The sequence below is a fragment of the Labrus bergylta genome, chromosome 22 (genome assembly GCF_963930695.1).
Source record: "Labrus bergylta chromosome 22, fLabBer1.1, whole genome shotgun sequence".
Taxonomy (NCBI): domain Eukaryota; kingdom Metazoa; phylum Chordata; class Actinopteri; order Labriformes; family Labridae; genus Labrus; species Labrus bergylta.
In genome coordinates, this window is record NC_089216.1 from 6,163,563 (window position 1) to 6,274,460 (window position 110,898).

The 110,898-nt window shown below is 41.0% G+C and overlaps 4 protein-coding genes across 4 annotated transcripts; 2 read left to right on the forward strand and 2 right to left on the reverse strand.

The window, feature by feature from the left end:
* Positions 1–3,336: 3,336 nt before the first annotated feature.
* Positions 3,337–36,230, forward strand: gal3st3 (galactose-3-O-sulfotransferase 3). The gene is made up of 3 exons (XM_020640349.3): positions 3,337–3,700; positions 29,826–29,928; positions 31,012–36,230. Exons 2-3 carry the CDS (start codon positions 29,831–29,833, stop codon positions 32,336–32,338), a joined length of 1,425 nt encoding a protein of 474 aa, XP_020496005.1. The 5' UTR covers positions 3,337–3,700; positions 29,826–29,830; the 3' UTR covers positions 32,339–36,230.
* Positions 36,231–62,104: 25,874 nt separating this feature from the next.
* rin1b (Ras and Rab interactor 1b) lies at positions 62,105–94,799 on the forward strand. The gene is made up of 12 exons (XM_065950435.1): positions 62,105–62,308; positions 77,053–77,196; positions 78,247–78,361; positions 78,602–78,674; positions 79,471–79,562; positions 80,836–81,020; positions 81,323–81,604; positions 82,203–82,755; positions 86,802–87,110; positions 87,926–88,057; positions 89,719–89,888; positions 93,385–94,799. The coding sequence occupies exons 2-12, from the start codon at positions 77,053–77,055 to the stop codon at positions 93,706–93,708; spliced, it is 2,379 nt and encodes a 792-aa protein (XP_065806507.1). The 5' UTR covers positions 62,105–62,308; the 3' UTR covers positions 93,709–94,799.
* Positions 94,800–95,676: 877 nt separating this feature from the next.
* On the reverse strand, positions 95,677–102,538 carry zgc:101810 (uncharacterized protein LOC493612 homolog). Its single transcript, XM_020640326.3, has 9 exons — positions 102,379–102,538; positions 101,301–101,411; positions 100,050–100,208; positions 99,493–99,622; positions 99,227–99,363; positions 98,936–99,085; positions 98,100–98,245; positions 97,866–97,998; positions 95,677–96,529 (listed from the first exon to the last, which is right to left on the reverse strand). The coding sequence occupies exons 1-9, from the start codon at positions 102,424–102,426 to the stop codon at positions 96,359–96,361; spliced, it is 1,185 nt and encodes a 394-aa protein (XP_020495982.1). The 5' UTR covers positions 102,427–102,538; the 3' UTR covers positions 95,677–96,358.
* A 1,548-nt stretch (positions 102,539–104,086) lies between these two features.
* On the reverse strand, positions 104,087–107,728 carry six7 (SIX homeobox 7). The gene is made up of 3 exons (XM_065950836.1): positions 107,057–107,728; positions 105,633–105,796; positions 104,087–105,488 (listed from the first exon to the last, which is right to left on the reverse strand). The coding sequence occupies exons 1-3, from the start codon at positions 107,462–107,464 to the stop codon at positions 105,278–105,280; spliced, it is 783 nt and encodes a 260-aa protein (XP_065806908.1). The 5' UTR covers positions 107,465–107,728; the 3' UTR covers positions 104,087–105,277.
* Positions 107,729–110,898: the final 3,170 nt, after the last annotated feature.

Sequence of the window (110,898 nt, forward strand, 5' to 3'; positions counted from 1 at the left end):
TCACAGCTCTCGCTTCATTGACCAAAGAGATCAAACCTTTATTTTTAGACCCTCTGAAACAATCAATTTGAATTACAAAAGAAAGCAAAAGACGGCCACAGAAGGTGCAAAGTTAATCAAAAGAGGTTCTGGTCGAATAGCCAAGGAGCTGAAAGACGGAAAAAGAAATAGCTTCCCATACCTGTCTCAGTTTTTAATAGGACTGAATGTCATTTGTAGGATGTCAGGCCTTTAATGGGGCGACAAAAAAAATGCAGTTTTCTGGTAAATCTAACCCTCCACCAGCCGAATCCTTTCTGCGCATGTCTTGGTTATATAATACATAAATATAAATACGGACGTTAGTGTCAAGAGTTTTGGCTTCAATTTTGTACAAGGAAAGGAGATGGAGCATGTTGTCCATTCTTAAATACATGATAATGATAAGAGCTCATAGGATGCCTCTTGTTCAATCAAATGACTCCATTGTTTACTTTGTCAAGATATACACGAGTATTTGATCTGTGAAAACAGGAAAAACAACAAAGATTCAATGTTTGATTTCAAGTCGGACCTATATCCCAAAAAAGTCCAAAGATTTAAAAATGACATTTGACAAAAGTTTCTTGTCTTGAACCCGGCTGAATGCAGAACGGGCGGTCAAACAGGAAACATGTTTAGGATGCACCTCAACCCCACACATGCAAACTTTGAATTAACCTGTCCGCGCCTCGCTTTTTCAAAAACGTCCCCAACCTCATGACACTGAATTATTCAGCTCCATGGAGGGGGGTGGGGGGGGTGGTGGTGGTGGTGGTGGGGCCTGTTTGTGCTGTGAGGGACCCCCACAGAGGTCAAAGTAATGTCACAGCCCGGCCGAGCACTCTCCATGTCCGCTGATTGCACCCTGACAGCTCAAATGGAAGATGAAGCCAAGCGTGTCGGGGTTACGGCGTCTGTAGCGGTGGATGAAGGAGCCCCCACCTCCCCCTCACCCCCCACCACCCCAACCCTCCTCCCTCGAACAGGGGAGCAAAATGAAAAGACTTTCTCCTGGTTTAACTTTAAACTCCAGAGGACAAATAAGTCACTTTCATGTTTTGGAAAAGATACACGTTTACTTTGATTTTTTTTTGATTTTTTTTTTAACATGACAGTTGTTAAGGAATTTTTTTAATCCACAAAAAACCTAAATAAGTTTGGTACGAGGTTACGATGTTGCTTACAATCCAAGCTAATCAAAATACATATCTAAAGATAAAGAAAATGATGCAGACTAAAGACAAATATATGCAATGTCCTGTGACTAATGTAAATATAGTGCAGGATATAAAGAAACAATGGTCAAGCCATTAATGTTTGCCTGTTTGCTTAAACATATTTTTTTTAGAGACGTTGACAGCAAGACAAAGACAAATACTAATCTTTACTTTTTCCATTTGAATCAAAATTCATTAACACTTTAAAAAAAAGCAGGAAAAGAAACAAAGAAGGCGATCAATAGGGAAACAGCCTCTAAAGCAAATTCTGTCTATTCAGCGCTGCGGTGTCGTGCATTATTGCTGACCCACAAACAGGACTGAAAACTATTAATTATAATGCCAGCAATGTGTTTTAAACTCCACAACTCATCACCGAGAGGATCAATATGTAAGGAAGAGAACGCGCTGCCAAATCAAAGTTTACTGTTCCATCCTGGATTAATGAAACAGAGGCGGTACAAGAGTCATGTCGTTAACTCAAAGACGCTTTGACAAAAAAAATCCAAAAACAAAACAAACAAAAAAAAAGAACAACGAGGACAGACATCAGCTCACTCGGATTTTCTGCGGATGAAATAATGCGGCTGTTTGCGTTCAACATGGCCTAAAGAACTTCCGGGTAGCCAAATCTCTGGAGTTTTTCAGGAGATTTCCATATGTGTGAAAAGGGTTACAGTCTGCTGTCAAGCCTTCAAATGAACTTTATTTGCATGATTCTTTTAAAGTAAACACAATTAAAACTGAGGAGACAGGTCGCAAACAATAAAGCACGTGAGCAGCAGGTCCATCACCATCAGAACAACATATACTGCATACTAAAGGAGTTCACCTGAGTCATTAAATGTGGCATTTTAAGGTGAGATCCGGGTATGGATGCCCCAGGCTCGTGGAGATGCTCGTGTGTACCGCCTTGTTCTGCTTGTGGTTTGTGCCTGTTAGAAGTTAAGTCGCTGCTGGTACCAAGTGTTCGCTGTGTGAAATGTAATTCGTCACCAGATAACTTTTGTTGGATTTTTGAACCTTAACAAATAAAAAAAAAAAAATGGTCGGATTGACAAGTCGGTACGGTGTCGACCTGTCAAGAGATGTTACATTGTGTTGGTAAATTGTCACTTCTGGTTCCAGAGAAAAAACGAGATGGTCACAGCCAAAAAAAAAACTGAAGAAATCTCAAGGCTTCAAGCAGGGAGGTGAGAAACACCTGGGTGATCCCACGAAGCCTTTACCAACTTCTTTTAAACCGCCTTTGGATTGATGTTACCGGATTTCATAGTGGTAGAGTTAAAAAAAAAAAATCTGTGGTCGATAACCTTCTAGCGTGGTGGTGTTGAGCCTTCACCAAATCCATCCTTAAGAATTGCGTTCTCTCAATTGGTTTGATATTTGAGATTTGTTTGAGGTTATCTCAGGCCGACAGAAACGCCTGATGACGATAAACTGATTTTCACTGCTTTAAAAAAAACAAAACAGAATAAACTAATAAGTGAAGCAGCAACTGTAGGTAACACAAATAACATTGTCCTTTAGGGAAAGGGTGAGAATAATGAATAATGAAGAGATGCAGCCCCCCCCCCCTCTCCAACACACACACACACCCTCCCCCATCTTCCACCCACAACACCCCTGTAATCTCTAAATGCAGCCCTGCCTCTGCATTTATGTATCAAGCCGTTTTCACATATGCACTCCGGATAATCTCTCGATATTTACAGGAGGTCCGCTCCTGTGTGTGAAAAGGGTTACAGTCTGCTGTCAAGCCCCACTTCAAATTCAAATTACAACTTTATTCGCATGATTCTTTTAAAGTAAACACAATTGAAACTGAGGGGACAGGTCGCAAACAATAAAGCACGTGAGCAGCAGGTCCATCACCATCAGAAAAACATATACTGCATACTAAAGGAGTTCACCTGAGTCATTAAATGTGGCATTTTAAGGTAAGATCCGGGTATGGATGCCCCAATGCTCGTGGAGATGCTCGTGTGTACCATGCGTAGCCAGCACGCGTCCACAGCATCATCACAGGCACAGACGCGCGCGCATTGGCTACAGCGACAGAGAGAGAGAGAGAGAGAGAGAGAGAGAGAGAGAGAGAGAGCGAGAGAGAGAGCGAGAGAGAGAGAGAGAGGGGGGCAACCGTCTCCCGGTTTTATAGCACGAGGAGTCGCGAGGATCCTCTGACGACAGACAGACAGCAGATCTGCCGCCTCGCCGCCTGCGACACCTGAACGCATCACACACACAACAGAACAGAAGGAGAGGCAGATTTAGCTGGAGGAAGAGGACCGGAGGCTTTCCTTTAAAAAAAATATATATCAAGAAGAAGAAGAAGAAGAAGAAGAAGAGGAGGAGGAGGGGGACAGCGAGGGAGAGGCAGCCGGCTGGCCGGGACCACAGAGCTCCTAACCGGAGGAGAAATCATCACCGCCTCGTCACATCACAGCTCGGGGATGACAAAGGTGGGTGACGGACCGGTGTGCGCCTATTGTGTGATATCCTACATGGCGCCTTTAATGCTCATAGTAGAGAAGAAGATATGACTGGGGTGGGTTTTGGAAAGGGAAACGAGGTCGGTGTGACACTTAGAGAAGCGTGTCCCCCCCCCCCCCCCCCCCCTCTCTCTCCGTGTGATAACGGGGACTATGAAGCACAGACAGCCCCAAACACAGATAACAGATAAGGCGGATTTTATTGATAAATAAGGGGACTTTGTGTTTAGGAGGAAGTAGAAGTGTGTTGATGGCGGGGCGGAGTGATTTCATCCAGCACGACCCCCCCCCCCACCCCCCAAAATAAAAAAAATAATCGAATCTAATCCGGCCCCACATTTGGATGTTGTGAGACCTTTTAAGGAGGTTTTTGTTGTTGTTGTTGTTTATGTCCCGTGACAGACCTCATATGTGTGTGTGAGAGAGGGATGAGAAAAGAGACAGAGAGAGAGAGAGAGAGAGAGAGAGGGGGGGGGGGGGGGGGGGGGGGGTGTTTATCGTCTCCTTGAGCGCCCGAGGCTTGTCGGGATGATTGATTCCTCCAGTGTTCAGGCAGATTATGAGAGTGAACACCTCCATGCCAAACCAAATTAATTAAACTGCACGCAAAAAAAAAGAAAAAAGAAGATTAACCTCGCGAGATTAATCAATGTGGACCCCGTCGTGTAGTGCAGCCTACAACTGTTGGATAAAAAATTGTGGATGGAGAGGGACGCAGGTTTGATTCCTCTCCTATTAGCCGATTTGACTTACTGTAGGTGTTGGGTCCAAGTTGGATGGAAGTTTTTTCCCCATCTGATCCTGCTTCATGTCACAGGATCAGCTAAGTATTCAGTCAGTGCGTCATGCAGGTTTGTTTTTATTGGACCATTTGTTTGTAATTAAAAGAGCTTTAAAAGTAATGAGATAAACACAGTGACAGTGACAGTTTACTGATTGGACAGTTATCGTTGATGTTTGATCGACTGGATCAGGTTGATTTATGGGGTGAGAAAAATGAAGCATGTGTCTTTACACACTTTAGGTTGAGGAGAAACTCCCATCCAAAGATCGTCCCAAGGCAGCAAAAAAAAGGAGAGACAGAATGCGTCCTTCTTTCAGCGCAGACACACCATGAAGAAATATGTCAAAACTGGATCATAGTGAACGAATGTAAGGAGTTGGCTCCCTCCGTATTCCACGTCCAATAAGTTATTAAAAGTGATTCTGAGGCCGTAAACGTTCTCGCTGTGACTCAAGTAAAGAGACACATGGATTGTTATTTGGTGCTGGGCGACAAAACTTTGCAGGAAAAGGTGACAAAGCACGCAGCGCGCTGACCGGTTTCACATGATCACAACAACGCTTATTTTATTTTTGAAGACTTCAGCATGTTTGGCTGGAGCCATGCCTGAAGACACTCTAAACTCTAAAGTATTTCCCTGCTCGTCACCTCTTCCTCATCCATTTTTTGCTCTGAAGCTGCAACTCTCCTCTCCTTTCTATCCGTCTGTCTCGTCCCCTTGTGTGTGTGTGTTTGTGTGTTGTGTGTGTGTGTCCCTGTCCTCCTCCTCTTGTGTCTTCAGCATGTAGGTTAGCAGAAAGGGGAGGGGACGCGACACAGACCTGAAAAAGTTGGATTTTTTCCGCTGGCATGTCCACAAGACCGAGTGATGAATGTTTGCTCTGTGTGGGGAATAGCAAAGCACGGAATAACAATAGAGGTGAAGGAGGGGATCCGTTGATACAGGCTCTCACACACAGACGAACACAATGCCTCTTGAAAAAGTCAGTATGATAAAGTACGTTGTGCTGACTAAGATTCACTGCATCGTTGTGTTACAGCTCATCACCAGAGTCTTTTTGGACGCTGGGTGCCCTTTAAAGACCGGCGCTCTGGGGAAAAAGGGTTTATTTATACAATCTGAGACTATGATACACAGCTCAGTGGCTGCTGGCTGTACAGTGCTGCTGAAGATGTTAGATTTCAGGCTGTGAGCCAAAAAAGCAGAACTGTTTACTCCTTCCAAGGAAGCAAAATTACTCAGTTCAGAACTTCCTCCGTTTGTCCAGGGCTCAAGTGGGCTCTCTGCAGATGTTGCCTTCAAACTGATTTCTTCCAGAGACCAGTGTGGTTAATGCCTAAGTACCCTTTAGCAACAGATTATGACTCCTAAATGTATAAATATGGGCTGGCTTCTTCAAATCTAGACAATAAGCTCGCTAAGAAAAACTAAGGTTGCTTCTTAGATGTTTTTTTTTTTTTTTTAACATAAATTGCTAAATTGTTATGAAGCCCTAAGTGCCGTCTGCAAGGTGGGACTGACCTCGTGTAGCCTGAGAGGCGAGACTCAGGGCGAAAAAAACACATTTAAAACAAGCAATTACTGGAAAAGTAAGTCGATGAATTTATATTGAACAGTCATGTATTAAGTAAATTATTCAATATGTTATGAAAATGGGCCAATTTCACAAAGAAACAATGATTTCAATTTTTTGCATCCATATGAAAAAGATGTTTTTTTTTGGGGTCTAATTGTTGCAATTTGTTGGCAGTTAACAGATGACAAACAGATGGGAACAATCTGAATCTACAAGGGTCAAAAGGTCGTTTTCAGTACACTTATTTTGTCTTCTCTAAAATCTAAATTCAATATACAGTAATATGGTGACAAGATCATGTTTAGGCCTTTCTTATAAAGACTCAAACTATTATTAAAATTGTTTGATTAAATTTTGATTAGTCAACAAATCAATGGTTCAATCCTTTGTTCTGCTCTACAGGTCAAGTAAGTGCTTAAAAGAAAACTACACCATAGGGTTACATCATTCATTTTACACTGGTATTTAATGATAGTTGCTTTTTTTATTTTATTTTTTACTGCTTGTATATCCCGTGTTGTTTGAAATGTCAGGATGATTTTCACAAAAACTGAAAGAATAAAAAAACTCACCGTGATCTGTTATTTAACCTTTGCTGAACCTGCCGAGCCAGCTGAGATTAAATTCTTACTCGTGATGACGAGAGATGACAAGAGGCAAAAAAAAAAAAAAAACGGAGCTCTAACTGAAAGAAGGAAATCATACTGGGTCATGGACGTAGAGGGTTTTGTTTATCTGAGAAGTGCTGTGTATGTTTAGGATACAGGATGATGTGACGTTTGAGTATGAAGCTGCCAGCATCAGTCTGTCTCCTGCTTGATGTGTGTTAGAGGAGGTCAGGACTTGTGTTTAAGATGGACCGCGAGCTTGAGTGATTAGAGCCCTTATGATTAAAAATTTACAACTCAGCTCGCCGCAAGAGGACTGAGGGAATGTCTGTGTGTGCTTGCATTTATTTTGTAACATGTGGATGTGAGCCAGAGTGAGATTAACTCTCCATGTCTAACAAACCTCATAGTTTGACCCGGCTAGCCGGCAAACACACACACACACACACACACACACACACAGAAAATACATTCACACACTACCACTTGATCGCCTGCTGGGTTAATGCAGGCCATGAGCTGCTCCTCTTGCAGAATTACACAAACACACAAACAAACATTGAACTCGGGCCAACATTCAGCCACTTTGATGCATTAGGGCAAAGGTGCATTTTCACCTCTTGGTGGTTCGGCAACAAATTGATCTTGATGTTTGTGCGCGCTCATGCATGCACACAGAACAGCGATAGTTCAGATTAGAGGTGAGATTAGAGGTGATTCATATATATCAAGAGTTTGCAAAGCTTTGTAAGACCCCCCCAAGCCCTCTCCTGTCGCTTATTATGAAGTCAATTTGATCCTCTGAAGAGCTGAAATAAGAGACATCAGCAAGTCGTGATCTTAAGTCTTAACGAGGCTTCAGAAGTGTTGTCAGATGATGAAATATGTATTCTGAATTGCCCTTTATCCCTTGTCAAAAATCGGAAAGGATTTTATTGTGTTTGCGTGTCAGCCTCGGTTCCGTCTGTGGCCGATGGTGCCAGATGAAGACAGATGGACGGGGGGTTTTGTCGGGGTATGGGCCCGGCTCCAGGGAGCTGCCCTTGGTGCGAACGTTTTCATCTACTTGTAGATGTCGGACAGACAGAATCCAGCAGACCCTGGATTAAAATGGTCTGGGCTGAAAGATTATGGGAGCAAAGGCCTGTATCTGGATGTCCCTGCTGTTTGGCATGATAACACAAAATGCATTTTTTATTATTAATACTCAGAGCGTCGCAGTTCAGTTGTTGCTGCTGCGGTCGGTTCATCAGTCAGACTTAAGTCATAGCTAATACGCTATGATTGTACGATTCGATGCAAAACAATATGACACAATGAGTACAATTTGCTTTATTGTCCCTGTAATGAAAATTGAACCAATTTGGATAGTATAAGCTTGATTAACTTGGTTGATTTAGAGGTTATACGTTGATGATATGCTGTTATCTCGCCTGGAAATACAACGCAGTGGACTTCAAGGGAATTCAGTAAATTGAAGTGATAGTGGCTAGAGAACTAACAAAGACTATTTAGAGCTTGTGAAATAATATTCCTAACAAGTATGGACAGATGTTTTTTATTTTGTTGATTTTGTGGAATATATGGGGCCTGTTGGGACCCATTCTTGGTCAACGCCTTAAAAGACCTTTTGAAAGGGGTCACAACGTTATTGAGACAGATAAATGATGGTCTTCAGTAGCAGATCAACATGTACGCAGGGTTCTCAGAGAGCTTAGCAGAAATTTAGGAAACGACATCAACAAGGCAAAAGGAAGGAAGATCATCGGTATTACTAAAAGCTATTGAACTGACCTTGTTTTGAGGAAATCACAACGTTGAGCACTTATATATGCCAGTCAACTTACGATTATCCCACTCATTCTGATTGAGATAATCGGATTAAAGTTTTTACATAACTGTTCCTATAATGAGATTATTGCCTGAAATGGGATTAGAGTGAAATATTGGCATGCACACATACCAGATGCCATGATTTTTAAACTGGTTCCAATTCTTTCAATGATTGGATTCTTTTTCTCAGTTTTCCGATCCCAATGTCCCGACTGAATCTGAAGTCAAGTAAGGGCGAGTTCGTGTTGGCCCGTCAATGGTCCTAATCGCAGTTCTGGGGGGGGAAAAAACAGCGTTGTAAGTAAGTCGAGGGGCGGCTCTCTGTGTGGTTCTGTTCCCATGAACCCTGAGGAAACACGAACCCCTCTGAAGAAAGACGGACAAGGTTTATTTTGCTTACATGGCCTGATTAGAGTAAGTACAATCGCCCAGGAGAACAAATGAGAATTGTCAGCGAGGACACACTGTATTGGGGGTCGGTAACAACAAACCATTCTATATCTTATCTAACTAGATACCTCAAAATGGATATCACGTTCCAGCACCTGTAACTTTTAGAAAGAAGTCCAGTTTGCAATAACAAGCTTTCCAACGTTGTCTGGTTTTGATTGTCTATTTCTTTTGCCTCCTACGAGTCAGGCTTGGAAAAAAGATGAGTGCCTTTCTTTTTATTGTACTCCATCACATTTCCTCGTATTAGATAGCCCACAAGGTGAAAGCTGAGCCACTGGGACGAGGATTAATACAGGACACCTTGAAGGCCCAAGTAGAGCTGACGAATGGATTGCTGTTTTTGTTCAACGCTGCAGTTTCACGATGAATCTGGCATGAACGCAAATCAATTTTTGCATTTCCTTCTTCAGGGTTTAAGACAAATTACTTCTTAGAATTCATTTTGAACTAAATAATAATACTCGGGAATAGTTTGTACAACAAAAGGATTTTACTTCAAATGTTTTCTGTTCATTGTTTTACAAAGACAAGATTTATTTGTTCCACCTGAATACACAATAGAAGCTTATTTTCAGATACCTGGCTCACTTGTTGTCAAGGACTACGATTAAGGGACAAACACAGTAGACTCAGGCCTTTGAACTATTTTGTTCTGTTTCCTTTGATTCATCTCCTTTCATTTCCGTAGTTTCCCTCACACCTTTGTCATCCTGAAACAAGACGTTTGGTCTAATAAACAGGAGGATCGTACTTAATGAGTGTGTTGAGCTGCCTAGGCAGGCGAGTAGAAGCCTCTGTGAAGTGGTAAAGGTGTTTCCTCTGGAGCCGCACAAACCCAGCCATTGTTAGAGAAGGGGTTTAAACCAGCGGGAGGGGGGTGGACTTGTGTGTGTGTTTGTTTTTCTTTGTGTCCATGTGGCATTTTAACCTGTGAAAGTGTGTCATTGTGAGTTTATGAGGCCTGCTTGGTTGCTGTCTGTGTGAATTGGGCTTTATCTATTAACACCAGTGTCTGTGTTTGAACATGTTTGTGTTTGTGTGTGTATGTGTTTGGCAGGTGGTGGGGGTACCTCCCCTGCAGGTTCAAGTCTGGCCCCTTAATTAATCCCTGTTTTTTGGCCAGGGGGTCTCTGTTATCGAGTCATTACAGAGAGCCTGGCTGCGTACTAACAGCACGATCCCAGAGAGCACAGCACAGGTACACAAAGAAAACAAGCACACACGCGTTGGTAACTCTGTATTGTGAGGACACACAGATTTCCATGCATTCCCCTGCCCCATAATTATACTTGATAAATAATCCCAGTTTCACAAAACTTCAATCAAGTAGTTTTCTGACTGGTTATGATAACATTGGATTTACCAATTTCATTTCAAAGATCCAGAAAAATTGCAGTAACCCGATCATTGTATATTATGCACAGGTTGTAGAAAGGCTGGTCTCCTAAGAAATTATTTTAGGATACAATATGTGACGTTTCTATACATTGTGAACCTCTTTATAAAATTTTGGAGCAAAATGAAACGAATATTTAAATCCAGTATATCCACTGATTGCCCAATCAGTGGATACAGGGCTAAACTTAGTTTAACCTAAATTTAATTTAGCCCTGAAACCAAATTTTAACCAGTGAACTGGCTTTTAAATGGAGCTGGCTAAAATGTCCTCGCAATCATAAAAACGACTCCGTAGTCCTCACAAAGATATAAAAGTAAGAACACAAACACACACACAGAAAGCAATCATTGCACAGCACTCACAGTAAATACAGGTGTGCAAGCAGGATGGCATACACAACGGCATACCCAAACAGAAACTGTGCTCACAAATCCCAACACGCTCCTACCTCCACCTATCCACAAACACAGATCCTTTGAAAAACAAACTCTTCTACTTTTCCTCTTAACACACGGCGGTTTCAGTTCCGCTCGCTGACTGCAAAGGAGTCTGGATGTTTGGTTGAGACGCTCGGGTGGCGTGTGAAATCTGATTACAGTCTTACACAGCTTCCCTCGGCGGCGGGAGGGCGACCACTATTACTGCCGCATCACTCACCAAGTCTGGAAGCCTTCAACCACATATTCCACTTTCCCTTGTGTGTGTTTCCCTGTCTGCAAAACTGCTCTGCTGTATGGTGCGACAAACCAACCGGCCCATTGGATAGACAGTAGCTGAAAGGGAACAAGCCCCGCTACATATTTGCTCTAGGGTCATCTTGGTGAATGGTCTTAGTCTACCACAAGTTGTTAAGATAAGATAAGATAAACTTTATTCATCCCAGCAGGGAAATTTAGGTGTTCCAGCAGCCAGCATACATACAAACACACAACACAACACAACACATATATACAAACACACAACACAACACATATATACAAACACACAACACAACACAACACATATATACATACATATCCCACCCATACAAAAAACATGAGCCCACAATACAGTTTGATATATGATATATGCAACTCAGGCTAAAGTTTAAAAGATCACTTTTGGGGTCTATAGCTCAGAATAAATCAATAAAAGTGTTGTTTAAGACCAACCAAAATGACTGAGGATGAAGATGCATGTTTGTCATATCTGACAATTTGTGTTTTACTTACTTACTACCTTAAGTATTTTTAATGTGTTAGATTCTGCATAAACATTTCTAGTACTTTTAAAGTCCTTGATTTCCCAGTTCTTGTTTGTTGCTTGCAAATTTCTCAGCTACAATGAACAGCCTACCCTGTCACTCGTTGAATTTATTAGCTGTAGGTAGCCAATTAAGCTTAGTAAGCTAACGTCATGGCCCTTCCTAATCAAGCTAACAACTGGTTTTGCATTGTCAGATATGCAGACTCCAGCTGAGATTTTTAATATTTCAAGCTAGCAAGTGTGTTAGCCTGACATGCTCTTGTTTTCCGCTCTCGCGTTAGAGCAGATGAACACTTAATTTGAGTTATTTCTGACACTTTTCTTTGGTCTGGTTTTGATTTGGAGAGGGTAAAAAAAAGAAGGCGGCATCCCGAGTCTTTATGTGAGGACGACTGCTGTCACTGAAGCCAGATGCAACGCTAATGAAATTCAAAGCCTGCCATGCCAAGTTACAGCTGAGCGGTCAGTTAATTTAAGTCGATAATAACCAAAAGGCACAGCACTTGAATATTTGCCAACATTTGTTAACTCACAGTTTTACTAACGTTGTGTGCAGTGTGCTTCTTTGCTCTCAAACATGAAGGAGAAAGTAGACCATGTGGGCTGACACATTTGTTCGTTCGTTGTTTATTTTTATTTTCCGGTCTGGTGCTTCTGACTTGCCTCTGACATCCTTCTGTCACCAATTTTCTCTTACTTCAACTTCTCCTCTCTGTGATCCTTAGACTTATTTTCTACTTAAATTAATCGACAATATCTGTAGCGTTTTCCTTCAGGCCTTGTTCGTTCTTCATCCAAACCAAAAACATCTGCTGACAGATGGCTGTTCAAAATATATATGAGTCTGGCTCTGCTCTGGGTTTCTGCCTTGCTAAATGTTGCCAAAGTCTGAGCTCATGATTGAAAGATTGATTGATTTTTATGTTTTCATTGCAATCTTAATTTAACTTCACTTGAATGACCTTAATAAATATAGAGCCCTTGTTTCCTACATGTTAAGGTTTCACAGATACAATGTGGCCATCCCTCTTCTAACTCTCTCCAGAATAAAAAATACAGCCAGACTTGTTTTCTATCTTGCTCCCCCCCTTTTTTCTTTTTTGGAGCGCCATTCTCGCCTGTCTCTTTGCGCCACAGCAAAGTTTCCCCCTCAGGCAGCGTGCCATCTGCGTTTGACATTTTTAGAATGAGCAGAACTTGTGAGAACAGCGTGTTTATTGTTCCATATTCGGTTAATTATTCAGACTCCAGCTCGGCGTTCTGAGCGGTCGGCTATATGAAGGCATGAACCGACACGAAAGCGGGACTGAGACTCTGTTGAAAATCTGGAATTTGGAGTCCGTCGCTCTGATTTCATTCCTCTCAAGTGCAGAAGTGACAGTTGGAGCTGAGACTAGGATGAAGCGTTCCTATTGTTGGTCCAGCAGTTGTCCTTTGACCCTTCTGCTATGCTGAATGCAAGAGACTCAAGGCCATCACTGCCACATGGGTGTATGCTATATTATAGTCGTATTGCACATCATATTCAGAGCAGTGGACTCTTATTAGAGTGGCTGCTGGCCAATAGAGGGAACATAAAGTCTTCAAAGCTTAATTTAGAGTCAGTGTTATAGCATGAAATGAAGAGACAATTTGATTCTTTTTTCATTCTCACTCTCCAAATGGGTACCATCCAAATCACGTAGGCCTGATGTACTTCAGGTAGTAAGGGGGGTTAATTGCGATCATGGGTACCACCTACTGTAGCTCAAAAGAAGAAGCAGGAGTGGGGCACTCTTTTATTTTTCTATTGTGGATGAAACATGATACCCTTTACGTTGGCCAGATGTGCAAGAAAAATGGATAAAGTGACCACTGGGGTGCCTTTTAAAGGTCCCATATTATGCTTTTTCTGGTTTTATATGCCCTTTAGTGTGTTTTCCATGTGTCCTGTGCATGTTTAGTCACATCTATTTGCAAAAATTCAAAGTCCATGGAAACGCGGCTTCTCCTACCTCCTCCTGTTAGCTGTAGCATTAGCTGCATGTAACGCTCCGTTTTAGTCCCCCTCAATAAAAATTTGTCAGTGTGAGATCACTGATCTAAGCCCATTGGCTCGTTGTGGCAAGCCCTGCAGCTCATGTTGCACGCCCGTTAACTTCTGTAGCACGCCCACAATATGCCATAGCCTGCGGTAGCACAGTAGTGCTAAGGTGCTAATGTTTTTGCTCCCCTTGCGGAGCCAAAGTGGCTGCATTCCCAATATGGTGAAAGAGGCGGGACATTTCCGAGAACCGTGCTGAGCGACTGACCAATAACGACAGAGCGGATCGGCAGACCAATCAGAGCAGACTTGGCCCATGTGGGGTCTAACAGTGTGGGCTCAGCAGAGTGTAGCTGACGGACTCAGAGCGTAGAGGGAGCAAGGAGGAGCAGTACATGAAAACACACTTTTTTCGGACTTTAGCTATTGTGAACGTACAAAAGTAGGTACATAGATTAAATATATGAATCCCAAAAGGGCAGAATATGGGCTCTTTAAGTGGCAAAAATATCATGTGGAGACTGTTGAGTTGAAAATAGTGTTGGAGTGACCTTTTGGAAATCCTTCAAGTTGAGAAAATGTGATAAAGGATAGAAGACCCTCTTATTTGTCTTTTCCATTGGAGGAAGTGTTATAAATGACCTTAAGGTTGCTCTTTCAGTCATGAAAACCTGAAAGATGCTTTCTGTGGTGCTGGTCTAATGGAGAAATTATGACAAACTGTGCATCCAGGGAAAAAAAATATACCTATTTGCCTCCTATTTTGCCTTTCCAGTGGAGGAGCTGTGATAAATAGCCTCTTGGGTACCCATCTAAGGGAAAAAAATACATGAAAGGGGCTGTCTAGTGTAGCATTGTAGTGGAGAAAAACATGACAAAGTGCACCATGGTTTGGCCTTCTAGCAGAGAAATCTACTGCCTATCACGACATCACAAGATCAAGGTTGCCCCTAAATCTGAAAATCTTTTTTGTCCCTGGATATTTGCACTGACAAAGTTTAATATACTTTTGGTTTTATCATTATTTTTTACCAAAAACCTGTCTTTGCTTGAAAAAACAAACTACAGTTTAAGTCCTAACAATTCAAATTAAACTCAAATTGCCTTCAAGTTCCTGTTCCTGTTCGTCTCCAATAAATATTCACATTCAGTTCTGAGGTAAACTCAGGTCTAATCAGAACTTGATGTTCCCTCGGCCTATTTCACTCTCTAATTACTCTACAAGTTATTCTGAAACACAGACCACAATATTATGGCTTATTTGCTTTTTAATTTCCCTGTTATCTCCGCAGACTCAACCAGAATTAACTTGGGAACTCTCCTCTATCAGTATGATAAATGGGTGATTTGCCTGTTCCAGGAATAATCAACAAACTAGACACCCAATTAAGCCCATTTGACCCATTCATAATTGGATATGAACGGAGGACCCAGCCTTCTCTATCGCTATCTAATTGCTTGCAGGGATTTCCTCCATCATAGCCGTGTTATATTGACCTAGCAACTATTGATCTTGTTTGCATGGGGTCTTATCAGCTCATTAGTCTTTGTTGTGTTTGTAAATGCAACAACGTGGGTAAAACCGACTGGGGTTAGGGTTCAGAGTCAGAGTCAGAGGTAATGGCATTTCATTTTGTGATCAGATATTGAGTGTTGTTTCCCAGTGGTTGCAATGTTCTTTTTACCTGTTTTGCAATGTGGTCAATACTGTTTTCTACAACGACCAAAACATTTTGACATACTAATCAAACCTCCTGAGTCTAGCACTGTTGGTTTCTGCTTCAGGCTTATTGGTTTTATTCACCTTATGGCTGTTCTTGTGAGTTTTTAATACCAAGAGCTCTGGTTTAAACAGTCTGCCCCCAGGCTGGTTATAAAGCCTTAATGAACCTGTAGGGTTTAAAACGCTGAGGTTTGTGTAAGCATCTGGAGATGTTAAATCCATCTTAAAAAAAACAAAAAAACAAAAAAATCTCAGCTACCAAAGCAAACACTGCAGAGGAGCCCAGGAGGGAAAGGCAGAACAGCTGCTCAGTCATCTGCAGTTACAGTAGCAGGTGTGAATGAAACAAATGTATGAATCTGATCCTGCAAAAATATTCATGCAGTGACAGCCGGATGAGATCACAAGTTTTTCTTTATCTGCAATTTTTTTAGACATAATTAGCATCACAAGTAAAGTATTGCAGATGGTTGAATAAAGAACTTCTCTTATTAAAATCAGTGTCATTACAGAAATCAAGGTGAGAGGACTCAACTGCCTAACAGTGTTTCAGAATCATTAAATACAGATATCAAATATTCAAACACTTTGAACCCTCTGAGTGTTATAAAATGAATAAAAATAATCTGTAAACTGTAATCTAGAAAGTCTTGTGTGTTCTTATTAAGGGCTGCTTAATGTGGCCCGAGGTTATCTGTTTTCTAAGTGTGTCTTTAAAGCAATAACTGCCTAGTTCATCAGTTTACTTTAGTGTTCTGACCCATTTCACTGTTGTGTTTACAAGCATCTCTTATGCAGACAAATCCTAGGCGTCATCAAAAATGAAATTGCTGAGTAATTATTGAACATTACTCTGAAAGTTACAGCGGCTTCTCACCCCGGTTTGTGGCGAGTGTAAACATTTCTCCATGTCGTCAGTTATTTCTAATTTTAAAATTGTATTACTACTGAATTCCCCCACTTGTTAAAGTATAATTAACTTTAACAAGCTTTATATTAAAGTGCCCCGTTGCAAAGGGAAATACCAACTAAATAGTCGATTGTGGAAAGTGGCGTTCTCTTGGACTGATAAAAAATAAAAGTGGTAAAAACGGTGAAGGGTTTGAAACAGTTGTGTTTTTAAAGTTTTTTATTTAGGGCTTTTTATGCCTTTATTTAGAGATCGGACAGTGGATAGAGTCAGCTCAAATTACGAACCTTTCCTTTCAATACAGAAACTACTTTATATATTGATGGATGGCACCTTTAGGTTTTCAAAGTCTTTGTAATGATGCTTCTTCAGACGGGGCTGTCAAACAATTTAACAATAACACTGATTAACAAATGTAGGTCCACTGTGCTTGTGCTCTCTACTTCCATCTGGTATCCAGGGTAAATTAAAGACCTGAAAAACTAGGGCAGAAAACCAATTTTAAAACTTATAATGAATCGCACAGCCAATAAGAGAAGAGGGCAGAAATTGACTGAGATTGCCTTGAGACTTTTCTGAGTCATGATGAATTAATTAGAAAGTAAAGGAGCCCGACAAAGAAAGAATACAAACTGTATACCATTGTACATCTACACATTAAATTCCTGTGTATCCATTCTGTAAGCTTTTCATATTAATCAACTCGGACCACCTCGTCTGTCCGTTAACTTGAGTAAAAACTCACATATTCGCTGATAAAAGCAGTCAAGCTTTTGATTCAAGCTTCTTCATATTCCACTGCGGTGCTTCGGCGCCTTTAAAGTACCTTCTGCCTCTTATCGTGACAGCGTCTTTGCTTAATTGCATCGTGCAGGCAGCTCTTTTGCTTTTCTGCTCTGTTGCCTGCAGAATCAAAGCTCTCGGAGTTAAGAGACCCCCGATGAAAATATACTGTAACTCTGAGAGAAGCTGCCGTGTTTAGATTAATAAATCTTGCTCATTTGTCGTCCTGATAAAGTGGGAGCTTCTCTTTTTATCTTCGGCTTGAGGAGAAAAGCGGCACACTGCAGCAGAATAAACTGTCATCCAATAAGAGCGGGAACTCAAAAATCGGATGTGGTCCAAATGAACCTGCTGGATGGCTCGGCTCCCTCAGCCCTGCGCTGGTAATTGGCGTCGAGTTTAAGAACAGAGCAGCGGCACAGGAGGCTTTTTAAAAGCCCCACAATTGAAGTCGAACAAAAACAAAGTGGGTACAACAAGACGGTCAGCTCAGTTGATGTGAACTCTGCGGGGCGGGTCAGTGGACCGGCAGGAGGCTGTGATCTCGTCTGGTCGGGGAGCTTTAGGGCTTCGCCTCGGAACATCAAATTAATTTGGCAGAGAGGAAGCCTGCGTCTTATGTAAATGAACAGCTGAGTTGCAAAAGCACATTGAGTTCTCTGAGCAGAATTTGAATGCAGATAAATAAAGGAGGAGGGAGTGATATTTTTGAAAGAGTGTTTCGCCTTGAACATAACACACATTCACACATCAGCACCCCCGCTGTAATGAACTGTACAAAATAAACACACACACACACACACACACACACACACTCAACAGTCGCTCAAACTAAAGAAGCGGAACAACAACCTTTCAAGTGTCACAGCGTGCTTGTGCACCAGATTGCTTTTTTATTTTTATTTTGCAGCGACGATCGAGGCGTTCAGCTCGCTTGAGTGCCAAAGTGTAGAGGCCTGCTGGAATAATTAGAAACCTCTTAAATGTTCATTCCTGGCCGAGGCTTGGAGTGTTCTTTAAATGTTATGTGTCTGTGTTTAAAGGTACTCACACGGTTCAGAACAGATTGTCTCTTGCAGAATATTTACACTATTGGATGTGAATGTACAGAGCAGGAGTTGGGATAGTTTAGTGGTTAGTGTAGTTGGAAGCTTCAATTTGGATGGATTGTCGTCAAATGTGAACGTTCATGGTCATCATAAGATAAATTCTGCAGACTTTGGTGTTCGCCTGACTTGTCCTCTTGTGTCTCTGTGGGCTGACATTCAAAACTTTTAGAACAATTGACATCACATTTTGCTACGTATATTCAATCTCACCAGATGATGAATGCTAACTAGTTGATCCTCAGACTTTTTTCCTTTTGCCACTATGATTTTAAATTCTTGAAGGATGGTCTGAAGATTTGGTGCAGACATTCACGGTTCATTTTTCATCAAGACATTCTTTTGATCCCTTTATCTTCATTGTTTTATTTTTGGTAAATACTTGCAAACTCATAAGCCTCAGCTGCCTGATGTGTTTGGTGCTTATTAGCAGGCTAACAAAATGAACTAAACACGATACCATCGAAAAAATGTCTCACCGTTTGATATTACGAAACAACATGCAGCCTTGTGTGCATGTCTGCTAGCTTATTTTTAGCGTGTAGCTCGAAGCACAGATGTGGTAGGATAAATCCTCAACGCTATGCTAGCATGACTGTTGTTTCTGTGGGCTGTTTCATGCTAGAAAAACAATTTTCACACCAGAGCGTTTCAATTTGTTTGAAGTTGTTCTGTTCATACTGGAAGGTAAATCAAAAATCTGATATAAAGATACTATTTGTGCCATTATGCTACATAGTGAAAGACTTTCTTGTGCTTCTGTTATGCTGTTGTTATGCTTCGTCTGTAATAAGGAGGTGATGGCTTGGCTGAAGTCTTTCCACCATTGAGTTGGCATTGGAGGTAGTAACAGAGGCGAAAATGGCGTCACTGTAAACATTGGATCCAGCAGGACAGAAGATTGTGCTATTTGTTAACATGCCATGCATCTTTTGCTTCTGCAACACCATAACGCTCTGTACACTGGGACACCAATATGATGCCTTTATGGGGTTCAATGTAAAGGTAAAAAGGTGAAGCGATGTCAGAGCCTTGTTACAACGCGGCTGTAGGGAAGGCACTCTTCAGTATGTGTGTTTTTTCGTGTCAAGAAATCAGAACAGAAGGAGAGAAGGTCAGGTCAAACCTGAGCCACACAGCTGTCAAGTCAGAGCTAGGAATGGGTGATAATGTTGGATTCATTGCATTTAGAAAGTCAGGAATATTCGGACGTAGCCCTCGCTTATCCGACAGAAAAAAGATGTGGAGAAAAGGTGTTCCCAGGTGCTGGTCGTCTTTAGGGCATTTACCAGATTTCTTTAAACCTTAGCCACGGTATGCTCAGAAATGATCAAAGAAAATGTTGTAGAGGCAAAACACAACACGTCTCAGTGTGGGTATCGAGTCTCGCTTGTCATTTGACTTCGCCTAAGGGGGAAAATCGTCTCACTGATGTTTTTAGTCCTTCCCTCTTGTTCGCTCGCTGGATTTGGCTTAAGGCGCTCGCCGGTAACAAATGATCTAAAAGGCTTAAATGAATAAGCGCGCGAGTACAAGGTCTGATGTTGATTCTGCCTCTCAATCAGGTCTCGCACGTTTTCTCCATCCCATTTGTCTTTCAGCAAATCTCTCCCTTCAGTCGTGCTGCCTCTCCTCCCAGTTCCCATCTTCCTCTCACCCTCATCTTACACTCACTACTTCATCCCTCGCTTCCCCCCCCTTAGCCACTCTCTCATCACTCTCTCTGGGGGGTCATTTGGGGGGAGATAAAGCCTGTATCTGAGCGTCCGCGGGGAGTCTATCCTGCAGACGGGTAATGATCGAGACACGCTTTCAGGCACAAACCCGCAGACACACATGTCAGATAGAGCAGCTGCACACATACACACACACACACACACACACACACACACACACACGTTGGAGTACTGACATGCACTCCATTTGATTCTCTTTCTCTGCCTCACTAACAGGTCCAGGAACAGGGTGGGGCCTGATGCTTAAAAAGCACCTTGGGGAGACCAGCCAGAGAGACTTGTCCGCCTTTACTGTTAAGATAAAGGGTTAGAGGGGGGAAGAGATTGAGAGAGCCCAGCGGAGAGGTGGAAGATGAGGAGGAGGGGGGAAGTCAGGGAGGTGCATTTTCAGATTAAAGTAATGAGGATTGGAGGGAGACTGTTGGGAGAGAGTGATAAGAGAAAGAGGCAGAAGCTCTGATGCTCTTTGTGTCGAGGCTTCTACAAAATCTGCGGTCTTTGATTCACAGCGTTGCAGCACCGTGTTAGTCGGCTGCTCCCATTGAGCACCAGCTTAAACTCAATTTATCCCACTTCTAATAGGCTTTGGTTTACAAGTAACCGCAAATTGGACCTCGTCATAAAATTCAATTAATGGTCACGCGGCGATGTTGTGAAGCAGAGACTATAAAAGCGTCGCACAGATTGTTCAAAGGCATTTTACTTTGTGGTTCTGCAGGAAGAAGGTTGTCCAACTAATTAAATCTTCAATTTGTAATCCTACTCAAACTGGGCGTATTGATTGGACCAAACAGGTCCGGTTTGAGTAGATTAAAGACTTTAATCCACATTGCACTAAACTGTATAACAACAACGGACAGGATTCTGAATGTGGAAAGTTGTCACGGCAGAAATCTTTTATCCTCTGTTGTAACAATTCCAACAAACTTTATAAACTAGATCAACTGTTTTAGCATTTAATTCATTGGTTATCACAACTTTTTCATGCTGGACATCCCTACTTCTTTTCACAGATTCGTCTCTGTTTTGAGTTAACGCCAGCATCCCAAAGATCTGAAGCTAGTTGTTGTTTCTATGCCAAGGCGTCATAATACATCTAATTGTTTTTTTGTTGGACTGTTAAGCAGTGTCTGCAAACTTTTTTCACTGTGGGATCGTGTCACATACTTATTTTTCCACACAGGGACTGTCCGGGTCTATGAAGAAGTAAAAGTATGAAGCATTTTTCAATCTCCTTCTTTTTCTGTATTTTTTTTTTTTTCACTTCACAATCTGCTACTTTCAATTATTTTCTTGCACAATGGGTTCACAAATATGGGGTATTATTAGGTAGGGATAGAATAGAATAGAATAGAATAGAATTACTTTATTGATCCCAAACTGGGACATTGTGGTGTTACAGCAGCAGGTTGTCCAAACACACAATATGAGCAAAAAACACAATATTAGCAAATTTAAACATAATATAATATTAAATACAAAGTAAATAAGCACTAAAAATATCAAAACTAAGAATGGGAATATTTACAACCAGGATTTAACCGAGCATTACTAGTCTTAAATATGAAAGATTAAATGTAAATGGACAGTATTGACATAGGGAGATGTGCAATCAGTGATACATAACAATGTGTGAGAAAAATGACTCAAAGCTATCAGAATAGTCTGTTTTTTTTTCCTCTTGTTATTAAAAAAGTTGACCGATTACAGCTTGATACACAAACGACCTCTAAATACACAGTGTTGGTAGAAAAAGGAATGTTAAGTAAATTAAATAAGATGGAAAAAGCTGTATTAATTAAACTCATTTTTCACGTAACAACAAAGAGCTGCATTATGCTAGAGAACAGACGTATCCAACACCAGTGATTGATACAGAGAAATCAAAACAAAATAATCCCCCTAACCAACAGGATCATCGCACAAAACCAATAAATGGGGGGACAAATGTAAATGACAATTTAGACTCTAATACATAGAATGTGATGAGCAAATTGAATGGATATCTTGAAATATTCAATTTCATAAGCTTCAAACAAAGCCTGGCCAACTTGAACTCTGAACCAATCGGCACAGCAGAGAGGAAACAAAAATAGAGCACTGTGTTGGTTTTGGTAAGAAGCTTTTTTTCAAAAGCAGGTCTACAGAGCTTTTAGAGGCTTACTGTTTTTATGCTGCCATGGCAACCAGGAACCTCTATCTTCGTCGGCTGTGGGTGGCATGACTTCCCAATTTGATCTCCAAATCTAACATGAAAAAAGGTTTGGCCTCTCACAATGCAAAGAAGTGGAAGGGTTGAGCAGCAGAGGGGGGGAGGGGTTTGCAGCCACAACTGTGGAGAATAATTTCAAGCCTCATATGTGGGATTGATTTTGAGGATTTCAGAGATAAAGCCTTGGACGTAAGCAAACAGCCTTCCCGGAAAATTAACGGATTTCTTTAAATGCCGAGAAAGCCTCAAAGGATTTCTGAGAACTCAACCCTGCTTTTTATTCACCCTTAACCAACACAACCCTCGTCGTTTAAACAGCAGCTCTCCACTGAGTGTTTCATAATTTAGGAAACAGTCTGAGCATTTCACTGTCCAGCTCATGAGTAAATCCTCAAGTCATTAAGAAAATAAAGTCTTTGTCCTTGAGCGATAAATCATTGGCAGCTGCAGATGTAAATGCCACAGAAAGAAATTGTGAATGGGGCTGCAGCTGTTAGCAGCACGGCCTGTACGAGCGCCCGTCCAGTTGTTGCTTCTTTTTCCTGCAACAAAGTCAACTTTGAAATCTCCCCCCCACATCTAAAACAGTCAAGTCAAGGCGGAGTCCTTGCACTTAGCAAATAGCAATAATTAGATGTGATACCTATTGATCCAAGTGGAGAAGAAAATGCCAGGCAGCATTTGGAAAGTGGACATTGAGGTGGGCAGGACTTGATCCAGTGTCTGACTTTTCAGCAGGATGGGCGCTTTAATGTATTCTACAGGGGCTTTAAAACTTGACTTTAAGATGTATTGTAGCTAGGCTTAAAGATAGCTTTAAGGCTTAGATTTGAGATGCCGTAGCAACTTTAGCTTTTTGGTCCTTTTGTTAAAAAAAAAATCTGTGCTGAAAAGTCTTTTCCTTTAACTTTTTTAGGGGAACACAGGTTTATCAAAGTCTAAAGTATTGGCAGCACCTTTTTATTTGGATCCACTTATCATGTGCAATAATGTGATAATGACAGAGCTGTAGTCGGAGAAGAGATCAATTGTTTTACTTGTACATTCATGGTTTCTGGAAGGACATGTCGCTGTCGAATCGTTTAAAAGACTTTGTCAGCAATGCGAATCCAATGAGTTGCCCCCGTATAACCAATCAAGATAAAACTTCTTCAGTGGCTCAGGGAGAAGCTTTTTGACATTTGAAAAAAAAGATGCTGATCAGAAATGTCACTTCATGCTTGGAGGCCAGAGATCTTTATCAGACAGCTTGTGTGACGAATCACTGGCAGTGTTACAAGTTTCGAGCACTTGCGTCATCAGAAAACTCAAGGCAGCTGTGAGTCATTTCAAGAGATTTTAAATACTGTGCATTATCATAATTGGATTGAATCCATTGGGTTTGCGAATTTATTACCTAACTGCCTGGCTTTTTTTTTTTTGGCTTGTGTTTGATTTTTTTTTTTGGAACATTTTTTTTACTCATGTTAGCTTTTGTAGCAATTAGTCCATGTTCTTTCAATATCTAGCATAAACTAACTTTTTCAAAACTGTTGGTTGTTGTACAGCAGCAGCAATAATCTAAATTAGACCTCGGCTGAAGGCTGATTTTTGTGTGTGTGTGTGTGTGTGTGTGTGTGTGTGTGTGTGTGTGTGTTAATGTGTATCTATTCACAGTGTTGGATGCTTCATCAGGTGTTGCCCTTGGTCTCCTGCAGCAACAATCATCCTGTTACTGATGGAAAGACCTCAGGTCATCTCCCTGGTGGCTGGGCCCTGAACAGCTGTGTGTACGTGTATGTGTGTGTTTAACTCTCAAGGCCAGCATCCCGTGTGCAGAGGCTATTACATGTCATTGTATGGTATGATAACAGCTGAAAAAAAAAGAAATTAAAAAAATGTCCATTATTTGGTTTGAAGGCTCAGAATGTAAGAATTAACGTGTGGATGTGTGTGCGTTTTTCTGAAACCTTACAGATCATGTGAGGTATATGAACGTTTCCCAGGAGAGGTCAAAGGTCATCATCTGGGATCAGTTCCGATGACAAGATCATATAGCGTAACAGCTGCTGCTCTTCTCGGAGGAGTAAGCACGAGGCTTCCTTCTTACGCTCATTAAGTTGTAGTCAGCTGTGTGTGTGTGTGAACATCTGTGTGTGCTTGTTTAAGGTTAATGTGAGGACTGTAATGCTTTTTTTCCATGTTTTATGTAGGACATGTTTGGTTTGTCTGTGAGTTAATAACTTTCTGTCAGCGTGTGTTGTTTGTGTAACGTGTCTCCCAATTGTAACTCTGAATTTGTTGTCGTACTGCTGTGTTTCTGCAGAGCCGATGTGGGAGCTTTAAACTTTTACAGGAAACAAAACTCCTTGAAAACTTTTTCTTTTCATTTTCATTGATTCATAACGGCTGACATTTTGGAGATACCACATTTTCACACTGCAGCAGCAGCAGCAGCAGCAGCAGTAGCATGTATTAAAAAAGAGACCGCTGGGAGAGATGGAGGAAAAGGTTGGAGGAGACAGAAGGAAAGTAAGTGCAGGGGAAATAATGTTGAAATTGCCTGCAGGGGGAATTTAAGGTGGATGTTAGAATAAAGTCCTCCACACATCTACATCTTAAATCACAATGTTGACAACAGTCACAGCCACACACAGATTTTAAAAAAAACACAAAAAAAAAAACCACGTCAGTGATTACAAAGTAGATCAAATACAAAAATGACATAAACCAAAAATGAATACGGTAAAAGAATGAAACCGAAAGTGTGTGCAAGTTATTGGCAAAAGTTATGTAATGTTAGCAATGGGGATTGGTAAACATAAGATTTAATCATGGATTAGAATGTAAACACTCACAATAAGCTGATTTTGGTGAGTTTCTGTGCTGTGAGATTGGAACAAACGTAAAACGTATTTATGTAGTCATATAAATATAAAGAAAGTGTTTCCTAGTTCTGATTTTTGCGTTTATAATGAAAATAATAAAAATGATCATCCTTATTTATTAATTTGCCTCAATCTCACGTCTTTATAAAAATCAGAATTCGAATGATGTTGGCCATCCACCATTAGCTGTCATATTGATCACATTTAATTTAAAGGGGACATGTTATCAAAAAATCCACTTTGACAGTGATTTTGAACGTATATTTGGGTAACCTGAGTGTCTACCGACCCACAAAATGTGAAATCAATCCATCCAGTCCTTTGTTTGTGGTCTGCATAAGTCTTACAACACAGAGAAAAATGCTCTGTTTCAAATTTGCTCTCCTTGTGATGTCACAGTGGGATTCTAGTTAAAAAAGAAATCCCCTCCCCTCCACCTGATATCTCCACCCATGGACTTGTTTCCCTGTATAATGTTTTTAAATGCACAAAAACTATGCTGACAAGTTCAGTCTATTTGATAAACATCTTTGTAGGAGGTCTGGAGGTCTCTCACCCAGAACATCTTTAGCAACAGAAATGTCTTTCCCTCAATTTGATCAATATTTATGAACAATTTAAAGGTTTTCCTCACCACTTTTAAATTATGATTTAGTTATGTGTCCTCTTTTTATGTTCATCAGTAACATTTTTACGCAGTGATGCATTCATTTAAAAACATGTAGACTTTGAGTTCTTGTGTTTCTGTTCTATTTTAGCCCTGCAGAGTTCCTCCAGCTGTAGCTTCATACAGGCTCTGCAGCCTTTGTTGTTTTTTATGACATCATTGGACTAACTTTAGTTTAGTTTATATATAATCAAACATAATACAGAATGTGTTCATTCTGTGACACATGATCAAAGTAAGTTTTACTGACAGAAGAGTTTAATTCATAGAGGGGGCGGGACATTGTTGATTGACAGACAGACAGTCAACATGGTTACTCACTCTCACCTGCCTGCTGCTTTGTATAGTTGTTTAGCCTAATCCCTATAAATTGGGTAATCACAACAGGTGAGCTTCGGGTGTAGAGGCTTGATAGTAACTTTTAAAAACCAAGAGAGAGCAGAAAACACCGACACCAACATTTTAAACACCAGGGTTATATCTCCACTAACTGTCTGTCTGAGCTCCTCTCTGTCTGACTCTGACTGACTCTCCGGCTCGTTTAACGGTTTATGGTGTCGCTATCTGAGATGTACACTTAACTGTGCAAACTATGCAGATAAGTTAACTGTTGCTCACGCCGTGTCGGTTTGAGAAAATATCAGAACATTTGCATATAATTGAGGTATAACAGTCGGATGCGCGACTCGCTTTAAATGTTGCGGCTGCAAGGAATTGTGGGGCATCATTTCTCATCTCCTTTCGTAAAGGATGGTCCAGTGTATCCTATGCAAAAGGAGGTTATAAAGGAAGCATTGACCCACCTTTCCTTAACTTTTAGAGAATTCGAACGGCTCTTATCATGGCCGCCACTTAAATGCTTCCAGGTCATTTCACTCAGTTAGGAACCTTCCTAAGCCAAAATGACGATTCGAACGCAACCTAGGTCTCCCATAAAGGGAAGGAGAGTTCATTGCTCAGTTTGCTCTCCAAAGGACAAGACCTGTTCCACCTTTCTTTGCAAAGTGCGTCCACAATGCGAGTTATTGTTTGGCATTATGACTTCAGTGATTGTTTGTTTATGATGAAAAAAACACTTGACAAATTAAGGAACAACCTGTGCTAATAAAAACCTCAAAGTGGAATCATTCTCGCTGCCTTCATTCCCATACCTCAACTCACCCTTTGATGTCAATGAGCTTCAGCCCTCAACCTCAATTTAGGTTACACCTGAAAAAGGGATAATATGTTGTCTTTTAAAGATTGTTTTCACATTTGCAAAATATCTTCTCTTCAATCTTTGTTGGCCAGTTTAATCATCGTGTAACTCCTTGTTTAGGGGACATAATCAGATTTTTTGTGTACGAGTATCAGGCTAGAATGTGTAGGATTGGTTGGACTTTAGTCTTGACTTGCTTAAATGCACATATGCTCTGATTAAGTTATCACCGTCCTACACTGTGTTTTAAAAACCTTATGGGAGCCCCTAACCTTTGCCTCCTTTTACCTCCGAGTCAGAGGAATTCATGAATAAACCAGTGAATGCTCTTAATCGAAATCTTTGGCGAGTGACCACGTTGTAAAATGGATAATCCACTCTGAGGTCTGCATTACAGGATTAGTTCAAATCCAGCACTGAGGCGGCTTCACATCAGGTGGTTTTTTACCTTCACGTCATGTGTTGAAATCCTTTAAAACAAACACTTCCTTCTGGATTAGCTCTCATTTAATCTTTAAATCAATACACAGATAAGACAAGGAATCTTTTCTCCTCCTTCTGAATAGTCGTTGGCTAAAAGACAGATCAGGTTTCCTTTCACTGTGCTTTCATATCTGCAGCGATCGTAAGAGAAACCTAATCAGACCATTATAATTAAAGAGGCCAGAGTGTTGGTGCAGAAGGCGGAGAGAGGAGGAGGAGATAGCAGATGAGGCGAGAGGTCGAGTCTGCCCACTGAAAGCCACTTAAATGCCTTTCTTATTAACTCTCTGTGACATTTGATCTACCTGCATCCCTTCTCCTAAAACACATACACACACATACACACTTAGGTCTACCATCCAGCTCCTCTGTCCCTAAGAAACGGTCCCTGCATCTCTGCTGCATCCCCCTCCTCTCTGAATCAGGTTACTTTCATTCCAAACAGGTACTACATTGACATTTCTCGATGCAAATGGGGCCTCACCTCGAGCTGAAGAGACCGCTGTAACGGAATGTAATTGACCAACATGGAAGAAGTTGACATTTCTTGGGGCCGTAATGAAAAGTTCAGCTTCTTCTACTCCATGAAAATGTTTTTTAAGGCATGAAAAGATACATCTGTGATGGTTAAAGCTCCTGTGAGGAGTTCTATGAGCTAGTTATGAAACAGGCTGAAATTCCAGCTGAAGCCTCGTTATGACCTTCAAAAAAGAAAAAGACTATCAGTGACTAGATTGTATAGTCAGTTTTTGAGTTTTTCTCGTATGTACCTCGAGGTAGAAATTTGGTCAGATCATCAGGACGTTTTGAAACGAAAAAAAATGAAGTAGCATCAAACCAACCCGACTGTGACCACCGCAATCTGTGCATCAATTAGCGAGAGAGCGTTGATGATTTTTGTATGTGCCTGCACCACTATGCGTTTACGTACATTCCCACTGAGCTAAACCAGCGAAGCAGCACAACCCCAGCTGTTCCAGCATGTTTGGAATTGAAAATAATAACTGATAGCGTTTGACTTTTCTCTCTTAATCTGCTCCAATGAGGTCAGCTGTCAGTTCTTTACTACTATACTGATTATTGTCAGAGAAACATCTTGATTTCTTTCAGCATCAAAGGCTCATTTCACCCCCAGCAGTTGGATAAAAGGCACATGATGAATAATGTCTCATCATTTTGATATTTTGTTTGAGTTGTTTTAAATGTAAATTACAAATTATGACTCACTCCTCAACAAAGTTTTATTTTCTGAGAGTTTGCTAACAGTTCAAGTGCATTCAATTGAAAGAATAAAATAATGAGTAATATAACAAAAAAATACAGTCATGTTAAACTAAAAAGTGATAGATCTGCTGGTTCTGGCTTTTCATTTGAGAGGATTTACCATTTTTCCTCTGTGTTGTATTATTGTGTGTAATAAAATGGAGCTTGGGGCTCTTGGAAGCTAAAGAAAATATCATAAACTATAGACAACAGATAAAAAAGATAATTAAAATATCAAATAGTTTTTTCCCTAAAAAAAGGCAAACTATCCTGATTGATTTGAAGCAAGACTGCACAAATCTAAACCTTAGCTCCAGCATGTTCAGCCAGATTTATACACATTTTTACTCGCATACTGGAATCCTGCTCCGTGCAGCAGATTCTTAATGATCCTGTTTACATGAGTGGGTGGCAGGAACTCCGCCATGGTCAGTAGTTCCAGCTGAGGTCATCCATGTTCAAAACTGATGCGCTCATTCCCTTCCGCCGAAAAACTTGGATGAAAGCCCACGCGGTGCAAAGTACTGCCGCCTTAAGTAACATGAGCTGGCTGTCATGACTGTTGGCATGTGCGTGGACGGTAACTGGACGGTGTAATCAAGGAGAGAGACGTCGGCCATTGTTATGCGAGTGAGATCCTGTCGAGAGAGGCTTGGACGTCTTCCCAGGTTTCCGTTGCTGTCGTAGGTGGCGTGGGTCAAGTAACGACTCCCACAGAGGACTTTCACTCTGAAGTGCTGCTGGTTTTTCACATATGCATGTCCCTCATTACTGACGGGACTTAATGCGCAGCGCCATCTGTCCAGGGTTTGAGCCAAGGGAATATAAAAGAGTGTGAAAGTGAATGTGACTATTACAGCTGTAGAAGGTAATGAAGGTATCATTCACTGTATTATTACAGTGACAAAAGCCAAGCCTCACTGCCCTCTTTCTCGCTAATGGATCCCAGCCATTATTAACTGGATAAATCCTCCTCATTGTGTCTCTCTCTCTCTTCCTCTTTGTCTCTCTTTTCTGCCTGTCTTTCCTCTCCTCATTTCGCCTCCCTTTCATCTTTTACTCCCGGTGAAGCGTCCTCTTGTTTCCTCATCTTGCAGCCGAAATTGTCCCCGCTGCTCTCCTTCCGCCTCACTTTCTCGTTCCAACCTCCATATGCCCTCGCTCTCGTTCTTTCCATCTTAACCTTTACTCATGCACTCTTTATTTCTTTCTCCCCACTTTCCAGTCCCAATGAAGCGGAGAGAGATGTCGCAGAAGAAGATATTCCTGATCTGCGTCGCCATCAGTACCGTCAGTCTTCTGCTGCACCATGGGGGCCACTTAAGCTGGTGAGTGATTTGAAACCCACCTTGCATATGCGAACACACACCTGCTCAAATGTTTCTCTCCTTAAGTCCATATGCTGCTAATTACTGTGAAAAACGTGGCAACAGCTCATGTCACTTACTTTCAAAAGGCAATTAAAAGTGAGACAAGCTTATTATTATTACACTCAAATATGGAGGCTGTCAGGGCTGAAGCATGGCTATGTGAGTCAAGGGACTTATTATAAAAGCTGTGTCATACGTCTTTGTCAGCCTTGTATTCTGTTCTTGTATCTTTTCCAATTTAACCTTCAACATTCACTCATAAAAAACTTTTCTGACTCATGTTTTTACTGCCTCTGTTAGTTGGATGTTACTGCTCAGCACCTTGTCTCTCCACTTTTTACATATTTTGTCACATCCTCTGTACATCTGAAACTCTGCAGCAAGACTGCATGCTGTTATACTGTAAAGTAATCAATATATACAGTTTGCACCCAAGACTACAAATGATTGGACTTTGCAGGAATTTTGTAATAAGCCTAATTGTAATGTTAAAATAATTTCATGAATATTCATCTTCACTGACTGCACTCGTGCTGCTGCTTGATGGTTAATCTACTTTTTTGGACACAAATGATGCCAAGAATTCAATAATATATATTTTTTTACCTCTGTAGATGTCATCATTATGCTGAAGATTGGTTTATGATGGCATGCACATAATGGAATTGTTGACTGATGTGCATTAATAAGCTCTTCACAGACAGTATAATACATATAATAAATTGAAAACCAGTAAGTTTGACATTATTTGTTTGGAAATCCAATTATTGAAGACATTACACCTCGTGTAAGAAACTTTGTGACAAGTATTCTTTTTGCATCATGCATTATTTTGAACAGTCACTTGCTGTGCATATTTGCCGTGGAAAATTCACCACAAAGGTTGTTTCTATAACACGTCAATCTCTTTTATTTTTATGTATTCAGTGTATTTGCAATTATGTCACCAATGTCAACATTTTATTTAAAGTAGCTGCATCCCTTTTTCCCAAACCAATGGAGCATAAAATGTATATTTTTATTTCCTTTTTTTTTCTGTAGGACCATGGAAGCCTTCCACTTAAGCTGTCCTGGGCTGCGTTCCCTCCCTCTCTGGGGCCTGAAACCGAAGCACACCAATGTGGCCTTCCTCAAGACCCACAAAACGGCCAGCTCCACCATGCAGAACCTGCTCTTCCGCTTCGCAGAGCGCAACAACGTCACGGTGGCGTTGCCCGTGCAGGCCTGCAGCCACCAGTTCTGCTACCCTCGCTCCTTCACTCCTCACTTTGTCCATCCGCATACGATACCTCCGAACATCATCACCAGCCACATGCGTTTCAATAAGGCGGAGATGCAGCGCCTTATGCCCAACGATACAATCTATATCACAATCCTGAGAGAGCCTGGGTCCATGTTTGAGTCCTTGTTCAGTTACTACAACCAGTACTGTCAGAGCTTCAAAAGGGTGCCTAATGGTTCCCTGGAGGCTTTCTTAGAGGAACCTTGGCACTACTACCGACCTGATGAGAAAGACTCCATGTATGCACGCAACACTGTGACCTTTGACTTAGGTGGGGACAAGGACAGACCAGCTACAGATGTGACTTACGCCCAGACCTTTCTGGTAGAGGTGGAAAGAGTCTTCTCACTGGTAATGATAGCAGAGTACTTTGACGAGTCTCTGGTTCTCCTTCGCCATCTTCTTAATTGGGATTTGGACGACATTTTGTATGTTAAGCTCAACATGCGGACAACCAACTCAAAGCGTAGCCTGACGCCGGGCCTTTCTTCAAAGATCCGTGACTGGAATTCCATAGATGCACTCCTCTATGACCACTTCAACGCATCACTGTGGCGCCAACTGTCCGCCATGGGTCATGCGTGTGTGGCAAGGGAGGTGCGTCTCCTTCGACAAGCCCAGGAAAGACTCATGAGAAGCTGCTTTGGTGGACGGATGCCGCTTCTACGCTCAGCCGAGCAGATAAAAAACAAAGATCTCCGCCCGTGGAAGCCCAGTGGAAAAGTTGACATTGTGGGCTACGACCTACCGGTAAATCTCAGCCGTGGTTTCTCGAGCCAGGCCCAGGAGCTCTGCCTCAAGCTAGTCATGCCAGAGGTCCAGTATACAAGAGTTCTCTTACGCTCGCAATTACTGCGCTACCGTCGAAGCTACCAGTTCCGGCCACCACAGCAGTCACGCTCCCCCCAGCAGCCTATACGTACTGTCCTGCTGCGGCATCCTCAGGGTCAACGCAGCCAGCCGACCCCAGCAGCCCCAGGCCCCGTATCAGGAACAAGGTCTACCTCCACCACAAAGCCTGCTGAAGGGCCACAAGATGGGACCACAAAGTTAAGGCCTAAGACCTCACAGAACGAGGCCTCCTAGGCTGCAAACAGAGACATGGACACAATCTGAGTGCCCAACAGACTGCATTGAACTTACCCATCCTGACCCTCGAGACAATGATGCTTGGTGGATTGGGGCAGTGGGAAAAACGGTGTCTTTGGGAAATCAATGTCTCTCCCTTCCACAGTTTCTGATAAAAAATACATGAGAACAAAGAAGGGAAAGCGGGTTACAGTTTTTTTTGGGACTTGAAGTGGAATCCCTCCCCTCCCTGGTCTGTGAAACAGCACCAGAGTTGGCAGACTCATGAGCTGAAGAAATCTACACTGAGACACGGCTCAATTGCACTCCTCTGCAAACGGATTGGAGAGGGTTTTAGGTGAAAGTGGTTCTTTGAAGCAAATCTGTTACATGCGACAAGGACTCAATAGGGAAGTGGCGATATCGTGCCTATTGTGAGGCACAGAGTGGGCTTTGTGTGTATCACACTGGTATAGTCTCATGTTACTTGCTTTCATTCTGTTTCTCGAGCTCTGTTTCATTCTCTCTCCCTAACATATGCCATTTAAAGTCCTTGAGAGAGACATAGTGACATAAAGGGATCAACTGTCAGGCTTCCAAAGAGCCTCCTAAGAGGCCAGACAGACATTGAGATCACCTCAACCATTAACACGACAGCACAATCAACGACTCCTCTCTTACGGATTCCAAGGGCCTAAAGCAATGGTGGAAGGATGGGTTAAAAGCAAGGATGGATCTTATCTAGAGGGTAGGCTAAAGACTGCTGGATACTCAATTTGGCCACCCATTATTGCTGTGACTTCAACAGTGACTGAGCACACTCATAAAGCCTGTGTCCCTTCAGCCTTCAACCTCTCCGGCTTGCTCCCTGCATCCTCCATCCTCTGATCCCTGATGCTGCCCTCTGGTCAGGCTCTAGAACCAGACAGCAGCACCAACATCTTTCTTTCTTTGCTGTCCCCCTCGGACCACCAGCTGAGATCACATCTTTTCACTGTAGAGAGTTTTTGGAGATGGTGAGGTTTCTGGATGTGAGGTTGCATTGCAATATGATCCCCAGGCCTTCATTCTATATGGAAGGCATGGATTTAATAACCTACCAGCAACCCCACACTGCACACATCGCCACAAACAAAAAAAACCTAAAGCAGCTTGACAGGACAAAGACCTGAAGCCCGTGGGTCCCAGTGTTTGAATATTTAATTCTCTCCTATCATAGCCCTCCTATGGCCTATGTCCTTAGGTTACACAGCGATACGTTTTCATTAGATATATAAGAACGGGGTAAAGGTGCTCATTCTGAATCAGGAATTTCAGGTGAACAAAGCAAAATCATCAGCGTATGATGCTTTAAAAAAAACTCACAAGGCTGGTGGGCTGAAAACGTCATCATTTATCTCAGCTGTGATCCACTCTTACTGCATTTTGCTCATATTTAATGTGTCATTTATGTTATTTATTCCTCTGGTGATCAGCAGGGTACTGCTAAGTGACTGATAGGCGGAGGAAGGACGTCTGTGTGTATCTGTGAGTGTGTGTGACATGGGAGTGTATGTGGGCCAGGGAATGTTGTATTTTTTTTCATGGCCAGCCAAGTTGGCATGGCAACAAAAGGAAGTAATGTGGGTGAGATTTATTGAAACTATGTATTATTTATTATCGGGACTTGAAGAATCCCATTACTGTATTTTGAACTGTTGTTTTTCATGAACCACTGGATAAAAAAATAAAAAAAACTTTCTTTGACGTCAAGTTAGTGAACATTTGAGTGTTCATCAAACCACTTCAGGCAACATCTGGTTAAGGCTTGTGGCGATGATATGAATCATTCATCTCTATATGTTTTACATAATGCAACACTACAGAAAGCACTTCTGAAAACCCCTACATTGAATCAAGTGTAGTCACTTTAAAATTCATCTTTCGTTCAGCAGTGCTTAAGTGCTCGACCGCACAATGCTTTTGTGGTTGGAAGTCTGTCACACTGAAGGTTACAATAATGAGAAACACAAACTGCTGCTGCTCTGACAGGAACAAAGAGCAGGAGGAAAAAGCGACACGGCTTGAGGATACACAGTCTTACTGTACAATATGTGGTTGAGAATATTCAAATATTCAAAGTGTGCTTACACGAACTAACAAGGAACGTCAGCTTTGAGGGCATCAGAATCATAACAGTGTTTATTTACAGGTAATTAAACTTCTGTGATAGATTCCTTTAATGCACATGATCTGTAAAAACATTTAAAAAATTATATTTAAAGATATTGTTTCTGCTTTTCAGTTCAAGTAATGTGGACCAAATCAACGTGTAGATCAGACTGCTAACTTCCTCTAAAGACGCGGTCATTTCCTGAAACAGCTAGGCATTATATTGTTTGGGACTTTTGTTTTTCTGAGAGCTGTGGATAGATACAGGTTTAATGCACTTCCTCCCATTTTGACTAAATTAATGACAGGTCATTGTAATGATCCTTCCAGTGTGAGACACTGGTTCACTTTATATAGATTTTTCTTTACAACACTTACAAGTATTTTAGAAATGTAAGGCTTCTTAAAGGAACAGTGCGTACAAATAAACAAGATCAACTCATTGTTTGTTGGATTTGTCAACATCTTGAGATATATAAAACATGTAAAGCCTTATATATAAGTTCACATTTGACTCAGTTTGAATACAATGCTGCTTTGACAATGCTTTAAACTGCTGAGAGATAACACTGAATTTATGTTCCTGTCTGTCCCTTTTGTGTTCAATATCAAATAATAAACAAGACTATGAAATGTAACATTATGGGAATAAATACAGTCAAAATATGTAATCATATTATTGTGACATAATCCAGCAACAAACTGCATTTTAGTAGTTATTTCCTTTTGATTCCTTTATATTTTATTCTGTCTTAAAAAGTATTCAAAAGTCTGCTGTTCATATATAAATGAAGCCTCTCGTGGGAAATGAAGCTGTGTGATTGGCTGCTGATTGATCTGAATGATTTTGGCTCTGACCATTCATTTTAGACTCAAACCTGTCCCAATAAGGGAAAAAAAAGTCAAAGAATAAACTGGTCATGTTAAAAGAAGGATGATAATATAAAGAAAGAGCTGAAATATGCGCAATTTCATGCTTATATTTCAGATGTTGTCTGTATTTTTGGGGATAATTGCTCATTTGTGGACTAATATTGGTTCTTAAATGAAAGAAAACAATGAAAAGGGTCTTTGAAAATATCTCTCCTGAATCGTCTGACTGGGATTTAGCTGAAGGTTTTTCTTTTTTAATTTCTTTTATTTCCTCTCAACTATTAATTTCTGTTCCATTTCTTTGTGGCTGTGAGTCTCTCTAAGTGCTCTTTTGATTGTACGAGTCGTTCGCCCAACTGTTCTGCTTCTGGTGAGAAAGAGAGTTTCACTAATGGCCATGCTGTCGTGTCTAAAGTGTCGGCACTTCTTTGCCAGAGGCGCTCTGGAAACAGTACGCTAAAATCTCATCATCTTAACGAAAAGCTGCTCCTCCTTTTTTTTTTCCCCTCAGAGTGACATTGAAATATATTTATTTTTTAAGAGGAAGAGGGTTTCTTTGTTTTTTTGGGTGAACTTTTATCAAATGAAAACATTGCACCAGGTGATTGTGGCATATTAATAATTCTCCGACTGTATTTTCCTCTGAACTCTCTTATCTGCTCAATGTTGCACTCCATCCTCTGTTTATGAACTTACCTGTGGACTGAGAAGAGTGAGACTTTTTTTTCTTTTTAAATTTCATTTGGGGTGCTTGACTTGGAGAGTTTGGGTGGGTGGTGGGGCTCTGAAGAAAATGCCCAATGACAATCAGAGCTAGGGGCCCCAAAGCTTTGTAATGAAGGACTGTGAAGAACGTGATGAATAAAGTTTGAATGAATTTAAATCAGCTGTGAGTGCACGCGTGTTTGTCTCTGCCGTTTCCCTTTTCAATGCAGATTTATTCAGATATGCACAGGCTTGAATTATTCAGAATTTTAGAGACACGCACACACACACTCACTCCTTCTGCAGTGATACGTAACACACATCAACATTTGGTCAATTAAGATTCTGATCCTAAATGGTTTCTATTTCCCTGAAGACCCGGACCACAGATTTGAGCCTTCAATCAGTCGTTTGGAATTACCTCGGTCCAGCTCGCCGGCTCAAATGAATGAACAATTTACTTCCGAGAAGGACAAAAAACAAAATGCGAAGCTGTTTGTTCTGACTGTGATTGAGGCAATCACTAAAATGTGTTGCCCTCCACCTCTCCGCCATTATATCCTCCAGACCCTTTGTCTCAGCAACTGTGAAACGTCTTCTCTGCTGTTCTTCTGCTTTTGGTTATGAAAGGAGCTTCAGGCTGATAAATGATTGAAAAACAGAAACTAATAATATAACAATAAAGATAGTCAGATGACAAACGGGGACAGAACATGTCAGGTTGTCAACAAACACTTGAACCTTAGTGTGTTCTTCCTCCTGAAACAAGCCGCCTTCATGCATTTACAATCAGCTGCTGTGCAGAAACATGGCAGAGTGACACATCATGAACAACACTGAAGAGAAAGTTGGAAACATTATAAAGCAGCTGTTAAATATCCACTCAGCACAAGTCTGTGAGAGCACAGATAAAAGGTCTAATATGCAGCTTTCAGAGTAGATGTCATGATTTCAGCACCAGGCTCTAAGACTGAAAGTTACTTTTCTTTGGCCATACCCTCCCCCCAAATGAACACACGTGCAAACCCCTGAATTATTAATACTATTTATTTTAGATTTCTTTTCCAATTTTGCTTTATCTGGCTAGGAAAATGCTTTTATTGAATGCACACTTTTTACTCCCACATACCAAATTGCTCCCATGGCATTAATGGTGCATTCATGTGGTGTCGGACACATCGGGAAAATGAGTTTCTGATTTGTAAAATGCACATGAACGCCTGCTCAAGTCCGAACAACAACTTAGGTGCCCGACTTGCAGACTTGATGTCATATTCGTCATCACATGGGTGGCCAAATATGGTTCTGTTAATGTTAAGATACTTTTTATGTGCAAAAAGCACATAAGCTTTTTGCTAAAAGAAAAAAAAAAAAAAAAAAAAAAAAAAAAGACGTTCACTCATCTTCTTCGAAGCTTGAACACTTTTTTTTTTGTAGTGGTTACAACATTCCAACTTTCCAAAACTGAAATCACGGGAAAGCACTGAAGTTGGAAGAACAACTTCACAACTCGGAAACTGGGACCATCTGAGGAGCACATGAATGCAGCATAAGCATTAACCAATCATTATGTGCGTCAATTAGATTTATTATTAGCAACACGTCAAGCATTACATACATTAAGGAAACATTAAACCCTCCCGACACATAACGTATAATAAAATGATTGGGGGAAAAGCAGGGTTGTTACTATGATCCTAACTGATGCGGGATATCAGCCACAGAACACACAAAATCAGATTTACCTCCCTAATAAAACACAAACAAACAAACAAACCACCTCTGTACTGTGCTGCAAAGCTTAAAGGTCCACAGAGGAAAATTCGAGACCACACACTCCACCACAATGCATCTCATTAATATCATAACCATGTATTCATGTGTTGTGCACATGCTGTTTTATTGTAGTTATTTGTTGTATTATTCATTTGAAAGTGCACAAGTGGAACTCTGGGTAATTTGCAAGCTGAGCATTGTCAAAAGGTTAGCCTCAAGTGCTCCGCCTTGATTGCACTGTGATGTGGGCCTTAAATGTCACGAACCTTTTCATCATCAAGGAGGAAATTAATCTTCATCTTACAGAAAATAAATCATGGTAACTGAATAACAAGTTGTTGTTTCTTCTCAATGGAACACAAGAGAAAAGTTTTTCTCTTTTCTGGACATTCAATGACGCTTTGCCGCAGGATATCACACCATAGCTGACCAGTTTTCTGTCTTGACATCGTCTACAGTTAAAGAATCTTCTTCAGCTGCTCTATGATGCCAATCAATGAATCGATCAAGCGCTGTTGGGCTACTATCTACCCTGCCATGTGGCCCCCACAGCTCAACTGTGAAATAAGATGGTCAGCAGGAACCTCCCTTCACAAGTGTTTTGTCAAGTTATGCCCCCAACACCTCGGGAAGGCTCGGGAAGTTAGCTCCAGCGTCCCATAGCAACCCCCCTCCATGCTAGCTCATATGCCCATAGTAACCTGCACAGGCAGAACTTATTTGTGCTAAATACAGTTATTCCAGCTTTCAATATTACAGAAGAGAAAAGAGAAAAATTGAGAGAAGAGTCTGTAGAAAAAATGTGTATATATAGCCTATATTTACCTATAGCATTATGTAGTACAGTATACTAATAAAGATAGTTTATCATGCTTAAAATGTATGTGACATACAGTTAATGACCAAAAAATAGATCTAGATAATTGCTGATATAAGGTCATATAATATGCAAACAAAAAGATTAAATTTGACCTATCACAGCCCTCCAAACATCATATCAACATGACAGGAAATAGTAGCATCTCACAAACACTGTACTTACTTTAAATGTACGTCACAAAGGCGGATGGATGAAGATACTTGAAGTAGGAAGTTTTACAATTTGTTTTTAACAAGGGATGGAAAGGAAAAACAAAATGGCCTCCAGCAGCTCTTGAACAGCTAGCCATGAGGCCCAAAATCTGCCCCAGAAAACACACTAAAAATAGCCCCACCTGGTGGCTGCAGAATGAACTGATAGTCTTCTCCTAGGTGAGAATTTTTTTGATTAACTAACAATTGAGACCAATTATCTGAAACTCTTACACTGACTTTGCTACAAGCGACATCCTCCTGTGTTTTAGAATGAAGCAGATGAAGTGCAAAAAACTGCAGTTCCTCAAGTGTCCTCTTGGGGCTGGCTACTAAAGCCCCAGAAGTCCCATTAACACCTATGTTAAAATGCTAAAATATGCATGTGAACATCCTGGTTCATGGAAAGATTTAATCTGAAAACTACGGTCTTTATTGGTACACTCGGGCATTGATTATTATTATTTTAATTTTTAATTTTAAGAAATTCTTCTAACATTTAAAAAGCATAAAAAGAAAATAAAGCACTATGAAAGGCTTTGAATTATGCATATTTAGTGGCACGGCTGATCCGACTGGTTGGCACAATGTAGCTATTTGTCAGGAGGCTTATGGCCTAAGGAACGAGGAAAAGTTCATTCAGAATTGATTCTTATGTGGTTGTCTCACCCTTAAGTCTATTGTCTCCCTTAAATGTGCACCGCTTCAGTCGCTAATGCTAATTTCATAATGATTCTTACTCTCTTAAATCAAGTTAATGTGCAAACACGTCAAGAGTAGTCTAATGTGTCTGTTTCCAAACACAGGCTGTTAACGCTTTCCTGAGCAGGTCAAGCTTAAATTATGTGCACCACTACACCACTGACTAAAAGCATCAGAAAAACATAAAGAGTAAAATCGAAAATCTGTTTTCAGGGCGGCATACGTAATAGATAAGAAATAACTTCTGGTTTGATTCTCTAGAATACAGAGGATCAATCCCAAACCATAATCGTCCAGGACTTTCCACTGATCCTTTTCAAAGATGTCGAATTTAAAAGCTTTCATTATTCCATCTGTCTTTTAATAATTGTAATTTCTTTTTTATTCTTTTTTTTTATTGCACTGCTTTAACATTTCAGCTGTAACATCCAGCCGGCAGATGCACACAGCTCTCCCGCTCTTTTGTCAGGCCGTGTTGGCGACGGATGTTTGCAGGCTAAATGTAGTCCAGCTTTGTGAGTCACAGAGAGCAAGGAGGCACCGCAGCACAAAGGTTTTAATGTATTTTTCTTTTCTTTTTTTTTGCCTTTTGTGAGTCAGAGTGTGTTGGAACAATGCAGGAGCGCAGGAGGCTGGCTGGGTGGGCTGTTAGAGCAGCTTATCCCTGATAATGTGCGCTCATCCCCTCTCTGAATAAGCGCTCTGCAGGGCTCAGAGGTGCCACTGACATCCAATCTACCTTTTGTTCTTACTTTCACTTTCTTCTCTACAGAGATGGAATTTATAGTTTTACATGTGTTTCCTCTCAGGCAGGAATTATATAATTGAGCCAGATAAACCTGACTGGTGAGGGTATCACCGTTTTTGGAGGCTGTAAAGTACAGAAGTTCAGAGTAAAATGCGACAGGTAACTTTGGATTAGATAATGAATACTAATTAGGGTTAGCAGATCGTCCCCTAAACCACACAACGCTTCAGCTGTGTTGAGGTTTGGAGAACTGAAAGTCCTTTTGATGAAGACAATACTTCTTGATATTCTTCTTGATTTGTGCCCTTTGTTTTTATTGATAGGGTAGCTGAAGAGACAGCAATTGTAGGGAGGAACCGGTGAGGATGACATGCACTAAATGGTCGCGCATCAGGAGTCCAACCAGAAACCAGTGAGTCTAGGACTTACGCCTCTGCACCACACATAGAGAGACACATCTTTCCTGAATGCAGACAACATAACTAACCCCTACATATCCTTTGCGGAAAAAAATCCATGTTATTTTCACATGCTTGCATGAGCATCAGTGGCATGCACCCAACTGGAAGGACATCTTTAATCTCGTAATCTTGCACAGTGGCGTACCATAGCGCCTTAAACACGTCATCTATCCCAGAGGACACTTCTGCTGCATTTTTTTTAGGGCAACAGAGGGATACTCAGTCAGGTACGCAGTGATGGTAAATGGATTGTTCTTATATGGCACTTTTCTTTCTCGGCTTTTTACACTGTTAAACTACATGTCACATTCACCCGTTCACACACTGATGGCAGAGGCTGCTATGTAAAGTGCCCATGGGTATTAATTAATCCCTTCACACGCTGTCGGCTAAGCCACTTGGGGAGCAATTTGAGGTTCAGTTTCTCGACCACAGAGTCTTTGACAAGCTTTTGTTTGACAGACAACCGACTCTACCACTGAGCCACAGACGATCCTTCTTTGAAGAACTTTTCAGCGTCAAAGAAATGTTTGCTGCACTTTAGGTTTTTTCCAACCAAACAGTTCTGGGGACTTTTTGAAGAGGAACTATCCACTAGAGAGTTCCCCGAGAACTGCACACCATGGGCACTATTTTCTGTCTGCCATTCGCACCACCATGGTCCCTACTCTGAAGCAGGAGCTAAAAAGGTTCCTCTAAATGGGGTTCTAGGAACTAAGATAGTTCATAGTACCTGCGGTGGCAAAGGGTTCCAACAGTTCCTAAAACTAAGAAAAAGTTCCTGCGGTGCAAAAGCGCCTTATGTCTTCAATCTAAATATTTATCTGACAATTTTTTCTTCTTGTTAAGGTGATCATGTCTCAATCAGACCCTCATATTCCTTGTCTCCTGGGGAGGGACAAATAAAAGATTTGATTTGATTTGATGAAGCGGTGCAGGTCTGGGATGAGAAGAAAAAGCCAAACTGCGTGTGTTGAGTGGACTTCTGACGTCTCTGATCACCCACAACAGACGGACGGGACAGTGATGAAGTGTTAGCTGGAGGGACAGACGGATGGACATCTATCAGCCTCTTTTTCATTGTTGTTTCTGTTTACATGAGCCAGTGAGGGGGGGCTGGAGGTTAGGGCTCATTTCTGTGAGCGACTTAATTAGTCTCCATCCCTCCCTCTCTCTGTGTGTGCATGTGTCTAGAAATGGAGGCATGCCTGAAGGAGAAAGAGGAGATAAATTGTGCCTTGCCTTAACATGAATAAACAAATACTTCAGCGTGAGCCTATACTCTCGCAAGGAAAAACACAGCTTCTCTTATACACGTGCTTTGAATCACAAAGTGACACGTACTGACATGCAGATTCACAAACGCCTTAATTAAACAACCTCGCAGGGGATGGCTTCCTTCAAAGCTGTCGGTGTATGCAAATGGGAAGACCAGCAGCGAGAAAAGACAGCAGAAGGACGTTCGGAGGATGGAATAAGCTCCTCCTTAGATACACAAACCTAAAACGTTAAATTGCGTTATCTTATATCAATTGTCTGCAAGCTTTGACGAGAAGTTCCTGGAACTAAATTTGAATCATTATGACACCCCTCCATCTTACACACTCATGTTTTTGGTTTCTGGTAATTGCAAGCTCAGAAAAGTAGCCTTCACACCCTTCTTCCAGAGCTTAATCTGCTTCCATCTTGTGCTGTTTTCCAGCCAAATGGAAAGTTAAATATTGTGCAGTTTTCTTTATTTCATAAGCCCCTTTCACATGGGGCAACTTCATGACATTTCCTAGACAATTTCCGGACATTCAGGTCCTGACACTTCCCAGCCATTGTTACTTTGAACATGAACCTCAGAGCAGGAAAAGGGTCAGCGTCAAACCACTTCAAATTGCAGGAGGGAGTGTCTGAGTAGATCGTGCAGAATTAAGATGAATTAAGATAAGGACTAGAAAACAAAACAATGGAAACAGAGATTAGCTGTTAATATTAAAAAAACAAGAAACAAACAGGGAGGATGCTCATTCCGTCCACTCTGGGCGATTGTTCCTGATTTCCTGCAGTGTTCACATGTCCCTTGGACAGGAAAAAGTCTGCCTCAAGCCAACCTCTCATTTCCAGGAGTGCAAAGGGTGAAAGATGATACATAGTCCGACCTGCTACTGATCGGTCGGATGACTTTCTGGCATTTCTGAAATTTTGGTCGTACGACTGCACACACTCGCTCAGTGAGAGCAGAGCCACGAGCTGATTGTGACTTCCTTTCCTGATTGTGAATGGTAAATGGACTTGAGCTTGTAGAGCGTTTTTCTAGTCTTCTGACTACTCAAAGTGCTTTTACACCGCAGGTCACGCCTACACATTCACACACTGATGGTAGAGGCTGCTGTGTAAGGTGACAATCAGAAGTAACTTATTCCATTCATACACATTCAGACGGTGCTGACGAAGCAGCTGGAGCAATTCGGGGTTAAGTGTCTTACCTAAGGACACATCAGACATGTTGCTGCAGGAGTTGGGGATTGAACCCTCGACCGTCCGGTTGAGAGACGACCGACTCGACTGAGCCACAGCCGACCATTGTGCCTGCACAAACTGACAGCTTCCGAAATCAACGGCAGGCATACCTCTGTCTTCCACCCCAAAGGTGAATTCTTTTCTTTCAAAAGGTTTTATAAAATAATTAATCACAATTGTCTTTTTCAAAACCAGCCATGTCTATAAAGGCTTCATATGAGGCAGGAAAACAAAAGCTTAGCTTAGCATAGAGGCTGGAATCTATTCAAAACTAGCCTCAATATTGACACTTTAAAGCTATTTGTTTGATCTGTAAAGATTTGACCAATAATCAATATTCTTGAAATATGCAAATCAAGAAATGTGTGAGGAATCAGGAGTGAAGTTACTGGGTGCACTTCTGGAGTAGTTGGTGGTGAGTTTTCCGCTGTGTTTTCCAAAATGTCAAAATATTCCTTTTTCGAAAAAGATCAACCACAAGGCTGCAAAGCAAACAGCATAATAACTAAGCAGTTTGAGGCACCAGAGAGTTCTGCCGGGCCACCAACCATCTGCTATTTTGATACGTTCAAGTTTGGTGGAAAAAAATGACGGAAATGCTCGGAGCAACCTCGATCAAAGCTTTGGAAGCTAAAAGGGGTTAAAAACAGACGGAAATGAGGGGGAAGAAAATGATGATTATGGATGATGAGTTGCAGTGAAAAGATCAGAAATGAGAGGAAACACATTAAGAAATCATGTGTATTAAGACGGTTGTGTGTAGCGTGCCGGATGCCTGTGCTGATTGCTGATCACACACCCCCACAGAGCAATCATTTCACAGCGCACACATCCTCTCCTACCCTGCTCTTACTCTCACCAAATCAAAGCAGCGTTATTTTCACTTTAGAGACGGAGAGAACGCTTTGATGAAACTGTGGCATCCCACATTCACCAACTTAACTAGAAAATTCACAAAAGATTCCCATGTGATAACCCTCGCCTGTCATCTAAACGGCCTGCAGAGGCTCCGTGGGGATGACTCAACCGCGGACCTAAAGCCTCCACCTACGGCCCCCGATGTTTACCGAGACTCCCATGACCGCGGCTCGACGCAATGCCTCATACTTCCCTCTGCAGAGCGGCGTGCTCTGACCCCCGTGCCCACACAGGAGCTTTGATCTAAAATAAAACACACACACTCTGTTCTCTGTGGACTCAAGCCCGCTCAATATCGAAAGAGAAAAGGGAAAAGGAAGGGAATGGAAAAAACCTCAGAGGGGAATGGGTGCTTCTTTTCAAACAGCAGACGAGCTAGACAAAACCTGTGGGAGTGTGTGTTCATTGGAGTGTGTGTGTGTGTATGTTTTTCTGTGTAAATGTATTATCAGTAATGTTTAGGTCTGTTTAGGATATTTTGGGCTATACGTATGTGCATGAACATGTGCCTGACTGTTTCTTTTGAGCTGTCAGATCTGGTTGCTTATTATTGGCTGGTTTAGAAACTGGTCCTTAAAAAATTCATTAGCTTCAAACATAAAGCAAGAAAACCAAAGCCACAGCTGGGAGCTGTGTGTGTAGGTGTGCAGAGCACCAAAGAGCATTCAAAATACCACGAGCGATGTTGGGTAGAGAACCTTTCTTTTAAAACATCTGAACAAACGCAGTAAGATTTTTCTTTCGTAGTGTCAATTTAACGTTGTTAGAAAACAATATTATGCTGAGGTCTGTCACGATGCTCAGTGTGTCAGATTAGGCGATCACAGAGCCTTAAATTTGTGCTGTGACCTGACTGACATGACAGACTACATGATGATACCCGACCAATTATAACGACTGATATGACGATGTTGGAAGGAAGAAGGGCAGGGCTTGACTCATAAAAAATGGCCACCAATTGTGGAGAAATTAAACATGTGTAAATCTGCAAAGAAAAACAGATTGTGTAATCATTTAGTAAAATACAGAATGATAAAGAGTGACAAACAAAACATAGTTAAAAAACAGTTTCAGTCAGTATAATGTAAATATGGTGGAAGAAAGTCAAAGTGACATCAACGTTTAATTACAAAGCAAATACTGGTAGAAGGATGAGTTTACAAAATCACAGAAAAGACAGGAAAAAAGGATTTCAAGAAAAACTGTAAATATCCTGTTTGATGTCGAACTCTAAATGCTGACACTTTTTTCAAACCCGGCAGAAATAGTCTGGGTTTTATTCTGACAACGAAGGTCTTAAACTCGGCTTTGATCTCAAGAAGCAAACTGAGATGTCTAGTTTTCTGTTGAAATTGTGTAGATTTTGTATGTCTCCTTGGTTAATTAAGGGTGTTTTAAAGCACAAGCTCAATGAGCAGCAGATTCGAGCTGCTGAGCCCTTCACTTCTGAGCTCTGAAACTCACTAATGAGGCAAACATTTCATTTTTTTTAAGGGAATCCTGCTGTGTCCTTTTGCCCTTGTCTGCAACTTTCTTGTTCGACAAAATTAGAAACAACACAAACCAATCTCGTTATGTCACTTTTCAGCAGGTAACACGCCGGTGTTAAATGTTTTAGATTTGCCCACAAACCCATCGGCCACCCACACACAGATCCAGCTCGCTGCTCATGCTGCTTGATTAGACCTCTTCTGTGGGTGTGAACAGACAGCAGTTAATTGACTTGCTCGCTGTTAGCTTAGGTACGCCTGCTAGGTGTGAGACAAATTACATCTTCATCGTTCTTAATTAAGCAACGAGTGCAGCCAGCTCACATCATTAAATTGCAGCATAAACACAAAGTAGATTGTTCATTTTCTCTGTGGTCTTTGGGTAGAGAGAAACAGAGGCCTCTCATAGACTGGGGAAGCATTATGGCGGCCAATTGAGTCTAATATGAACAACGCCTAAGAGAGTGCACCGTGGAGCCGTGGATACAAAAGGAATAAACGTTGTGTAGTTACAATGTGTAACCATGGTTCTCTGAGTGAAGAGACAATCTCTCAAGTCTGGCTCTCAGGCTGCATGTGGGTTTAATAATGTGTATAATAATTAGCTTTAAGACAATCCAGCTGTGAGGTGTCTGATGACAGTACAAGAGCACCTGTGCACCACGCTGTCACTCATCATTTTGACGCCACGAGAGCAGGTTTGGTGTAGGAGTGAAATGAAACTGTATATTTTGCACATTTGCATGTAGTTTGTTGACATCCACGTTGATGATTCTTGTGAATGCACACTTTAACGGGATTTTTCTTTGGAGCACTCCTGGTGGCGGTAACTTCTCATTTGAAGGTACTGCTCCATCTGTCTTACACAGTCGTGTCGGGAGTGCGCCTATGTTCCCACATTTCCTTTTTCTTAAATTTGTATCAGTTAGGGTCACTTACCCTAACCATAACCCTACCCTGTGGAAACATAGGGCCTAATTTTGATAAAATTCTTAGAAATGCGGGAACATAGGGCTGACCCTGTCGCGTCCATATGGAATATGTAACGGAGTGGAGAGATATTCTCGATGTGATTACATAACTTACATGATGCCAGTGGAAATACAAACAAGATCAACTCAGTTACAAACAAAAAAATACATGAAATATTGATTAAAAAAAATAGACTATAGTTAAAAGGTATCAAAATAGGAGTTTGCAAGTGAATTGACACATTTTTGTCGTTAAAAACATACAGTAATAGTTAACCAACAAATTAAACCACAATATGAACAATCCCAAATACACATCAAATCAAACATTGTACATAAGCATGTGTAGTAAGCTGGCAAACAAACTCTACATGAGCCTTGTTTGTACAGGCCTTGAAGAGCTTGAAGACATTGCCAAACAGCTAGCCACAAAGCTAGTGTGGCTAGCTTGATGATTGCGTTCCTACACAACACACTCGAGGAACAAATACGTTAGAGAGCAAAGTTAGCTATGAAGCATTCGCTGACCTTGCTAGTACATAGGGCAGGCGAGATGGCTTCACCACTGAAGCCAACTAATTAGGCTGCTAGAGATCAAGATCAGTTATGAAACATTAGCAAGCTAAGCTACCTTATTTACAAAGAGAGGGCTTTTAGTGTTGGTAAGTTTGTGTTCCATTTAACAGGCCTATAGGGAAAGCTACTTAAGAGAAAGTAGCTAACAAGCAGTCTGGTTGCAGGTGCTTTATCAAAAAGGGTAAACACTTAGTCTGTATTGAAACTCGAACTCACAGGCAAACATTAATAAAGGGGGCGCTATCAACGCAAAAAGCTGGATGGGGAGGAAAATACACAAAGGAGAAACATGTATCAGCAAAAGGGTGTCAAAAATCAATTGGACTTTAAAGGCTTTATATGCTTTAAAATAACTCTGTGAGTCTTCAGTTTGTTTACATCGCCCGGACGGCCGGCTGACTCCTCCCCTCTCGTATAAAAGTTGTTTAATTGAGGGACTAGAGAAAAGAAGAATAACATACTGTACTCACTGCTTAACTGTGTTTCTAGATCACGCTCATTTCAGGTAAATTTACATGCAGTGTGAAGATACCAGCATAATAAAGATCGCTAGCATTAGCATGCTAACACAACAATGCACCGCGAGTTGTTTTGGTTTCATGCTGGTGCTCAAGGGCGACATCTGCTGGATCAAAAAATCGCATATAAAGCCGTTAACATGACCAGATTGAATCATCCAACATGGCCAAAATATTTTAAGGTTTGTTACGTGACCACACTCTCATGTCCCCAAAAAAATCCGTCGTCATACCTGCGGGCACAAAGTCTACATGACTTTGCTTTTTTGCGGCAAATTGGATTAGATCTGTGTGACGCTTTCATCTGTTACGTGCAGCTGACGATGCAGTTTAGGCAACAAATCCAGTTAGGATTGAGGTATTATTTGGATTCCTGGTAAAATAAGATTACCTTTTGGGTAAAAACCAAAAGATAAAATAACTGAGCACAACTCATTTTTTTACTATCCTTGCTTGCTCTATTTAAAAACCTTGATATATATTTTTTTCCTGCCTTGAATTCGGTACATTTCTCCACATGTGTGAGGACTAACATATTTATATGTTATGCCCTGTCTCTCTTCATCATATTATGCTTTGATAGATTCCACACAAAATACGCCTACGGCCTCACAGAAGCCCTTTTGTTTTTGTTCCTCTCTTTTTTGGCTATAATAGCGTAATGAGAAAGAGGCAGCAGGCGATGTCAGAGAGATGACAGAGCCTGTCTCACTTTCATTAAACCTCACACAGACTTGTCTTCACCCGCAGATAAAAGAGCAGGGAGAGGAAGACAGGAGGATAATTGGAACAGGAGTTTATGCAAATATTTAGGCGTTTAAACGGATTCAGGGATGTTTGTGTGTGTGTGTGTGTGGAAGCAGTGGGTGCTGGGCTTTGAGTGTTTTTGTGTATATGTGGGAGTGTGGGTCTATTCCAGAGTGTCTTTTAATGGATGTTTTTTTTTTTCTCTTTCTGTGTGTGTGTGTCTTCTCCCCAAGCGGCTGATGTCACTCAGTAGCCGAGCAGAGGAGCATCTCCGGTTTCCCGCGCTCACAAAGAAAATAACGGGCGCTCTGTTGCGGCCGTCCATTCTTCCAGCAGTCTCTGGAGACCTGGTGAGTCTTACAGGGGACCCCTCGTCCCACTCACTGTCAGACCCTCCTTGTCCTTATATGTCTTAAACACACAGATTATGTAATTTATCCTTTTTTTTTTAATACCACTGCAATCACAATTTCTCTTAAATCCTGCGATCTTCACTTAAGGAATCTAATTTCTCTTGTATCAAAAGCTTTAAAAAGTACTTAAAAACATTATGTTACCCCTCAAAAGTGAAGATGTAGGTGTAAATATTTCACCTTTTTCCTCACTCTGTCCCTCCAGCCTCTCCGACACCTCCGACACCTCCGACTTGACAAAACACCGCCGGATTATGCATCTCATCTCCATGTTTCAGCTCCTTTTGGGTAAAGAAAATGATGATTCAGGACATGATAGAGATAGTGTTCCTCCCTGGATGTTAGACAGAATTCATCTTTTATGGAGGAGGGGCCTTGTTTTCTGTTGCCTTGCTTCAATAATGCAACAGTCCAAAGCATCTGTACATACATCATTCAGAGGGCTCAACTTCACTTTCCTCTCGCCTGCTTTCTGCAAAACCCACCACAACAGCTTTAAATTGATTATCACTTTAGAGTTTTTCACATCTCAGAGCATCTTTGAGTCAATCTTTCTTGATGGAAGACGTGAGCAAACTGGGCAGGGGACGGGGCACAAAGGGGGTTTAAGGTCGACTCAAAGAAAGATTGTCAAAGTGCAGCATTTGTCTGAAAGTATCTCCGCTTCAGGGTCGGAGCTGCATCACGACGGTTGTTATGGGAAACTATTCCAGGCCGATGTTTTATCCACCTACGGTCATCTTGTTAAAAACACAGCTACAAAAACATTCCTAAAACAAAAAAAAGTCAAGAGAAAGACAACGCAAGTAAACGGCTGATCTCATGTCCTTTTTTAAAAAAATAATTTGTTCCAGTCTCTTATGAGCTATGAGATAAACCGTTAAAAAAAAAAAAAAAAAAAACATCACCACATTGTGCCGATAATCAGCGACTGGAAGTGTTATTTATTGGAGCAGTGTTTGGATTTAACAGAGATGTTCATACAGTGCAGTGCGGTCCAACAAAGAATCCCAGAAGCTGAACAGGCTTCACATTCATGTGTCAGGTCGTAATCTGCAGGAGAGAGACGAGCAGAGCAGAGCTGAGCTACACCGTCTGGTACTCCCATACAGCAGACGCTGCATGTCTCCGTGGAAAGGAACCATTAGGGAAGAAAGTACAAGAACAATGAGGTTGCCTTCATTATGAAAAACAGCACAGATACTCACTTTTCTTGTGCTCCGATATCTTCAGGACCGATTCATTTGGTTGTTAAGTTAAGTTTGAGGAAAGTTTGTCTGTCTCAGTGTTTCTTCTTCTTCTTCTTCTTCCTCTCACTTCTCTTTTTCTCTGTCATGTTGAGGACCCCGAAGAGAAAAGCCTGAAACCTGAGCCCCCGATAAAAGCACTCAGTTATTGGGTTATTGAACAGAAGCGGGGTGGTGGTGGTGGTCTTAACTGGCCGCTCTGGCCGCTGTATCCCCCCCCCCCCCCCCCCCCCCCCCCCCCCCCCCCCCCTCCAAGAGAGTGGGAGTCGGGGATTTTAAAAAACAAATGAGCGGTTACAAAACGAGGGAGAAGAGGAGTAATCTGACCCCTCCCCTGCTTTGCATTCACATTAAAGAACTTGTGCCGGCTACTTCCACACACACACACACACACACACACACACACACACACACACACACACACACACACACACACACACACACACACACACACACACACACACACCAATCCTCGGCCTCCTCCTCTGAAAGACAGCTCTCAGAATTGGATTACCAGCTCTGAATGGGGGTCGGTTCCCCTCCGTTGGGTTTCGTCTCCATCCCCTGCCGGGACTAGTGGTCTGAACACACACACGCACACGCACACACACACACACACACACACACACACACACACACACACACACACACACACACACACACACACACACACACACACACACCAGTCCTCCTTAATTGGTGGGCTGTGCCCTCATTACATGTCCAAATATATGCATGTGCTGCTATTGTCTCTCCCCGAAGACTCCTTCTTTGAATGCGGATTGGAAACGGTGTGTGTGTGTGTGTGTGTGTGTGTGTGTGTGTGTGTGTGTGTGTGTGTGTGTGTGTGTGTGTGTGTGTGTGTGTGTGGGGTGATCACAGCTGTGGATGTGTCCTTGATGGCAATGAACTTGAATCTCAATCTGACCCTATTCTTCAGGGGGCAGAAGGGGGGGTAAAAGTGGGGGGGTTCGGAGACAAAGCTTCATACTGTCTATTGGGACACTCTGAGCACTCTTTCACACACCAACCTGCACACACACACACACACACACACACACACACACACACACAGAGACTCACACACACATGCAGGTGAGCTCAGTGGGAGCTCGGAGGCGAGATGTGGTGTCTTGTTATCTGCTGCAGGCTGTTGCTCGCTCTGCGTCGCGCTGATAAATACCTCAGAATAATTACCATAAAATATTCAAACACAACTGAGGAGAGTTGAGCGTCTTCAGCGAAAAAAACACAATAATTATCTCCCATCCAAACCACACATTGTGGCAGCGAGGGAACCAGACGCTTATTTTTGCTGTTCATCCATTCAGACCAGATGCTTGCTGCTTACAGAAAAACATACCTCAACATTTACAGCTAAGACAGCTTGAATACTTAGGATTTTTCTTTTGTGTTTGTAACACTAGAAGAACAATTTATCCCATAGAGCAGTTACTATGGAGCCCAAACTTCATTTAAGATGTACAGAATGTTACAAAACTTTTACAAAGCTGTTCATCTTCATTCGATCGAGTCCCTCTACACCTTTAAGAAAAAGCTAAAGACCCAGCTCTTTCGTCTTGACATTATTGATGATGATGATGGTAATGACGATTGTTTTTGTTTGATAACGACGACTTATAAGATGGTTTCTATACTGATTAGAGCTCTCAAGAACTGCCCTCAATGTTGTGCTTTGCCTCTGGTCACTTCCTGTCAGCACCTGTGTGTCCAATCAGACTCAAAGCTGATCGTTTGCTCTTACTGACATTGTTCCCTTTTTTCTAGATCCTTGCTTGTGTTGTTCTTACTCTCTGATGTACGTCGCTTTGGATAAAAGTGTCTGCTAAGTGAATTGTAGAATTGTAGAATCTTCAGCTGTTCATTCCTTATTTCAATGCATTCATTCAAATAGGCAGCTGTCAATCATGGCGTTAAACCTCTTTTTACAGCATCAGAAAACGTTTTAAAACCAAAAGTCTGAGAAAAATAAAGACTCACATATAAATCAACACAATAATGTTTGAGGTTGTTGTTTTTTTACGTATATGCTGATTTTAAAGTTCGACCCATGTCCCATCTGTTAACATGGAGGAGGCGGAGCTTGGGTTTGAAAAGCTAAAAAAAAAAACTTGTCAGGGTGGTGGAGACCAAAAATAGAGCTAAAAGGAGAGTGAATATTTGACTCTGTTGGTAGATGTATAAAGAATAAATAATCTGCTTCAGCTTCATTTTGTGAACTTTGTAAGGCAGTAATGGGTGAGTGTTGTATTTACAGGTTGTTGTGGTGCCCCCTGGTGGCCGAGAAATGCAGTGTATAGACAAAAAGAGACTGATGTGTTATTTCTCATGCAGCCACGTCCCCTCTGAATAAAGTGAAAATGGCACTTAAAGAGCTGTTGAGAAATTCAGCGACCGTCAGACAGACGGCTTTTGTTATATTGGAGAAAATTGCTGATTTGCACTTTATGTAACTTCTTTGATTGTCATTTCTGTCTGTAATTTGTGAAATGTCATTGTTGAGGCACATGTTCCAGGATTAAGGAATTAAATTAAGACCAAAAAGGTGGAAACTAATACGTCTATACTTTTCTTGTTTTGTTTTTCTGTCTCCTGTTTGCATCCCTCCACCTGTCAATCAAACAGGCCGCTCACAGTTCGTTCACAACACATTTGTTCCCCCGATGTTGGAAGGGAGATTAGTCATCCAGAGGTCTGATCATCACGCCTGCCATCCTACACCTTACACATCCCCCGCCTCAATAAATAAATATTCTCACTCACATCCTCGCCTCCACACACACACACACACACTAACATCTTCATCTCTCCCTCCTCACTTTCACACTCTCCCTTGTTTCCGCCCTCGAACCATGCCTCTGTCTATGAGGTTTCTTCTTTTCCTTTTTTTTGTGAGACGACCTGATGCATCTTATGCAATACATGCGAAAGCTCCTGGTGGCGCAGATAGAGCAGAGAAATCTGGTGGTGGTGTTAATGTGCATGTATGATTAAGAACAGAAGAAATGTAGCAGAGGGGGTTTCAACTGTTGGTGTTTGAACAATTTTCATATCAGACGTTGATTATCGTGTCTGAGCTCTGAGCTAAAATGTGACCTACTGACACAAACATGCACTTAGTCATGAACGTAGACTGCTTAATGAGAGGATAAAGTCAAACAAGCCAGGTATGGAGAGTGCAGACAATGATACCCAGGGCCCCCGCATCCATGTAGGCGAATCAGGCCCCAACTGTGGCAAGGGCGACGAAATTGTGGACGAACTCTGCATGAGGAAGAATTGCTGAGTAATCAAGTGCAGATCTCCCAGAAGGCTAAATGACTTGCTGGGACATTTTTTTCACATGGTATAAATGCTGAGATAGTTAAGTCTCTCAAAGGGTATTTTACGGCTTCTAAAGAAGTTGCTTTTTAATTTATAAAAGTCTGTATTCTTTCCTGCGCACATACCGTACATAAAAAGTGTAATACTGCGAGACTCACTGACACCTGAACCAGATTTTCAGGTACAGGGAGTTTGTTCTTTCTGATATCACCTCGCCGTCTCAGCGCATCAGACGCAGTGAAGTTTGGTATGGAGAGCGAGACGGAGCGGCTGCAGGGAAAATCAGGAGTCGGGCGACGACGTCTTCAACATTTTCACAAAGCTTCTGTTCCAGTGTGTGGGCTGTGTCTGTTACTTTGTACTGGTGGTACTCCCCTTCTCTGCCTTTCAGTGACACACACAGAAAATAACACTCTCGATTGTTCAGTCATTTTGTCCAAATCCTGCTGAGCAATACACAACATCATGAAGATAAAACTTTTAATTACTATCAGTAGTAGGACTGCTGCTGTACAATATTCATATTTCAATTCTTTACTCTTTAAACCCCCTGTATATAAATCACTCTTTCAACAGGGGAATTCTTTTGGGAATGTTTTTTAAAAGACAGAAAAGTTTAAGAGACACAAGGTCACAAAAGCTATTAGCCACAGCGGCAGCTAAGTTGCTAATATGACGTAAAATGGGATTTGTATGTGATAAATTCTCATATGTTGTCTTGTTTATCTTTTTTAATTTAAAGGCCACAGCTGCTGCTGACAGCTTTTAGGAATCAGCAGGAAACATAAATAAGAAGGCGATTGATGTAGTACAGCCTTATAAAGAAAAATGAGAAAAACATTACTTATCAGCAACATTCAGCCTGTGCTGCTGCATGTTTTTAATGTACGACAACAATGCCGTCATTATCGACGCGTGGCAAGATGGCGACCTCCATGTAGGAAGTAGGATGTTGTGATTGAGTGTGTGCATTGTTTCTGACACATCCCATGCTGTATGTGCCTCTAATCCCAAAGTCCACCGTGAAGACTTAGAGCCCACACGGACTTCACTGACATGCAGGCGTGCCGAGCGTGAGGGTTGAGATTGTATAACATGAGGAATTAAACCAGCTACCGTGACATCATCGGGTTGCCTGGATACGAGATGCTCCATTAAACGATTAGAACAAACTCTATAGTATGTTTTTTTATGAGTCTAACATGACAGTGTTTAAATATTTAAGACAACTGGGAAAGTCAGAAAAGCCATTAATGATAATCCTTTGCTGCATGTTGCCCCCCCACCCCCCCCCCCCCACTCTCTCCTCCCAACGTTTCCCATTTCTCTTACGCTGTCCTATCCAGTGAAGGCAAAAAATATATATATTTAAGAAAAGAAGCACAAAAAACTAACTACAAATAACCACTAAAATGTTGTTACTCAGATAAGCTTAAGTGTGGTTTTCCTGTCACGTCCGCCTCCTTAGTTTACTTCCTTTGTTGAATGCAACTTCAAAATACCAACATTTGTTTACATTTCAGGACAAGACATTCACTTCCTTCATGTCAGAGGGTTCACAATGAACTCTGGGTAAATCCCACGAGAAAGTCTGTGGATGCTTCTGTCAAAACCTCTTGATGAGGAGGAGCGGGGCCAGCCCTAACAAAGTTACACACTCACTGGGAAAGTGGCTCAGAGTCTGTGTGTCTGTGAGTATGGAGAATGGGATTTGGTCACATATTAGAGATCTGACAAACACTTTTTTTTGTTCTGTTGTATTTATTGTTCAGCCTGTATTCCCCCAGAGGATCTTGTCTCTTCTCATGTTCATACTTTAAGCTTACTGTCTTTATTTGTTGTTGTAACGTTTTGTATATTTATCATTATTAATTTCTGTGTTTAGATTTAACTTCCTGTTTTATTTAGTCTCTGTCTTCCTTCGTGTTGCTCGTTTCCCTTGTGTGTGTTTTTTATAGCCTTATTTTTTAAAGACGAGTCTTTATGTAGTGTTTCCTGTTTTATTTTGTAGTTCTTATCCTCATGTTTCCTTATGTCCTGTTTGTATTGTTACTGTTACATGCTTGACTTCTCTGTGTGTTTTTAGTGTTTCCTCTTTTATTTTGTAGTTCTTGTCCCCAGTGTTTCCTTATTTGTCTGACTTCCTCTCTTTGTCTGGTTTCCCTCCATTTTTGATTGCCCTGATTGTCTTCACCTGTGTCTGATTACCATACCTTGTTCTTCTCATTCTTATGTCTACTTCTTTGTGATCTCCTGGATTTTTGTCCTCGTGGTTTTTCTCTTTCCAGTTGACCTTTTATGGACTTTATTTGGACTGTAAACTGATGTTCTGCAGGTGGGTCCTGCTCTTTGTATTTCTTACTAAACCTGACATTACACAAAGACCATAAACATGATCAACATCCAATTTCCCCAAGGGGACAATAAAGCATATCGTATCGTAAAACAACATAGACTTAACAAATTCTAAGCTTGTTGAGTTTGAGACAACCTTCTGATGGTCAGTAAATTCTTGTTTGACAGTCGAACAATCAACCGGGTCAGACTTCCTGTGTACCCTGTCTACTTGGCAAACTCTCCTTTCTCCCTCTGAACAGCATCATGCTGTCTTTTGAGGATTAACAGACTGTACAGTCGTCCAGCTCGACCTCGTGAAAACTCTTTCATCCTTCATTCTGCTCCGGCAACAAACAGCTGCGCTCCTTTGCCGCTGCTCTGGCCTGTGCGGTTGTTATCCGGCGACGGCCTCCTGACTCTGTGACTCAGCTGTCAGTTTGTGGGTTGGGGAGAAGCGAACAAAGGTGTCAACTCGGCTGTGTCGCTGAGCTGTGCAGTGGAGGACTGATCTGTGCTGAAGGGAGGGAGGGGGAGTGGGAGGGGGAGGGGGGTGGACGAACGAACACATGGACAGACAGAGGAATAATGGCGTGCAGGGGACAGGGAGCCAAGTCAGCTCCTCTGCCCGTTGTCATATGCTGCTGGGCCCTCAGGCATTCTGGGAAAATGTGCATGTGAGAGTCTTGGCATGTGTGTTTGACGTGTGTGTCGGTTGATAAAGTCTCATAGTGACATTTTTGTAAATTATTTTGGGATTTTTCAAATTGATGGGGATTGTTTAAAGGCTTTCTATGTGATTTTTCACACTTAAATATAATAGAAATCAAGTATATCCTCTGAAAATAACTCTGTGAGTCATGACTGTCTACAATGGGTGTAACACCAGAGTCCCACTGTCTGTGATGTTTTCAGAGTTTTCAGAGTCCTATCTTCAGTTTGTTTACATCGCCAGGACGGCCGGCTGACTCCTCCCCTCGTGTATAAAAGTTGTTTAATTGAGGGACTAGAGAAAAGAAGAATAACATACTGTACTCACTGCTTAACTGTGTTTCTAGATCACGCTCATTTCAGGTAAATTTACATGCAGTGTGAAGATACGAGCATAATAAAGATCGCTAGCATTAGCATGCTAACACAGCAATGCACTGCGAGTTGTTTTGGTTTCATGCTGGTGCTCAAGGACGACATCTGCTGGATCAAAAAATCACATATAAAGCCTTTAATGTGTAATAAATGTATAAAGGGGGGCAATATTTCCACACTGTCCTAATAAAACATAAATAAACATCAGTGCCTATCGCAGATAACAATATTCAAAGTCTTGACATCCCAATTTATGGACGACAAAATCTAAATTTAAACGATTTAAATGTCTTGTTTTTTTTTTGTTTTGTTTTTTACATGTTTCTCCAAAATTGAATCTAACCTATTTGGTGTCGGGAAACTTTAGGATAAACTTCTGTGTCTACGTTTGGCTGAACAGCTTGGGCTTGTATTGACTGAGTCACTAGCGGCACAGTGGGGGGTTTAAAAGCTTAAAACTAAAATCATGCAGTATACACACTGAACCAGGATGAGTTGTGAATAAACATTTTATCACAGAAATGATCGTAAATTTTTTTTTTTTTAAATCATACAGATATTCTGGGTTGTCTCCTGTTTTTGTAAAGAACACCTTCGAGATGAATCGTTGGCCTCGGAGACAAAGTTTGACAAAGTGTGAGGAGATCAATGTGTTGATCTTTTGATCCATTCCTCCTCAGCAGATGGAGCTCTGTTTGTGCTGGAAGAGTCCAAATTCAAATATTCTGTTGCCAGGGTCAAGAATAAACTTCCAATCAGCTGTGATTGTACTCCTGGGAAGGTCCAATGGCCTTAGAGATCATTCAGCAGCCTTTGATTGATGTTTCTGGAAATATTTCTTGTTAAAAATTAAATTCAATTAAGCAAAAAAAAAACCCAGAGAGGAATACAAAATGTTGAAAATTTTAATAAGAACCACCAAAATAGGTAATGAGACCATAAAGAGGTACAAAAACGAGGCTGTTCCTTGGGGTGTTTTTTCTCATTATCACATTTTGAGCAGCAGAGTGTGTAAGTTCACTACAGAGTTCAAATTACTACACTCTTAATTACCTGCACATTAACGGCACAATAATCAATTGAAGTTATATTTAGAAAAGCCAACTTGTGAGTGGAAGGATTTTAAACCTCAGCAGTTATGTGGGAGGAAGTTAAATAATGGTTACCACACAGTCACACAACTTTGCCGTACTCTTCACACTGTGCCACTTATTGCTATGCAGCTACCTGCCTCCCGTCCATCATAGTAGCTCCCCTGAAGAGCTCTCCGGTTGACGTGGAGAGGTCTGAACAGCAACACACCCGTCTGTCTCTGTGACCTCCTCACAGCATATGATATGAGCCCACACACTGTATCCATCTTGAGTGTTACATGATGACACCCTCCACACACGCACACACACACACTGGCAGTATCTTACATGAGCAGTGTCCGTGTCTCTGCTCATTTCTCTGGCAGTGACTCAGAGATGCTTTATGCGGCGTTGAGACCACAACACATCACTTCCATTTTAGTTCACACTCTGAAGGGCTGTGGGCGGCAGCAGTGTGTGTGTGCGTGTGTGTGTGTTTGTGTGTCTGTGGAGAGAGTGCACAAGGGCAAAAAAGAGGAAAGGGAGATGTGTGTATGTGTGAGTCCATGTGTTCCAATTAATTAGCATTAGCTCGGCGCTGTGGGTTTCCGAGTGGCTGCAGATTGCCACACTAGTGGGTTTTTTCCGCTCAGTGGATGGAGAAGCCTGGCCCACGATGCTGGAGAGAGGGACATGTCCCAACATGGCGAACACCCAGCTATGACACACACACACACACAGAGTCACACAACATTCAAGACAGAGTTCCCCCCCCTGAAGGCATTCAGCGTGCCTCAGCTTTAGAGAAATGTGGAAAAAGAAGATATCACACATCCTGACCCTGCATGATACAGTTTCTTGTGCCAGCTTGGTTGGAAAAGACATACCCATTAAATGCATGCACACCACATTCAGTTATCTGTAGAAATTATTGAACAATTCACAATGGAATAGATTGTTTTGCCTAAATCAAATGTGTGCCTTTTGCACACAGTCGAGCACGCTGTCAGTTTTGGGCTGTCAGTTTCACTTGTGAGTATAAGCACAACTGTTTCTCCCACTGGGGACAGCGAGGTCATGTCTGTATTTTTAGGCTATGTGGCTCTAAGAATACCATTTTTGTCCAGGATGAAATACATCAAGAACGATTACATTTGGTTGTAGTGAAAACTCTTATGGACATTCTTGGTCCCTAGAGGATGCATTTGCTAAATGTAACCCCTGACAGTTCCTCTTGCACAACAGATCCTCACTCAGAACTTGTCAGAGTTTGCAGTTTTTCTCTGAGGCCCCTCACTTCAAATGATAACTATCTATGTACCATGCTACCATCATTTTAGCTTCTGCAGGACTCCCTGTTCAAGTTGGCGATCATAATGAGCAACGTCCCATTAGTCTGTCAAAATAAAGCTTGTATAATGCTTGTACAAAATAAAGCAGTATAATGAATGCGTGCTGGTTATGGAAGAACGTCATTGACTTTTGTTCATACAGGGATTAGAAATAAGTCTTGGGAAAAAATCTGAGTTTGTTTGACCCTTCCTTCACACCCTATTGATTTAGTTTCACAACAGTTTATTTAACTTGGGGCAGCTTCAAGCCCCATTTAGGCATTTGTAAACAACCAAGATGGCTGCACCCAATGGGGATTTGTCTAAATCTATTGACTCAGTATTAAACTGACTGCATGGTAGTTCATGCTTCATACATTATGGGTTAGTTGTGTTAGCAAATATATTAAAAAAAAATTAATGAATCAAGAAGTCAGAGACTGAACAAAGAACAGCAATAACAGGAAGTGTTCTTCATCAATCTCCTCGACAAAGACTACAGCAGAAAAATCTGAGATGTGTAAACTCATTCCGTCACTCATGGCAGTCATCAGTTTGTAAGTGTCATTGTGATCGTTTTCCAAAACGGCAGGATCTCACAGTTACACACAATCATCTGCAAGTATGACTCCGAGAGGCATGAAAACGACAAGAAAACAAGTCGTACAGGGAACAATAACACAACCCTGATTGGATTAGAGAGGAGTTTGCAGAAGAATGATGGTGGGTGTCAGAGACGAGAAGACTCATTATCAGACACCAATCAACATCTGGAGGAGCACCAACAAACATTGCAAAAATAATTAACAAATAATGAGGAGTGAGTGTTAGAGGGGGTATTAGCAAAGATCTCATCAGAAATAAGATGATTTGCCATGAGATTAGGATAAGAACAGGAAGTAAGAATCACGTTTTAGGCAGCAGAATTAAAGTTACAAAATGATGAAGTGTGTAAACAGCCAAACAATTCACCCTCATTTAATTTCCAAGGATGTACTCTTCTGGAAAGGCCTGCTTCATTTACATACAGGATATAGAAAGAGCTTTTCAGGACAGCCAACCAAGGTCTAATTCCATGTGGGACAGGTCTTTTAAAAGATCTGATGTAAATAAAGTATTAATTCATTCATTGTACCTCAAGGCTCTGTGCATGGACCCCTCTTTTTTAGCCCCTTTTCCCCTTATAGTCAGAGTTACACCAAGCTTCCATCGCTATGCTAATGATACACCGACCTATCTTTGCACCGAACCACCCTCTGAGCTCCACCCACAGAAACACCTCAAGTATCATTACAGAAAACAGTGCAAATGAACGCTTCATAGCCCTGAAAGAAATACTCTCATTGGTCAGTATCACTGACGGAACACATCGTAGTAGTAAATCAAAGACGCTACTTTCTTTCAGGAGGCCGTGAGGCTCCCAGATGTGGCCTTGATTGTCCTTCGATATGACGCACTTCACAGGATAGAACAATTGATTTGGTCCCGAAACCTTACTTCTGACGGCTCGGGCTATAACAAGTAGTTTGACCTCGGCATTAGTCGGATCATCCGCCTTGCTTTTGTTAACAGCAGGCCAAATGAAATGTATCGTAGAAGTCATGTTTTTTAATTGCCTGGATAATGTTATTAGATTAAAACTATGGGGCAATTTACAAACTTGCAGAATCCTTAAAATGTGCCCTAATCAAATGATAATTATAGTATATTTTTAATATAGTTTTGTAGCACTTATTATGTGTTTTTTAAGCTGCTTCTGAAGCTGCTGACTCTCATTCTGCATCTCAGTTTCCTTGTAACTGTAAGACCAATCGAATAATTGCTAAGCACATAATGGTGTAGAAGTGCACCACCTCCAAAACATTTTCCCTATCAACGCTATTGTCTTTTAAATGGAGTCATTATGTCCCAGAGTGGTTGTCCATGTGCTTTCAATTATATAGGGGAACTTTAAGGCGGCCTGTGGCGCCATCGAGTGGACAAAAGCAGAACCACATAACCACACCTGTTCAAAAAAAAAAAGGAAAAAAAAAAAAAAAAGATGGATGCAGCAGTCCAGAAATAGCTCCTACACCAGAAAAAAAAGCGCACTGTGCGTCAAAGTCCAGTTCCGGTTATGTGACGCTCTAACAGCTTTACCATGGACACGGACCACGGTGTTAGAGGACTGTGATATTTATGTGATGTTTCATTTATATTATTCACTGGAGAGATGCAATTAGGTTAAATTAGCATTTTCAGAGACTTGTCTGTTTTCTCCCACCTTAACACAGCATCCTATACGAAAGGGTTTTTTTATGTAATGGGGGATTTTTTTTTTTACAGAAAGGTGGATTTTAGTGACTTTAAAGTACTTTTTGGCTACTTATTTACACCTTTTACATTTTTTCAATAATTACAACTTGTTGATATGAGGTTATAGTGATGTTTTTTCTTGAGGTAGCCTTGACAATGTATTTGTTATAGGTAAATAATAACGTAATTTTATCTTTTCAAGGGCTTTTTTATGCTAAATGTGATCAGAAATAAACTAATAAAGACTTCAGGTTTGGATTAAAACCCTGTAAACGCCCTATTCTATTGTTTTCTAATCGACAATAAAGTGCTCTTACTGTCAAAATCTCTCTCTCAGTGGCATAATGTGGTGTGGTTTGGTGTGTGAGTGTGTGTCAGAGTCAGGGAGGCGGACGGGGGAGGGTGGGGGGGCACCCACAGTGTCTCTGCTGTGACTGTGTATCACTTCAGATGCTCAGACAGAATTTAAAATGCGCTCCTCCGCCTTGTCACCACTGTTGTGCGCATTTTCTTGACGAGCTCGTGTTCCCACAGCATGGTGCTCGGACTCAGAGGCTCAGCACTGCTTTTCTCCATCACCAACCGCTAAACTCTCACGGACACCTAATTAGAGAGCAGGGCACCTGTCCCCCCCACCTTCAGAGAAGAGGTAAGTTCATTTTTGAAGCTGAATTAGTGGAAAAAAAAAAAAAAGAAAAAAAAAGTGCAACCTAGATTTCCTTTCCACCCAAGCAGAAAGACGCAGACGGAGTTTCCTGGAGAGTTTCCTCATGCCTTCTGGCTGCAAGCTGCTGTTTCTGTTTTAATCTTTTTTTTTTCTCCTCCCTTTGAATGTTTCTTTCTCTTCTCAAGTTCAAAGCGCGTTGGCGTTTGTTGTTTAACGTCGTTTCCGGTCAGCAGGGGGACGTCTTGGTAAACAATGCTGCCCGGTGATTCATGCATATGTGACATTCAAGCTGTGCCAATTAATCAATTAGTGATCAGGGCGAGGGTGATATGGAAATGAGGCTGTCACTCAGACTTACCCCACAGCCTGGCTAAAGCACCAAAATGTGTCATCATTTAATTAAAGAGAATTCTTTGGAACACACACACACACACAAAAAAAATAGTTTATTTCTGATTGTTTCAGGCTGGAATGAGGAGTAGGTGTTCAGAAAAATCTAATTATTGGCAGACAGGTTAGTGCTCATGTTGTCAAAGCTGACAGTTGGCTTCCTTTCAAGTTTTAGTGATGATGTTTCAGTGCAAGGCTGCAGACTTCTCTTTTGTTTAAAGGGAAACAAAAGCCATAAAAGTTTTAAATCTTTGCATACAGGAGCAGTTGTTGCCCTATGTGGCTGATTTCTCACATACGAACCCTTCCCTTTTTTCCCCCACAAAGCTTTAAGTGTGGTAATTTATTCACCTGTGCTCCTGCTGCTCTCCAGCGAGCCAGAAGCAAGCTTAATTAGCCACTCAGACTTTTTTTATTTTTGATCCCTTGTCTCCCCTCTGAGGGCAAAGTGAATGGTGAATGTAATCTCACACCATTGGACTGTTACATAACTTTAAAACTGAAGTGCCATCCTGGCTGCGTGGGAGTGGATGTGATGTTCCCACTTCCTTGCTGTTGTTTTGCTCGTTAATTCTGAGAGGCACATTTACTGTAAGTGGCGTTTTCTGATTATTTTTTTTTGGATGCAGACGAGCCCCGGAGCAGGACTGATTACCTCAAAAGTCCTCGGTGTGATTATGCAGCCGACCCACATGAATTCTGTGATTGTTTGGGTCGCACTGACATGTTGATTTTAACCAAATGTGTGTAGTTATGCGAGTGTGTGTGTGTTGCATTCTGCCTGTGCTGTGTAGGAGGAGTGTGATCGCAGTGTGCCCGAGCATGACGCTCAAAAGATGTTGGACACAGTTCAGTCCTTTGCTTGAGCAGTCTGTCCTCAGCGCTGCACAGACAGACATGTTACAGTAACCTGACTCATGCATGGCAGGCTTCCCCCAGCACTGTGCATGAACTGTGTCATTATTATCATGCAGCAGCAACACTGAAACCAAAAAAAAAGGGTTTAAAAATATCCAATATTTCTCAAATCTGGCAGCTGCTCACAAAAAAAGAATGATGCAAGAAAACCTCATGACAGGTTTGAGTGCCACTTTTTCAGAAGACTATCTCTAACCAAGTAAAAACACTGATTACTGTAGTCAATAAATGCTAATCAGAGACATCAGATTTGAAGAGATGGAAAAGTAACAAGCCTGATCTGCAGCTCTAGAGGGTCCAATGGTGACCCCCACTGTCCTGAACTCTCTTTGCCCCTCAGACCTTCATGTGACTAAAAACTGAATATGCCCAGTTGGATACAAATTTTCAGGGATTTTCAGTATTTATTGCCAAAAAAGTTTGAAACAAATCTCAGGGTCTTGTGCAGGAGTGAGGGTCAGATGGATCGTGAGCTCGACAGTAGGATTGGTGCAGTATCAGGAGTATTGGGCGTTGCACCTACTCAACATGTTGAAGTTAGCTGACTCTGAAGGCAAAGCTTTGATTCACCAGTCAAGGTTTGTTCCAACATTCACTTACAGTCCTGAGCTTTAGGTAGTGACCAAAAGAACGAGATCGCAGATACAAGCGTCTTTAATGAGTTTCCTCTGGAGGGTCGATAGGCTCAGAGCTCAAGGTAGAGTTGCCAGTTGAGGTGGTTGGGCATCTGATGAGGATTCCTCCCTTTGGAGGTTTTTTGGGTGCGTCCAATTGGGAGGAGACGCCAGGTAGACCCAGAGGTCGTTGGAGGGATTGTATATCCCATCTGGCCTGGGAAAGCCTCAGAGTCCCCCAGGAGGAGTTGGATAAACATTTCTTGGGAGAGGGATGTCTGGGTTGACTTGGTGGCCTGCTGCAACCATGACCCGTTCCTGGATAAATTAATCAAAGTTTAAAACATGTAAAAATCTGCCTTGGTTTTTTGGTGGCTCTGTTGAAAGTGGTGAAGTTTGCAGTAAGCTTCAAGTGATCGGGTAGTGAGTTCCAGGATTTTACTCCTTTTACAGACAAAGCTGTTCGAGCAATTATTAGATAAAATCATATAATAAAGTTTTTTATAAACTTGAATAAATGAATACATTTCTTCATACTTTGCACTACATTTAATTTGGATCACCTTGTAAACTTGTAGAAAAATGTTCTGATAAGTCAAAATAACTTTCTAAATGAGGAAAACTTCACCAACCTTTTTTTAAAAAGAAAAACAACTATCACTGTCTTTATATTTCTACACCTCCTCCTCCATGTTTCCACACCATCACTCAGTATACACCTCCACCCTCCGACCAACCTACAACCCAACAGAGAGACAAAATATCAAAATAACAAAACTGCAGTAGATAATCTGCTACATCACCACGACTGCACATAGTCCGACTGTAAACATACACTCAGTTCACCATACTACTAATGAAGTTAAAATGAAGTGGAGGCTACATCTGGCTGCATCTTTGAGAAGAACTTAAGACATGCTCAACTTTAAATTAGAGTCAAAAACAATCCTGCCCTGCAAGCACCATTTTTTCCACAAGATATTTTGATCCATTTTCGCCTTTATTGGATAAGACAGCTGAAAAAGGCGAGGAAATGTTGGGAGGAGAGAGTGGGTGATGACATGCAGCAAAGGGCAAAAGTTGGTTAGGAACCCACGGCCGCTGTGATGAAGACTAAAGCCTCTGTTCATGGGGTACGCAACTTAACTGCTAGGCTATCCGGCGCCCCAGAATTTAGACGTTTTGTAGCTTTCAGAATTTAGACATTTTGTAGCTTTCACTTTCAGAATTAAAAAGTTTGAAGAACACCTTTCAAGGGTTTAATGACTAAATCAGGAAGTGAATTTGTGTGGTCAGATTTTGCATGAAACACTTGAAACTGCTTTGTTAAGGTTTCTCACACAATCAGAGCCGTGTTCTTCCCAGGTTTGTTTTCGAATCTGGTGAATAAATGGTCCAGTCAGGACAATGTAACACTTAGTGTACCTACACTGATCCAAAGAAACAGTTTCACTTCCAACTTGATTTGGCAATTTGCTGTCTTTTTATTTTTCGATTTGAAGATATAAAGCTCTTTCTTTGACAGACTCTGGTCGAAGAGAAACACCTGACTGGTTTAATAAAACACGCCTGATTATGATTGCGGTCAGATTTATGTTCCTGTTCTGCTTTGAGGACGGTTTCGACAGCAGAAAGAGTCAACAATCGTGCAGAAGTAGAAGAGGAAGAGGTATGAAGTGACTTCCTCCCTCCCTGGCTGCTTCAGAGAGAACACTGTTATTACATTACAGTATTGCAGGCTTTTGTCCTCTTGTGGTCACTCTAACACAATGTGAAAATGGAGGATGAAAGTGATCCTTCTTTGTCATTGTCAAGGCTGCACTAAGAAGGTTCAAATACGTGTATAGAAAGCCTAGAAAGTCCTGGAAAATAAAAAATAATACACTGTTGTCATCATTAAGAATGAAAGACAAAACTCTAAATGGTAAAAGAAGAGATTTTAAATCCAGAAATGATAAAGATTTCTTTAAGTTAGTCTTCTTTCTAAGTATCTGATGGATAGAAATGACATCCTTGACCTGGAAGATATTGAACATTGTCTCAAAACTCAGCTGAATGTATGATTAATTTAAAGTCTTGAGCACTTTCTGTTTCTCCTGATTTCCTGAAATATCTCATTTAAAAATGCAAAACGAAACTTTAAAAGCACTCTGTTTTTAAGAGGCATTATTCACTCTCACTTATGGAAAACCTCTGACATTACCTAACAGTGCTTTACAAAAATAACATTTTGTATGGAGTGCTCCTCATGCCGATCCGTCGTTAGTCACAGTCTGAATCACACAAACATGCAGGGGTTAAAACAGAGCGGAATATTTAACGTCTAAAAACCTTTTAAATTCTAGGAATCCTATCAAAGATTGTGATTAATTTGATTATATAAAAAAGGTTCATGAAATGTTTGCATTTTCACTTTAGCTCTTAAATCATTTTCTGAAAAATTTGAATGTTTTCAAGCAATCAAGGCTTCCAGCTGCAGCCTTGTTTTGATCAAAGTGAGAAAGCTCTGACGTAACGCCGACATTATTCTTGTTTTGTTTTTTAAGAAGTGACAGAAACAAGTGACAGCGGCTTGGAAAAAAAAACTGGCTTTTAGTTATTTTCAAGAGAAAAATTGGAACTAGATAGTTATTCTGGCAAGTTTTTGAAGCTAAAAATTTAAATTCAAAATGTTTGCTTGGATGACCTCTTCGATTGGATGAATGTGGCGTCAGAAGCCAAGTGCTGCCTTCACAAAAAGCTCAAAACCATGGTGAGAAAAAACAAGACTAAGTGATAATTATTCATGAGACATTTATTCAAACAATCAACGAACAATCAAAAATTAATTTAATCATGACCATTACACAGCCCGTTTACCTGCTAATGAAAACCAGGGTAGCTAAAGCTGTTACATAAGACCCTGAAGGTAAACCCCTTTATTACAAAACATGCCAAAATCACCTTAGAAGAGAAATTACTGCAAAAAAAGACACTTGAATATCAACATGGAGTAAAAAAAAACATATTTGTAAAAAATTTTTTATTTAAAGTATATTCTTCATTTGAAAACTTGAAGGTATTTCTCAGTATTTAATTATTGGCCACTTGGGGGCAGCAGAGACAAAAATAAATGTAAATGGCTAATGTGTTAATTAATAGTTCATTTTAAACATACAAAAGTAACAGAGCAACATCGTCATTAATTTTGAGTGTTGTTTAAAATGTTTTGAAAATTCGGTCTTCTTTTACCTCCATATTTGGTCTCCACCGACCCCTGAAGGTCATATTTTGCTCTTCAGCTGCTTCAAGCTGCTTACTTTGTCTGCTGTATGGTACCTAGCTAGAAATGTATACTAGTTTGTTTTTAAGTTTGTTTGTTTTTGTTTTTTGGTCAAACAACTTACTAACTAAACAACTAGCTAGATAAATAACTAACTAACTAGCTGACCAACCCAGGGGCTGATAAGTGGTTGGGGAGAGCCCTACGAGCGAACCATAATAGCTAAGCTGTGGGCTGAAAAGCGAACTAGCATGCTAAAGATGCTAAATCTCCTGTAGGGTCTAACTGCAGAGTCAGGTGACAATTCTAATGTCATGCCTCAATAATTTTGTCATTTTAGAGATTGTAAATAAAAAAGTTTCTTCCAGAAAAATAACACTATTTGATCTAATTTACATGTGATTTAAAGAATGTATTGAATGAGAAGGATTAAATGTTGTTACCAGAGACATGTTAGTTTCACTCCATTGCACTTTGCGTATCTCATATTGATTGTCATGTGCCTCACTGCCACTAGGTGTCGCCAAATTTGGGATGGGTGTCAACACATCACTGCCTTAGCGCAGGTATTAAATCAGAATAATTTGATTCATAGAGTACTATACTAATAACTAAATATGAACTAAAGATGGGGCTCTGGGATGCCTCAATATTTTTACACATTAGGAAAAATCCTATCACAATGATATATGATCTTAATTCAGTTTTATTTTCTTCTTTTTATTGGGTTTTTTTGGGTGTCCCTCTGAAACACACACATAAAAACATACACACAGCTCTGCCAATGTTTTTATGCATTTGTTATTGTATTTACGAGACAAGATACAATATAGTGCTTCAGTAGTTCAGTAGAAAAATCAAATGGAAAAAAAATGAGTCAGGTTGACTTACAGTTTCTACATCATAATGAAAGTCTATACCTTGTTTGAGTTTCTTTTTCACTCACTTGAATACATATACTGTACACACGAACATAAACGATAATAAAAACACACACACCTCTGGTCTGACAGAACTATTTGTGATAATGCCCCTCATGAATCACCGCTCCAGTTAACCGTCTTGCTTCTAAAATTATGAATATTCACAGTTATGCTAACAGTCGTTCTTCTCTCCTACAGCCTAAGTGTTACTTCTGACTCATGCTAATGCCTTTGTACAACTTCGTCACACACAAACACATTCCCAGTAACACGCAGCTCTCACTTCCTAGTCACTGGCCCTGAGTGCCATCGCTACGGCGCTTTTTTTTCAGCAGGCATCAGAATGGACACCTGTCACCAGTCAGCAGGCCCCCGTGCCCACTGTTGCCCCCTGCGGATACTTATAGCCCACCGCAATTATGTTGTTCCATTAGTCATCCCACGCATGCATTGATGGGCTGCCTGCTATACTTAGCCCCCGTCATGGTCACTGTTGGACAAATGAAAGATTTTACAGACTTATGCGTCAAACATGGTGAACAGAGAAGATAAATAGATACACAGTTGTGTAGACTCTTTAGTTGATCAAGTTTGTGAGGGATCAACCACAAGTCAGTAATGTATGGTGAACACGCTTCAGCCTATGTCTGTTGAGTTACACTACCTACCTACTACCTTCATTAGCTGAACACTTTTAACTATATATGACCTCCATCTCTCCTCGTTCTCCTCGACCTGACAGCAGCATTTGACACCATCGATCACGCCATCCTCCTCAACCGCCTTCACTCTGTCATCGGTCTTTCTGACTCAGCCCTAGACTGGTTCTGTTTATACCTCACTGAAAGAACTGAACATGTCTCCCTTGAAGACAAAAAATCCCTCACCTTGTCACCTGCGGTGTCCCTCAAGGATCAGTCCTCAGCCCCACCCTGTTCAATATCTACATGCTACCCCTTGGCCGCGTCATCAGCCAACATGGAATTTCATTCCATAGTTATGCTGATGACACTCAAATCTACCTAAAAACAAATCAAACCCCCTCTGCACCCCTGCCATCATCGACACTGACCACCTGCCTGGAGGAGATAGAGGCGTGGATGAAGAACAACTTTCTCAAGTTAAACAGCTCCAAAACAGAAGCTATTCTACTTGGCACCCCACACCAGATCAGGTCATCCCCCATAACCACCATCACCTTTTCTGGCCAAGTCATCCACCTCTCTCCAACCGTCACAAATCTCGGCATCAAAATGGACCCTCAACTAAACTTTGAAGCCCACATTAAACATCTGTGCAAAAACTCATTCTTCCACCTCAGAAACATTGCCAAACTCCGTCCTACACTCTTCATGTCAGATGCTGAGAAACTTGTCTGCTAAAAGCAGCAATAAAACTCCAGGAGGCCACTGTACAATTAGCATAAAATGAACAGATGGTAAATTCGAGGTTAAAAAAAACAATGACAGATAATCCCGTTCATATGTAAGCGTAGAAATTTGTTAAGACAAAAAAGCCACTGAGGAAGGGCTTTGTCCTTAACATCTCTAGAGACATTTAAAAGAGCATATAAGCTATTGCAGTGCTGTCCTGTAGGGCTTTCACACTTGACAAAAACTCCTGATATTTGCCGGAGGAGCTGTATGTATGACCCCAAATGAGCTGATGTGAGCTGCAGGATATTATCCGGAGAATTCACCTCGAGCCAATGGGAGGTGTTGGTGGTGACGTTTGTGTATTGTGACTGCTGCACGGTGAATATGCTGTCTGCATGTGCCCGCGACAATCTCTGTGTGACGTTGTTTCCTCCTCTCCAGATCCTTGCTTGTGTTACTTACTCTCTGATGTTCGTCGCTTTGGATAAATGAATAGTAGAATATAATTGTTGGATGAAAATTAGAGATCAAATTTGGACCACAGCATCAAGCCAGGGTGTAAGAACTTAAAGCAACATATAACAAAATCTACACGATATCTAAAGAATATATAAAAAAGAAAACGTTAAGCAAAAAATCGAATGAATAAATGTGTGATTTTTGTAGTGTTGGTAGTTGCCTGCTTATCAAAATCTCCAGATGGAAACAGCGTATGTAGGATGTGACAGTGAGCAAAGTGCACAACATCGCTGTCTGTTTTCAGTTTCACTATCAGGACATGCTTGTTGGCTGGAGGTTACACTGGTGGAGAAAAAAAAAATGTTGTGAAGACTCCGTGTTGCATCTTGGATGGAGAGGCAGAAGATGGAGATGGTGTGTAAGTCAGTGTGGATGGAGTGGGAGAGGCTGTGGAGGATTCTGTTTCCTCCTCTTCCTTCTTGTGATGCTCTCTGGAGTCTCTGGAACTGATTCTGGTCTCATTTTATGTGTGTGTGTTTCTGTGGATGAGTGGCTAAATGTAATGAACATTATAGGTGATTTATGACTGAGATATTTCCAACGCAGAGAAGCAATCTTCAGTATACACCAGGGCTTGGTTCTACAAAAGTCATCCAACAGGATTAAAGCTATAGAATTGCATTTTGAAATGGTTTTAATTCGGATAAAAACTCCAGTGATGTTCAAAACTTTTTTGTTTTTACAACTGTGAGTTTTCATCATAAAATAACCAAAAAGCATCATACTCAAACATTAAATATTTAATTCTAAGCATCTGAGGATATTTCAGTTTGTGTTAAATTTGGCGCCCCCTGTGCATAAAGTATGTAGTGTGCAGTCCCCTCTAAAGGTCACTTATTATCCTCCTTTTCAACCAGTTTAAATAAGTCTCAGAGCTCCCCAAAACATGTCTTGTTCTTGTTCTAAATCCACTCTGATCCTGTATTTGATCATGAGAGCCCCCTCTATAAAACCCCTCTATTTCAGCCCTGCTCAGAACAGGCTGTTTCTGTGTCTGTACCTTTAAATACAAATAAGCTGAGTCTGACCACGCCCCCTCTCTGGAAGAAGGTGTGGCTCAGGCTTTCTCGCATCATGTCCTATTGTTTACGGTGAGAAGGCAGACTCAGAGGGCAGAACAAACACCTAGCTGTGGGTGTGTCACCCACCTGGGGGAGGGGCTACTGCCCTTTGTGATGTCATGAAGGGAAAATCTCCAATCGGCCTGTTTGAGCACACATTTTCTAAAAAGTGGAGCAGGCAAAAGACAGAGAGGATGGACTTTTCTCATAATTAGGGGGTTTGTAGACAGGTAGGGACACATAATACTGTTTGAAAAACGTGGTGTACTTTGCATATGAGACATTAAAGCACTAGTAATTCTTAAAAGTCTGTACCTGGATCAGGGTGATCCTATCCAGTTGTTCTTCGAAAACAGCCGTGAAGAAAAGTGAGTGTGATTATTTGATCCTTGATTAAAAAAAAAAAAAATGGATTATCATTTTTATTAGGATTAAATATTTTTATGCAATTAAGCCCAGCAGCTTGAAGACTCAACATTTTGGACAAATCACCAAAAACAAAAGGGAAGATTTCCAGTTCCCATTTTTCTGTGTCCTCAAGAGACCCGAACTGCTGCAGCTACAAGATGTCTTCAGTGTAAAGGCCATTTTTCTTCTCTGTGCTCTTTTGCTCTCACTATCTCATCATTATGGCTCATCCACCCACACTGAATGCTTAAAAGTTATTTTCATGTGGAGGTTGTTGGAAGGAATTCTGGGAAATGCAGGAAATCACTCACACATCACCACACTTAAACGTGCAATATGCAGAATTTTATGACTATGTTTACATTAAAATATCTTAATTAATTAAAAATGCACTAAACCTATGTCCTATTTTTTTTGTTGAGTGCACTTTACCTTTGAATATTTCCAACAGTTATCAAACCCAGAGAAATCTGTAATTTTATAGTTGTAACGGGACGTGTCTTGTTGTAGCTGCTGCCATGACAGACAGAATCTTTATCTCTATGCCATGGAAACATCAGATGTAACGTCAAAGACCACGACACAAGGAAGCGGGAATTGCCACTGAGGTAGCAAAGAGAACCCTTGGTTGCATTAAAACCCCTCGTTCCACTTCTTTAAACATCACACTCTAAAAGAGTTTCGGTTTATTTTACTCCCCTGAAAATCTTCCACAATGTTCGTCAGCTCTCAGACGCTAATCTGTAGGTGTTCTTCTTCACAAACACCTGACACACTCTCCTCCAGACTCTCCTCTTCCTCTGCTTCACTGATACAAGACATGACAAAGCAGTCATCAGGGAGCATCTGGTGGTGGCACACAAATGTTGCAATTGTTTCAAAGAAAGGTTAATTCCCATGGGAGGGCGCCACTGTGCTTCTCTGCAGCCTGACTGGTCTCTGGTCTGGAGGTGGACAAATCTGGACTCCATGATGTTGTCCATCTGCAGCAGGCTGAGCTCCTCAATGAGCAGCTGCTCGGTGCCACTGATCTCTCGTCCTACACTGTTCTCCTGAACCATTAAAAATCTTCCTCCTTCCCTCATCTACAGACCTCCCTTTTGTCTCAAATTTTCAAAAGACTTATCTCATGAAAAACAGTGTGTGTGTGTATATGCTTAACAGATACATGACACTGTGGTCTGCTGATTGACAGCTAGAGATGCTTTCTGCGTAATTCATCTTATTCTTAGCCTGCCAGATTACATTTTTTTTACACCTTCAACATCGACAGAATTCAACACTATGCCTACAGCTCCTGCTATACGTTTCCTCTGAGCAGCTAAAAATGTCTTCAGTTAGCGTTTGACTCACTCCATCACTCCGTCATCATCGTGTCGGGTCAATCCTTTCTATGTCTGCAATTTAATCTCTCCTGGGAAAGGAATAAACAAGTCAGGTTTTTCTTTAGCAATTGTGATCTTAACAAATGCACCCTCACTCTCCCCACAAACTAGCCTGCATTACATTGAAAACAAAAAAACAGACATTTTTTTTCTGTCCCACTCTAGTTTTTCCTATATGAGGGGATTCCCCTCTCTATAATAAGCAGGTAAGCGTAATTTAGGGTTTCTTAAATGCCACTTTCAACTAAAATCCGCCACAGATTCACAGATGAGCTCAGCACTCCTCGTCCTCCCTCATTCAGACAAATCTTGCCCTAGCTGTCTCTTCTTCTGCTTGTGTAGGTCTATCCCACTAGGTTTCCTTTCCTGCCGCTGCCCTCAGGTGCAAAAACACCTTGTTAGTTAGCCTACACAGCGTACATCTCATTCTGCTTATCACATTTTCTGTCTGCCGCTTTGAACCGCAGCGCTGCAGGCTCACTGAAGTTTTGGATTTCCTAACCCAGCTTTAATTTAACAGTCTCGGCTCCTCTCATCTCTTTTTTATCGGGTTTCATCTTTTTATCTTTCTCTTCAGTTTCTCCCTCTCTGTGAGTCTCACTTTCTCGGAGGGAATTACATAAGTCTTTCTCTGTGTGTGTGTGTGTGTGTGTGTGTGTGTGTGTGTGTGTGTGTGTGTGTGTGTGTGTGTGTGTGTGTGTGTGTGTGTGTGTGTGTGTGTGGGCAGTGTTGCATTTTATGTAAGGCGGACCTGGAAATGGCTAGCAAAACACTAGGGTCCTGCTCTCTGGGATTTTTTATTCCTCTTTCTCTCTCTGCTTTTCTTATAGCCTTGTGTGGTTGGGTCATCGGACTGCGGATCTGCGTGGTGTTTGGCACCAGATATGCAATAGGGTGACTCTTCAGGCCCACTCGGAGTCACACTCACAGATTCTTTTTTAAGAAGAACTTAAAATAAGAATTTTTGGCTCCTAATTTAAAGAAGATTGTGCCTCTTGACTTGCAGTGCTCATGTGGAGTGTGTCTGTTTAATGTCCGAAGGGAATCGTTGACAGATATAATTGTTGAAAAAAATAAATAAATAAAAAAAATAATTTTCATTGCTGTTCTCATTTAGCAGAACCTGCTTCTAGTTACTGCAGTTTAAAAAAATTATGTTGACTGATTCTCAAATTTGGGGTAATTTCGGCATCACCCAATCTTTAATTTCACAAAGATGTAAACAAAACAAGCTTCTTCTTTCTAACAAAAGTTTGTTGTCTAATTGGCTGGCAAGCAAGAGTCATCAACTGTAACCAAGTAGCATAAACAAAAATGTAGTGCTGTGTCGTACTGACACATGTCATGTCGAGCAGGGGCTCCCGGGGCTCATCGGCAGCAGCCGCCATGCTGGAAATGCTGTCTCAGCCTAACTTTCAGTCAACCTAACGACAGGCTGAGAGCTGGAGCTGAGGGCGGGTTTTAAGCCGCTTTACAAACCGTTACATTACGCCCACCTGTCAATCAGGTCAGCTACACGCCTAAGGTTAACAAGTAACGTTTATAAAGTCAAAACCGATATGTTAATGTGTTGTTTATTCAGAGCTTTTTATCCTAAAACTTGATGATAGGAAAAGACAGAAGCTAAAGTCATCAATAGTAAAGCTCACTGAGCTTTGGTTCTTCTTATTAATTGGAAAAAAAATACACTAGAAAAGTTACTCAGTTATAAGTCTCACCTGTGCTAACAAAAAGGTTTTGAGAATTGAACCAATACCCCTTACACACCTTTATGAATGCTTTTTTTCTTTAGCCAACGTTTTTTTTTCTGTCTTAATATTAGTAAAGTATTGAAAGCTTCTTTCAGCCATCGAAACAAGCCTGTGATAATTATATAACATGGACGTATTCCTCTGATAGATATCTGCTATACTTTGTATCCCCTCTAACATTACCATTGACTGTAAATCGTCCTATAGCGCAGATAACCAAGGTTTATTTTTCCAGAGAGGAGGGGAGAGTTATGTAATAAGTGGCAGGAGGTGATGAGAAATGTGAAAATTCAAATGTGTTATTGAATGAAAACAATATTCATAGTGTTTCCACTGATAACGCTGAAACAGGTTGCTGCATCTTATGTCGGAGCAGCACAGTCATCGCTCAGAAATGAACTTTGATGCTCTGATGGGAGGAAGGAAATGACAAAAAAAAAAAAATGGCATCACTTCTTATTTTTTATATTTGTTTTCTTTCCAAAAAAGACATGAAATCTCTCTAGAAATATAACACCTCTGCACCCTGGAAAAAAAACAAAAAACTTTAAGACAATGTGTGAGTGTTTGTGTATCAGGATGTGTCAATACAGTATTGTGTGTTTGTGTGCATGTTCGTGCATGCACGCGCATCTCCAACTTGTCAGAGAAAGGGTGTTTCACTGAGTGGGAATGCCTGGTAGGATGTGTAGGCCCAGGTTGCCATGGCAACCATCTGCTGCTACGCTCACCAAGCGTTTTGCCAGCAGCCCACACAGTGTGACATCCAGCAGCAAGATGATCTGAGAGAGAGCGAGAAAGTAAATCTGTGATTGAATGCTCAAATTAAAAGGGCCAAAATGCAACCAAAACACAAAGTTCCCCCCCCCCGGAGTGATTGTTCATTTAGTGCACGTACAGGTGCTTTACCGTGAAGTTTGAATACAAGGAAATGAATCGTTCATAAATACATTAAAAGTCCCTATAGTGAAGGCAAGAGGAGGTGAAGTGTGCAGCATTCAGAGCAACACAACAACGCCTGCACCACTTATAGAATGAACAGAAGGATGTAAAGCTGCTTTAAAATGTTTTAACTCAATATGGTGGAGGAGTTTCTTGAAGCCAGCAGATGAAGGTTAGATCTTTATGAGACAGGAAGCTCTCGGCAACACACAGACAAAAAGCCCTCCTAACATTTTCATCTGAAAAAAATTTAAAGTTGTGTTGTTTGTTAGAATTTGTGTCCCTTAGTTGACATATGTATCTTTAGAGTTGCTTTATGTCTCTTTGGAGTTTTGTGTATTTTTTACAGTGTTATGTCTCTATGGAGTTTTTTGTTTTACACTTTTAGAGTTTTGTCTGAAAGTCTGAAATTTGTATCTCTTCATTTCTTTGAAGTTTTGTCTCTTTGGAGTTTTGTCTCTGGAGTTTTTTGTATCTTTGAAGTCTGTGTCTCTTTGAAGTTTCATTTCTTTTAAGTTTGTGTCTTTTTGAAGTTTTGTGTCTATTTGACGTTTTATTTCTTTGAAGTTTTGTCTCTGAAGTTTTTTGTCTCTGGAGTTTTTTGTATCTTTGAAGTTTTGTGTTTCTGAAGTTGTAAAGTTGTAGTTGTTTTGTCTTTGATTTTTTTTGAATCTTTGCTTTGCATCTCTTTGTAGTTTATGTGTTGCTTTTGGTTGCTTGTTTTCCATGTAATCGTTCTTTTGTCAGTGTTTTTCCTTTTTTTACAGTTATACTACAGAATGAAGTAGCTTCTTTTTTACTGAAATGTCTCCTAAGCTCATCACATTGCAAAGAAACATATTCTCTTTTTGACAATAAATCTGTTCTGGTCTATGCAACAAATGCTGGCAGAATAAAATTGTGTATCTATAAGCAGCTACACATGACATATTTAAAGACACAACTTCACTCTGTAAGTACACTTGTGTTGTGTGTGGGTTTCACTTCAACTCAAGGGTCACGGTCTGGGCAAAACTCTAAAGGAAATTGTAGGGCAAGCTAAAAATATACTCGATGTAGTTTACATATTGCAGCCAGAGGACAACTCTTTGTCATTCATGTTTCACCTTTTTGTATCTTTTTGGACTGTTGATACATTTCCTGGTAGTTGGGTAGTAAACTTGTACTCTTGTTTTAGATGCAGGCGGTGGGCAGTACCCAGAAAGGCTCTCACCGGGCCTTCAGCGTCCTGGATCGTCTGCTGATAACACATCCTGTGTGGCTGCAGCTGTCACTCAACAAAGACTCCGCCCTCTACATCCTGCTCAGAGAGCCTGTTGGGGTATGTGAAAGTCAAGTATTTCAAGACATACCAGCTCAAAGAATAGTGGAAAACATTAATAACTTTAGAACAGACAAAAAAATTTGCTTTTGTAAAATCTTATCTTCAACATGTTTCCAAATAAACCTGGTATACTTAATGTAGCATGTTACGTTAGCTAGAAGACGTAAGACTTTTGAGACTGTTTGAGCTTTAATGTTCAGTTGTTTATTTCCTACAAAGATTTGCTTTAAGTCCTCAAGATAAAAAACAACTTGTTTACATTTGTTTGACTTTTTTTTAATCTAAAAACTACTGCTCATTTCAGGAATTGAGAGCAAACCTAGAGCTTATGGGATTTAGATTTAGGTACAAGGTTTATGGGAATTAGATGATGATCGCTAATAACATTTCATACTTTCATAACGACAAGAAAGAGAGTTGAACTATTTGGAAAGAAAACAAAAGTTTCTTAATCTATTTCTGAGAGTGAGATGAGCAAACAGATAGTTCTGTCATGTCTTTGGGGTTAATTACACAGCTCAAGTCAGAAGATTAGCCTAGTCCTGAACCAGCAAACTAATAGTTCACTGTTGAAGATGGTGTTGCATAAAAGGCGCACGAATGGACAATTTGTGATTGCACTGGGAGAATACTGTTAATGGCGGGCATGCTGTTTACCCATGCCTCCACTTTTTAAACTATAGGCTGGAGACAAACATGAGTATGAGTAGGCTAAGCATTGTTTCCTAAACTTTTGAAATCTTCATTTATGTCACAGTTGATCATCAATTTGATAAAATAATAGCAGCTTCCACTCACCTCAATCCAAAAAGTGCATAAAAAAACACAAAGACTGATATGAAACACAGAATATTAAGACTAAAAAGGCCAGCTGGACTGTAAGGAAACCATTTTCTGGCTTTCGTTTTGTACTTTACATTGCTGTTAACACCATCTGTGCTTTGTCCTTGAAAACCTGTGAAACAAAAATATGTCTTAAAAAAAAAGAGAATTACACCCTTGTGCTTTTTTTTTTCTTGTTTCCGTGCTGGTGGTTGGTGCTCACAGACCTTTTTGGTGCGAAAATGCAGCTCCAGCCAGAGGAAGGTGCTGTGTTTTAGGGTGACAGCCGATAAAAGTGCCTCCTCTGTAAAGGAGTGCTTCATCTGTGAGGAGGACTCCAGTGAGTATAAAACAAGCCAGATTAGCATGTATTACCCACCTGCAGCTACAGCACTACACATAACACTACAATTCTCCGCTCACTGTTTGTACTGCAGTGCAGGTTATGCACTTACATTGAGTAAAGTAGTGTGGGACAGAGACGATCGGTCCTCTTCGGGATTTGCAGCTGACATATTCCTTGTTAGATTTGAACAAATCTCCATAGCTGTCAATCAAACGCTGTCTGTTTTATAACTAGCATTCGCCTTGGAGAGCTCAGCACTCAGCTTCCCTGACCTGTGTCGACTCGTGGCCTTCTACTGCATCAGCAGGTGATGTATTTTTCTTAACTGATACAAAAAAAAAAAAAAAAAAACCCTGTCCCGTTTTGCTGTTTTTCAATATATTCTGTTGAACTATCCAGTGTTCGAATTTTGCATCCAATGACACACATGTCCGTCAAAGTATCACACCTACTTGGGTGCAGGTCCAACATGTAAAAACATTAATTTGCCCTATGTGCAATGGGACACTTTTCCCCAACCAAAATATAACACCCTTTTGGCTTTTGGGACATTATAACCTACACCCACTGAGCCCCGAGGAACTCTTCTGTCCAACAAAGATTTTACAACCATTTGCAATTGGGGAAACTTTTCGGCATCATAACATTTTACTCCCACTTGGCACATTACTTTTGTCCTGCAAAAACATCATTCCATTTGGTGCCTTAGGGACTTTTTTGTCCCAGGGCACCAGTTAGAGCTACTTTGTACTCCAAAAGTTTGGCAGCGGCTTGGGGCCCTTAGGACTCTTTTTTTTCCACCAAAAAAGTTATACAAGATGGCACTGTAAAGACACTTTCATCTGTTGAAACTTAGACAGTCGATGGTGGCCTTAAAGACATTTTTGTTCACTAGAAATTGATCAGCACTGCATGCCGTATGTCTTCTTTTTGGGGATTCTGTTCAGTAGATGTGTGTTGTATTTTCTAACAAACAACTTTACTTGACCTCATTTTAACTTGCTAATAGGTATGAAATGTAGAAATGAGATGTACAACAATCAGATAAGCATGTCCATGTGTACTTAGGCCATGCATTAAACCTGATTGTTTCTTGTCTGCAGAGATGTGTTGCCCTTCCCACTAGAGCTACCTGATGCCATCGCTAACGCCACAACACACAGGCAGCTGGAGGCCATCTCACACATGGGACAAGGTGCAGTGACTGAAGATCTCTCGCTGTTATTGACATAAACTTACAAAGTACTTTAACCTTTCTAGGATTATCCCTCCAACACAAGCAATTAATAGATTTTGAATGAATCGCCATGAAATGTATGAAAATCATTGATGTAGCCTCAGATTGTAATGATTAGTACTCCCATTACTTTTTCATTTAGCATTATTGGCATGGAAAAATGTATCCAATACTTTGGCACATATCGAAAAAGACTGCAAATCTATTTACATCCTCATTAGCCTTAACGTTTCTTTGTTTTAATGCTAGTTAGCTATTTTTAGCATGATAATATGCTAAAGCAAATCAGCAATGTAAAAATACCTTCTAAAAATCAACATTTTAGGATTTTCATTGTGGGCTTGGCAACATGATGATACCAACATTTAGCTTAAAACAATCAAATGCTAGCCTCAAAAAGCTTCCGCATGGTGTTACCATTTTTAACAAATAATTCTCCATTCTACACGGCCCCGCAAGCCTCAGGTAAATATAAAAATCATTTTGTAAATTCTTTCCAATGGTTTACAAATCCATACAAACAGTTTACAAATCTGTGCGTGCAATCTACAAATCCATACGCAGAGATGTGTTAACTGTGGGAGCGGACTTGCAAATGGATTTTTCTTATTTTCTTACCTGAGCCGTCGGGGGCTAAGTACTATTTTACTTTCACATTGCACCCTTAACTCAAAGGCAAAGCTGACAGTATAAATATTAACTGTCTAGTAGTTATCTTTTTCTTTCATAGTACGTCTTTGGAGAAAATACAAGAGCAAGGAGAGTGATGTTGTGTGGCCTCTCTTCAGCACCGTATTGCAAATGTGAGAAAGTCATGAAGGAATAGCTGACTAAAGTAACTGCCAAGTGACTGCCAGCTTGCATCTATTTTAGCCCGGTAACATGTACTGATGCAGCTCCACAGCATAGAGTGAGGTGTGACTTTGAGACGACTAAAAATGACACAGAATGTACCACTAACTGCAGCTCAAAGATAAAACATGTTTTTTTTAAAAATCTGACTGCTCTGGTCACATTGAGGCAGATTATAAACATTTTACGATTCATATTTTATTGCTTTTTGGTGTTTTCTTAAATATTTCCTTTAGCTCTTAAGAAAGTTTTGCATTGCACTTTAAGACAACACAATATATACCTTATTAATTTGAAAGGACCAGATTTGCTTTCTACTATAATTGAATTTCTAACCAAAAGACTAACCAAACTTTCTTCTTGCTGCCTCTCACACTAGATTTCTGGAACGCGCCGAGTGCTTCAGAGATCCAAAATGGACCAGTGGACCCAGTTCCATCAACCAGCGGCAGTAGCCAGGGTCCGAAGTCAGTGACCCTGGAACAATGTACCCTGTTGACACAGGGCAGACAGGGCAAACTTTGCTTTATCAACCCGCTCTTCCTACAGCTGGAGGTTGCCAAGGTAAGTCATGATGGGTGTGTTGTTAAATGGGCTGTCTCTGAGCCTTTATAGGGCGTCAGAGATGATTGATCAATGAAAGTGAATAGAAATGTGTTTGAAGATTATTGCTAAGTTATAAGTTTGTGAACTTTTTCTAAGTTCAGCGCGTCATCGGTGCTCTTGATATATATTCTGAAATGAGTGCTAACAAATCTGCTGTTTACCGCTCGCTGTAACCTCACTTACAGTTCAAAAAGCCTTGAAAGTTCTTACCTTGAAAGACAAAGACCTGACTCACTGACTCTTTTTTATTTTTTCTACAGCAGCCGCAACTCGTAAACCACAGTGCCTCCAATAAACGGCACCGCTTCAAGCGCAGCATGCGGCTCCGGCTCTCCGAGTCCTCCATGAATCTGTCGCTCGAGGGGATTGGCTCCTACTCCCCTCCTTCGTCCTTGGACAGGCCCACGGAGTCGGATATGCTGCACAAGGCCGGCTCACACCAACAGAGAAGAGTCCACCCCGGGGCAGGGGTCTTGAGGAGAACCCCTGCTGTGTCACCTGGCTCTGCAGAAGAAGAGGATGTGTCTGTCCATGTGCCACAAGTAATACGCGCTAACATCTTCCTTAGTTATTAACACAGTGGTTCCCAAGTTCCTAAGAGTGCAAGCAAGCATAACTTTTTTTATAAGTTGCTTTTAAATTCTAACAGTAGCTTGTAGTTCCCATTCCACCTGCTTTATACAATTCTACAATTTTACAATTCACTTAGCAGACGCTTTTATCCAAAGGGACGTACATCAGAGAGTAAGTACAACACAAGCAAGAATCTAGAAAAAAAGGGAGCAATGTCAGTAAGAGCAAATGATCAGCTTTGAGTCTGATTGGACACACAGGTGCTGACAGGAAGTGACCAGAGGCAAAGCACAACATTGAGGGCAGTTCTTGAGAGCTCTAATCAGTATAGAAACCATCTTATAAGTCATCGTTATCAAACAAAAACAATCATCATCATCAATAATATGGAGACCATCATCATTAAGTTAGGTCTTTAGCTTTTTCTTAAAGGTGCAGAGGGACTCTGCAGATCGAATGGAGTTTAATCGCTTTATTGACTGGAAATCACTGCCATCATGATGTATTTTCTATCTGAAATAATCTCAATTTTCATGTTGTAAAATGATCTCCTCTGTTCTTGTGAAGACATCTACAAAGAACGAGGAGTCTCCACAGCCCCAGCAGGCCGCCCGAGCAGCGGGGCCAGGCACCGAGGTGTCTGCTCTGGCCCTGGAGCGCCGCCCGGCTCCGTCCTTGGCTGAGCTCGACAGCAGCAGCTCCTTCAGCAGCATGGACGAGGACAATGACTCAGATTCGGATCCAGAAAGCGTGGCTCGATCCCACACTTACATGTACCCGCGCCCACCACTGGTGCGCTCCAGAGGCCGCGGCGGGCTGCACCGTATGAGCGAGGCATTCGTGTGCTTCTTTGCTCCTGATAAGCGGCTGACACGATTGGTCGAGGAGCTGTCCAGAGACAGGCGCTCCTCCTTTGGCAGCATGGTTCAGGACTTCCTCCTTGCACAGAGAGAGGTGCTCAAAAACATAGCCTCCTCCTCGTCCTCGTCGTCATCCCGCGTGACCTCAGTGCAGCTCCTGCAGGGTCTGCGCCTGTTTTTGTCCCAGGCAAGGTGCTGCCTGCTGGACAGCGGAGAGCTGGAGCCTCCCATTGAGACACTTGTGCCAGAGAATGAGAAAGGTAAACAATGAAAACCTGCTCAAAATATCAAACACAAAACTTCTCACAGCAAGTTCAGACAAAAACTTCTGAACCGAGGCGCACTCCATTTCTTAGCTTACTTGGTATTGCTTACTGTTGGCACTGATTTTATTTTTGGGCTTTTTGTGCCTTGAATGGAGAGATAGGACAATGGATAGAGTTTGAAATCAGGGAGATAAAGAGTAGGGAATGACATGCGGGAAAGGAGCCACAGGTGGGACTTGAACCTAGGGCTGGGAAATATATCGAGTTTTTAAGACATATCGATATATTTTCAAACAAGATATAGGGTAAGACAATATCGTTAATATTGATATAGTTTATGTTTCATTAAAATAACGTTATAGAGGTGCCAGGTCACCTTTTTCTCATCTCACTGATGATGATGACTGACTGTCTGTCCCTCTTAACCCTGCTCCTCCTCTCTCTCTCTCTTTTATTGTATTTAAGGAACATTTTTATTTTATAATATTACTTTTTAAATTCACAAACAGGTAGTTTATTTTCCATGTGTTTTCACTGTTAATAAAATACATATCCATATATATTGAGTATCGCCATTCAGCTAATCAATATCAAGATCTGAGTTTTGGTCCATATCGCCCAGCCCTACTTGAACCTAGACCGCCCGCTTGGAGGACCAAGGCCTCCATAGATGGGGCGCAAGCAAAAAGTAACATCCTTTGAGGTTTCCCAGCAAAACCATCTCAAGCCCTTAACGACCAGTCCATAAGAGACAATGAATGAAAGTAAGATGATGAATGTATTGTTAAGTGATCACAAAATAAGCTTTGTCTTTTCACCCATCTTTTAATCTTGAGAAAAGATTCTTCCAATGACCTCATGCCTAAAAAGTATTCTTCAGTTTTTGATAATATTGCTACGATATGCAGCCATTACAAGGTGTGAACTCTCGTAGATTTGTCTTAAAAACACGTACCACAAAAAGTAAATGAACTCAATTTAGATAATATTTTGCTGCTAAGAAGTTGAACCAAAGTTACTGCGTGAATTCTTTAATTGAATTTAGCCGACTGTGCTGTATTACATTTTGAGCTTCTCCACCTTTTGGATTTTTTCTCGTATCACATGGGTGATTGGTTAATCACATCACAAATGAGGAGATGGTGATTGCAGCGGGGGACTGGAGGAGAGAGAGAGAGAGTGTACTATTAGAAAACACAAATTCAATAGAGCACGGTGCCAAAGGACGCAGGTCTATGGAAACAGACAGCCTTTCTGATAAATGGTGGGCTGTCCAGGCTTTAGTGAAAGGCACTGTCGACGCTAAGTAGTTTGCGTGGGGGGCCAGAGCCTCATCCAGTGGAGCTCATATTGTCTCTTGTATTTAGAAAACAGCATTAGGAAAACCCTGCCCCGACGCGCCCGCACTCACATCCATCGCATTCAAAGTGTGATTCTTCTTCTTATTGTGAGGACGTCGCAGGGTGTTACTTTGGAAGGATTCTAGTTAGATCTTTTGACATAGTCCTGTGCGTAGGCTTTTTCTTTTTTTGGTCTCCTTTGTGTGCGAGGCTGAGTGTGTTTCACAGGTGTGTTTGTGTGTAAATGTGTGATGATGGATGGTTGCCTGGCAGTGCAGAGGCTTCAGGGGAGAGCGCTCGGCCGCTGCCTGCCTGCCTTCCTTCCTTCCTTCCACCCGCCCTTCCTTCCTGCGCTGTGAGTCTGATTTATCTCGCATTGCGTCGGTGGGAGGCATTTGCATTTTTTTTTTTCTCCCCCTCGTTTATCATAAAAAGATATCACCGTCCCACGCTCACTTGAAGAGCAGCACGATTCAGGCAAGGGTGGGAGGGAGGGATAGAAATAGTTAGGATACTTTGGAAATGTAATCAGTTACAGATCTCTGGATAATAGAACAAAAGTCTGTTTTTTTTCTGCACTAGCTGGGAACTCACAAGCCTGTAATCACATTACATGTAATCTGTTACTCTCCAGAGCCTGTACAAGAGAGAGAGGGTTGCTGGGAGGAGGAAGGAGAGGGAGGTACAGTAGAGACACAGAGGATGGAGAGTGTGAATGATTAATCACAGGGGGTTATAATATAGTAAGGTGGATAGGGGGAGATGTTGGGGGATTATACAGGAGGGATAACATGAAGGATGGAGAGGAGGATATTGATGATGAGTGGAAAACAATGTGCACTGGAGGATTGTTACCACTTACTCAGGACTGCCCACTGACTGCAGGAGAATCACTGGGATCTGTGTGTGTTTCCACGTGTGCATGTGTAACATGTCCACGGGTTTGTGTATTACATATCATTGTTGTCAGGCAACAAAAGAAAAAAAGTAAATCCAACATGCAAGCTTTCCAGTGGTTTTTAGCTTTATGACACTGAATGAAAGCTGAGATGTGTGTGGCGAGGACTCCACCAACCGAACCAACCCGGCACTCCGATTTATTTTTACTTCACAATACATTTCAAGGAAGGGGAAAGTATCATGTAATAATATTCAGACATTTCCCTTTCGTTACACGAGGACGCTTGTTGAGGGAGGGACAGGGTGAGGGCAGGGTTTTGTAATGTTTGGGGGCGTGGCTTGCTCAGGTATTGTGGAGGCCTGTGATTTAAAGGCTTAGCGGCTGTAGCAACAGAGTCCACAACACAACGCTATAATGAGAATATTTGCTTTTATATCAATGCTATGTGTAATCCAATGGAATGACAACATCCACAAAAGAGAGGAGAACAACATACTGACCAACAGAAAACATAATGCAGCCGTTTAATTACGTGCACAGAGATCGTAGAGGTCGCGTGCAGACACTTTAAGCATTCACTGTATATAAACGTCATTCTCTTTCCATTGGCTCAAATTGAAATCTCCGGAGTATATGCGGCCGCGTTCAGACATCAGCTCACTCTTTCTGCGGAAAAAATACTAGGGGTCTGGCCGGAGAAACTCCGGGTAAAGTCCGTGCGAAAAATGCTGCTGTTTGCGTTCACACGTAGCCTAAAGAACCTCCGGATAGCCAAATCTCCAGAGTTTTTCAGGAGATTTCCGTACGTGTGAAAAGGGTTTATGTGACTTTTATAGAAGATTTTTGTATTCAAAATAATCCTCCTTCATCTGAAACTGTCGACTGACCCAGACGACCCAGTGCATTAGAATTTTTCAACCCAGCAACATATTAGATTGAGTTATTCAACAACCACGTCCATGGGTTATATTCAACACAGCATGAAAGTTAAATGTATTCTCTAGATTGGATTATTGAAACAACACAGTCCATGGGAAATATTCAACCCACTACTGTAGTTTTGGTTATTTCAGCAACACAGGAATCAGGAATAAATGTAAAAACTCAGCAAAACCCATTGGTCTGTCCGACCTAGAAGCAGGTTTCAGAGTTTCATCTGTACCTTAAGTCAATTATTCCTTAATTTAAATGTTCATGTTAAAAGTAAGCCCAGAGAAGTGGAACATACCAGACAAGAGAAGGTTTGCAAACTAAACAGAGATAAGGAAACAAGGCTTAGAAACAATGCAGTCCTGGAGTTTCCGACATGTTATTCCAGTGATGGAAGTGTGTGAATCCTGTAGGATGTTCATACTTTGGGATTTCCCAATTCTAATAACACGTTGAAACTCACACAAGACGGGACATAAAAAATTAACCTGTAAGATCTGATGCAATCCAACACAGCAGCCTTGCAATAAAACTGTGTAAACCAATGTGAAAACCAGAAAAATGTTGATCTTTCCAGTCTGAATCAGAAAGTTTCCAATGAAGGCATGTTTTCTTCTGTGCTGTTTAAGTTTGTTCTTATTGTTTGGATGTACTCAGTAAGTGGTAGAATGAAGCAATTAATTAATTAATTTTATTTTGGACTATTATTCATCCTTCAATTGCAGTTACCAGCATACCTCTCAATGCCTCTTGCCATCACCTCTAGAAATGTAGACACATCCTCAACTTGAAAATGATGAAATAAGCTGAAAACCCACAAAAAAAGTCTAAAAAAGAAATGACTCACAATTGCGTCCCTCTGTCCTTAGATCTGGCGTTGGAGCGGGCCATGTTCTCCTGCGTGCTAAGGCCTCTGCGGTCCCCCCTCGATAAAGCTCTGGTTGAGTTGCACAATCAGGACGGCTCCAGCCAGCGTCTCAACCAGAACCTCCTTCACCTGAAGGGAGACGCAGCCATGGAGCGGCTCGGCGTGAGGACCGGCGTCCCTGACAGCCGCGAGGTGGAGAGGGTGAAGCAGAAGCTCGTCCTGATGCAGCGTACGCACTCACCCATCGACAAAGTGCTGCTTCTGCTGCAAGTGTGCAAGTGCGTCCACAAGGCCATGGGGTCCTTACATGGTGAGACCAAATACTTAACTGTAGAAAACTCAAAATGTTTTATTTGCTGTACCACTTTTAATCATTTGTTGCTGCTCGAAGGCCTCCCTGTAAAAGGGCTGAAGGTCAACAATGTTTTCAAGGGAAAGTGTCTTGTCACTTTTGAAAGCTCCAGACATATTGCACCTTTGTGATCTGCACTAGACCTGTCTGCTTTTCATCATGACCTGATTCTGTGGAGCCGATGGCTGGAAGTGAATGCATCATCGTGTCTGTGCAGTTGAATTAGCTAGAGTTTGGAATTGGTACCTAATGACTGCCTCGTTTCCTCTGTCTAATTTGGAAGCCAAACAAGGCTAAATTGTATAGTTCCCAGGCAGGAACAGATTCTAGAGTCTGTTGGGGCCCCTATCAGCATCATGTCTGCCAGTGTCCCGACGCTTACTCCTCTTCCTCTTTTCTAATTTTTCTCTCCTACAGACAAAAAAATCCTCTTCATCTTACTTTGTTGGGCAACAGGAGTGAGTGCATTCAGATGGGAACCCCCTTAGGGAGGTTTCCTCTACTGTCGTTGCAAAATTTGCACATTTAGGGCAGCTGCTTTGGGTATAAGTTTGTCAGCCCTCAAGGGGCGGCCCCCCCACTGGTCTGGGGCCCCAAGCCCTGCCTGTTCACAAGCAGCACCTCTGTTCCCAGGGTTGGTTTTGGGAATGTGTTAAGACTTTTCTCTCAGTTTGATTTGGTCCAAATTGGTCCAAAAGTTTAAAAAAACAAAACTTTTCTTTCTTCACATACTGGCATACCCTTAAACTCTCCTCTTCTCATATTTTTTCCAGGCCAGGAAGTAAGCTGGGATGACTTTCTGCCATCACTGTCGTACGTGATTGTGGAGTGTAACAAGCCTCACATCCTGATCGAGGTGGAGTACATGATGGAGTTGCTGGAGCCCTCCTGGCTCGGAGGAGAGGGTATGACTCAAACTTTAACTTCTGATACTGCTTGTTTAGAAATCGTGGCGTGCTTTTACTTTGACATCCAAAATATCTTTCAATCAGTATAATAAGTAATGGATCATTCTGTGAAGAAGAAAGGTTTACCTGTAGCAATGATAAACTGTGTTTTGCATCAGTACTGTCAATAATACATTGGATTTTCAAATGTGTAACAACATTCAATATAAATTAAGTAGATAGAAAGATTCTCTACAGCTAATAAGTTAAAGTAAAAGACGTCCTCAACCTATGCTTCAGTGGTTTAAAACTTCACTTCGACCTGGATTATGATTGGAAAACAGATGAAGCAAGCAGCATTTTCTTAATCAGAAGTAAATAAATATAAAGAGCCTAATCATCCTGAAGGCAGGACATTAATATATACTATTGACTGTGCTAACACACCACCTTTAAACTGCTCCTCAAAGGAGGAATGGTTTGAATATCGTTTTTCTTTCTTAAAAACTGAGTGAGATCTCATATTTTATTTTCTTGTCTTATTTCAAGATACTGCAAAGAAAAACGAGACTCCAGCGAGCTCTCAAATGTCTATCAAGTTCAGGTTCACAGTCCAAGGTCTTTGAAATGTCTTACAGTTGCCTCATTCATAGATCCACGCTGCAATCCTAAAAAAAGAAGAGACATGTGGGAAATGCAGTCCAATGTATTTATATTGTCGAGCGCATGTCTCATCTCAAAAAAGTTCTCAAATCAGTCTGAGTAAGCACCAAAATCATGTCATATACACATCTTATAAATCTGATCACCACTTTGCCATAATGAGAATAAGATGATTTATGGGATGTACAAAATAAATGATGATCATTATTTACATGGAGTCTGTGCAAATCAAAGAACTAGAAGCTAATTTCACAAACAACTCAAAACATTCAAAAACATTTGATTGAATTCTCAAACAGTAATGTTAACAGACTTATTGTTCCATCTCCCTACCAGTGTAGAAATGTTGCTTTTTAGACAGTTGATGGAGAAAATCATTTGACTGTGTTGCTTTGAGCTGTGCCTGTGAAAGACATTGAAGAAATCCTTGAACCTTTCCGTGGCAGCCAACTTTTGCGCTTAGCGATGTAGTTAGAAAAGGTTCAGAGCCCAATTGGGACACTGTGACCACCTGCAGCCGTATGAGTAAGAGCAATAACTCAGATGAAGATAAGGCACTGAATGAACAAAATCAGAAAAATCAGATATCGGTCTCCTGAAAGACACAAGTGTGACATAATGCAAGATCTCTGAATTAATGCTTAAATCATTTTCTCAGTTCTGGCTTGTTTGTCTTCTGAATAGTCTGAATTGGTTGCAGACCTCTAAGTCTCAACGGCTGACTTTTGCTTTTGAACAATTCCTGATTTATTGCACCGGGGAGTCCTTTAAGAGAAATAAATCAGACCCAAATATGACAAAATGAGCAAAAAGAGATTTAGAATTTTGTCTAATAAGACCAGTATCAGCAAAAAAAAAAGGGAATCTTAACTTTTCGATAACAACAAGGTCTAATCTAAATATTAACATGAGACTTTTGTTTACTACTCCAAGGAATTAAGTGGAACAGTGATGCAAGGTTTGGTTTTTAACCAGTTGTGGTCTTTACCTATAACTCTGCTTTTCTTAAATTCCAGGTGGATACTACCTGACTAGTGTTTATGCCAGCCTGTGTCTGATCCAGAGCTTGGACAGGGAGCAGCCGATGTCAGGCTGCCTGACTCCAGAGGCTCAGGACGCACTCAAAGAGTGGAGCTGCAGACGAAGCCGAGAAGCCCAGAGACAAAAGGAGACCCAGCAGAACCAAGTAGGTGTTTCCCAGATGTTGCAGATGATTGTAGTACTATACACCACAGAAACACAGGCCGTATTATAGTAATGTGTGGGCTTGTACAGTGATCTACTTTATAGCTGCCACACATAGCTGCCCAGTGTGAAGTGGTGATTGATGAGCAGACAATAGGAACTCCTGCTGATTATGCAGTGAAACATTTCTATGGGATACTCTCCACTGCGCTGTGTGATTGACGTAAAAGTGAAACAAAATCAGACAACTGAACTCTTTTCTGTTGTGTTTGCTATGGTATGTGTGACGAAACAATATGTTGGTGAAAGTGTGAAATGTCCTCTTACAACACTCTTTTTACTTTTAAAAACTGTTTCTGCCTATAAGAGCGTTTGCTGATTGGTGAAATGATTACATGCTAAGTGATGCTGGAGGAGCAGAGTGGTACAAAGCGTTATAAAATATTGGCTGGAAAGCAAAATGGGTTTCAGGTGTCTGAATGTGGATCAAAGGCTGTAAATTTACTCCAACCACTTATGTAATGTGGTTAACAGCTGTGGTTCCTTATACGCCTTTATTGGAGATGTTACCAACAGGGGCTAAATAGTGTTTCCTGAATGTTTGCTCAAGGGGGTTGTTCTTTGTTTATTTGTATTCCCATTAACTGTCACTTTGGCAACCATTGCTGGATCCCTAGGGTGGTCCTATAATGTTAAAGAGGGAGCTTGGGCTGTCTTTCTTCGTGAAAGTAACCATGAGAAAAAGCTTAGAAATTGTCTGTTACAACAAGTACTGTTCTCAAAATGTTACTTTAAAGGCTTTATATGTGATTTTTCACACTTAAATAAAATAGAAATCAAGTATCTCCTCTGAAAATAACTCTGTGAGTCATGACTGTCTACAATGGGTGTAACACCCGAGTCCCACTGTCTGTGATGCTTTCAGAGTTTTCAGAGTCCTATCTTCAGTTTGTTTACATCGCCAGGACGGCCGGCTGACTCCTCCCCTCGTGTATAAAAGTTGTTTAATTGAGGGACTAGAGAAAAGAAGAATAACATACTGTACTCACTGCTTAACTGTGTTTCTAGATCACGCTCATTTCAGGTTAATTTACATGCAGTGTGAAGATACGAGCATGATAAAGATTGCTAGCATTAGCATGCTAACACAACAATGCATCGCGACTTGTTTTGGTTTCATGCTGGTGTTCAAGGACGACATCTGCTGGATCAAAAAAAATCACATATAAAGCCTTTAACCTTGAAATATGGCCTGATATTCCACCAGATGTTCACTTCCCAGCTCAACGATAAGGATTTCTGAGATCCTCTACAGTTCCTACACAGAACAGAAATCTGACCATGAGGAGAAATTTGCTGAATTTGACAAGAAAGTGTATTCTCACTCGCCACATGTTAAAGCTGGAAAGACATGGAGATATTTAAATAACAGCCATATATGTGATTGTGCCTTGACTGACTGACTGACTTTAAACATAAAAGAAGGAAAGATTAAGAGTCACAATCTGATTACAACCGATGAAGGACACATTTGAAAATGTTACTGCTGTAATGTTGACAGTTCTTAGTTAAACCTGATGAATCATGTATTCAAACTGAGTGAATTTTATTTTTCTGATAAACTGAAGTGATTTTTTTACGCACTGGGGATAAAGCCTTTGATTTTAGAGAATGTATTTTTGTAGACCAATCCGTATATTAGATAATTTATATTAAGTAGAAGTTTAAGCAGCTACGACAGTAAATGTCACAACTGTGAAATGTGAACCTGTAAAAACCTGTAATGAGCTTCCCTGATTTATTTAACTCCAGATCATCGGGAAGAGAAACAAATTTAAGGCCAAGTCAGAGAGTCATTGGGGAAATAAAACAGTTTCTATGTTTCATAATTCACGATTTATGGCTTTCAAATGTCACATAAAACACAAACTGCAACAAATCCAAGGCTTTAATCCACCAAAGAGGTCAGGTTTTACATTAATTATACTGATGGCACTGCAGGCTGGGAAACACCAGATTATCCTACACCTGTAACAATGCCAGGTGGGGTCAGGAGGGGGGGGAAGGATTGTGACCCATATTTCAGATAATACTGATACTCCTGCTTGGGAAGTTAAAGACTACGCACATGTTCTTGAGGTCATGCAAAGGTTTTCAGTTGAAGAAAAGGTCATCCATCAAAAGTCAGAAAACACACTTGGGATTTTCTTTCCATTCATTCAGAATTCATTTCAGGGGGATTACTTTTTTGGACGTTTTTTTTCGAGGTAATCTGCCGATGAGGGACCGCCCCGGCTTACGTCGAGGGCATCCACTAAATGCTCACAGACTTTTGAATTTTTACCTACACTCTCCTATTACCACTACCCCTGGCCCCCAGATTGGTATAACCGGTCGTCCAGATGCCGCGGTTAGAAAAAGGCATTGTCATCCACAACGTTTCTGTCTCGTCACGTGGTGCCTCTCCTGGCTTCAAATAGCCGATCTAACTCACCCGGCAGCCAGATTTTCCACTGACACAGGCGGGGATCAGTGAGCCAAGTGCTATGAAGAAGTGGGCGGTCAGATAACATGAAATTTATTGAGCTGCATCTACCCATCGAAGCAGGCAAACACAATATGCACACGGACAGCGAGGAGCTCAGTGACTCTGTAAGTTTTGATGATGGCAGACCTGTTGATTCTAATTGCTACTGTGTGTGTGTTTCCTTCTCTCTTTTTTTTTTTGGTTTTAGCAGGTTTGGACACTTGTGGATGTGTTTGTCGGCGGGGTATAGTTGTGTGAGCAGTTTAGGCTCTGTAGTGTGTGTGTGTGTGACTGATTTGTTTAGGCTGGATGTTTGCTTAAAAGGATTATGTTCTGTATGTTTTCATTGTGTGTGTTTTTAAAGTGACTTGTGAGGGCGTCTGTAGGTGGCTGACTCTGACTTATGTAAGAGCTTAGGTAAAGCACAATTGCCGGTAAGTGTTTGAAGAGTGGCAAATTGTTTTGGGGCTAGACTTGTGTTTGTGTGTTTGGTCGCTTTTTTTTTTTTTTTTTCTTCTTCTTGTAAATGTCAGAAAGTATAAGTATTAGTTTGGATGAATGTGCTTTAGGAAAACTTCACCAAAGCGCAGAGTTAAAGGGAGATTAATGGACTGTATGTGTTAACGCTGCTGGGGGTGGGTGGGGAGGTGGGGGGGGTTTGTCAATGAAGCGGTAACATGCAACAGAGAAAAGAGCAGTTTAAGAGCTGATTTTCATTTGGACCCGCTGGTTGTGTGTGTGGGAAGCGGGGAGCTTTGTTTCAGAGAGAATATCTTTTATGAGCATCATTTGGGTTCATTTGTTGTAGTGGATTATCTGCCTGCACAGCTCTTACTCCTCCTCTGGCTCCATCTCTCTCCTCCCCCTCTTTTGCCCTCACTCCATAAGCCTCTTGACCTCTGTTTTCCATGAATACAGTATATATTCATTTTTTTTCTCTCTCTCTCCTCTCCCCCCTCCCTCCCTGCAGAGGTGCGTTCGGATACTGTTCCAGGACGGGGAGCGGAGCGCCGTGCGGACGTTGCAGTGGAGAGCCGGAGAGACCAGCGAGGCCCTGGCGCAGCTGTGTGCCGCCACCTTCGAAGTGTCCGACCCGCAGCAATACACCCTGTACTGGCGCAGCGGCGGCGAGATGCGGGCCCTGCCGCCTCAGGCCCAGCCCCAGGACCTGGCCAGCCACAGCGAGGGAGGCCCGTCGCTCTCCTACCTGAGGACCGACCACGACTTCAGCAAGATGCGGCGGCTCACCCGAGGTGGTGCCGTGGACCTGAGCGAGTCGGTGTGTGAGGAGTGAGTGGGAGGCACTGGTGAGGGAGGAGGGGGAAGGAAGGAGGAGGAGGAGGAGATGATGGATGGTTGCTCTCGCTTTCTCTCTCTCTCTCTTTCTCTTTCTCTCTCTTGTTTCTGTCTCTCTCTCTCTCTCTCTCTCTCCGGCGGTGTGTTGTGTCTCGTCGTGGGTCAGGACTTGTTGTTAAAAAAAACTTCAGCCCTTCTTCAGACCAGGAGCGGACCTTAAACGGTAAACTCTTCCCTAAATGGACCAACATGCAGAGCACAGCAGGACCAACACAGGGACTGTTGCCAAAAGTTGTACTGTGCGGCACTCAGTGTGGCTGCTGCTGTAAAGGAGTGTACTGTTTGTGACATGGAAATGTTTTAATAAATGGATTTGATTGTAATCAGAAACATGAAAACCCCCCCAGAGTTATACCATGAAGGGATTACATCATGTAAACGTGAGGAGGCTCAAATCCAAAGACTAATTTTGTGAGACTACTGTTGCCTGGAAACAAAAAAAAAACACTTCCTGTACGCACAGGAGAAAAGGCAAATTGTCCACCGTGGTGATGTAACCCCTTTCGCTGTATAGTTCTGGTTAAAATCTTAAAAAGACACTTGGATGTTTTATTTCTTCACTTTTATGTGTAAAAGTCTGCAGATCTTGATGGAACCTTTTTTTTTTTTTTTTTTTTTTTTTGAATGGTTTGGGTTAATCAAACCTCTCAGTGCCCCCCCCCCCTTTGAATACAGCTTGACAAAAAAAAAAAACATATTACAGCCAAGACCGAAACCTTAATGCCAAAGTGACCAAAACAGGTAAAGAGAGGCCATTTTGTGATACAACAGGTGTTTACCTTGAAAGAAATCAGGTTTACAAGGTTTTTATTTTTAGAAATCACCCACAGATACACTATTTATTTTTGCTTTATGAGGGGGAAAAAAAAGCACAGCTCTTCTCCTTTCTCATGTATTCTATTAAGTGTTTTTTGGCAGGTGGAGTAATGAGCGAGTAGGAGGGAGGTGATAGAAAAGCATCAGCTCTCTGATTTTTTTTTTTTTTTTTTTTAAACCATGTGAGAGGAAAGAGAGGAAAAAAAAAAGAAAGCATCACATCGACACTCCAAGACAACCTGCAACAGATTTACTGAATGACTTGCGAATGTATTAGGCTCTCTATTTTTTTGCCTGTCAGAATTTAATCCTTTCACGAACACACATTCATTTCATGTTTCCAGCCCACTGCTTTTCAGTTCTTCTGTTTCTCTTGGCCGTGATGTAAAATAAAAACTGCGTTACAACCAGACTGAGAGGACAGTCGGACCAACTAGACCAGCACCCGGAGGTGACTGGTTGAATGTACATTTTTGAAAAAAAGTCACCAGCTCCTGGCGACTTCTGCTGCAAGTCATCACCACCAGACTGTTCAATCAGTGTCATTCTCCACCTTCATATTGTGTATTTTAAAGCTAACTTTTAATTGTTGGATTTGTCGGGTAGATATCAAACCTAAGTATGGATTTTCAACCAGCTGAGGAGGTTCATTTTGAAGAACTTTGACGTGTTTTTGGACATTATTGCATGCTTTTTTTTTTTTTTTTCTTTTAATTTTTAACGTAAAGGTTCTGCGAATGTGGTGTGTGCGTGAAGCATGTGTTCACTGTGAGAGCTCACTATTTTCTTTTCAGTGTGGAAACACATTGCTGTATTTTTTCTGTCAGGTAACTCAGTATCGCAATAAAGAATTGCAATATCTGTTCACAATGTCGGTCCATCCAGTTTTTGTGTTGTAGGAGTGTGGATGTCATGGTTTGATTGTCTTACACAAACTGAGCCACCGGAGGGCAGCACACAACAACACCATTATACACCATGCTTTTAAAAACACCCATAGATGTTTCAAGATGGATTCAAATGTTAACTTTGGAGATCTTCTTTTTTTTTTTTTTGCAAAACAAAAAACAGCCATACAGAGCCTTATAAGTATGTCTGATAAGATTTATTTCAAAGCGTCTTAGATAAATTACAGTTAAAAATACTGTTACACATCTGGAATCGCAAACAACCAAACACAATTGAGACAAAAGTACTTTTTATATATTATGAAATACATGACAAACATAGAAAACCATGCTCCTCCATTCTAGTTTGACATTTTAGTATTTACCATGTTTTTGCATTTTCTGTCTTTGGCATTTCCCAACTTGTATAAACCCATCACATGCATACCTAATGATTTAAAAAAGCCTGCTACACAGTCCCAGAAACTCTGCAATATACAGGCTTAGACATTAGATCTGACAAAATCTTAAAGGCCAATATTTTACCAAAATTGAATCAATTGTGAAACAAACAAACTAAACTTAGGAGTTGTGCCTGAAGCTAAATCTAGACCCAAATAGAAATTAAACTAAAGAAAATGCAGCTTAAGCAGTCACAGTGTAATTAAACAAAGTAAAAAAAAGTTTCAGGTACTCATAAAGCATATGGACAATATGTTCTGCATATATTTATGGTAACAAAGTGACGCATCAGCTGATAATTGGTTCAGTTATCAATCATTTCTTGTACATTTTAGTCAGTCAACTTATTGATTATAATAGCATGAATTTGTTTAAAAAATATATACTGAATGTGTGATGTGTTCTTTTAAAAAATGTACAGTTTTAATTGGCTCCACCTCCCAGTTTTTGCAGCGCCCCCAGACCTTTCTCCTCGTACTCTGCCCTCGAGAGCCAGAAGGAGTCTTTGTCTTTCATGATGTTGGCCAGCACGGCACCGCCCAGGAACACCATGTGTTTACGCCTGGGAGGGTCCTCGATGCGGATCTTGAACTTCTACACAGGTGAAGGAAAGGGCAAACAAGAAGTCATTAAAACACATTTAATACTACCTTTGTTCTTTATACCCTGGCTTGCAAATTGCAGCACCACACCGACTTTAAACATAAGCCATCACCTCTCTGTTGTTGTTTTTCACCAAAGAGTGACCCTTTGGGGGTAAACTGGAGTGAAGCAAGGGGTTTGCTAACTACAGATCTAGCTTGTTTGGCAAGGTGCAACATTTCCGTCATGATAAGTGTTGTACTAAACAGGATGCTAAGTTATGCTAGCTAAAAAACAGCTTTAAACAAAATGTAAAGGACAGTGTCTATAAGTACAACTGTAAGCGGAACATGGTGTTTTGTAAGGTTTTTACGACAAAGTACAAACGTCCTTAAAGCGTACCCTGTTGTTGTAAATTACTGTAAATTGAGCCATAATTTAAAAAACAATCATCACGCAGTGCTGAAGAAGAAGTGAAACTAGCAATTCGGACGTAAAACTCATCAGGAAAATGTTGACCAAGATATTCAGTTCACTAAGAAATAGGCTTATTTTGTCAAATATCGACTTCAAACATTCAGAGCTCTTTTTTGCCACCATGGGAGTCTCCACCTGCTGGCCATTTGAAAGAATGCAGGTTTAAGAAACGTCTGCATTGGCTTCACTTTTCGCACCTGACGCTTATGTCTTCTTCTTCCTTACAGTCTTCTCTGATTATTGTCAATGGCAAATTTTCTTTAATTTTTAAAATGTCAATGATATAACATGCCAAACAACTGAGCTTGTTAATGGTTTATTGCTGCCTTTGGAAATAGTAACTGTGGTGGAATCAACAGTAAAAACCATTCATTTTCAGCTGAAGACCCATTTACTTTCAGTTTTTATTCAAATGACCAATTGATGTTTTTTGAACGCTACAGAAAAAGAGGGTAACAGTCAAAACTGTTACCAAGGTCTAGAATTTATTTAAGGAATAAATTATAATGCAACATGAATAGGAATGAATACAATTGTAGAGCATAATGTGTAGTTTCTGAACAAGCCTGTGTGATAAGGCTGAAAGCTTTGGAATAAGTGACCCAGTGGTGCTCGTTTTTGCAAATGATGTTACTATTATTAAAAGGAATATAATGCCAGTGCTTTGTAAGATTGATCAAATAAATGGAAATGCATTACTTTAGCTTTAAGGCTTATGTTGTTGTCGACTTAATGGATTATGACATTTATTTAAAGCTATTTAAGAGAATCAACGGTTGTATAACATCTTATTTAACATTGTGTATTTTAAAATACAGATTATGGACGAGTTAAGCTCCACTGCATCACTCTCCAGTGAAGCACTTCTTACCAATAGTTTCTTTGTGTCTCCGTCCAAAACCCTCTCCAGGTAGAGCTGCTTGATTTCTCTTTCCAGCCTGGATGGAAGGCCGGGGTACATAGTGGTCCCTCCTGACAGAACGATGTGTTTATAGAAGTCCGCCCTGCATGGTAAAAAAAAAAGATGGTAGGAGGTAAAATGACGCTGCTTTGTTTGTTGCATTTCACCTTTTTATGTTGACAAAGTAGCTGTCTGACTTCACACCTGAGGTCAATGTCTGCAGCCTGGATGCAGTTGAAGAGCAGCTCAGCCACTCCTGCCCCCTCAATGTTGATGAGATGAGGCTGGAAGAGAGCTTCAGGGGCCCCAAACCTCTCTCCACCCACCTTCACCAGTCGGCCGTCAGGAAGCTGCATCAGACAGAGGAATCAGTTCAGTAGAAGTCTGACTTTTTCTGAGTCCAGGGCAATATTTGGCAGAGCCTCCACAAAGAAATACATTGTTTGGATCAGTTCTGCAACTAAGCCTCATAAATATATGCCAATTCTTAGGCAGGAACCTCTAGTGGTGGTCATAATTATGACAGGAGCAAAAACAGAAGTCAGATGACGTACAACGTAGTGTAAAGAGCAAGGAAGTCCAACAGAGGTCTGGTGGATGAATGGTTCAAACATATACTGTAAAAAAAGATGGAGGACATAAACCTACAGACCAGAAAAGTAGTGTTCCTCCAAAATGAGTAAACTAAAACTCAACATTGACCAAGCCAGTTAGTGAACTGGGCTTACTGGCTGGTTACTCTGGCTTAATATTAAGCTAGCTTTAGCCATGTTAGTCCCAAATTGTATCTTTACACCTCAGCTGTTTTTGAGTTTAAGATGTGCTGGTAGGTGGGTTTAACTGTATCCTTGACTAGCTGTTTACCGCTCTTTCCAGCCTTTATGCTAAGCTAGGCTAACTGACTGTTTAAGCTGCATATTAACCACAAAGACACAAGAGAGGTAACCTCTCTTTTCAGCATGAGACCAAATAAGCATACTTCATTTGTGTAGACCAAACTTTTTTTTTTTTTTTATCCCTGGTCATTTTTCTTCACGTACCATGAACGACTCCACCAGGTAGGTGGTCTCCGTGGCGAGGCGCTGCTCCTGCTCGATGTTATACCCTACATAGCAGAGCTTCTCCTTCAACATACGTAAAGTCTCAAAGTCGGCCGAGTGATTGAAGGCGTAACCACGGAGAAGCAGGAGCTAATGATACAAAAATGAAAGAAGACACAATGAATTTTGTTATTGTGAATTGTCTTTATGTAAACAGAAGCAGGCTTTTCAGACCACTTGTTATTTTCATTTTCCTTGTTTTTCAGGTATTTTTCAGATATCCAAGCTCACCTTGCTGAGGTAGCGTGTGATGTCACGCCCTGCGATGTCCAGCCTGCGTGTGAGGTGAGGTAATGAAAAGCCCTCATACACCGGACAGATGTGGGTGACGCCATCCCCAGAGTCGACGACCACACCAGTCAGCAAACCTACAAACAGAAATTTCTCAGGAAATAAAATTTCCTTTACATTTTTTTTTTTTTGTCTTAAGGCTCTGCAAGGACTGTAAGTATAAAACACATAAAATATTGATAAAACAATGTGTCCTTGTGTCTTACCCTGAGCATACAGAGTGAGCACCGCCTGAATTGCAATGTAAATGCCCTGGAACTGGTATTTCTCAAACATGACTTCTGTGATCTTCTCCCGGTTCTTGTTGGGGTTCATGGGCGGCTCAGTCAGCAGGATCTTGAATAGGCAGATACATAATAATGAATATAAAAGCTTACTTTGTGTTTTTTGAGATACAAAGTATAAATGTTTAGTTCTTTAGTTTAAAGATGGAACACAGAAAATAGTTACAATTAGGTCAGATATAAGTCATTTATGACCTTTATTTCGCAGTTCATGTGATTTATAATATAGCGGATTAACTTAGTTTTTAAAGTCTGACCCTGTGGGCTGGTTGGTAACCTCTACAAAATTTAACAGAATAAAATCCTTTAAGCTTTAAGCTAACTCTTGTACAATGCATCAAATGGCAACATTTGTGTTTGAAATGTTACATCGTCACCTTTCAAATAAAATAAAACCAGTTAATTATCTATGGCTTACAATAATTAGTCAAAATATTCAAACACATTCACTTCAACGTCCATCCAGCTGTGTTCTATACCTTGCACTCTTTCGGGTCGATGTCGAGGCGGTCGGGCCCGAAGGTGTGGTCCCACAGGTGGAGCATGTCGTCCCAACTTCGCACCATGCCGTTCTCCATGGGGTAGGACACCTCCAGCATGGAGCGGCAATCGCTGGCCTCGTCACCAACCATCAGGTCCTAATGGAAGAGAACAGGAGGTGTGTAACCTTTAGAGGCTAACTTTGTCTGACAATAGTCTGATATTTCTTTGATTTGTGAAGTAACTAATTGATTCAATACATTTTACACATACAACAAACATTAAAAAAGGGTACTGACTGCATATTAGTCCTCAAATTTAAATAACAGCAACCTAGAGATTTTAAATAGTTTTGGCACAGTACCCACACAACACACAAGTAATTAGATCACAATTGTTGCCTCAATAGAAGCCTCTCAAATGTCTTTCTTCATTCAACTTTCTTCCAGTTCCCTTGGTAGTACCTATAGAGTTTTCTTAATTGAAAAGAAATGAGGGTGGATTTTTACAAAAAATTATGGTCAAATTATCTTTGGAATGGTTCTATGACACATGCTCTACGACTCTAAAACGTACAAAATAAAAATCTTTCCTTTGTTGTTCACAATGTGCTGAAGTCTGCGGTCCAATGAGGATAAAGGTCTGATTTCTCCGCCCATTAACTGAACTGTGTTGTGTGAAGGTAAGATACTTACTGTGGTAGGAGCTGAGAGGAGAAGAGGTACAGTAGGTCAGGTGTTTAATGAGCTGAACTAGTCTTACTGTATATGTCTAGACACAACAGACAGCCAGCCACTTTGATTTAAATAGAATACAAATGCATAAGGACAATGGAGGAAGAAGTAATAAGATTCTTTAATGGGTAAAAACAATAGCACTCTGTGAAATTACCCCATCATGATTAGAAGTCCTGTTTTGAAAATGTAAATAATATAAAGGTATGAACAAGCTGGACTTTCTAAAAGGTAAATGTAAGTTTGTGCATTAAAGGGTAATTTCCCAGCTTGCACATAAAAATACAATGATTGTACTGTTTGGTTATTGTTGCTGTTGTTGTTTGTTGTCAGTCCAAACTATTATCAACATAAAGGAAATTGAAAAAGGCCAATCATATAAAACGTTTACTAGTGTGGTCTTGTTCTCTTGAGTTATCCACAATAACATCACAAATGCTTCTCGAACGCTTTCAGCTGTCAAATTCAGTGAAAGAGCAGCGAACAGGCCCCCATTTCACTTTAAAGTGTCCTCACCTTTATCTCAATGTTGCCCACTTTGATGGTCGATCGAATGATTGGGCGGCCCACCATGGCTGGGAAGATGTGTTCTGGAAAATTGGACCCAGCGAAGCCACACTTGACAAACTAGGAATGAAACACATGGGGAGATACTTTTGTTAGTTCTCTTTTTTATGGACAGAAACTAAAACTTTCTTTGTGAAGTAATGGATTGATTCCTGTTACATTCTTATATAATCCTTTGTAGGGATCATTTTAGTTGATAAATCAGTTTAATTTAGTCTTATTCGGCACCAGGCTTAATCTGTATCCAATAAACTTCCCCATCTTGTATCTTTATGAATCATCAATAACATCTTCTTTTTTCTATTATTTCTATTTTCATTACTTTTATTAAAGAATTTAGTATAATTCCTTTGGAAAGTACAAGGACATGTAAATGTTGTTGCATAGATTTTAAATGCACAGACAATCTCATACACTGCTTGTCATGACTTCACTTCATGCTGTAGTGTCTCAACTTGTCTTTGTGGCCACAGTGCACATTCCTTACCCTGGAGGGAGGCAATGCATTCCTAGCAGAGAGAGTTATATAGAAGCAGCTAGCTTGTGAATGCAGGTATTGTACAGTTTATAACTCATGTTAATCTTCACGGCAAAGCCTGGATATCATTTAAATGCAACAAAACAATATTAAGAGCCAGTATGGACCTTTTTGGTTCCTCAATTCTTTCTTCCTGCTTTTCATCCAATTGCTGCACAGTTCAAAGCATCACAACCTTTTATGGCTGTGTGCACATTAGAGGTAGTGGGACAAGTCCAGACAGATGTGAGATCAGGCTGCAGTATGCGCAGCACAGATTCACACCCTTCAGATGTTGCATGATCTGGGAGAAAAGTTCTAAGAACAGCAACTAAAAACTTAAAATGAGATGTATTACAAACCCTGTTTAGATTGGCATCCAAAACTCTTTAAGATAAGATGTATTAAAAGCTTAAATCTATGCTTCTGGAAAAGTAGAAAACAATAGCTAGTGCTGTCAATAGACTGTGAGGCTAGAAGTTACAATATAAACACTTTGGATGGACTTACCCCTGTTCCATTGTCACAGACCACCACTTTTCTCCCCATGCTGTCCATGCTTACACAGCTCTAGATTCTCCCTCCTGTTAAGACAGGAGTTGGACAAACAACTAAGCAATTCACATAAATTTAGCAGTGACTGAAACTGACAGGTAAGCAGAAGTCCTTCAAGCTTGGGTGGGGCTACTGGTTTAGGGAACACCCATTACTATGGCAAAAGAGGTAGGCCTATACTGTTTACTTACTATTTTTTAGGGAAACGGGTAGTGTTCTTTTGAATGAGGAATTTACAAATACTTTTTATAGCAAAAATTCCCCTACGCTTACATTAGCTCATCCTGTTGTTAAAATGTCTCTATGCTTGTCAGACTTCTTTATTCAGTGCTTGATAGATGAACGTCTCACTTTGTTAAGCATTTAATCTTTTGAATGACAAAAACTAACCAACGAATACCATAAAAATGTGTGTGTGCCTTTTTGTTCATTTCAAATTCTCTAGATTAATTTACAAGTCGGCTGCTGGTGGTTTTTGACATAACTTTAAAACCATATAATTTCCTCAAACAATAGTGTCAGGTATCAGAAATGAAGTTAAAATCACTAGTCTATGAATTATGTGTTTTTCTTTCATTGCAGCATTTTAAAATACTAGTCAAAGGAATCAATATTTCATTTTTTTCTTATTCAGGTATACTTATTTATGACTAGCCTACTTGTCATTGCATTGTTTTGCATTTATAATTGCTTAAGAAAAATAGAAATCGTCTATAAAAAAAATAGAAGTATTTTAGTTAGCAGCAGTTAGTAGCCTTCTTTTTTATCATACAGTTCCTAATATAAAATGTTTTTAACAGGAGCTAAACCAATCGGAGGTCCTTAGCTTGTTATAGAAGATGAATGCTTTGATGGAGTTTTTTTTTTTTTTTTTTTTGCACTTTTTCGATAATCAGTTTTATAACTAAGTAAAAAAAAAAGTACAATACGTGTCACTTCCGGCAGCCATCTTTGTTTACTTATGGAAGTAGCAGCAGCTTGTGAAGAGTCTCAAATCTTCACTGTCCAACATAAAAAATATTTTTCTGTGTAGCTGGATGGAAGAATACCTTTGGAAGAAGGAAATGTTCTGAAAACCGTAGGTAAGTTTAGCTTCTTAGTCTACAGGAAAAAAACTTGCTATCTTGAATTCTTAGCTAATTAGGAAAGTCCTCAAGTCTTTGTTAGTGAAAAGCTAAGGTGTTTAAAATGAAGGCTACTATAGTGCACAACACACAGTTATTCAAGACTAAGTTAACTATGTAGAAAGAAATTTGATTTAAAAAATTTAAAAATAACTAAAAGGAAAATGGAAATTGGCCTGACTCTTGTTGGGGGGCTGACTGTAAATGTCCACTGGATGTGTAGTAGTTAGCTTGCATGTGCAAAATATCAACTTTAAAGGGTTATTTAAAGGGTATTTTCAGTGAATGTTGTGTTTTAGTTTGTTTGGCACTAATTTTAAATTGTTGAGCCACAGATGATTAAAATGTAGTTGGAGCGTGTTCTCTCAGTTGGTTCATCAGAATCAGTAAATATAAATATAACTGTTTTGAAGATATGTAGCTCATCTGTTTAGTGTGTAACCATCTGGAAAACATAATGTTGCATTTTAATTTGGCCCCTGCACTGGTTCATTAAGGTCAATATGGGGTCTCTCCCATTATACCCATACACTGACTGAGTCAGCGAAACATTGGATAAAAATAGGTCCATTTATTTACATAAACATTTACAAAATACATCTTTCATTGATGAGTAGTATCAGTGTGAGAAATGATGGTCGTAAGAAAGACAGCAAACAGTAGGCCTTTTAAACGTGTCGTTCCTGAAATGAGAAGGACACAGTCACATCCAACCGGGTCTCACTTTTCTCAAATGTAATAGGCACATTGAGTTAAGACCGATTAGTGCTTTTACATTCTTTTCGCTGTTCCACCTTTTCTGTTTTCAGCTCCTGCGAGATCTTCAGAGCAGCTCAGGAGCATGTGACGAAAAAAGCTCGACAGATTTCAGACAGTAACCAAAAGAAGAACGAACAGGTAAAACACAACTGGTAGAAATACTTTGTGCTTTAGGAGCAAGTGTGTATCATTTGCTACAAAAAGCTAATTAAGTCTAAAGTAAAGCTATTATTATTGTTAAGTATATAAAAGAATGATGATGCCTTTAGTTCCTTTTTAAGGCAGTGAAATGAGCTGAATTGCTCACCCATATATTTACAAGCACATTATAACCCGAGTTCCCTTATTTATAATATATATTCTCGCGCTCATTTTTGTTCATTTATTTTATTTATGGCCAATAAAGATGTTATAAAAAAAGTATTTCCATATTGCTGTAATCTGACATACTCAAGTTAATATTGTGCCTGTAAATATAGCTACATGTTTTAATAGCCTACTCAAGGCATTGTTGATTGTGTCCTCACAATTTCCATACAAATGCATCATGTTGGTTATATGATAACTATAAGAAAATGATCTACTCAAAAATAATAGCTGAAAGCAGTTCAAAATGTAATATTAATGTGCACAATATCTAAAGACCATAGGCTTTTGTCTATTAATACTTTGTATTAATACTTTGTATGTGGTTTTGTATGCGGGGCTGAATCATGATCAACAGTAAACTAGTTAATGTAACAGTCAAGGTCATCTGCCATGGTGCTTACTTAAGTGCATGTTGTTTTTGCATATGTTCCCTTATAAACGTCCACTCGCAGCCACATTAAGTGGCCACATCTTCATCCTCCTCCCACTGAGAACACCTCCAGTGTTTCCACAGCCACACACACAGTTCAAGTGTCTTTAACAAAAGTCTGACGACGGGTGCTTCAGGGTCCGTCCGTGAAAAAAAAATCAAACAAAGCGTCTCAAGACTCGAATTCGCTGTCGCTGCTGACTGAGATCTCGGGGGTGGAGGCTCCTGTTCCTCTGCGCTCGTTCTCCGTGCTACAGTCGCTTGCCTCGGGGCTGCCAAGGTGGCGAGGGGAGGGAGGCAACAAGTGGGGGTGATGGCGGCGCTCCTGGTGGGAGCCGTCTGGTGAGCTCTCAGAGGGATGGTGGGACGGATCCTGCTGCATTCTGGATAAGACAGAAGTCTCATTTAGTTTGTTTATTCAACACATCAGCGTTTTTGCTCATTAACATGCCTTATAATGTCTGTCGTGAAGTGAATTATTCCACTTGTACTCAAAATCTGCTTAATCAGGAATCTTTTTGACATACCTGTTCTTTGCCGATGCGGCGCGGTCTCTCTGCCGGCGGTTCTTAAACCAGTTTCCGACCTGTGTGGGTGTGAGTCCTGTGGCCTGGGCGAGATGGCGTTTCCTGGACGGGTTGGGGTATGGGTCTTGGAGGTACCACTCTCTCAACAAACTGCGAGTTCTTTCCTGGAGAACATACAGAAATGCGTTGATGTTTTATCACATGATCTCTTGTTAAGCAAGCAGCACAAAGACAGACTTCTTAACGTAAATGTCCGAGCAACAAATCATCATTTTGTTCAGAAAAAATAAAGCCTGTCAGTATGAAAAGTCACCATATGGTGTTTTGATATCATCCCATTAAACCGCAATAAGCTTATCACTCTCATATGATGCTCAGTGTAATCTTATTATACCGGATTTATAAATAAATTATCATAATGTACATGAGAAGTCCACAAGACGACATCCACTAAACGGGATCATGTTAAGTGGCTTTATAAGCTGTTGAAGAGTATAAAGATTATCTACACTTATGAAACAATACTTCACCCCACCACATGAGGGCGATCACACATTCACAAACACACCTTCAAATCCACTTCATAGTGATTTTTAGCAAATGAATTTGTCTATTTCACATATCTTTTTGTAACTTTAAATAAAGGGATCAAGTTTATTTGCCTTTTAAAAGTAAACTTTTGTTCATCTTCAGACCTCTCAAATCATAGCAGCACGCTGTCATACTCTTTCATTGAAAGAAATCTGGTATTGTTGCTCTTAAACATTGAATAAATGTCTCTTTATTGACTCCTGGGTGGCAGATAGAGATTGTGGTGGTGTTAAAGACAACATGTAAATTATATGTAGCCATAGTGAGAGTTCTGGCCTTTACACTAAAGACAAAAAAAAACAACGATTTGAATTGACCATTTCAACAAGAAAAAAATCCTGGGGTAAATAAGATAAGTGAAATATGTGAAGTTATGAAAGAGTTTTGGGGAAATGGAATATCAGAGGATAGAAGACGATCATTTGAGACGTATTTAAACTTTCTGAATGGGCATGTTACACAAGAATCTATAAATAACGAGCTATTATTTCTGTTACATTTAGGAACCACAATGAATGTGTCTGTCCTCCTTTAACAGCGTGTTAAAGCAGAAGCATTCTGCACAATGATAAAAACTTGCACTAAGTGGTGCAGCAGCAGGCCTCCATGCTTAAAGCTCTGACTATTATCATCTTAAGAGCTCAAAGACCAGGCGGCTTGATGCAGCAGGTTAAAAAGCACCTTTACCGGAAGCAAGTGGCGGCCTGTTCAGTGTTTTAATATCATGTCATATAATTTAAATGTATGATGACAGTGGAAAAGCAGCGTGGATAACAATATCGCGTAAAAACAAGGGCATGTGGGTTAAGTATGAAAGTTTTTTTTTTTTTTACCTTGAAGCAGTGCGTCTTCTGCTCTCCGTCCCAGATGGTGCGGGGCAGGGGGAACTTCTTGCGGATCCGGTACTTCTCCACGGGGCCCAGCGGCCTCCCCCGCAGCCTCTCCGCCTCCCGGTAGTGCGCGTCCAGCCACAGGTCCTGCAGCTTGGCGTGCGACTCGCGCGTAAACCTGTGGCTCTGCAGGATCTGGTACAGAGCCTCGAAGTTCCCCCCGTGGAACGCGACCAGCGCCCGCGCTCGCATCACGGACTCGTGTCTGTTCAGCGCCTCCCCGGCCGAGCCAGGGACGGCGGCCGGCAGGGACCACAGGAACCGGCCGAGGCGCTCGATGTCCCCGGTCTCCTCCAGGTTCTCGCAGACCCGCGCCACCTGGTCCGGCGTGAACATCGGCAGCGGGAACATCTCAGGCCGGCTTCTTCTCAGCAGCTCACCGAAGGAGTTAGGAAACACTCAAAGGACGCGTGAAGCGATGCATCCACCCGTGCGTAAAAGCTCCGCGCGCTGCCTGACTTTTAATTTCAAGTTTATCGACACTTTCAGCATCTATCTGCTGCCCCTCTTATGTAACCGAGGCTTTCCAAATGTCTCAGAGAAGCCTGTGCGCAAGTTTCCAGAGTGGCTCAAGCTGAATAAAGAAAGAGGACAAGGAGTCAAACTGTATTTATAGCGTGATACAATTAGCATCTCTGTGGTTGTTTTGAGAAGGATTATACGTCCCGGCCATTAGCTTCTTAGTGGGGGGTAGTGTGTACAGAGGTGACTGGCTGATCAGCTTGTTTGGCTTAGCCCGAGGATACATTGACTGCCAAGATGACTTCAGTGAGCAAACAAGCAACGATAGGTTATTTAATAGGTCAGATCTGGAGATGGAGCCCAGTCTTAGGAGGAGAGGATGATGGGTGAAAACAAGTCGGGCTTTTGGGCAGCAGGGAAAAAACATTAAAAAAAAAAAGTCCAATCAAAGCATGTGGGAAAAAAAAAAAAAAAAAAAAATTCTGCCAGGTTTCAAACTTTAAAGCTGCAGCAGTAACTTTGCCACACACTTGGGTTTTGCTCCTGCATGCAATACCAGTATCATTCAGTGTTTTCCCCCCCGACATTTGGCCAAGGGGACACTTGAGGACATAAAGCTGCTGCAGCGATCCCCCGCCAGCTAATACCCCTGTAATTAAAACAGACATGACATGTTGCACCCATAGGCCATATCCTCGGAGACCTCTCGCGGGGCTGAGACATATATATATGAAAAAACACCCCGAGACACCGACGCACGACAGAGCACCTCCAAGGACAAGGACTTAATGATCTCAGCAGCTCATTAATCAGTCTCAGGACAAATTTCTTATTAATCAGGTTAAGGATCCTGAAAGCATCTGTCAGCTGTGTTTGCAAACATAGATAACGGACTTTGCAAATCATCGCCCAGAGGAGAAATATTTCTGTCACTTGAGTGGACCAGAGCCTGAATAAAGACATTATTGATTACATCCTACATTTCCTTCTAAAGCAGATGATCATAAGCAGACAAAGATAATTCGAGGCTTTGCATAAAGGTTGCAGTCAGGTGAGGGATGATCCGTCTACAAATCCGTCTACAATACAGATATGAGCCGACTAGACACAGAATGCTAATCTGTGAACATCAGGAGTCCCCAAAACCTGCCTGTGGTAGTCTTAATGGGTCAAAAACTTCTTTGTCTTCAGTGCATTTTCACTAACTTATGTGTCACGTTTTCACGCAAACAGAGAATAACAGAAAATTTCAGTTTGAAGATTTTTTTTTTGCCAGATCAGAAATAAATCCATTTGAAGTGAGAGGGTCTTTGTAAGTTTTATGTTTGGAGTCATTTTAAGACTTTTCCTGATACATTGGCTTAACGTCAGGAAAAAAATGTCCTTTTTTAATTTTTTTTGATTTGCTGATAGTAATACTGAAGGTGCTAGATGTCAAGTGTTGGCCTGAATGGATACACAGACATGCAAAATATCTGAAAAAAGATCAGACGCTTCGGTTATCACTGAGGCTTCATTAGACAGTTTTGTGTCTTATTAACAATTAGTGACATTCTTCCATCTCCACATTTTTTTTGGAAAAGACTCAAGCTCAACCTCGACATATGTAAGTGAGTAGGTCATGTACATACTCACAGGTTCATCCTATCAATGAGCATTGGCAAAAACACATCGCATAAGTGTGAATCAGAATCAGAATTGGTGTTTATTGCCAAGTACATTTACTCATACAAGGAATTTGACTCAGTGTTTTGGTGCAAAACAATTAACAAGGAAGTATAAAAACAGCAGAGCTCCTGCTGACAGGTAGAAATATAAAGTCGAAATATACATTTATTGCAAATGAGAAAAATAATGCAATGCTCTCTCACTCAGCCTGCATACACTCGTCCTTGTTAGATGGAGTCCTGTGTATAATGTCTAGGATGTCACATCAACATAATGCAGTCAAATTCATCTCAAGTTAGCTGCTTATCATATTTAACATCATTATGACAATACTGAACATTATCGCACATTTCATCTTCTACTCATATTGTTCAGTTCTGCATGTTCACATTTATTCATAAAGCACATCTAAAAACAGCAGCTGATCACAGTGCTGTGCAATATATAAAAGAAACAATTAATAATCATCCAATCACTGAACAGCTGTGTTAATATTCTGTGAGGCGGCTGATGCTTTCAGCAGCAGTCGTGGTGGAAGTTTTCAGATCTGCTTTCCAGACTCTGCAGCGGCGTTTAGAGGGCGTATAGAATTACTTTAGAAGCAGTAGGCAACCATTTGATACGTGTCGGGATCCTAAATCGAGATTAAAATACCGGGTGTGATCTGTGGGCTAATGGAAAGGGGGGTAGGTGTGAGTGTGTGTGTGTGTGTGTGTGTGTGTGTGTGTGTGTGTGTGTGTGTGTGTGTGTGTGTGTGTGTGTGTGTGTGTGTGTGTGTGTGTGTGTGTGTGTGTGTGTGTGTGTGTGTGTGTGTGTGTGTGTGTGTGTGTGTGTGTGTGTCAGTCTCCAGCACAGAAGGGGAGAAATGAGCTCAGTGAAGATCATGCTCACAGTTAATCTAACCCTTTCAAGGTTCAGACACTTCGCGCCACTGACCGCCACGCACACACACACACACACACACGCACACACACACACACACACACACACACACACACACACACACACACACACACACACACACACACACACACACTCACCTTCATTACAAGAAATCCTCGTCCCAATCTGTTTAACACTTTGAGGGCAGACTGAACCAAAATCTGCTTAAGCGCTCCCAAGCCGTTAAAACAGGATGAATGATAAGATGGTGATGGGATGAACAGATGATGGATCTGTTTGGAGCAGGGCAGGGGGTCAGGGGTCTAATTATACCACCTATCTTTTTTAAATAGAACATCTTGATGTTATTATTAAGGCAGTTCTATTACTGAGGCATTTATAATTGATTATAACTCCGTTGTTTGGTGATTAAACAAGTCATCTTACTTGATGTATTTTTTCTACATTTCTAAATTTGGCCATTTATCATCTGCATGATTTTACGTTGCTTGATGATGCTCAGTTACAATTGCAACAACATCAGGCAGATTTTTATTTTGAAATTAAATTTAAAAAAAAAAAAGGTTGCATTTATATAACAACATGAAAAAGGGGGGGGGGGCAAAGGAGGCAAAACACATCGTAAAAAAGACGCTAGTGAAATCCAAGATGGAACGACAAAGTCTGACACTAGTATTGTTTTTATCAATGCTACGGTAAATTAGACTTATTCACAGTATCAATGAGTGAACAGAAAAGTACAAACTGGCAAC

Bases quoted from the DNA above. Each gene is read 5' to 3' on its own strand.
- gal3st3 (XM_020640349.3), top strand. From the start codon at position 29,831: ATGAAGCGGAGAGAGATGTCGCAGAAGAAGATATTCCTGATCTGCGTC. The intron at 29,929-31,011 runs GTGAGTGATTTG...TTTTTTCTGTAG, and splicing joins CATGGGGGCCACTTAAGCTG to GACCATGGAAGCCTTCCACT.
- rin1b (XM_065950435.1), top strand. From the start codon at position 77,053: ATGCAGGCGGTGGGCAGTACCCAGAAAGGCTCTCACCGGGCCTTCAGC. The intron at 82,756-86,801 runs GTAAACAATGAA...CTCTGTCCTTAG, and splicing joins TGTGCCAGAGAATGAGAAAG to ATCTGGCGTTGGAGCGGGCC. The intron at 87,111-87,925 runs GTGAGACCAAAT...TATTTTTTCCAG, and splicing joins GGCCATGGGGTCCTTACATG to GCCAGGAAGTAAGCTGGGAT.
- zgc:101810 (XM_020640326.3), bottom strand. From the start codon at position 102,426: ATGGACAGCATGGGGAGAAAAGTGGTGGTCTGTGACAATGGAACAGGG. The intron at 101,412-102,378 runs GTAAGTCCATCC...TTTCATTCCTAG, and splicing joins TCTGTGACAATGGAACAGGG to TTTGTCAAGTGTGGCTTCGC. The intron at 97,999-98,099 runs GTGTGAAGTCAG...TTTACCATGCAG, and splicing joins GCTGCAGACATTGACCTCAG to GGCGGACTTCTATAAACACA.
- six7 (XM_065950836.1), bottom strand. From the start codon at position 107,464: ATGTTCCCGCTGCCGATGTTCACGCCGGACCAGGTGGCGCGGGTCTGC. The intron at 105,797-107,056 runs GTAAAAAAAAAA...TATGTTCTCCAG, and splicing joins AGAAGACGCACTGCTTCAAG to GAAAGAACTCGCAGTTTGTT. The intron at 105,489-105,632 runs GTATGTCAAAAA...TGTCTTATCCAG, and splicing joins GCCGCATCGGCAAAGAACAG to AATGCAGCAGGATCCGTCCC.